Genomic DNA, 125,534 nt, shown 5'->3' with positions numbered 1-125,534 from the left:
GCCCTTCAGCTGAAATGCTCCTCTCGAGCTCTGTTCCTAAATATCTATAGACCACCCAAATACTGTGCAAGCTTTTTTGATGACTTTACTGAACTGCTGTCTATAGTGTGTATTGACTTTGACCGTCTAGTCATTGTTGGTGATTTTAACATCCATGTTGACAACCCTCAGGACAGAGGGGCAAAATAACTGTTTTGTGTTCTTGATAGCTATGGACTGACTCAGCATGTGACAGAGCCCACGCACAATAAGGGGCACACTCTGGACTTAATTATCTCAAAGGGTCTGAATATCTCTAGGGTTGTGGTGACTGATGTTGCACTCTCTGATCATTCCTGTGTTTTCTTTGAGAGCTCTATTTCTGTTCACAAAATTTTTCAAAAAGAGGTAACCACAAAGCGATATTTAACTGAAAATACTAGGGAAATGTTTACTCAGAATTTTTCTTCCACACTTGCCCCTGCTAACATCTCAGTAAATGAGCTAGTAGATCATTTTAATTCAAAAATTAAAAATGTTATAGATGCCATTGCTCTAACTAAGGTATAGGAAGTGTCTGGCAAGAAAATATCTCCATGGAGAAAGGCCATGACCGTGAAAACAGAAAAAAGAGAATGTCGAAAAGCTGAACGCAGGTGGCGAAAAACAAATCTCCAGGTTCACTTTGAAATCCATAAAGAGAGACTTGGCCTTTATAATTTGGAATTGAAAAACGCATGACAATCGTTATTTTCTGACATCATTACCAAAAACAAAAACAATGCACGTGCCTTGTTTGCTTCCGTCGACAGACTAACTAACCCCCCAGTGTCAGTAGCCTCTGAATTTCTATCCACCAGGGCATGCAATGATTTTGCCTCCTTTTTCACTGACAAAATTCAGAAAATCAGACAAGCAGTCAGTGCCTCTGCATCAGGTACAGCAAATGTGTTGTCTGTGTCCACTTAACAGCAATTCAAACACCATGACACAATTCCATCAGATTAATGATAAACACCTAGAGTACATTATACAACTTCTGAAATCCTCCTCCTGCTGCTTTGATATTATTCCAACAGGATTTTTCAAAAATGTTTTTCGTTGCATGGCCTCAGATCTACTTCACATATTAAACAAATCTCTTCACTCAGGTATTTTTCCACAGGCCCTCAAAACTGCAGTCATTAAACCGCTCTTAAAAAAGAATAATCTATAATCTAGATGCTTCAGTAATGAACAATTACAGGCCCATATCAAAACTCCTATTTCTAGGTAAAATCATTGAAAAAGTTGTTTTTCAACAGTTGAGTAATGTCTTGCATTTAAATAACTGTTTCGATGTGTTCCAGTCAGGCTTTCGTCCAAACCACAGCACTGAGACTGCTCTTGTAAAGGTCTTTAATGACATCCACTTAAACACAGACAGTGGCAGAACTTCAGTGTTAGTATTATTAGATCTCAGTGCTGCGTTTGACACTGTTGACCACAGCATATTACTAGACCGACTGGAAAACTGGGTGGGACTTTCGGAAACAGTTCTAAATTGGTTTGAATCCTACCTAGAGGACAGAAACAACTTTGTTTCTATAGGTAAATACACATCTGAGTTGACAAATGACATGTGGGGTTCCTCAAGGCTCCATCTTGGGGCCTCTTCTCTTTAACATCTACATGCTAACACTGGCTCAGATAATGAGAAACAACAAAATAAGTTACCATAGCTATGCAGATGACACACAAATGTACGTAACAATTTCACCAGGAGACTATGCTCCAATTCAAACACTGAGTAGGTGCATTGAACAAATCAATGACTGGATGTGTTAGAACTTTCTCCAATTAAACAAAGATAAAACTGAGGTAATGGTTTTTGGAGCCAAGTCAGAATTGTGACGACCCCTCCCCCCTTCTGCCTGGCTGTGCTCCCTGCCTTGCTGTCCTCTGGCAGGTACTGGGAGTGTCGTCCTGGTTGTGCCCGCCCCTCTAGAGGTGGGGCCACAAGAAGGTATAAAGGTTGCCCAGATGCAAGGATCACTCTCTGATTCAGATCCTGGCATGCTGCAGCAACCTCAGCCTACAGCCTGTGTTAGGTTTGATGCACCCTCCAACATGCTACAACACCCTTCCACACACGCTACAACACCCTTCCACACACCCACACACTGCTCACACTACTGACAGTCTGATTCTTACATACACTATTCATCAGAGGTGTTTTTCTATATCCTGTTAAATAAACAGATATTTGGCATTTAACTCTGTGTGGCCTCCCTATTTGTTCCAGCCTTAGGTCAGGTTGTAACAAGTGGGGGATCGTCCGGGATCTGAACCCGGGACCTCACGCACCCCAAGCGAGAATCATACCCCTAGACCTCAGATCAGACGAGACAACCCGCTGAATTTAAGCATATTACTAAGCGGAGGAAAATAAACTAACCAGGATTCCCTCAGTAGCGGCGAGCGAAGAGGGAAGAGCCCAGCGCCGAATCCCCGTCCGACGGGCGGATTGGGGAAATGTGGCGTATGGAAGACCCTTGCCCGGTGTCGCTCGGGGGCCTGAGTCCTTCTGATCGAGGCTCAGCCCATGGACGGTGTGAGGCCGGTAACGGCCCCCGTCACGCCGGGGTCCGGTCTTCTCGGTGTCGGGTTGTTTGGGAATGCAGCCCAAAGCGGGTGGTAAACTCCATCTAAGGCTAAATACCGGCACGAGACCGATAGTCGACAAGTACCTTAAGGGAAAGTTGAAAAGAAGGTTGAAGAGGAGTATTCCCCAGATGATGGTCTGTTGAGAGGACAGCTTAAGAATTCTGAGTCACTGGCTAATCTGGGTGGAATGCTGGGTCATTTAACCGAACCGCGGCGCACAGAGTTGGTCGATCTAGTTAAAAACTACCCCTGCCTGTTTGGAGACACTCCATATCGCACCCACCTTATAGAACACGATATTGAGGTGGGTGATGCTAAACCGGTTGGACAGCGTTTTTACCGCATGTCTCCGGACAAACGAGAGCATTTAGAGGCAGAAGTTAGGTATATGCTTGAGAATAACATTGCTGAGCCGTGTGCTTCTAGTTGGTCTTCTCCTTGTTTGCTGGTTACGAAACCAGATGGTACATTTAGACCATGGACTGATCTCGGCAAGGTGAATTTAGTGACCAAACCTGACTCGTTTCCACTCCCTCGCATGGAGAACTGTGTGGACCAGGTCGGTTCTGCTAAGTTTGTCAGTAAATTTGACCTGCTAAAGGGTTACTGGCAGGTCCCGTTAACTGCAAGAGCTAGGGAGATCGCCTCATTTATCACGTCCAGTAGGTTGTACTCATACACCGTAATGCCATTTGGGTTACGAAATGCCCCAGCCACGTTTCAACGCCTGATGAACCAGGTGGTGTCAGGTCTTGCTGGCTGCGCTGTGTATCTGGATGATGTTGTGGTATACAGTGACACTTGGGAGGAACATCTCCAACACATTAATGCGCTGTTTGAACGTCTTGCCTGGGCTTGTCTGACCGTTAACATGGCAAAGTGTGAGTTTGCTAAGGCAACGGTCACCTACCTGGGTAAAGTAGTTGGCCAAGGACAGGTTAAGCCAGTGAGGGCATAGGTGCTGGCAATTGAGCGGTTCCCTGTTCCCACAACCAGAAAAGAACTCTCTCGTTTCCTGGGCATGGTGGGATACTATCGTGGGTTCTGTCAGAATTTCTCTACCGTGGTTGCGCCCCTCACCTCTCTTCTCAGCCCTAAGGTCAAGTTTGAATGGTCTCCTCGATGTCAACAGGCTTTTGAGGCTGCGAAAACTGTGTTGTGCTCGGCTCCTGTCCTAGCAGCTCCCCAGATGGACCAGCCCTTCATTCTTCATGTGGATGCTAGTAAGGTTGGAGCTGGGGCAGTACTCGCGCAGGTTGATGAGAGTGAGTTTCTTCTCTAAGAAATCTAACTCTCATCAATTAAACTATTCGATCATTGAAAAGGAGGCACTGGCACTCATCTGGGCGTTAAAATATGTTGAGGTGTATGTTGGGAGTGGAGTTGGGCCCCTGGTGGTCTATACAGATCATAACCCCCTAACCTTTCTGCACTCGCTCCAGAATCCAAATCAACGCCTTATGCGTTGGTGTCTCTTCCTCCAGCCTTTTCATCTGGACATTAGGCATGTCAAAGGTGTGGATAATACAGTGGCTGATGCCATGTCCAGGGCTATAACCTCCTAGGTTAACTAGTGTTTTTCTCCCTGCAGGGGTGCCTGTTTTTTCTGTTTGCCCTCTCTTAAAATGCTTCTTAGGTACCAAAGTTGCTGAGGGGTTGAGCAAGAGGCTACATATGTGCTTGCCGGTTGTATGAACATTTGAAGGTTAACTTTGGTTGTGTCTATTGTGTTTGGTGGTTGTGTTTTTGTGCCTCAGGTTGGAGGATCCTAGTGGGTCCTCCATTTTAAGGGAGGGGGTGTGACGACCCCTCCCCCCTTCTGCCTGGCTGTGCTCCCTGCCTTGCTGTCCTCTGGCAGGTACTGGGAGTGTCGTCCTGGTTGTGCCCGCCCATCTAGAGGCGGAGCCACAAGAAGGTATAAAGGTTGCCCAGCTGCAAGGATCACTCTCTGATTCAGATCCTGGCATGCTGCAGCAACCTCAGCCTACAGCCTCTGTAAGGTTTGATGCACCCTCCAACATGTTACAACACCCTTCCACACACCCACACACTGCTCACACTACTGACAGTCTGATTCTTACATACACTATTCATCAGAGGTGTTTTTCTATATCCTGTTAAATAAACAGATATTTGGCATTTAACTCTGTGTGGCCTCCCTATTTGTTCCAGCCTTAGGTCAGGTTGTAACAGAACGTATAAAAGTTAGCGCTGAGCTTCAGTCTGCAATGTTCAAAACAACAGATAAAGCCAGAAATCTAGGTGTAGTCATGGACTCTGACCTGAGTTTCAACAGTCACATTAAAACAGTTACTAAATCAGCCTACTATCACCTAAAGAATATATCTAGGATTAAAAGACTAATGTCACAGCAGGATTTGGAAAAACTTGTCCATGCTTTTATCTTCAGTAGACTCGACTACTGCAATGGTGTCTTCACAGGTCTCACTAAAATATCTATTAGGAAACTGCAGCTGATTCAGAACGCCGCTGCTCGAATCCTCACTAACACTAAGAAAGTGGATCACATCACTCCTGTTCTGAAGTCTTTACACTGGCTTCCTGTGTGTCAAAGAATAGATTTCAAAATACTGCTGCTGGTTTATAAAGCTTTGAATGGTTTAGGCCCAAAATACATTTCTGACCTCCTGCTAACTTATGAACCATCCAGGTCTCTCAGGTCTTCAGGGACTGGTCAGCTTTCTGTCCCCAGAGTCAGAACTAAACATGGTAAAGCAGCGTTCAGTTATTATGCTCCAAATATCTGGAACAAACTCCCAGAAACCTGCAGGTCCGCTGCAACTCTGACTACTTTTAAATCCAGGCTGAAGACTTTACTTTTTGTCGCTGCTTTTAATTGAACTATTCATATCTTAGACTGCACTGTAACTTTTATCCATGTACTTTTTATTTGAATGTTTAATTGAACTATTCATATCTTAGACTGCACTGTAACTTTTATCCATGTATTTTTTCTTTTAATGTTTATTTTATTAGCTTTTCTTTTTAATGACTGATTTTAAATGCCATTTTCTTAACCTCTTAAGCCCTGAGCCTGTTTTTCAGGTTTCAGGCTCGAAAATGCTATGCCCAAAACAAATTACTATAACTTAACTTCTAAAAGGGTTATATGAATAATTTCTTTTATCAAAGCAAGATTACATCTGTGAGTTCAATGTAGAAGTGCCAGAATCAATATAGATGTTTCTGTGCCAGAGTAAATGCAGGTGGAACATAGTAAAAAAAGGTCAATTCTTACCTCCGCCTAAAAATAAACCATTACTTATAGTGAAAACCACCCTTGAATGATGGTATGGTAGACTAAAAGCTTTAGGAATCCAAAGTAGAACATATGATAAGTACCCTGTATCAAGATTGATGCAAAACAAGTTAAATCTGACCTTTTTAGAGAGGTTTAGCAAAAAGTAGTCCAGGCGGACTGACCTTTGGGCACATTTTGGCACATTTTGGCACATTTGGATACCATCAGTGCCATTTGACCTTTTTCAGCTACCATACTGTACAAATAATGTTATCATCACTATAGGTAATCATTCCATCCAAATACAAGTGTTTTTATAAACATTTATTTTCTTTTTTTATGTAAATGGTGTGTGTGTGTGTGGACTTTGCCACAGTCCTTACACGTTTATCACCCGACTAACACTTATAGGAAGGTTTACGTACACAATACAAATTAGGAAACATAGGATACATTTGTCTCCAACAGGAGCAGATTTATTTAAAAAATAACACACTAAAAAACTACACTAAAACCGAAATAACACCACAAGCATTTTTTTGTAAACACTGGCAAAAAAGAAAACATTTCCACAACCTGAATGTGTTTAGTGTTTTTGAATTGAGGCACCAGTCACTTAGTGCAGTAGATAGGTCTTCACCGTTGTGAGCAGCTCCTGAGCGCGGTGGCATCTTCCCCATAATACTTGGGAATGCATATGAGTGATGATGGGGGGAGTGGTGGTGGTGCTGCAGGGACTTCACCCCTCGTCGTAGCTGCAGCAAGCTGCTCCCTGAAGGACTTCTGGGTGTGTGGCTTCATCCTGCTGGGGTCACCCCTCATCTTGTGCAGCTCCTTGTGGAGAAGGAAGCTTTCCTCACTGCAGTGTCCAGAAAATGGTAAAAACAAGTCTTGTACCATTTCATGTTTTTTTGGTGAACGCTGTAGTACCCAATCAAAGCATCGGACACATCCACGCAGCCCATGCTTCTGTTGTAGTCCACCACAGCGTCAGGAACGGTAACAATCTTAGTCTGCCACACACCAGCCCGTTGCACTTTCCTCCTGACAGTCTGTCCACTGAATCAGAAGATGCAGAGGGAGGCTGAGTTAGTACTGGTGCAGACGTCCGGCGGCGTAGCTTGGATGTTGATGGCTCTGGGTCAACTGTATGCTGATCTGATGCACGTCGTAGCTCGGATGAGGCAGATGTTGATGGCTGTGATCCAGAAGCCATTTGATACTCGTCCTCATCACTGTGAAAACAAATGTGGAAAAAACAATTACTTTGATTACTTCACTAGCTTATTCTTTCAAAAATGTAACTCAAATCAGAAATAATTCCTCCATTTAGCATGTGTGAAATAACAGTATATATATATATATATATATATAGACTGATATACAATACAGCTTTATTTATAAACTGCTAATAGTCAATGTCTGTAGAACTACAAAACAGCATCCATTTGGCGTGTGTGAAATAACAGTATATACTGGGTTGATATACAATACAGCTTTATTTATATACTGCCGTGTTATAGTCACAAAATACAATTATCTATTGATAAGTGTTCACCCACACGATGTTACCATTGTTTTAGTTTCTCACAGAACAATGTCTGAAGAACTACAAAACAGAATCCATTTGGCGTGTGTGGAATAACAGTATATATATATATTAGTGCTGTCAAAATTATCGCGTTAACGGCGGTAATTAATTTTTTGAATTAAACGCATGTGCAGAATGGCCTGCCCCATACGTGCCACCAGTGGCAGCGCCAGGGTATGGCTGGGGTAGGCTACACCCATACCAAGAAATGGCTTAGCCCCACCATGACAAATGATGTTAAAGTAAGCAAAATAAAGTCTGCCAACTCGCGCGGAGTAAATTGCACAGACAGCAGTTAGTAAGATTGATTTCAGTAGCCACGGTTTTGAAAACTTTTGTCACGTAGTGATCGACTTCTCAATAGAACATCTTTGATAATGTCTTCTGGCCAATCAGAATCAAGATAACGGCGTCGTGTTGTTGCAGGAAGTCCCGACGGAGAATACTTTTGCTGTAGTACAGGGGTGCACATAACTAACTGGTACGCAGGTTATGTGCGTAATCTGAAATGCGTACCGTCACTTGTGTCACAAAGCGCATTTGCGTACCGATGTACTTGTGAAGCTTTTCCAGAAGGCGGTTAGATCACCGGACGACAGAGTCGGTCTCCATGTGCACAGACAGGGCTGCTGTTAACGTCGGTCTGTACAACGGAATTGTGCCAAAACTACGCCAACCGACTGCGGAGGGAGACTCCCCCCCTTCACTGGAGAACTGCGCTAAAACAGCTGATCACAACGTTCACACTCTGTGGTCACGAAGTACTCCACTAGCCCCACCCCCCGTAAGTACTCCCCGTTGATAGAAATCAACACGTAATTAATTAAGACCCCACGGTTTGATGATTGATAGGTGTGTGAGTTGTCTTTAATTTTGACACGCAGAAATTTTTTATAATAAACATATATCTTTCATTTATCTTTCCATTCCCACAACAATATACATAAATAAATGGCATATTTTGGACATGGTTCGAATGGTGATTAATCATGATTAATTAATTTTTAAGCTGTGATTAATCTGATTAAAAATTGTAATCGTTTGACAGCCCTAATATATATATAGACTGGGTTGATATACAATACAGCTTTATTTATATACTGCTGTGTTATAGTCACGAAATACAATTAATCTATTTATACGTTCACCAACATGATGTTCCCATTGTTTTAGTTTCTCACGGAACGATAACGCTACAACAACAAAGCGGCGTCCATGTTGTATTTTGCGAGTGTGGAATTACTATAGATTACACCAAATACACAACTAATAGATACAAACAGAGAGAGTACATACCTTTCCTGAAGTTCATAATCAAGGTCTGATTGTTGTCTGACTGTTCTGTTGCCTGCTGTTGTCTCTGTGTTCGTCGCTGTGTTGTCGCTTTGCTGTGTTCGTTGCTGCTGTGCTGGAGCGGTTGTGTATGGGGGTTATTCCCTATCTTTATTCAAGAGTGTGGTATTTAAATTTGAGAGCATACTTTATGTATTTATTTCCCTCAAACTCTGTCCTCGCACTCAAATAGTGCCATCGCACTCAAATAGTGCCTGCTTGCACTTAGAATTTGCTCTGCTTGTGCTCAAACTGTACACTTGCACTCAGATATATTGCTGCTCAGAATTATTCTGTGCGCGCCCGAAACTTTTTCTGCTCTCAGAATTATTCTGTGCGCGCTCGAAACTTTTGTGCAACAATCCTGTCAAAATCCCTCAACCAATAGGAGGACAGGTGTCCTTGCGGGTGCGTTCGCTTTACTTATTACAGCGTCCCGTCAGGGCGGTTACTCTTTTGGTTTATAAACTCGAGCCCTCCACGGCTTTATAACATGTACTTCACTTGTTTGATTTACAACTTTTTTGGGGGGGGTGGGAGGCAGCACAGTTAGTATATGTATATATATATATATATATATATATATATATATATACCAGCACCTTACATAATAGCTACGTTCAGTGGCGTACTGGGACTAAAAATCAGCCCGGGAATCTCGACCGGCCCTCGTTATCGCTAGTAAATTGTCAACGGGAGGAGGGGCCAGCGCCATATAGAGAGCTCTGGGAGGGGGGATTGCTAGTGAATTTTCCGACCGGTCCACTTCTAACTCCAGATTGTTGTTCTGCTCCAGCACTGTTGTGCTACGGCTTGGTTCGGCCCGACGCGAAGCGGAGTGTCGACAACCATATTGTATAGATATTCGTATATCACGGCCTGAAGTGAGCTATTGCATTTATAAAATGGTTACCACGTGTGGCTGGCAATGTGAAAGAAAAATACACACTCCAATTTAAATAGTTATTATTATTAAATAATGATGTTCAAAATAAAATAGTCCCTCCGTTGCCTTCTGCACAAAACATAGTGCGAGGTGGTTGCTATGCAACAACAATAACAGCTAGCCAACATAATAGACAGACAGCATTGTCGTCATTTAGGTGCTTTTTTTTCTGGAGATAGGCACTTCTCAATCCACTCCTCCATAGTAAGGCCACCCCGGAGGTCGAAGTTAACCTTAAATGTTTCCATTTTAAGCTTTGTTAGTTAGTTAGTTTTGTCCATCCATCTTCTCCCGCTTATCCGTGGTCGGGTCGCGGGGGTAGCAGTTCCAGCAGAGAGCCCCATACTTTCTTTTCCCTGGCGACATCAACCAGCTCTGACTGGGGGATCCCAAGGCGCTCCCAGGCCAGCGAAGAGATATAATCCCTCCACCTGGTCCTAGGTCTACCCCTTGGTCTCTTCCCAGCTGGACGTGCCTGGAACACCTCCCTAGGGAGGCGCCCAGGTGGCATCCTAACTAGGTGCCCGAACCACCTCAACTGGCTCCTTTCGACGCGAAGGAGGAGCGGCTCAACTCCGAGTCCCTCCCTGATGACCGAACTTCTCACCTTATCCCTAAGGGAGACACCAGCCACCCGGCAGAGGAAACCCATCTCGGCCGCTTGTATCCGCTTGTATAGTTAGTTTTGTGATGGACGTAATGTAACAGTTGTAACCATACAACCCAGTCTCACGGCATTTCGTGTTCACCAACACGATTTGTAATCTACAGATGTAGCGCTTCGTTTCAGACGCCTACCCGTGCGGGTCCGTGATCGGCACGGGGTGGGCCCCTGCTGATAAGGAAAACCCCCCCGCAGGACTTGAAACGCCCCCTTGATAAATACATTTAATTATAATGAAACCAGCTGCAATGGATCATGGATCCACCAGGGAGAGCCGTGAAAAGCTGCCACACTGAAACTCATGTGAAATAAACAGCTGATCTACAGGTATCTGATATAGCGGATATTTGTAAAGATCCATATATGTCACGGATAGGATCATATTATGTGCTTAAATAATGTTTAATTCACGTTGGCGTAAGTACAAAACCATCGCTATGTTTTTAGATCAGGAAATTGTTAGAGATATGAATGGACAACTAGTCCGCTTTTTCAAATCTCCGCGCGTCCCTAAACAAGCTGGTTATATTACAGGAAGGAATCCAGAGCATACAAATAACCGATAACAATAATCTACTTTAATGGTAATAAGACAATGCAATACAATCAAATACAGTACAAATTCAATACAGTTATCTTTGGGATCCCACATTTACCTGATACTCACGTGAGCCAGCCAGAGGAAAGAGGGGGAGCACATAGCGTGGTTCCTGTCTAAATACCTCGCTTACAAGAGGAGGAGTTATCTGCGCCTCCCTTCCAGACCTCCGTGATTGGCTGCCCAAATATCATCAACACCTCACATCTTAAGTTTCCCAATCACAGTGGCTCAGCTTCATTATCACAGGGATCTGAGACGACTGTATGTTAACTCCTCACCTTCCCCCCTTCTTCCTTTGTCCTCAAAAAACCACATGTTAACAGGCCCAAAACCAGCTCAGTTTTCTACACAAATCATTTCCCCCTTTTAAGCTTCTTCATAGTTTACTAACATGAATACATACAAATATTTCCTTACAATTCCCCCTTTTGCACTCTTAAAAAAGAGTGCAACTTACACAAGGCACTTGAAACATAACTATTGTCGCTCCTCTCCACTGTTCATCTCTCAACATTATATTTAGAGCCCTTTAAACATTTGGAAACAGCCCTTCATAGCAATTTCTTATGGCAGAATGAGAGGGAGACCAAAAAATGTCAAAAAACTGCATCCTTGTCTGCTGAGTCTCCATACTTGTCCTCTCCGGATACAACTCGAATGGTTTCATCAGACCATCTCTGAGGGCAGGATGGGCTGGTTACACGCAGCACATTTAGGCGCCAGGACCCTGTGGTAGTCTTTCAGACAGTAGATTTTATTCTCAGTGTCCACAGTGAAGGGCACTCCGTCCAGGCTCTCGTTGCAGATGACGCAGCGGAAGCAACCGGGGCGGTACGACTTCCCCAGGGCCTGCAGGATCATGTCCATGATCAGATGTCCACATGCGTTGCACTTGTCTGCAGACTGCTGGAACCCAGAGTACAGAGAGTCCTCTTCACAGAAAACCCTTCCTGCGTCATAGTAGAACGCCTTCCCTCTCAGCCTTCGACTACAGGCGCTGCAGGTGAAGCAGCTTTCATGGTAGAGGCTGCCCATAGCTTGGCAGGCCTGGCTGGCTCCATACACCGTCTTGTTGCACTTAACACACATTTCTGTTTCCGCGGAGAGTGGAGTCCCCTGTGTCGTCTTGGCTTGCCGTGTCTTTGTCCCCTCTGATCCGCTGACGGCGGCTTCTGGCCTGCCTGCTAGAGAGATGTCTTCCTTCTCCTCCGGCTTGCTGATGGCGGCTTCCGAGTCGCTGCTGAATAGATGTCCTCCCGATCTTCCTTCTCCGGTCCGATGATGATGCCTCCCGGCTGCTGGATGGATGTCCTCCCGATCCTCCTTCCCCGGTCCGATGATGACAGCATCCGAGTCGACCTCCATGACGAGAGCCAGATCCGTCCTGATGTCGTCTAGGGTCCTCGCAGGTGTTTTCCCGACCGCACACTGGCTCCAGTGGTACCAGTTGTCCCCCTTTCCTTGTAGGCGGATGGCATGGGATGTCCTCTGGGTCACTCGGTAGGGGCCGGAGAGCCTGGGGTTGACAGTCAGCCTCCTGCGTCTCGGGTCCCCCTTTTGGCATCAACAACCTGTGTGGAGAAATCTGATACAAATCCCTCAAGCCTACGCTCCGGGCTCTGGGGCCCTCGGCTGTTTGACCCACCAGTTCGTGGCCACTTGGAGCCTGTTGGTGGGGTGTCTTAAAACAACAGACGTCTGTGCACAGGTTTTCTAAATTAATTGTGCAGCTTCAGAATCTTAATACTTGGACTGTGCCAACTAAATAAGAACCCCAACATCTTTAGGTAAACTAAATAACATATTTCAATAGCTCTGAATTTCTGACAAGCATCTGTGTTTATTTTGAAATGAAATCCTTGAGATCCCATTAAAAATCTAAATATGATTTGAACTGCTAATGTTTCTGGTAAAGAAACACACTAATGTTATGGATTCAAAAACAACCCAAATCACAATACTAACAAAGTGAATGGCTTCCCAGTGATACTGCTTCTACCCGTCAGTGCTTAGATATTATCCCGCTGAAAAAATGAATACAGAATTCCAACAAACTGTCATCAAATGTCTTTCTATTATAAATGTAGATGAAATGTATATCCCCATAATGACCTAAACAATAAAGTCTATGGCTTTTACTTCTTTACCAGGCTAGTTACATGATGTTGTCTGTTGAAACATTACTCACAGGTCAGCTTCTTCAGTATTCCATTCTGGACTTACATCTCTCCCAGCAGCCCCTTGGCCACTGATTCTTTATCTGTGTTACCTGCTATAACTCAATCAATATTAGAGACCTGTCAACCTTCATCAAACAGTGTGTTATCCCCAGATATGGAGCAGGTCAATTCTAAAACTGTCAATCAATGGTCAGATTGAACAATGGAGTTGGGCCAGCCGGTTCCTTTCAGTCCCTAAATGAAAAATGTACATTGTGAAGTTTACACTCCCCCTTTTTTACACATTATCTCATGTGTAAACAAAAACCTGTATGGGAAGAAAACCTTCAGGTCATAATGGATTATAAGACAATACCAAACATTTGTCCCAAAGGTACATCCATCATTTCCCACAGTAAACACTCCAGTAAGTGTTTCTCTCCATCTTTCAGTCCTAAAAGAAACAGAATCTTCATGTTTTAGTTTGAGCTTCACATTCTGCAAACGGCCACCTCCTGTGGGAGTGAAATATCATCAAGCAGATTAGATACGGTTTCCCCTTTTGTGCAATGTTAGGAAACCTCTCATTTCACACATTATTATCACACAAAAATAATGTGTTAGTCCAAAACATGCTTGATTAGTCATCGTTTTAAATCATGTAGTTGCACTGATCAGGTGCAGACATACACTCACTCACACTCACACTGTCAGGTTGTAAAGTCAGGTTTGGTCAGGTTTGGTCAGGTACACCTCAGAGTCAGTCATTGAGAGTGCCTTCCCAAGTTACCCTGTCGGTCAGGGTCAAAGGTCAGTTGGTCTCAGTGTTTTTGGCCATGTGTCGTGCTCTGCAGAGACTTTGATGTTCCAGCACAGGCCAGCATCCTCCGTCTATAAAAATCTGTATATATGGAGCGCCATCATTTATTAATTCACAATTACAACTATAATGTTCAAGATATCTCTAACTTTCCATTGGAACAGCGGTCTCCCAAATTCCCTGAAAAGTGTTAGCCAACAAATGTCACTTCCTTATTGTACTATTACTGCAATTCATTTACACCTAATTAGTATTAAAATGACTAATAGATCTATTTCAGAAACTTGTGTACATCACTATCTTGTGTCAAAACATTACTAGGATCTGTAAAGAACTGCAATGTATTCCATAACTCATTCTATCAATTTATCTTCAATTCTGGTGCACTTAAAGAACAATGTTACCTTCTTCAACAGTGCGTGGAACTCTGGGTGTCTGAACATGAAACCAGTACCTCAAATTGAAATACTATATTTTGTTTAGAACCAGCTTTCCCTTCAACATGACCTATATAAATATCAATACTGTAACAAATTAAAACACTACCAAATTCACACACGAATAAAAAGTCGAGTGCATACTTCCTTCATGCCCCCCCCTTTTCCTATCAGTGTGTTTTAGACTGATTTTCCACTTCACTTTAATAGTTCTCCTCTTTTCCGCTATTTTTTATTTACCAATTGACTAATTTATGGTCCATACATCTTCTTATCTTCACTTATTTATCAAGTCAATTCAAGTTCTTTACAATACATTAGTAGATACCTTGTGAAGTATTCACAATAACTAATCCCCTCTAGGATATGAAATCCATTCATCTTTACGCAGATACTATTTCCTGATCTATATTTTGTTCATGATAACAATGGTATAACAACCACACGTTTTACCCATAGCTAGTTTCTATAACAAGATTATTATGTGTGACATAATAATCAGATGTCTTGTTTGCTAACCAAGAATATTAAACTTTAACCTTTTCAGCATTCCAGACCATCATATAAACAATCAGCCTCCCCTCTCAAACACTAATGTTATTGTTGTACACCACCCTCTGGAAAACTCTTGCACAGTTATGCTGTCAAATCATCACATAATTTCCTCAGAGTCTGAACCGTCTGAGACCAGCCTGTCTCAAGATCTTGTCACATTGTGAACAGTCAGTGATGCGTTGTCCTCTGCAGCTGTAGTCAATAGGATCAATGCAACTCTTGCACTGGGATGTCCTGAGGGGGAAGGCACCTCTGGATCAATGTGCTACAGTCAGACACACGTTGCCCTCTGCACAGCAGGAATCCCCAAAACTGCTGTTCCTCTTCACACCACTGTTGCCCCGGCAACGAGGTACACGCAAAATGTCAAACCCTCCTCAGATGCGTTCTTTGCACAGTTCTTCTGTTTCTGTAGTGAGCAACTCTTCACCAACACACTGATTCAGAATACAACCCAAAGGTGGCGCACAACTTTCCAGTGCCGCTGTAATCACAAGAAATCAGCAACTGGAGATAAACTCAATTTAAATCTCTCCCCCAAAGGGTTACAAAATAAAACGGCTGAGTGTCTATATGGTCAGGAATGCTGAAACATGTGAATGTTAAAACAAATCAATGGCAGTAGTCTACCCCGATTCTTTACTCCATTAAAAGTAGTAAAACCACATTGTAAAATCTCTTTTTTATCTTTAGAAACCATGAGGAATGACAGTTCTCATAAAACACTATTCTTCCTTACTTCAGTTCTAAGTGAAATGAGCCAGACAGGAAACCCCCTTTAACCACTTGCTTATTCCATTCTTTTTGAAATTGTTTATCTAAGTTGTGTTACAAGCAGGTTAGATCTGTAATGAATTAAAATCAATATTTAAGGACGTAATATAAGTTAAATATATTGTTAAGCTAATTACTGTTTTATTGTGAAGGCATCTCTGGCGAACAGCGGCCTTTGGCTTTTATTTTGAAAGGCCGTTCCGGAACAGTGAGTTCGATTTCTAGAAACACGGCAAGTTAACAATCGTTCTAATGCATTAACTAAAGTCGTGAAAGAGACAAGGAGGGGGAAGGCGTGTGGAAGCAAGCAATGAACTGAAAATGCCACCAATCCACTGTTTTGACGTGATGGCGCACATTGAAAACCGAAGCGGGCATAAGCACCCCTGTCATATACTGACAAGCGTTCAAAAACCCTTCTGCTTATCACTTAGGCTACTACTTTTTGTTTTATTCATAACCTAAAAATACAATTGTGATGAATAGCTTGCTCTTGTACCATTACATTTACCAACATAAAACAAGGTCTTTACTAATCAACAATGACAACCTACAGACAGCTTATTTATTTAAATATACAAGCCTTTTCTTTAGCTCCCTGTTTGATTCCACTTAAAATCAATCTCTTAATCTGTTCCCATTGCTGCCGGTAACTCCCTGGAATTTCAGAATTGTCTCTACTCTTCTGATGTTCCATATTGACTTCGCTTTTATTTATCTGACTTAATTAATATGTGTTCACTTGTCTATTGTCGTCGTTAACGTGCTTCCCCCCCCTTTCAGCCACTAGATGGCAGCAGCAGAGCACAAATGAGCTTTACTCTTCTGAGTGCATTGTCTGTGCTCCACAGACAATCGCTCAGATAGGTTTTTAGGTAAAAATCACACAGATTTATTCCCCGTACAGTTTGTCCAGCTTGATAATGTGATGTTTATTTCAACAGACAAGCAAGACCATGAATGATGCGAGCCCTTTATCACACGTCAGCCTTTCAAATTAATTTTTACAGACAAGGGAAACGAGAGCCGGTCCCATCACAATTTCGGTGACGTTTGCGTTCTCTCCCAAGAATTGAACATATAGCAGTCCGCTGGCTTTTAGCTTATTGGCCTTAGTCTGCTATTTAACCCCAGTTTTAAACGGCGACTCGATCTGAAATATCGAGTTTCCAGGCTTCGTCGTGTAGGAATTTCACCTCACAACCCACGAACTGCACCGTTTCTAAAAGTGTTTGTTCCCGACCCATTCCGGTCGTCTGAATCCCTCCACAGCTCTGTATATCTGGCACGTCGGGTCACCATTTGTTAGAGATATGAATGGACAACTAGTCCGCTTTTTCAAATCTCCGCGCGTCCCTAAACAAGCTGGTTATATTACAGGAAGGAATCCAGAGCATACAATTAACCGATAACAATAATCTACTTTAATGGTAATAAGACAATGCAATACATTACAAATTCAATACAGTTATCTTTGGGATCCCACATTTACCTGATACTCACGTGAGCCAGCCAGAGGAAAGAGGGGGAGCACATAGCGTGGTTCCTGTCTAAATACCTCGCTTACAAGAGGAGGAGTTATCTGCGCCTCCCTTCCAGACCTCCGTGATTGGCTGCCCAAATATCAACACCTCACATCTTAAGTTTCCCAATCACAGTGGCTCAGCTTCATTATCACAGGGATCTGAGATGACTGTATGTTAACTCCTCACCTTCCCCCCTTCTTCCTTTGTCCTCAAAAAACCACATGTTAACAGGCCCAAAACCAGCTCACAGTTTTCTACACAAATCATTTTCCCCTTTTAAGCTTCTTCATAGTTTACTAACATGAATACATACAAATATTTCCTTACAAAATGCATCCAGGGTCAAACAAACGATGTTCGATCGTCATCCTCGCATTCATTTAATGTATCATATGTTCGTGAGTTGAAATTAATGCACTACATTTAATCCACGTGAGTTTACAACAACAACAATAATCGCTTTGTTTTTATATCACATCCGACCGGAGGAAAATGCAGCGGCTCTCACTACCGATCACCCTAATCCCACGGGCAAACAATAATATGTACAGTGTTAATAGTGTACTGTATTATTAGTGTCTAATATTACTGCTATAATAATCACACATTGAGTTGTTGAAATCAGACCGTCGTTTTTTTTAAACGCTCTGAATGAAACGGCAGCTCTCAGGTGATCAGCTGTGTGTTTACACAATAAAATATGCATAGTAATTTAATACCTTCCAACACACATTGTAAGAACAGTTCTGTTTCATATGAGTGTTGAGAGCTGTATCCACAAATCTACTAATTTTGCCCTCAGTGCACCAGATTGATGCATTTAACTTCAATTTAAATAAAAACATCTTCTGTTGTAACAACAATAACATTATAAATAGTAACATAGCATGGTATTGCACATTTACTGTAGCTTTGAGTGTTACTGGCCTGAGATTTTTTTATTACATGAATGAAGGTGACTGAGGCTTTTTAATATAGACTTTTCAGTGTCCCACATTTTGCACAGAACTGTCCCACATTAGGAAAACAGATTGTCTGAGACAACTTGGCACTAAGAGTACTAATATGTCTACCATTTATTTTATGAGTTTAATATCTGCATGTTCTCTTTTGGTTTGATTAGGACACATCCTGGGGATTTCAGAATGTTACTGGATTTTGATTTATTGTATCGGCTTCATGTTGCAATATATTCCCGAAGTCTGAAATGCAAAAATGTTCCACATTAGGGCAATTCACCCTACATTTAATAATTTTGTTTATTTTTAACGAAATAAATGTGCTTTAATCCATCATGAAATTAATATAGGCTATTTACTTAGTACATATCTGACAAACGATTAACACACTGTTCATACTGCTCACAGGCTGATATCGAGTGTATTCATACCCCTCACTGTTTATTCATCATTCAATTCATTATATATTTTATTCTGTAGATTGTGAACATTACTTTTCACTTTACTGCTTGTTGCACCTGGTTAGAAGCTAAACTGCATTTCGTTGTCTCAGTAGGCCTACCTGTAATCTGTGCAATAACAATAAAGTTGAATCTAATCTTGAGCAGGAATTAGTACATATCTGACATTAACGATTAAACACGTTTGTGCATTCTTTATGAATGCAAACCGAGTCATTTCGTTTATTTTTAACGAAATAAATGTGATTTAATCCACATAATTTACTGTGTTAATTGTTTACTGTACAGTTGTATTGTTTAACTTAAAGGTGCCTGATGTGAACATTTCCAGAATGTATTGTCTTCACTTTTTAAATGCCTCTGTGATGTGCTGCAGACCATCGTTCACCAGCCCAACCCCCCATGTGTCCTATGTATGTTGGGGGCCCTTTGTTTAAAACTAATTGGCCATTCTACAGCTCCCCCCCCCCCCCCCTCCTGTGATCCCCTGCACACAGAGAGGGAGATCGCTCTTCTGAAGAGAGCGGAAATAATGATATTGCAAGTTAGAAACGTAAAATGCATTTTGACAGACACTTGGGGGAAATATGCTGCATTTTGAATGTCCGATAGTCCATCATTAACACCTTAGTCCGTCTCGTCTCATCAACGAAAACTAAATATACATGACATACCTTGTTTAAGTAGATTTCGCATGAGAGCATGCATGTCCGATAGTCCACCATTTCCACCGGAAATATCAAACATTTAATAAAATTGAAAAACAATGAACAAGACTTAACGTATTCATCATAATTAATTATATTTATTTCGTTTGGATGTAGGATTTTTGACTTTGTTTAGAGCAGTGATCTTCTACTATATGAACATTTTGGACCCAAAATCACAAAAAAAACGTAAAAACAGATTTTGAAAATGATTTTATTTTTCACAACACAAACATACACAACAAAACCATTTAAAAGCTGGAAATATATACATGGGATGTGACTATGATACTGTGAAAGTTTGATTGAGGTAGCATGGGATTTCTTTCTGATAAGGCAAAAGTGTTATTATAAATATAATACAAATATATATATATATATATATATATATATATACACATTATGTACAACAATCTGTTTTTTCTGTCTTTATCTGTGCCACGCTTCAAAGCGGTTTCTGTCAACTACGACACAGAGGGCAACATCACAGATTCCTCCTCCTCCATGTCAAAAAACAAGCTTAAAGTTTGACTCACGTTCAGAGTTCTCTTCATCATAGTTGAGTCTTCAAAACTCTAAATCTATCTAACTATATCTAAATTCTCAATGTTTGTCTGTCACTTTACTTCAATCGCAGTCTCCCGCCGCCTCTCTTTGTCTCCCGCCGCCTGTCTTCGTATATCTTCGTCTCTCTCCATTTCCCGCCGTCTCTCTTCGATTCCCGCCGTCCCTCTTCGTCTCTTTTCGTCTCGTTTCGTATCACTCCGTTTAACAGATTACCTCACCCCCTCCATGGTAAATACACAGGATCTACAGTTTCCAGTATTTTCCATTTCGTAAAATGATAAAATACGGCGAAGATATTAAAATATGTGCTTCCATTATTCATACTTCTGAAATATATCTGTATTAACTTTATATCATCGTATGTCCGTGTTTATTGGGTCTTTTTGCATGAAACAAAGACTGGGATATAGTTTCAAGCCAGTACTTTCGACAGAAATACACATATACATCCTGTTGAGCAGGATCTACAGTTTCCAGTATTTTCCGTTTCGTAAAATGATCAAATATGGCGAAGATATTCAAATATGTGCTTCCATATTTCATACTTTTGAAATGTATTAAATTTATATCATCGTATCTCCGTGTTTACTGGGTCTTTTTGCATGAAACAAAGACTGGGATATAGTTTCAAGGCAGTACTTTCGACAGAAACACACAGCAATGTTGTCCGGACTGTTGTTTTTATGCGGCACCGGCTTGAACAGGTCATGTGATCTGATCACGCCGGCGTGACGGTCGACTCCAAAGGGTTAATATTAAATACATATAAGTATTTTTACAACTTGTATTTAGAAATACTGTAATTATTGATGCATACATGTGTTCATCCATTCAATGTGGCATCTGCTATAATGGGGTTAATGTATGATATTACTTAATAATACAATACATTATAATATGATATGATTTAGTTTTATTCATTTCTTATTTCATAGTTTCTCATTATTAATATTTTTTATCGCTCATCTTATTTTTGATTTTATTAATCTGTGTGAATCTGTGCTGTCCTGTTTTTCACTCTCACCCTGTTGCTGTTTGAACTACTGAATTTCCCCACGGGATTAATAAAGGTCCATCTTATCTTATCTTAATGTATAAGTTGATTTACTTCAATCTACTGTACAATATTACAGGAAATATACTGCATAAAGCAAACTATATACTTTATTTGATCTAAAATATTGATGTTTCTACAACACCCATTGTGTATTTTGTGAATGAAGCGCCATCTCATGGTTAAATCCTGTAATTGAACAAATGGGGAAATTGGGCAACACCCTCTAGCAATTTGGCAACACCCCCAGCCACTGGCATCTGCTGGGCTTTTGACTGGGACACACCCATTTGAGTCTAATCTGGAGTGCTACATCTGTATTGATTCGTGTTCACCAACACGATTTCCCCCTTTTTTTCGTGTTGCACAGCATAATTTTAAAAGCAATGTATTTCTACTGGTAATGTGTTTCGTGCCTGCAGGCTGCAGCACGTCTTTTTCTCCGGTCGGGTCATGGAAGACCGGAAGCTGTGTGGTTCATAAAAACATGTTCTTACTCAATATCAAGCCACAGTTATTGCTTTTATTTTAAATCGTATAATTTCGGACTTTTGTTGTCGTCTGTGAGGAAAATAAATGGGGCTCAGAGCCTCAGGATACTGAAATATGTATTTTTTAAATCTTTTTTTCCTTCTAATTTGTTATTCTTTTTAAAATAACACACTGTTATTTACTCACCAATAACACACAATTATCCTTGCTTTTATTTATTGGTTTAATTCCATAATCTCGGGCTTTTTTGGCGTCCGTCAGGAACTGAATTTCAAAATAAATATAACCGGAAACAGACGTAGGGATTCCGAGCGATTACCCAAGATCCTCAGCTATGGTTTTAAGCTCGCTGATTGGATGTGTTAGCCGCAATGCATGCTGGGATTTGGTGTTTATATTATATGAAATCCGGAAAACATTTTAAAAGTATAAAATAATACTTAATTCCCAGTGCTCTTGCTTTTCTCTTTGAAAGTTATCACATAACGGCATTGTAATACACGGTTCGGCTGCATTACATATTACAGATCTGCCGTAGTTCTTTATTTAGAGAGCCCTGATGAGAAGACCTTTGGAAAAACTGGAAGAAATGGCGCCGAAACTGAATACTTGACGTGGATCATAAATATATCAACAATTAAACAACATCTTCGATTTCTCTTCACACAATACGTCTCCTTGCAGTATCAACACTAATTCGGCTGACTTTTACATTTGATCTAATTTATAGATAGGTTATATTTACACCATAACGGTGCACAGCTGATAGAAAAGGACTGTCGTTTTCAAAGATATTACTGATTTTCTTTGAATGTAAGAATGTAAATACTGAGTCTGAAATAGTATAGCAATATGCTGTAAAATGATGTGAAAGCATGCATAAAACTATACATCAGAAGCGAACCTCCTCTCTATCCCCAAGAAAACCAAGCTCCGAACCTGGGGGGACAGAGCCTTCTTCATCGCTGCCCCCACCCTCTGGAACTCCCTCCCACAACACATCAGAGACTGCACTGACCCCCCCACTTTCAAAACACTGACCAAAACACACCTCTTCAGACTGGCTTTTAATCTGTGAATTATGCTGTATTGCTGTTTTAATAACTTTTAAATGTTATTTTATCTTGTTCTAATAACTTTTAAATTCCATTTTATCATGTTTTATCACCACTGTAAAGCGTCTTTGAGCACCTGGAAAAGCGCTTCGAAATGCAATGTATTATTATTATTATTATTATTATTATTATTATCTTCAGATGTTGTACATACACACTAATAATACAAAGTTATTATGGCTGTGTGCACCTTGTGTGCACCTCCTAGTGGTTAAAGCACGTTATTGAATTATTGTTTTTATGTGTTATATTTGATTAAAAAAATATTAAGAGTACATACTTTCATAGGGGGAAAGTATAAATATAGAAATATAGAATATAAAAATTCAAGAAGATACTATAAGTGATCTCTACAATACAACAGTTTAGTGCAGGATGTACACAGATATTAATAGGAGGAGGTGCAAAACAGAAAAACGGATTAACCTTTATTTAAACATTAAATATTAAATATTATGCTTGACAAAGTAATTAACGCCTAATATATTGCTTTCCTGCAATGTTAACTATGTTGAAGCACTTATTTTAACTGATATTATACACATTAATTATACTCTTATGTATGTAGATAGAATAAGAAATGTGCAGAATATAACAGTTTAATGGTGGAGGTACACACATATTGATAAATGTCTTGTAATGCACTGTTGAGGAACCTGTGACCCAAGTTTTTCATTAATTGCATAACTACACCGTAGTTGTGTATGATATGTCAATAAACCTTTGAAAATCTTGAAAGGGATGTGCAAAATAGCCATAATATACAGTCTTTAATGAACTATTAGTAGAGAATAACGAGTAATGAATATACTTTATTACTTGTTTCCATTCATGTCAATTGCAGATACATGTTTAGTCTTCTCAAGCACCAACTATCAAATATCTCTCCTGATTGTTGGCACTTGATAATCACCTTACCTGAATTGTACTCAGGTGTAGCTAAAGTCTGATTTAAGGGTTGTTTATATTTCACATAATTAATCAGAATCTGCAAAGTAACTCAAATAGATGCAGTGGAGTAAAAATACCAGGTTAACCTCTGAATTGTAGCGGAGTAGAATTACAAAGTAGCAATGAGCTGTCATGTGGGTATACGGCATTAATATAATGCTGCGCATTATGGACACAAGTGATTTTCACCCATTTATTAATTATATGTTTTACATTTGATAACACCAATGTGTTTAATAATGGCAACTTCTAATTGTGGGAAAAACGAAAACGTTCAGTAGAGACGTCCCATAGAACATTTTGCGAAACACAATAGCCAGCATGTGTAGTTCTGGAGGGGTGTTCGATTCCAGTTTTGGATAGTCTGGCGTGGTTTCGTTCCATTTCACACAGCTGTTTGACCCTCTGCATAACCTTACGGGAACTGTAGTCCTAAACGATAGCTGGGGATTATGGGTAGCGTAGTGTCTTCGGCCATCCTAAACTCAGAAATGTTGACAATCGCAATGATGCTCGAAATGTCCCTTATAGGCCTACGTCTGTTTCCGGTTATTTTTATTTTGAAATTCAGTTCCTGACGGACACCAAAAAAGCCCGAGATTATGGAATTAAACCAATAAATAAAAGCAAGGATAATTGTGTGTTATTGGTGAGTAAATAACACTGTGTTACTTTCAAAAGAATAACAAATTAGAAGGAAAAAAAGATTTAAAAATACAGATTTCAGTATTCTGAGGCTCTGAGCCCCATTTATTTTCCTCACAGACGGCAACAAAAGTCCGAAATTATACGATTTAAAATAAAAGCAATAATTGTGGCTTGATATTGAGTAAGAACATGTTTTTATGAACCACACAGCTTCCGGACTTCCACGACCCGACCGGAGAAAAAGACGTGCTGCAGCCTGCAGGCACGAAACACGTTACCAGTAGAAATACATTGCTTTTAAAATCGTGCTGTGCAACACGAAAAAAAGGGGCAAATCGTGATGGTGAACACGAATCAATAGATTAAAAATCGTGTTGGTGAACACGAAATGCCGTGAGACTGGGTTGAACCATATGGTTGTAACGGTTCTCAGACGCGGAGGGATACTGACTTGTGAAAAAGTAACTACAATTATACCCGGGATATACGCTCATTATATCACGACTAAGAAACATCAGATTGCTTGATTTGAATTGTCCGTTTTATAAACATGTACTAACTGTGCTTACCCCCCCCCCCCCAAAAAAAAGTTGTACAGCGAAGTGATGTACATGTTATGTTATAAAGCCATGGAGGGCGGGAGTTTATAAACCAAAGAGTAACCGCCCTTACGGGACGCTGTAATAAGTAAAGCGAACGCACCCGCAAGGACACCTGGCCTCCTATTGGTTGAGGGATTTTGACAGGATTGTTGCACAAAAGTTTCGAGCGCGCACAGAATAATTATGAGAGCAGAAAAAGTTTCGAGCGTGCACAGAATAATTCTGAGCAGCAATATATCTGAGTGCAAGTGTACAGTTTGAGCACAAGCAGAGCAAATCTAAGTGCAAGCAGGCACTATTTGAGTGCGAGGGCACTATTTGAGTGCGAGGACAGAGTTTGAGGGAAATAAATAAAGTAACATAAAGTATGCTCTCAAATTTAAATACCACGCTCTTGAATACAGATAGGGAATAACCCCCATAGTTGTGCGGCTGCCTCTGCTACGTCTGTCCGTAAAGCAGCCGCTGCTGGCATTATTCATACTACGCAGGATCCTATCTCTGGAACCCATTGGTCGATTTGGGTGATTGACACCTTTTTTGAAACTTTAGAGCCAATAGAATGGAGGGAGAGTTAGTAAATCCCGCTTTTAACTTACGTCAAGGAGAGAGAGGCATTAGACACCCTGAGCCCCGGACTGCACAACTTTATACCTACTCTGCGGCCATGAATGTAATGATGGATTATCAACAACAATTCTAAAGTGACAAAGAGACATTGGATTAACCTTGAGCAGCGTTTTTATTCCCTTGAACACGACTTTTGATCACAAAACAGCAACGGTAAAACATAATTATTGTTATGGTTCAGAACACTGTTGTTGTTTTCTTGCTCTGTTCTGGCTGATAGCTCAGTGAGTTTGTGTCCTACAGTGATGATACTTATATCAAAATAATCTGTGGAGTATCAGCTTTCAGCTGATATTTAGTTTGTGCAGAACATATTAAGTTTTAAAGATCGTTTTTGCTAGTTAGCACCGGAAGTCGCATCCGCCTGTTTTCACTAAGGGCTAATGCTAACGCTTCTTGTGAGACTTGTGTTTTGTTTCGGTAAAAATGGCTCATATATTCAGGTTGCTGAGTTTTTCCCGTTATTTGAGTATAAGACATTCATAGGTTTTTAAATATTAAGAAGCCCCCAGACGCTGTCTCCTGCAGTGACGCGTTTTTCCCCGGTATCGGGGGGGGCCGGGCTTAAGAGTCTTTCATTTTTTGTAAAGCACTTTGAATTGCCTTATGTTGAAAAGTGCTATATAAATAAACTTGCCTTGCCTTGCCTTGCCTTGCCCACATTTATTAACAATACCGTGACCTGTAACAGGGCACATTCTCACCTTACATGGCAAATAGACTCAAAATTATGACAGGTCAACTCAGTACTTTGGCCAGAATTATGTTAGTGAGAATTTTGAGGAATTCCACGTCTTGGTAGACCAATGAAAGGCAAATGTGTCAAAAAAGCAAGATGAAAAAGAGACGGGCAGATGTCCAGAAAAGCAATATTCTTCAGTCCTTAACCACCAAAAAAAATAGATGTGGTTTCCCCTAGACAGGTTTAGTTATTTTGAGATTAGTACATCACCCCAGGGCAGGACATGTCCTGTCTGTCAGTCTGTTGGATGTGTTATGATAATGGATTTCCACCCTGAGTGAAAATAACACAACTGAACGTGCCTGACAGAGAGGTAAAAAATAGAATGTGTTTTAAAAGAAAAGGATGGCCAGCTAATGTTTCTACCTAAAGGGGCATTTGTAGGGACATACAAAAAAGCCTTGGGAGATGATGAATTGTGCTTTATATGTCAGTATAAAATGCAATTTCAGTTAATCACTTTTATAAACCTATTAATGAAGCAAGCAATTAATTCAAACACACGCTGACATCTGCTGCAGGTGTCCCAGATATATTTTTTACCTCTACATTTGTCAGGTTAGGATTTGCTCCAATTCACACACTGAAAGGAGGAAATGCTTAATGTCTACTTGAAGAGTATATAATATGCTAACTTTCAGGTTCATATATGTTCTACTGCGACAGGTCTCCATGCTTTAATGTTCAAAAAGCTCTTTATTTTTCTCATACTGCCTGTGCTGCAGCACCTCTTTTCACCCTCTGTCTGAAACCAGAGCCCAGTCTGCTCTGATTGGTTAGCTGGCCGGCTCTGTTGTGATTGGTCAACAGCTTAGAGATGCCCTTTGCCTATCACGTATAATGTGTAATCCTGCTGCTTAAGAGAAACTCCGTCTGTAGCATAAAAGCTGAATGCAACGGGAGAAACTCCCTCTGTAGGGGACTTTGGGATTTTGGTTTGCAGACCATTTACATGCATAAAAACCCATAGAACACACTACAGAAAAGGCAAAACCCCAAAAGCATAAAAGGGCCTTTTTAAGAAGAAAACTTGGTTTCCATCTTTCACCTCAAGTTTCCTTTTTCAATATTCGAATAAGTAAAAGGAAAAATATGTCACTTCTTCTCTTTTATGAATTTAATTATATATTATTGTAATGCATTCCCTGACCTCCAATGTTTCAGGGTCAAAAACTGATTTTAAAACACCTTACATTCAGCTTTTATGCTTTTCAGAACACCTAACCCTAGCAACTTCACATCCATTTATTTCTGAGCAACACAATCCAGCAGAGGTATTCACCCTTTAATAAGATAATGCACTTTCCAAAAAGTGTTTATCTCGTCCACCATTGAATTAATTTGCCCGTATCTCAAGACTGAAGGACCATTTAACAAATCCTCTTTTGATTCTAAGTGGCTCCTTAATGCATTGGTCCCTTCTTGGTGCAGCCATGTTCAATGAATCCTTCTGCATAATGCATGATTACATTAAACAATCCAATAAATTGATATGGAGTCTCTGGCTACGGAAGGACTCTTTTAATGGATATAAAATGGAGTTACACCACTCCTGTATGAATCATTTTTCACTTATGGTTTAAAAAGGTAACATGCTAGGTCTGGGTGACACTTTTATTTATAGTTGGCCATTGCACGGCACATCTCTAGCTTATGATTGTGTCCATTATAACTTAAAAGTGGAATGATAATTACAGTATAGCAGGCCATAGAGTTGGATAAGGCTTATTAACACCTTCCATATCAATCAAGTCAATATATAGTTGTCCCAAATTGTTTACTTGGATTAAGACAAATTAAACATTGAAGTAAATGATACTAGTTTGTTATTTTTAGAGTTAATTCCAAGGTCAAATGTATCATTAATGGGTCTTAAACATATTGTCTTCAGTGATTGTAATTTTATGTTAAAAGTCAGATTTTAGATGCTTTCTTCATATTTGTCCTTGTTTATGATGCAAAAGGAGCTGCTGTGATGCAAAAAAAAATAAAATTATTGTTTTAATAGTCTGGTCTTTACACCTCTCCTTCGCTCCCTTCACTTGCTGCCAGAATATGCTTCAAGACACTTGTACTGGCCTACCAGCAGGGCCGGACTGGGACAATAATGGCACATTTCCACTGCAGCGGGGTAGCCCCGTTTAAGCATCCTAAAGCGTCCTCGCTCAGGCCTCGGGCTGCCTTGCTGGCCATCCAAGGCCGTGGCACATTTCCATTACAGTTTAGGACCTGGGGTAGCAACGCAGTGTAGGCGGGGCGATCGGCTTTGTTGTTCCGTCGAGCTCCCGCTGGATTTTATCATCCCCAATGAGATGTAGGAACGTCGTCACCTCCTCAGTCGACCACGGTGTGCTTTTCTTTGACGTTCATTGTTGTAGCTCCTCCGTTTACAAAAATGCTGTGTATAAAAATGCTGCAAGCTTGCTTCTATATATATATGCGACGCTAGGGATGATCTCGCGTGCGATCTTGTGACAATTCTCTCTGACCAATCAGCAGTCGAGAGTGTTGACGTCACTAGTTCAGCCCTGGCCCTGGCCTGATAGAACCACGATTTTATGGGGCCGTAAAAAGTACCCGCTAGCCGGTTCTATGCTATATGGAAAGGCCACCAAAAACTGGCCTGGCCGCTTAAGGACGATTAAGGACGCGTAAACGGGGCTACCCGCTGCAGTGGAAATGCGCCATAAGTCAGGCCGGGATTTATACACCCAGCCAGCCCAGGCCACTACCAGTTTGTTTTTGTGCCATTTTGCTGGATTTATTTGTCAATATTTACAGCGTTGCTGCCCAGAGTGATTGTCCTATACTTTAAATCTACTACCCAATAATAAACATACGGAGATGGGTCACCATTTAAAAAAATGTGAAAATATATTTAGGAACCTATCCATGTGAACATATTTTAAGTGGGGGTGGACCTCAAATTCTCTAGATTTTTTTTATTTTGGAGTTAAATGCATCAATCTGGTGCATTTTGAGGGGGAAATAAAGAGACTAGATCTATGGGAACACCCATAGGAAACAGAACTGTATACATTTCAACAATCATAAATCATAAGAAAATGGCCATAACCAATAACATACCATATCCAATATGAAAAGACATTGAAACTTATTGGTTCATTTATAGTTGTGAGTGTGTCCGGGCTCCTGAATCAGCCTCTCCTGTCTCCCTCCTCTCCTGTCTCCCTCCTCTCCCTCCAAAATTAGTCTTTGCTGCTCTTTGAGGCAGCAGCAAAGACTGATTTTAGCTCTCAACAAGTTTTAAAAGTGTATCTTACCTTTTTTCACCTAGTTTTTTTTAAATTATTATTCATGCATATTTTACTAATCACTCCCCCCTCAAATGGAAATATGTGTTTACATAAATGGTGACCAAACCGTTTGAGACCCACTGAGAACTTAGACTAAGTTAACTATCTAAACACTCAGAGTCCTTTACCTCACCTGAGCTGTAGTTATCAGCCTCTCAGTCTGACAGCAGAGGACTCTCCTCCACCTTGTTGTTGAAACCAGAGGTGGGGACTCGAGTTGCATATTTTTGGACTTGAGACATGCTTGACTAACATTGATAAAAGACTTGACTTGACTTTGACTTGGTATTCATGACTTGAGACTTGACTTAAGCTTGAGACAAATGACTTGAAAGGACTTGACTTTTTAAAATTAAATATTTGCGTTTGTATTGAGATAATACGTTTAGTTTTTTCTAAATGCCCACTAGTAGGCAGGAGTGTCAGTTAACATGGCAGCCGCTAGCGTTACTCCAAATATAGTCAAGTTTGGATTCAAGGATTATGTTGTCGATGACGGTAATAAGAATAGAACAGCGGTATGCAGGGTATGCAGGGTCTGCACCTTTCCTGAAAGTGTGTTATGTAGCACCCTATGTTGTTAAAAATTGCATTCTAATAGCGGAATTTGACGGTGTTAGGTAGGCCTATACAAAAACCTCTGGCGGTTCTAGTGTTAAGGTAATTAGGTACAGTAGAAGCCCTTTTTTATCAGTAACGAATTTAGCAGTTGAATATAAAAGTCAACTAACTGAGGGTCACTTACAATGACAGTGTTGTGTCTAACTGTAAGCTTGTCACTGATGCCCCTTTCACACCAACACGTTTTCAGCTCCGGCTCCGAGCTGGAGCCTGAAAAGTGCCGGTTTTTCCTGTTCACACCGCAGCGGCGCCGCCTCTTAGCTCCGGAATCCGGTTCACTTCCAGCTCCAAAAAATTGTCGGTCTAGAGGCAAGAGCTTTGGAGCTAAGAGGTGGCATCGCTTACGTCTCTCTTACGGTACGTCCACACAGCAGCTTCAGAAGAAACTTCCACCGCTTCCAACGCTTCTCTGACCATTGACTTTGAATGGGGATGACGTCACTTTGCCTCGCTTTTCGCCGAACTGCATTGTGGGGGAGCGAAGATTTCCAGGATGTCCAGGATCTCCAGGATTCAAAAGTTGAGCAATGTTCAACTTTTGAAGCTGAGCTGGAAGCGCCAGCCAATCAAACACGTTTATGCAAATCTGAAAGTAGAAGCGCTAGCCAATCAAACCGCGTGTAAGCAGGGAGAACCAGACCGCAGTTCATTTCCTCATATTCCAAACGAGAAATTACGGTAGCAAATCACCCGGTTCTTTACGACCAGAACTATTAACGGGATAAAAACCGGAGGAACCAGGCATGGAGGGAGGTGGCAGAGACAGTGGGTGAAACTGGTAGGTTTTCGCCTGTTTGGGGAGTTTATATATATATATATATATATTGCTCGCATAAAATCCCCGGGGTTTTTTGCTTTGTATGTCGAGGGCGGGAGATTCATGTGATTGGTTGTTGTTCGCATTGCTCGCAAAAAATCCCCAAGCTGTCAGACACGCCCAGCTCCAAGATTTTCAAGATTTTTGAAAAGCTGCTGTGTGGACGTACCGTTACGTCGAGGCGTGTAGGAAACTAAACCCACCTCCCCTGAACATGGGTCGACTGCAGGGGCGTCGCCTGGGGTAGGCGACGCCGACCCCAGGCGACCCCAGGCTTTAGCCCCGGATGTTTTTTCTTTAGCCCCGGACAAATTCTCCCTCAATAATATAATACATTAACCTACTTTACCTATAGGACGGACGGCAGAATTGTAATTTCCCATGTTCAGTGAATGCAACACAGAGGCAAGACGACGCCACCAGACCAATCAGAGAGTTGCATGGAAATACCTCTCGTACCTCTCCTCTGTGACAATGTTTAAACTTTAAACTGTCAGCCCCGGACGCGGAGATTCTGAAGATGGACATTAGACATTTCTTTAATAAAAAAGATGACAATTCTCAAGTGGTGGGTCACACAACAACCCCAGAGCCACCACCGGAGCCAGGAGAACAAGGTATGTACCTGTCAGTAAACTTACAAGTTATGTCAACATGTAAGCAAAGCATCAATTATAGCTACGTTGACGTTACTTTGAATCGCGCGGGTAAGCTAAACCGTTAGCAAGTAGCTATAGCTAGCCAGATATATTAAATAAACACTTTGTCATACAATCTAAATGTTGTGTTGTTTAGCGTTACTTGGTGATTTCAAAGAAAGCTCTCTGGGAAATGTTGACTTACTGTCAGTGTTCGACATGAAGCTAGAAGCTACCTTACATTACACAGTTGATCCTGAGTCCTGTCAGTTAAAGTGTTTCATAGTTAGCTTAGCTAAGCATCAACCTAGCACTGAAATATATATGGATGTTATGTGACAGTATTTCTGAGAAAAAGTCAGCTGAAATGGTGGCATAGTTGCCACTGCTTTACGTGTAGACAGCATGTTTGAACGTATTTGCAGCAGTAAATGTGGCTGTCTGACCACTGACGTTGCCATAACAACACCTGCATTTAAATGTGCAACCTCTTTTTGTGAGAGATGTTTGCATGAAAATATAATTCTTCTGATTGATATTTCCTATTGACAGCTAGTTTATATGTGAACATTATGAGATGGACAGCCAGCTAACAAGCTTTGTATACAAATATTTCAGATCAAAGCCAATCCAGTGGGGCTCCTGAAAGGGGGCAAGGGACACTATGCTCCCAAATATTAAGCCTTGACCCGCATCTTAAAATTGATATGATCAAAAAATGATCTGCATTGTCGGAGGCCTTTTTTCCTCATTATCATGTCAAATTGTACAGCTTTCCTTAGTGTTGAATGCAGAAAGATGACTATATTAGAGTATTAAGTGAAAATTACTATATTAAAGTTTTAAGTAAATATATTAAGTGAATTACTCAAACTGCATTTGTATAGGAATGATTATGTCCTATTGGCAGATAACTACTCTAACAGTGATATCTACAAGAGGTTTCCAATGTAAATTTAACTATTTTCAATTGGTTAGTATTACATTTTGTGACTTAGTTTGGTGACACTCATTTTAATGAAGACAAATGTGTGTATCTTGAAATTCATTTATTTGACAGAGCTGGAAACTGATTGACTTACATACTTGTTTGTGTTTACCTACAGTCATCACAGATGAGCCAAACAGAGTAGAGGATGAAGAAAGGAGAACAGGAGAAAGGGACACACGAGAAGGAGATACAATGAACAGGAACACCAGGGGCCTGTACTACGAAGCTGGTTCAACCTAACCTGGATATGTTTGAGTTAGCCGGTTGGCCTAATCCAAAACATACGCGCTCTCGCTAAGCGGTACTACGACGCGGGTTATCAAGTGGATCGCTCAAGCCAGCCGTGTCCTATCTAGTTAGGTGCGCGTTCACATGAAAGGGGTGGTATCTGGAGCATTCGACCAATCACAAACATGGAGAAGCGCACTGACAGCGCAGTGCGTCATACTTCCTAAATGAAAAGTGAACTATAATATTAGACATATGAAGAAGTTAAACTTTAAACATCCATGACTTAAACACTTGATCCAGGATCAAAGCCACAGAGCTGCACCTACAAGGTGAATACAGCTGGTAAAAGAACAAGTGTTTGAATGCGTACATTAACAGGTTTATGATATCACTGACAAGACACGATCTGACTTTCATTACATTTGACTCAAGTGTTTTGTCAACTTAATGTGCTGCTTAAAATAATACCTCTGCATCCAGTCTGTGACACTGAGTGTTGCACGGCCAGATACGGCTCAGCTGACTCAGATAAGAAAAAAAATATATATGATACATTATGAAGTGATGTGTCGCGTGATGTGTCGACTGTACTTAATGTTGCTCTGATCCGGGTACTTATGTTGTGGCAGATATTAAAGTAAGCTTTCTTAACGCTAATGTTATAATAGTCAGATTGCTCTGAAGATGGGAGGTGATATTCTATTCATGTTCACGTTCACACAGTCGGTGATTTTTGCCGGCCGTCTTTCCTGCAACGGCAGCTTTTCTGTATTTCCTTTCTCCTGTAATATGACTTGATAGCTTTAAACTCCGCACACTGAGCTCTGATTGGTCAGCAGGCAGTGCTTTCACTGAGTTGAGCTCTTAGCCTGCAACCTAACCTGGTCCCGACCAGGTTAGCCGCTAAGCATAAGTTACCATGGAGATCTAGCCTGCTAAAAAGAGAACCAGCTTCGTAGGACCGGAAACCCCGAGTTTTCCCTGAAGTTAGCCGGCTAAGCGAAAATCCTGCTTCGTAGTATACTCCCTTGGACAGACAAGAGTCAATGGGTAACATGACTGATTTAGGGACTGCAGATACAGGGCCAAGGCAAGTGAGACATCACTGCTTTCCATCCAGCATGTTTGGCCAGCAAAAGAGATCATTTCAACCGCAAACGGAAAGAGATGAGGGATTATTATTTCCTCCTTCCATCCCTTTTTTCTGTTTAATCTGATTACTAACAACTTCTAATAATTTGACATAGTTTATGATTTAATTGGAAAATGAAGTGTTTTTAAATAATAAACCCGATTCTGATTCTTTGATTTATTTTTGACATCTGGGTGTTGAGAGATGTATCCATATCTCTTGATGTTGCTCTCAAAGTGCACAAGATTGATGCTGTTAACTTCAACATTTAAAACAAATCTTCCTGGGGGACCCCAGAGGAGGTGAGTTCCCCCCAAAATAGCACTTTATCTCTGCTTATGTAACTCCGGTGTAGTGTCCCCTCGGCAACAGATCACTCAGACCTGGTGATTACTTTCCTGCATTTCAATGGACAGCATATAAAAAGGACACGTGAGCTGCATTGCTTAAGAGATCCTCACATGCTATCTCTTTTACAAAATAAGTGTCCAGTCAACAACAAAACATCAGTGATCGTATAGTGGTAGTATATTTTTCACAAGCAATGTGAAACATTACATTTATACAAACTGGTGTACACAACTCACATACCTGCGTTGATCTCCTGGAGTGTCTCTACTCTTTCTTCTCCACATCGCTTGTCCACCATCAGAGAATGCAAACATTTCAGAAACAGCTAGAGGTAGGGGACAAACAACTTGTTCGCTGGGCATGTCAAAAAGCTCCCTGCTTTGATCAAGACTTTGGGGAGCCTTTCAGCCCCTCTAGCAAAGGGACTGGAAAGCAAGCTTTGAACATGCAGTACCATCTACATGCTGTCATGTTCCAGACACTGCTCTCAACCACTCAGGGCCTGCACAAATACCTGCAGAAAGAAACACTTGACTTGGTGCAGGCAGTAGATTACAAAACAGCAGTTGAGAACACACTGAAAAGTTACCGAAGTAACGAGAAAGCACATGAGGTCTATAACAAGACCAAGGCCCTGTGCAATGATCTTGATATTCCCCAAACTGTGACACAGAGGAAGAAGCATATAAACATGGAAGACTTTGTAGTCGAGGCATCATGTGGAGCAATGTGAAACATTAAACATAAATAAACTGGTGTACAAAACTCACATACCTGCATTTCAATGGACAGAATAAAAGGACACGTGAGCTGGGTTCTGGTGCTCAGATGAGCTATTGATGATCACATTGATAAATCATATAAAAGAAATAGCCAATCACACAAACATGTTGCTGTGACTGTGAGCATTAAACAATTAACATTAAACTAAACAAACACAACAGTACGTTATTGTCCTTATAAAATAAAAACATACATTTTGTCCACCGAGATAATACAGACACCTTACCCTCAAGAGATCCTCGCGTGCTATGAGAATCTCCCACAATCCATTGCCATAACAAAGCTAATGCAGGCACACGTTTGTGACACCAGATGGCGCAATTGTGTATGTGCGTGTGGGGAGTCTTGCAGTAGAAAATGTGACTGTTGCGCCGCCACTGTGGGCTAAGCCCCGAATGTTTCCAGGTCCAGGCGACGCCCCTGGTCGACTGTCATGCCTGCCAACAATCAGTAGTGCTAAACACACTTTATAAAGTCAGGCAACACTAACCAGGCTTCGTGTGATTCTGTTTATTTGTACCTTACTTTGACCATCCGTTCGCTGTTATTGATCATTGTGGAGAGAGGCAGACGTTTTGTTCTGTATTATAGCAGCTATCGGATGGAATCAATACATGGGCTGCACAGGTTTTCGTGTCCGACTATCACAAGTAGAATCATAATAAAAATACGCCGGTAAAATGCGCCTGTCGAAAACGGTTTATGCCACAATAGGATAGCAAGTAGTCAGTTTAGCTTCGGTTGCTATGCTAACATCACCCATTTTTATACCAGAGAAACTTTCATAACAGCGTTGTGATGCCAAACAGCGTCAATTCAGACTGACACACATTCACTTAAGGGCAACTGGGGTCCCCAGCTGATACATATCCCCAGTCTGGGGATATGTATCAGCTGCTTGTGTGAGTCGGACAGTGAATACTTTAGAGCGGCCGCTGCAGTGTGAGCTAACCGGGAGCTAACGGGAGAATAAACTCCCGTGGAAGAGCAGCCAACACTGCAGCGGTGGGTAAATGCCGCAGAAACACATTAATAAACAATGAACCACGGCACTCTGGAGAAAAGCATAAGGTTGTAGAAGTCGTTATTTAATTGAATCTGGCTTTGTGTGATTAAAAGCAACACGATCATCGACCCGACGCAATTCCCCGTTGTTGTTGTTGTGAGCGCCGTAACGCAGTTGGGGAGCAAATCAGCGATGTAAACGGTGACGTCATGACGCAGCAGCGGCAGCACCAGTCGGGCTCTGGGCGGTGTGAACAGAGCAGGAGCAGAAAAGGGAAACCGGAGCTGAACCAGAAAAGCTCTAGCTCGGAGCTAGAAAGGGAAAAGCGTTGGTGTGAAAGCCGCATCAGAGTAACCTACAGTTAATTTAGCTGCTGGAGAAAAAAGATCAGGGGGGCAGGGGGGGAGAGAGCTGTGGTTGATGGGCCATTAGTTGTGTAAATACACAGCTGAGAGCTGCCGTTTCATTCAGACTGTTTGAAAAAACGGTAACAACGGACTATTTTTCTTAGCGGATGCATGTCAATTTAAATCAATACATACAACTATTTTTTTAAATCAATAAAAACATTTTCTAAATCCATAAAAGCATTTCAATTAATATTGGGAGTCATGTCGTTACTTTGTTGAGAATGTGGCCATGTAATAAGCGGGATCATTTGCAGCGACTTGTTCCTTATAGGGAAAATAACACCCTTCAGCTGATCAAGATCCCTCCGCTACGCGTTGGGATCCTGATCTGCTGACGAGGCTCCATTAAAATATAAATATTTTTAGTGAATTACTGAGTTTAGGCACGTTAATAACGTTTTAATGAAGTTGAATACAGTATATTCATATGTGTCAGTGATTTAATGTCAATTTGGTGAATATAAACATAAATGATCGTGGTGAAGATGATGATTAAATTAGGATTAAAAATCGAGAGCCGGGCTGCATTTCCTCCCGTTCGTTTTTTTCGACTAAACAACATTATTTTGTTAAATAACAACATGGTGATGTTTTGTAAATGATTACATGTCTCTTATTTAGCACAGAGTATGATATCCGTGACATATGGATCTTAACAAAGTTCCGCTGTACATCCAGCGTACTGTATCTGACTTTATTTCACATGAGCTCCAGTGTGGAACCCCACTGCACCCCTTGGTGGATCAATGGTCTATTGCAGCTGGCTTCATTATAATTACATTTATTTATCACGGGCGAGGTCTCAAGTCAAGCTGGAGGTTTTCCCTTGAGCGAGGGCAGATCACGTACCAATCACGACCCTCACGTTTCAAACTGTCTGAAATGAAGCGCTACATCTGTAGCATATAGCCAAAACTTATCTTTCGATCCCGTTTGAATTGTGCCATGAATTACACATATGATGTTTGTCAATCTTAAAAAATAATTTCCATGTCAAAAAAGTCACAGTTTGTCTTAAAACTGTTGAAATATAAGACTATAAATATACGCAACTAGAAAGACTACAAATCCCAGAGTCGCGTACATTAACGTTACACATTACACTCCTGTTACTCACCGAAACCTTGTAAAGCCGGTCCCGAATGCTGGCTCTTACGGAACCGACTAACTCCCCTTTTGTGTATGTACAGTTCTCAACATGGCCAGATTTGTAGTGATTTTCACCTCTTTTAATACTTTTCACTTCATTCTGAAAGAAAGAGGTGAAAAGTGCTAACGTGACGGCCATCTTGTTGGTGACGTATGCAAGACCAGAGATGTTGTTCATTGAGCGCTTCACACAAACAAATGTGTTACTTCACAGTTTTACGACACATTTTTATTTTTTTGACTTGCAAAATTACCTTTTTTAAATTGACAAACATCATATGTGTAATTCGTTGCACAATTCAAACAGGATCAAAAGATAATCTTTCTCTCTCCATTGACTTCAATACATGATTTTTCCGAAATAAGGTCCCATGGAGGTCCCCATAATGGAGAAATCCCATTGCTTTTTTGTCGAGGGAACCAAAGCGCAGCTTACTCTGGGATTTAGGACACGTCACTGCACCACTTTATATACATGCATAAACTTCACAGCGGGCGGAACCTGTCATAAAGTCCGCGGAAATAAAGCCCACCCATTTAGAGGGAAGATATGTCAATTGTACTGTCATTTGACATTACATTGAGTTACTATAGCGGGCCCTCAGTGAATTTACAGCAGGACCACCAAGCTCTCCCGTCTTCACAGTAACTCGCAGAGACTGCATTTAACCCTTCACATTCCAACAGAAACTGAACAGGCACATTCGATGGATTTATTTCTTTGGAAATGTTATTTTAAATACAATTAAATTAAGTTATTTTGGTAAAACTAATTAAACATATAGGTGCACTCAGTGAGGCCTGACGGCTCATCGATAGATATCTGGCCGTCGATGAGCGTCCTGTTGCCCTACTCAGATTGGTGTGTTCCGCACCGTTGTGTCTTTTCGGCCGTGCCGACACCTTCCGCTGCCGGCAAACTAAATCTCGGATTGGCTGTTCAGCTTAGCGAAACACTATAGGGAACCGCAGTGACGCGTCCTAAAACCCGGATGTAAACTCCTTCCGGTTCCTTCGTCAAAAACGCAATGCAATTTCTCCATAGGATTTTGGAAAATAGCTCGAAATAAGGTCTGTGGTTGACACACATTTAAGAGACGGATCACGTTTTGTTCAGCCGGATAATATCCACATGTCTATCCTACTTTTATAATTTTTGAAGCATAAATCTAGTGGCAAGAAGCAAAATGCTAACGTTATGCTATAAAGGAACTACAGCAGGGTCGCTGCTTCAATGTCACGCCAACTTAAGATCCATATTCAAACATACAGATTGTAAATGGTACAAGTTGAAGCGTTTGTTTGAACAGTTTGCGGGAGGCAGGTACTTGCTTTCAAGCAGAACAGGGCAAACAAACTTAGAGGGAGTGTTTACGTGTTCGGTGTAATGACGTAAAACGGCCTGGACAACTTCTGTAGTCCTATTCAGCCACTTGGTAACAACCATCGTTTTTCAGACACGTAAACTCTTCAAAAATCACCAGCGGGGTCACTGCTGATGTATTTAATGTCGTAGAACAAAACGTGATCTGTCTCTTCAATTTGTGTCAAACACAGACCTTATTTGGAGCTATTTTACAAAATCCTATGGAGAAATTGCATTGCTTTTTATCGAAGGAACCGGACGTGGTAAAAATGCTAACTTACTTCCGGGTTTTAGGACGCGTCACTGTGGTTCTCTATTTGCCTGAATGGGAGTGGAGCAGTACAGTACTTAAGTAAATGTACTTTGCTACTGTCCACAATCTGCCTAGAAGTATTTTAATGTTGTAGCTGTTCAAGATGGTCATTTTAAAATGTTTTAAATATATACTGTTTGTAGTTAAACCAATAATAATGCTAGGGCTGCAACTGACAGTTATGTAGGCAAATTATTATTTGTTATTAACGCTGTGTGATTAAAAGAATAAACACAAATAGCAGGATAGGCACACATATTTGCTATATCTTGCCCCACTGAAAAGGCACTGCACCGATACTGTTAAAATATTGGCATAGTTCATCCCTGTGCTGCTTGGCTCGAGCTGTAGCATACAGAGCTATTTGTTGTTTGTATCACGCAGTCTGTTTTCCGGTTGTCTCTTTTGAATGATGAATACACACTACCTCCGCCTGCTGGTAAGGAGAGTTATTGCGACTCACGCATGTGCAGTGCGTACGTGTTACTTGGCCATCGGCTTTGCGGTCTGTTCCAGTGTGACTTTTTGAGCAAGACGCAGGAGACGTGAGGCGACACAACAGTCGGGTCCGTCGGGACATGTTATTTGGTGTCAGTTTGGTGTGTCAGGGCCTTAACAGAAAATACGTTTTTTCGGTTCCATGATTAAATGTACCTTTTATGACAACTGTGACAAACGGTAATTTTTAAGACAAATAAATGGGTTTTATTATATTAAGGCTTAAAGTTATCCATAATTAAGGGCATGGCCAGATTGTGTTCTGGTAAAATTCCTTGTTCTCAGGTCCCTTATGGAAAAGAGATCTTAATCTTGATGAGACTGCCTGATTAAAAAAAGGTTGGATTAAATATGTATATAAGAAATCCTTGTATTTCTTTTAATTATATTATTGAACAACTGCCATCAGTTTTATGACTTGTGTCCAATTGGGATGTACAACATTACAGATTATAACATGATGTCAACAGAAGTATGCATCGAAGACTAACAATAAAATGCCAACAACTGTGTGCAGATTTAACTACCACAAAGTGTCTCCTCCAGGCCGTCATCGTGAGCTCTCCTGCTGTCTCACCTCTCATTATACTCCCCCTGTCTCTCCATATATAATCACTGCCTCCCCCTTCTACCACTCTCCTTTTCTGCTCCTCTAGGAATGTCAACTTCCTCCATTGTTGCACATGGGCTATTAAGGCATCATAACTGTCTAGAAACCTGTGGCTTGCCTGAAGCCTTATACACTGCTGTAACCCTCATGGTGAATCTAACTCAATTCCTGCTACTTTGGAGTTATACTAAGGAATACATATCGAGAAGAAGTCAGTCCGCTGATGCATGAATGGAAAATTGTATTTCAAGTGAGACTAAATCGAAATGGAAAAATACATCTTGTTGACCTGAAAAAACACTTGGAAATACATAAAATGCAAAACACGAATGTCCTTTTAAAGTTTTATTGGGCAATTGTAGCCATTAGTTTCTAGTGTTTTAGGTGTGTTGATGCATCAAGTGCTCAATGGTAGGTTGATTAGACATATTGTGCCATTAAACCAATCCGTTAGCCACGCTAGAAGGTTCATTTGGTTTGTTAATCAACCCTGTGGCAAACAAAACAACCAATCTCGTACAGCCGCAGGTAGGTAAAAACAGGAAGCAGGATGGACCCATATGCAGGACAGAAATGGTGAACTGAAAGATACCTTTATTTATGGTTTATATCCAAGTGTGGCAAAAAAAAAAAAAAGACAAACTCCTAAAAAGGATTTGACAAAATGATAATTGAAAACTTGAATTTACATACATGCCGAACTAATGACAAGGACAAGACACAGCTGGGGAGGGCAGGCAAAGACAGAAGGGCACCAGGTGATAATAATCACAAATTCACACAGGAGGGAAAACTCTAAGACAGGAAGTAAAAACAGACATAGCAGGGGGTGAACAACTCTCAAAATAAAATATGAAATACTGACAGATGTTGACAGGTCCGCACTGGTGAGCTGGTAGTGGAAATTCAAATAAATAACCAAAAGACAGCTTTTCTCGATTCACCATTTATTTGTTTTGATCACTTTGACTTGTACTCTCCAGCCGTGTATGGGTCCTAGATTTCCATAACATGGTGTACAGTAAGTTAACCAACAACAGGATTTTATGATATATTGACTTCCATTTAGCCAAGTGCAATATGTTTGATTTCAGCCTTGAAACCTTTAAATGCATGTCATACACCCCCCTCTTTCCACTGTCCTCTGTCAGATAAAAGCGAAAATACAAAAACAAACTACTACTTTACTAATTGTGAAAGAGGTTATCTTCCCTGAATAATGGATCAAAAGTTCTTAAAAATGCTGTGCTTGATCCCACTCAGGTAACTTTGTTCATAAAGTCAATTAAAAACAGGGTATGACAGTGATCCGGAAATAATAAGCCCTGAATCATGACTGCAGGCTACATGCCACCTCTCTTTTGTCTTGTCTCTACCTTCTATCCATTATTCATAACATGCAGTCGATTTGCACCCTAATAATAACTCTAACTAATTATCACTTTTTTATTTTAGAGCCCTTTGTGACACCAAAGGACATATATACACATCGGAAGCAGACAAGCTCTTCATGAACATCTGTCAATCATCAGCATATGATTTCCCCTTTCCCATGGAGGTCCTGACAATGCAGGATGACAAACGTCAAAGTGTTCCAAGCACAAAGTTAAACTCATAGAACTAGGCTAGAACCTTAAAATGAAACAAAGCATCATTTGTCTCCCCCTTGGCCAGGACTAAATGAACCAAATACAATAATATGTGAATTCATTTGATGTAGGCCTACAGCAAAAACTTCTGCCAATCATCAGACTATGATTTTCCCACGGGGGTACTGACAATGCAGAATGATTATACCCAAAAGTGTCCAAGCAATGAGTCCTCTTCATGTTTTCTTCTTGTAATCTGTAAAAAGTTCAGAACTAGACCAGAACCTAAAATGCAACAATATATACTTCCTTCTCTTGACTAAATAAAAAAAACAGCAATAAAGCAAACAAATACTGTATCTTGCAATTAATGGCAATTGTGCTTTTTCTTATGTAAAGGGTGATTCATAGAAACATAACTATAACAACTACTTTTTAAAATGACTGTAAATAACTCCCTCAAAAGCATGCTAGACTTGCACAGACAAAACGTGACAATTATATGATCGCATTGAGCAACTGCAGATTGGTTTTGTCCATTGACAATGACAACCCTACTCAAATATGAAGGCAGTGATACCTTTTGTAATATAATTTAAAGAAAAAAGAGAATGTAAAGCAAAAAGACAATTATGGATACAGAGACGGTTCAGCTTTGCATATACTTAATAATATTAAACAACATCCATTAGTGAAATTGGATGGAAGGATGGATGGACACCAGAGGAGTCAGGGACTCTGAGGCTCGGCAATGCTGCTGCGGGTTTAAGATTTCAGGCACAGACTCACACCAGGTCTGCTCGTCCTGCCTCGGGCTGGAACACGCACGCTCGTGCGGGCATTGTACTCGCTTCACCATGAAGAGCCTCCGCCGACGGTTAGCACGCCAAGCTAGCTTGTCGGGACCGGACCCCCTCATATCCGCTGATTCGCCGTCCGGCAATCAAGACATGGTGGCGTCCGCCGCAGAGATTGAGCCCCGCGCTGTGTCAGACTGGGGCTCAACAACAGCGACAGCCGCTGAACCGGAGCCCCACGGCGTTTCAGGCTGGGACCCGGTGGCGGCAAGAACCGCGAGAGCGGAGCCCCGCGCTGTGTCAAGCTGGGGCTCCCAATTGGACCTCACCATGGTTCCACCCGCGGAGGATGTCCTGGAGTTGGACTACATAGAGGACAGAGAGGATAACTCTGAGTTCCTCCTGTCTGACTCGGATGGGGATGACATCTTCGTTTCATCGGCTCAGGCTGCAAAGCTGGGAGCGATGTCCGCTCCCCCGGGCGAGAGCACACCAGCTTCGCCCATCCTAAGCATGGACTTGCAGGCCGTGTGTCGACGCGCTGCGTCCAGGCTGGACACCCCATGGCCAATAACTTTCCCCAAGCAGCGAGGACGAAGAGGCAGCTCCTTCCAGTCTTTCCGGAGATGCTGGACGAAGTGTCGGTCTCGTGGAGAGACCGTCCCTTCAGCAACAAGGCCCCAATCCAGGGTGCCTCCTCCCTGGACTGTGACGGTATGGAGAGGCTCGGCCTGCTCCGCATGCCGCCCATGGAACCGCTGGTGGCAGCCCACCTCCAACCGAGGCTGGCTTCGACACCAAGCAGGAACCCCATGCTACCGGCAAAGGCAGACCGGTTCCAGTCAGCGATGACCGAACGGACCTATAAAGCCGCACCTTTGTCCACCAGGGCTCTCAACGTCTCCTCGCTGCTGACAGCCTACCAGGCGGAGCTTTGCGAGGACATGTCGAGCAGACCTGAGCCTGCCGTGTGGGACGAGATCGCAGCGATCACGGACATTTGCCTCCGTGTGCAGCGCTGCGCAGTCCAAGCCACGGGAAAGCGCTGGGAATGATGGTGGTAAAGGAGAGAGCCAGGTGGCTCAACCTGACCAACCTTCCAGACCGGGAAAAAGAGGATGCTCTGGACATGCCTATTGTTCCCGAGGGCATATTTGGCTCCGCTCTAGCTTCAATGCAGCTGAGGTGCGAGTCAAAAAGGAAGGGAGACGAGGCTCTCCAGCTCTGTCTCCTCCGAAGGGTGCAGCCGCCACCTCCAATGGTCCCGCGGCAGGCCTTCACCCAAGCTGTCTCACGTCCTGCCTGGTTCAAAATACCGAAGCAGCAGAGACCACAGCCCGTCACGGGTCCCCAGCCCAGGCACGAGGCAAGAGGGAGCTGGCCAAGAAAATCTCCGGTCCCGGCAGCTGCCGCTCAAGCGCAGCCGACCCAGGTTTTCAGCCATCAGGCGAGGAAGAAGAAGCGGGCGGCCTCACAGCCTCCTCTCTTCTCCTCGATGAATGAGCTGGAAGTTCCCCAGCTCCAGATCACGTTCCAGTGTTGGATGCTCATGTGTTTTCGGGGTGTCACCATGCCCCTATCTTCCCGCCGCCTCGAGTGATGCCAGAACGTCATCCTCAAGTTTGCGCCATCAGGGAAATGGACTTAACATCAAAGACAGCAAGTTCTGTTTAAGTCACGTTTAAGTCACACAAACACATGTCATCACATGTCATCATTGTTGTTTCCGAATAAATCATTTCCCACTGTCGTTTCCAGACTTGAAGCCAAGGGCGCAGTCAATAAAAATGAAAAGAAAAACAATAAAAACAATAAACAGTCTGTCATCTGCCCCTCTTTTGAGAGCGGCTACGGCCTCTCTCAAAAGGCGGACAATAGACGGGATTGTGAAGGCACCACCGCCACGCGCATGCGCAGTGTCGGCCGGGGTTGTCAACCTGGGGTACCACCGTGTTCAGACACTAGAGGGCCCCATAACACAACAAATAAAGACACTGAGGGCAGACGACAGAGCTGTGACATCTCCACTCGCTTTGAGAAGCGAAAAGTGGAGGATGCTCACAGATTCTGCTTGGGTTTTCAAGACAGTAACACGGGGCTACAGGCTCCAATTTGCTGTCACCCCCCCTCACTTCTCGGGCATTCTGTATTCACAGGCCTGGGGAGAGTCGGCCCATATTCTAGAGCAAGAGATTTTCTCGCTACTAGAATAGAAGGCTATATCGATAATACCCGCCGAACAGAGTCAGAGCGGCTTTTATTCCAAGTATTTCCTCGTTCCCAAACGGGGAGGGAACGGAATTTGGCCTATACTAGATTTGAGAGCTCTGAACAAATATCTCAAAAGATACAAATTCAGAATGCTCACTCACACATCTCTGTTGCGTCTCGTGCGCCAACACGAGTGGTTGACATCAGTCGACCTGAAAGATGCGTATTTCCACATCCCAGTATATTACCCACACAGGAAATATCTGAGGTTCGCCTTTCAGGGTGTCTGTTACAAGTACAGAGTACTTCCCTTCGGTCTGTCTCTCAGCCCGTGAGTGTTTGTACGGTGTACGGAAGCCGCGATAGCCCCGTTAAGACAACAGGGTATTCGCCTGGCAACTTATCTGGACGATTGGCTCCTTCTCGCACAGTCGGAGCAAGAGGCTATTACGCAGACGAATGTCCTCGTAAAACACCTGCTCGACCTGGGTTTTGTAATAAACACAGAAAAGAGCATGTTGTCTCCAGCCCAGACTGTACTCTTCCTGGGCCTACGCCTGAATTCGGTGTCCTTTACAGCCCGCTTGTCAGCAGAGAGAGTGAAAGCCTTCAGGACTTGCCTCACTCATTTCCAGCCACGCAAATATGTTCTCTTCAGGTCATGTCTGCGGTTGCTGGGGCTCATGGCGTCAGCCATTCTGGTGGTACGACTGGGATGCTTACACATGAGGGAGTTTCAGCGCTGGGTAGCTGCCCTCAGATTGGAGAGTGATGGTCACTATGAAATGCGTAATGGCTCTGTGCCACTGGCTACACATGGGTGCTGTCCTATCGCGGAAGGTGGTCACCACAGACGCATGTCTGACGGGCTGGGGGGGTATATACACGAAGGTCGACCTGTGAGGGACCTCCAACGGTCACACATAAATTATCTGGAGCTTTTAGCGGTGTTCCTCACCCTGAAACGCTTTCTGCCTTTTCTCAGAGGACATCATGTCCTCGTGAGGACAGACAACACGACCACAATATCGTATATAAACCGCCAAATGGGTTTGCGTTCTCTCCAGTTACACATGCTGGCACGCAAACTGATCTTATGGAGCTGCGGACGTCTCTCTGAGAACGACGCACGTACCAGGAGTGATGAACCTCGGGGCGGATCTGCTGTCCAGAGGTGCACCACTCTATGCAGACTGGACTCTACATCCAATGATTGTGAGTCAGCTGTGTGTGCGTTACGGCCGAGCTGCGGTAGATCTGTTCGCATCAAAAGAAAATACTCAATGTCAGCTGTTCTTTTCAATGCGCGATTTAAATGCACCGTTAGGCGTGGACGCGCTCGCGCACGTTAGGCCTCCGGTCGTTCTGTACGCGTTCCCACCCCTGGATCTGATACCCCCAACTCTGGCCAGAGTGAGAGAACAACACCACACACTTATCCTGATAGCTCCGCACTGGCCTGCAATGTACTGGCTGGCGGAGATATATCAGCTGCTGTGCGTGAAGCCGTGGCAGCTCCCACTACGCAGGGACATACTGTCTCAGACCGGGGGGGCGATCTTTCATCCACACCCAGAGCGCTTGGCACTATGGGCCTGGCCCGTGAGTGGTACAATCTGAATACAGTGGGGCTCCCTCAGAAGGTGATAAACACTATTCAGAGTGCAAGAGCTTCCTCCACCAGGTCTCTCTATGACTGTAAGTGGAGGGTGTTTGAGGAGTGGTGCCTTCAAAAAGGACACATCTCTTTTCAATGTCCTGTCGGGGTGATTTTATCATTTCTACAGGACTTAATTGATAAACACAGAGCTTCTCTATGATCAAAGTGTACCTGGCTGCTATTGCTGCATGCCATGTGGGCTTTGAGGGAAAGACGGCTAGCCAACATCCTTTGGTCTGCCGTTTTATGAAAGGGGCTTGCAGGCTCCTACCTGTTTCCAGGTCACTGGTGCCCTTATGGGACTTGGCAGTGGTTTTAGATGGGCTCACTCGACCTCCATTTGAACCCCTGGAAGAAGCTGACATGAAACACCTGTCACTGAAGACAGTGCTGTTACTGTCTCTGGCACCTGCCAAGCGAGTCAGTGACATTCATGCGCTCTCTGTACATCCTTCATGCACTCAGTTTGCCCCGGGGCAGACGAGAGTGTTGCTGAAGCCCAACCCTGCCTTTATACCTAAGGTGGTTGGCTCATGTACCCCCATTGACATTGTGGTATTTCCTCCGCCGCTGTGTTCCTCTGAGGAACAGCGGCCGAATTTGCTGTGTCCAGTTTGTGCTTTACGCATCTATATAGACAGGTCAAAAGTGGGGCTAACCCTCAGAAGGGCAAGCCCGTTACCAGGCAACGGCTCTCCCACTGGATTGTGGAAGCGATTGCTCTGGCTTATACGAGTCAGGGTGTGCAGGCACCAACGGGCCTGCGTGCTCATTCTACTCGTGGACTGGCTACATCCTGGGCTTTGTTCAAGGGTGTTTCCATCCAAGATATTTGTGCAGCAGCGAGCTGGTCCTCGCCGCTCACTTTTGTCCGCTTTTACAGGCTAGATGTCTCTGCTCCAAGTGTGGCCCGCGCAGTGCTGGGTCCCGTGTTGAGAGAGAGTTCTACCTGTTAAGTTCTGGTTGTTTTTGGTGATTTTCGAGATAAGCATGTCTAGCAATACGGGAGTTTCAATATCCCATAGTGAGACATCGAACGGAGTGTTATGAATCAGAACAATAGGTTACTTACGTAACCTCAGTCCTCAGAGTAACATGAAGTGAGATGTCTCACCAGACGGCCCTTCTTGCTAAGGCGAAGCGAGAAGCGGTGCTTATTTTGAATGACGCTGCGTCGTAGCGCAAGCTACTTAAAGGGTGGGTGGATTCCCTGACGTTGACGTCAAGATCACCAGCCAATCAGGATTGGCGTAATGAGATTGATGCTTCTGTTTGCATGTAAACGCGTTGAGGCGCATCCCATAGTGAGACATTTCACTTCATGTTACTCTGAGTCTGGGGTTACGTAAGTAACCTATAGTTTTCCCTCCTACCTAATTACCCGATTGTGTTCACCTGGTGCCACTGTGTTTTCTCCTCCCTCCTCAGCTGTGTCTTGTTTGTGTGATTAGTCTTGTGTGTATTTAAGTTCTGGTTTTTCTGTCTGTCATTGTTGGTTCATTGTTTGTCGTCGACTGTGTTCACGAGGTAGTGTTCTGTTTTGTTCCTTAAATCTTTAAAATAAAGTTATTTGTTCTGTTTATTCTGCATTTGGGTCCTGCCTGCTTCACTCACCCTAACAGAATGAACCAACCTCAAATTACAACATTTTACCTTTTATTTGGCTTGCTGCTTTGATTGGTGGAAGGGAGCGTCCAGTGTTCGGCAGAAGAGGGCCGCTCTGGTAGAGGCGCACCGGTTGGCAACAGAGAAACCATGGTTGAAGTTCTTACATGGCTGGATTATGGACTTCCTCCAGACTTGTGATTCCCGGCCTGCTAGCTCCAGGCATGCTAGCCCCCTGCCTCCCAATTCCCAACCTGACACCATACATCTCGATGTGTTCCGTCTGGAGTCAACCCCTGCTTCTTCCCCATTTCCTGCTCCTGTCCAGGAGCCGTTCTCGGGTACTCGTCTAGCTTTTGGAGGTCCACTGAGCCTCCAAAAGGCTCCAAAGAGAAGAAGTCGCAAGTCCAGGCTAGCAGCCCGAGCCCCAGAAGCCATGCTTTGGGCTCCAGTACAGGCCCCAGCAGCCATGGTTCCATGCTCCAGTACCGGCCCACACAGCCATGCTTCTGTGCTCCATTACCTGGCTTACATAGCCAGGGTCCAGGCTTCTGTTCCGTGCCCAACAGCCATGGTTACGGCTCCAGTACTGGCTCTCCAGCCGACGTCAGCTTCCCGTGTCCTGTCGGCGTCCCGGCCGACTCCAGCTCCTCGTCTCCTGTTGGCTCTCCGGCTGACGCCAGCTCCCCGTGTCCTGTCGGTGTACCGGCCGATGCCATCACCCTGTGTCCTGTCGGCATTCCGGCCGACTCCAGCCCCCCGTGTTCTGTCGGCGAACCGACCGTCTCAAGTCTCCTCTCGAGTCCCATCTCGAGTCCCCTCTCGAGTCCCCTCTCGAGTTCCCTCTCGAGTCCCCTCTCCAGTCCCTACTCAAGTCCCTTCTCTAGTCCCTACTCAAGTGCCGTTGGAGGTTCCGCTGGGGCTCCTGCCAACTCCATGTCCTGTCCCGTTGGGGGTCCCGCCGAATACTCTTCTGCCGGGGGTCCTGCCAACCCTATGTCCTGTGCCGTTGGAGGTCTTGCCGACTACTCTCCTGCCGGGGGTCCTGCCAACCCTATGTCCTCTCCTGTTGGGGGTCCCGCCGACTACTCTTCTCCCGGGGGTCCTGCCAACCATATGTCCTGTCCCGTTGGGGGTCCCGCCGACTACTCTTCTGCCGGGGGTCCTGCCAACCCTGCCGGCTGAACAAAAACGTGCATTTATCAAACAGGTTCGTTTTCCACTGACCTTATTTCGAGCTATTTTCCAAAATCCTATGGAGAAATGCCATTGCTTTTTTGTCGAGGGAAACCTGAGGGAAACCGAGCGCAGCTTACTTCCGGGTTTTAAGACGCGTCACTGCAACACTAAGTTGATGCGATTTGATTGGATTGTGAGGCAAGGGAAGCCAGCCGCCTCTAGCTTCCCTTGACATGGCCCTGACTAATCACAGGTTGGCAGGGGCATGACGTGAGCCTTGTCTGATTGGTCAATCCCTCCATTTTTCTTCACGAAGGGAAGCCAATTTCGGCTGGCCTCCTCTCGCAACAGAGAGTGCAAGCTACTGTTTCACCATAACATCTTGAGGGGCGCTGTTTCACTCTTTGTAAAATGCTCAATGAGAATGGGGGAGAGACCATAGGGGAGAGACGGGCAACACACACAACAAAGAATTTCCCAAACTAAACGAAGTGTTTTTATTTATTTATTAAAATTATAACTACAATCCGAAAAAACAGGGGAAGCCTGGCTTCCCTTGGCCTCCAGGAGAAAACGCCACTGGAAATAAAGGTATTTTTTCTGTGTATTCTGCATTTGGTTCCTGCCTGCTTCACTCACCCTAACACAACACCTGCATCGTGTTTGGCTTCTAGCCATTTAATTTCCTTGTTTTGCTGTGTTGCTTAAGTCCCAACAGCTCCCCCTTACAGAAGCTGTTCCTAGCTTGCAACCTTAGACTGCCTGTAACCTACCTGCCCCATGTGAAATAACAGAGAGCGAAAGCAAGTGAGGTTCAAACTAATGCTGTCAAAATTATCGCGTTAACGGCGGTAATACATTTTTTGAATTAATTGCGCTAAAATATTTAACGCATTTAACGCATGTGCAGAATGGCCCACCCCATACATCCCGTGGGGTAGGCGACACCCATACCAAGAAATGGCTTAGTCCCACCATGAAAAATAATGTTAAAGTAAGCAAAATAAAGTCCGCCAACTCGCACCGAGAATTGCACAGACAGCAGTTGGTAAGATTGATTTCAGTAGCCACTTGTCTGGAAATACCGAAGACCAGAAACGGTTTTGAAAACTTTTGTCACAAAGTGATCGTCTTCTCAATAGAACATCTTTGATAATGTCTTCTGTCCAATCAGAATCAAAATAACGGCGTGGTGTTGTTGCAGGAAGTCCCGACGGAGAATACTTTTGCTGTAGTATAGGGGTGCACTAACTGGTACGCAGGTTATGAGCGTAATCTGAAATGCGTAATCTGAAATGTCTGTCACTTATGTCTCAAAGCGCATTTGCGTACGTACGTACTTGTGAAGCTTTTCCAGAAGGCGGTTAGATCACCGGACGACAGAGTCAGTCTCCGTGTGCACAGACAGGGCTGCTGTTAACGTCGGTCTGTACAACAGAATTGTGCCAAAACTACGCCAACCGGCTGCGGAGGGAGACTCCCCCCCTTCACTGGAGAACTGCGCTAAAACAGCTGATCACAACGTTCACACTCTGTGGTCACGAAGTACTCCACTAGCCCCCCCCCCCCCCCCCCCCCCCCCCGTAATGAATTAAGACCCCACGGTTTGATGATTGATAGGTGTGTCGGGTGTCTTTCATTTTGACACACAGAATTTTTTTATAATAAACATAGATACTGTATGTTAAATGGATATATCCGCCTTTTTTTCATTTATCTTTCCAATCCCACAACAATATACATAAAGAAATGGCATATTTTGGACATAGTTCGAATGGTGATTAATCATGATTAATACATTTTTAAGCTGTGATTAATCTGATTAAAAATTGTAATCGTTTGACAGCCCTAGTTTAACCATATAGGGAACCAGTAACAATGATATGTTTTCTCCAGAGAAGCTGAGAAGCAATTACATTAAATATTGGGCTCTCGTTCATCAGGTGGAGAGACGCTGAACCCCGTGAAATGCTTATGTTTTGTTGGGTCTCGCTAATTTGCAGGTAATTTCAGTTTATGCCAGTGTTAACAATGAGAATTTGATAACACAAAGGAGGTATTTTTGCTATTGTTAGTGTCTTTCAATCAAATGCACATGCAAATATCCCCACGCACTCAGTTTTCTTGCTTTTTTAATAAGCCCTCGAGTCAGAAAATGAATGAAAGTTGCAGTTGAATGAGCCAAGGCTGGCTTTGAGTGATTCTCGAGAGCACACAGCTCAGTTTTGCTCCAGTGTAATATAGCTCAGCACACGGTTCATGAGCTGGTCAACCATGACAACCCTTTCAATTTTTTACCAGAACTTCACAGCTCCTGCAGCTTTATTAAGAAACCACATAAATTGCATCAGTGCACCATTTTGAATAATAGACTGCCTGTGCTCGCAGTTGAAAAATGCAGGGAACATCTCTCTTTAACCTGGCTGTATTCCCCAAGTGCTTATGAGGGAACAGTGGAACGCTTTTTTCTCAAGTATACAGTGAAGGTTTTATTGTGTTTATCTTGTCTGTCTTTATATTCAGCAGTCTACCCATCTATTTATGACTTTAACGGCCTGTCTGTGTGTTGTTAGTTGACCATCAATCTAACTGCCACGCAGTGACTCACACATTTGTGGGCTGATTCTTTTCCATGCATATCAAATGGCATGTCTACATTACTAGATGTTTGGCTACGGATAGCAACAGGGAAGGATGAAATACAGATTATTTTCAGACGTGCATGTTAGGGTATACGAGTGTGAGCATTTTAATTTTTGAGCTTCAGTGATGTAACACTTCAAAACAGGTTTCAGCTTTAATTGTATCAGGTAGATTGACCTACTAACTCTAAGCAGCTTTTTTTATGTTTTTTATGTTGGATAAGAAACATCAGACAAATACAAGTGGAGTATTTACTGCAATAGTTTATGTCTTAGAAGGCATCTTACCAAACAATCGACTCCTTCCTCCACCGCTCAATGGCAGTGTGATCATGAATGTTTTTTCGTATGATCCACTGTCTGTCAGAGCAATCGTATGCTGATTGCACATTTTGCTTGATCATGATGTGCATGAATTCAAATATCATATTACCACATTCTTGTGTTTTATCTTCTATATGAAAAACATAATCTTTGACACATTCATCTCGAAGTCAGTTCTGAGAGCTGGAGTTGTCTCCATTCAGAAAATAGCCATGCCAAAAGGATGGATTAATATTTCAATTCAAAGACATACTACGTCAAAGCAGCCTTCTACATAAGAATATTAATAATAGTGGTAATGTTAATAATGAAAGTGAATTAAATGGGCCCTAAGGATCTGCTTTTGATTGCCTGTAATGAATGATGTGGCATTGGGGCTATTGTTCTGCCTAATGAAAAGAGAAATGACTGTGGATGGGCAGACGCACAGAATAGATTAATAGATCACACAGAAATGAACTCAATTTTGAAAGTCGTAATGAGCTGTCTGTTTTCCATCTAGCTCTGTGAGAGCGAGTTTTCACTTTTGCATAAGGCTGGATTCGTGGTGGGTGGACAAAGACAAAGGCAGACAGGAAAAATGTTACATGGAGGTCAAGATCATTTAATGAGCACTATTGATGCAATATTTAGAACAGCAGCAGGCTAATGAAGTAATTAATCGTTGAAAATATTTTCACTTTGGCATTTAGAAGACATCTGTTGAGTTGCTTACCTTGTGTTTGGACTATTATCACAAACGATCCATTGAAACCCAGAAAATAAAAGGTTTTAATTGTCTGTTGGAGGACTTTCTATTTTCAGCCATTGAAGTTGCAGTGTGAAACTAATAACTTCAATGTTAAAGATGTTTTCATTTATTTTCAAATGATTTACAATCTGTTTTATTATTTTCTGCAATTTTTTCTCAAACTCACAATTTAAAAATGTTTCCATTAGTAATTTCAATAGAAGTACATAAGAAAACGTTATGTTCAGTAATTAATTGTGTAGATATTTTATAACATTTGACGTTACCTTCAAAATAAATATATTTAGAAATAATCAACTGAAAGAATGAATGCCCATTTACAAATTATGACATTATGAAGTTTATTCATCAAGCAGTGGAGTTTTGTTGTAACATGAGATGCATGCCACCTTCAGAAAAAAAACAAGGTTGCTGAGTATGGGGGCTGGGAACCAACCACAAATGGACCCAGGAGATGATCCATTTGAGGTAGAATTACAGCATTTTATCTTTTATCTGGCTTGCTGCTTTGATTGGTGGAAGGGAGCGTCCAGGGTTCTGCAGAAGGGGGCCGCTCTGGTAGAGGCGCACCGGTTGTCCCCAACTCAATGTCCTGTCCCGTTGGGGGTCCCGCCGACTACTCTCCTGCCGGGGGTCCTGCCAACCCTATGTCCTGTCCCGTTGGGGGTCCCGCCGACTACTCTCCTGCCGGAGGTCCTGCCAACTCCATGTCCTGTCCCGTTGGGGGTCCCGCCGACTACTCTTCTGCCGGGGGTCCTGCCAACCCTATGTCCTGTGCGGTTGGAGGTCCCGCCGACTACTCTCCTGCCGGGGGTCCTGCCAACTCTATGTCTTGTCCCGTTGGGGGTCCCGCCGACTACTCTTCTGCCGGGGGTCCTGCCAACCCTATGTCCTGTGCCGTTGGAGGTCCCGCCGACTACTCTCCTGCCAACCCTGTGTCCTGTCCCGTTGGGGGTCCCGTCGACGACTCTTCTGCCGGGGGTCCTGCCAACCCTATGTCCTGTGCCGTTGGAGGTTCCGCTGGGGATCCTGCCAGCTCCATGTCCTGTCCCGTTGGGGGTACCGCCGACTACTCTTCTGCCGGGGGTCCTGTCAACTATATGTCCTGTTCCGTTGGAGGTCCTGCCGTCACCTGTCTCGCCGGGGGTCCTGCCAACTCCTGGTCCTCTTCCGTGGGGGATCCTGCCGAAGCCTGTCCCACCGGCTCCGGTTCCTGTCCGGCCAACACTGGGTCCTGCCCGGCCTCCGGAGCTGTCCCGTCAGCGCCTTCCTGCCCGGCCTCCTGAGCTGTCCCATCAGCGCCTTCCTGCCCGGCCTCTGGAGCTGTCTGGTCTTCGCCCTCGAGCCCGGCCCCCTGAGAGCCGCGGTCTTCGCCCTCGAGCCTGGCCCCCTGAGAGCTGCGGTCTTCGCCCTCGAGCCCGGCCCCCTGAGAGCCCGGCCCCCTGAGAGCCCGGCCCCCTGAGAGCCGCGGTCTTCGCCCTCATGCTCGGCCCCCTGAGAGCCGCGGTCCTCGCCCTCGGGCCCGGCCCCCTGACTCTTCCTGCCGCTGCCTTCGCCCTCATGCTCGGCCCCTGAGTTCGCCCGCTGTGGCCTTTGCCCCTCCATGGTCTCTGCCTTGCCCCCTGGCAGTCCGCCCGAGACCCCCACCATGGACTCTGTCTTCACCTCCTGTCTTGCCTGTTGCTGTCCTCCCGAGACCCCAACTTGGACTCTGCCTTGCCCCCGGGCCGTCCACTCGAGTCCCCCACCTTGGACTCTGCCTTGCCCCCGGGCCGTCCGCCCGAGTCCCCCTTCTCGGCTCCTGCCTTGCCCCCGGGCCGTCCGCCCGAGTCCCCCTTCTCGGCTCCTGCCTTGCCCCCGGGCCGTCCGCCCGAGATCCCTTCCGGGTCCTCCGCTGTACTCCTGGGCTGTCAGCCCAAAACCCGTCCTCCAGACCCCTCCACCCACTGGGTGGTATCCGTCCCTTGAGGGGGGGGGGGGGGGGGGGGGGTTGTCTGTGTTGTGTTTTGTATTGTCTTTTTCTGTCTTTGGTTTCAAGTTTTATTTTGAAAAGTCTTCACCTCCTGTCTTGCCTGTTGCTGTCTGTCTGTTTTCCCTCCTACCTAATTACCCGATGGTGTTTACCTGGTGCCCCTGTGTTTTATCCTCCCTCCTCACCTGTGTCTTGTTTGTGTGATTAGTCTTGTGTGCATTTAAGTTCTGGTTTTTCTGTCTGTCATTGTTGGTTCATTGTTTGTCTTTGACTGTGTTCTCGTGTTTGTGTTCTGTTTGTGCCTCTAGACCTTGACATCTTTTTTCAGTTTATTCTGCATTTGGGTCATGCCTGCTTCACTCAACCGTAACAGTCGTCATTATTATTCAAAGATAAATAAGGAAGTGTGTGTTATATGACATAGCAGAGAGGTTTCAGCTCCGATTATTAAATCAAAGAGGCTTAATGTTCTCGATTATATTATTTCACTATCTATGTGGACGGTGTCAAGGTCCAATGTTGACAAAATTAATCAATAGCGGGGTGTAACTAAAATACAAGATGTCTTTATTTATATTATTAATAATATAAAAGATTGTATTTGTGTGCATTTCTTGTTCGGAAAGTGGCGCTGTACTGAGAGTGGCGATTTTATTTTGTAATTATATAATACTATGTAATAATGGTGCGTTCACTAGTGCGATGCGAATAATCGCTCGAGTTTCACGCCGGCTGTCAGTTGTGTTTACTTGCCTCATTCATCTGAGTCAGCTTCTCGAGCCGTATCTGGCCGTGCAACACTTATAGTCACATGCTGTATGCCGAAGTGTTATTTTAAACAACACATTAAGTTGATGAAACACTTGAGTCAAATGTAATTAAAGTCAGATCCACTCGTGTCTTAGATGGGGCAGTGATATCATAAACCTGTTAATGTACGCATTCAAACACTCGGTCGTTTTTTTGTACTAGCTTTTCTGTATTCACCTTGCAGGTGCAGCTATGTTGCTTTATCCTGGATTAAGTGTTTGAGTCATGGATGTTTAAAGTTTAACTTCTTCATATTTGTCTAATATTATAGTTTACTTTTCATTTAGGTAGTATGATTCTGCGCTGTCAGTACGCTTGTCCCTGTTTGTGATTGGTCAAATGTTGCTCACCCCGTCACTTTCACGTGAACGCGCTCTCGGCTGGACAGAGAAACCCTGGGTTGATTTACCGAGTTGATAACCAGCGTCGTTGGCGTACTTGCCAACCCTCCCCATTTCCGCGGGAGACTCCCGGTTTCCTCTCGGGGTCATATTTCTTCCGCATTTCTCCCGATTTAGGACAAAATCAGATTTACTCACGACTGTTTCCACTCGGACTTTAATACAGGTACACCATTGTTTGGTTTCCATGGTAGCGCGTCTCTTTAGTAGCGCGCGCAACTGAAAGTCTGAGAGGGTGTTCAGCATGGTGAGGAAGATAGTCACAGAAAACAGAACAATAATCGACAACTCGACCCTCTGCTCACTCCTTTCCTGTAAAATACAGGTCCAGCCCACACATACGCTCCATCAAGGATGGTGCTACAGGCAGCAAGGCATTGCACTTACAACTACAATAAGCATGTGTAGATGTTCTTTTCATCTTTATAAGTCTGTTTTCCCGCTGCGAGGCTCCGGCGCTAACAGTTCTAACAGCTTGAAATGCTTCCAATTTATGCGGTCTCAAGGTTGCCAAGTATGGTCGTACTGCTTAGCGGGACCTCGCTTGTTAGGGTTAGTTAAGCCAGATAACTCAAAGATATCCAGGGTCTGCAGAACTGGCTTCGTAGTACAGGCCACTGATCGATTAGGCTAAGCTAACCTGTAGCTTCTCCCTCCACACTCACAACTGCATACAGACATAAATAAAGCAGCTGTATTCGCCACACAGGAAACACACATTTAAAAACGTGTTTGCCTGCCGTTTTTGCGTACACAAGCAGTCATTACTGGTTCGGAAAGTGGCGCTGTACCTTAATAATTTAAAGGCTTGTATTTGCGTGAATTTCCTGTTCGGAAAGTGGCGCTGTACTGAGAGTGAAGGTGTCCTGAGATTAGCGCCTGCAGGCAGGCTCCATGGACCTGTCAGCTCCGGACAGCGCAAAATGCATACATGAAGCGCTACGTCATGAACGCAAGAAATCATACCCTCGTGGGGGCGCGCTCATGTGATTGGCTTAGAATTGAGGAGACATCTGATTGGCTATAGATAGAAAGAATTACAAATACGAACCGGGTGACCGTCAGGGGAGTCTCAAAAAACCCACACACGAATGCACAGCGATCCGTGCACAGAAAGCGGTTTGTGTTTGCAGGTTCAGAGGTTTTAAATTGAAAACAAATATGTGTGGATCAAAAATACATATGTAAAACTTTTTTCTGTATTTGGATTTTATTTACATGTATATGAAACGGAACACATGTGTGTGGATCCGGAAATACAAGTGTGAATCCTTCTGTGTGCATGTGTGTATTATGAGACTGTTCTGAGCCCATAGCTGAGCGCTGTGAAATAGTAAAACAGCAAAAAATGTGCTGCAAGGAGCAAAAATTGACTTATGTGAGATCATCATGCCAAACAACCACCTATAGCACTATACCAAATTGTTTGATCAGTTAGGATACATAATATTGATAATTGCAACTTTAAGTTAATAAATGCTTTAGTATCCTTTGCGATGTTTTTTACTAACATGAACAATAGAGTGGTGCAGGAATGAGTCCCTAAACCTGGAAATGGATAAGCATTTTACCACTTCCAGTCTGAAATATAGGGTGAAATGCCTGAATGCTGTGATTTATAGGATCTATGGCTTGTTTTCTTTATTTTTCCTGGGTTGCATGTCAACTGTCTCGAGGACACAGGTCAATAAAGAGGTTGAGAAGGCTGATCAAGTCCCAGGTTGGATGTCTGATGCCGTTTCAGTGGTTTGGAGTCCATCCGTCCCCTAAACCACAGTCTTCTTTAGCATAAGCACTGCGTAAAATGAGAAGTCACCTCAGACAAGGCCACCGGGCTAAGTACATCATTTAGGTAATGTAATTAATCCCTATCACACTCTAGGCATGGCAAATTAGACCACATATCTTCCCTGCTGGAAAGTAAAAAGGTCAAGGAGAACTAGCAAGTCATCCCGGAGGTTACTTTTCAAAATGAGCATAATGAAAAAGCCAAACAGCTCCATCCAACACAAATCTATCATGAACTCTTAATGCCTGTATTAATCACCTATGATACAAGTTAAAATGCAACAGAAGCTCAATATGCAGCTGTTAACTGTGCCATTGTCTCTTGTTTGATGATGTTATCAAGCTTGTTCAACTCCTCACAATTCAGAGGGTTATGTAATATTGTGTCTTTGAATGTCACCTTAGTTTCTCGTATTCAATTTATAAAATAACACATCTTCGTCCACTGTACGTGTTGAGGCATTCACACATATAAAAGGACAGGTGTACTATTTTGGTACCTTGGTATCAAGGGAGTTGTTAGGCAAAACCTAGGGAGAGTATTTCACAAGGACAGGTTTTTTGAATTTCTTTAAAGTCTCAAACAACCGAAGAATAGAGAATGTCACTGCATTTTGCTACCAACATTGAACACTTCTTAGTAACGCTTACATTTTGTAGCACTCTTTCTCTCCCAGGGAGCAGTTAGGGGTTCGGTGCCTTGCTCAAGGGCACCTCGGCAGGGCCCAGGAGGTGAACTGGCATCTCTCCACACTCCGTATTGTTGTTATAATTTCCTAAAAAATTATAAAGGTGCAGGTACCAATGCATGATTGGCCAGAGTGTTGAAGATAGTTTTTATCTCAATATCCACCAAATTGCTCCTATGAATAAACCGATGGTTTGTTCAAATCAAACCAAAAATGAATTTAATTACAAAGACGCAAATAGATACAAAACTTGGATAATTTGCCCAAGCTGTCCACTCAAACATGACTGGCTGTAGGCACTATTGGATACATAAGCATTTGGATACAAGTAGAGTTAACAAACACTTTGAGAAATTGTTTGGTTGTTATTTTGCAGATATTTGCTGATACCTCATAAAGCATGATTTCAGGCATACCAAAACTTGGCATTATGATGTAGTGACATTGGCATCCTTTTTATCAGTTTATTGCAATTAACTCACAGCAAAATCAAATTGTTTGGGTTCACCATTGTAGTATTGGATGGCACTAGATGAAACATTATGGTAAAATTCAAGTTGTAACAACTAATTCTAATGGGTACTTTAATGTGTTCAGCTGATTTTATTGCAACTATTCATTACAAATTAAAAAGGCGGAAGCACATTTCTATTAATGAATATGAGTTTGCATTGCTGGTTTTAGTTTTTTTTTTTGTGGCGCTGAACAAAAAGTACATTCATAAACTGTACTCTACAAGCATAATTGCATTTGCTGCGAAATTGTGTTATAGCTGCCACTGACATGGGAATATTTTGTCATTACAACACTATTGATTACTTGTATGTTATGATACAGATGTAGCACTCCAGATCAGACTCAAATGGGTGTGTCCCAGTCAAAAGCCCAGTGGCTGGGGGTGTTGCCAAATTGCTAGAGGGCGTTGCCCAATTTCCCTATTTGTTCAATTACAGGATTTAACCATGAGATGGCGGTTCATTCACAAAATACACACTGGGTGTTGTAGAAACATCAATATTTTAGATCAAATAAAGTATATAGTTTGCTTTATGCAGTATATTTCTTGTAATATTGTATTAATCCCGTGGGGAAATTCAGTAGTTCAAACAGCAACAGGGTGAGAGTGAAAAACAGGACAGCACAGATTCACACAGATTAATAAAATCAAAAATAAGATGAGCGATAAAAAATAATAATAATAATGAGAAACTATGAAATAAGAAATGAATAAAACTAAAATGTAATTATCATATATTATAATGTATTGTATTATTAAGTAATATCATACATTAACCCCATTATAGCAGATGCCACATTGAATGGATGAACACATGTATGCATCAATAATTACAACAGAGTATTTCTAAATACAAGTTGTAAAAATACTTATGTATTTAATATTAACCCTTTGGAGTCGAACGTCACGCCGGCGTGATCAGATCACATGACCTGTTCAAGCCGGTGCCGCATAAAAACAACAGTCCGGACAACATTGCCGTGTGTTTCTGTCGAAAGTACTGGCTTGAAACTATATCCCAGTCTTTGTTTCATGCAAAAAGACCCAGTAAACACGGACATACGATGATATAAAGTTAATACATTTCAAAAGTATGAATAATGGAAGCACATATTTGAATATCTTCGCCATATTTTATCATTTTACGAAACGGAAAATACTGGAAACTGTAGATCCTGCTCAACAGGATGTATATGTGTATTTCTGTCGAAAGTACTGGCTTGAAACTATATGCCAGTCTTTGTTTCATGCAAAAATACCCAAGAAACACGGACATACGATGATATAAAGTTAATACATTTCAAAAGTATGAATAATGGAAGCACATATTTTAATATCTTCGCCATATTTTATCATTTTACAAAATGGAAAATACTGGAAACTGTAGATCCTGCTCAACAGGATGTATATGTGTATTTCTGTCGAAAGTACTGGCTTGAAACTATATGCCAGTCTTTGTTTCATGCAAAAATACCCAAGAAACACGGACATACGATGATATAAAGTTAATACATTTCAAAAGTATGAATAATGGAAGCACATATTTTAATATCTTCGCCATATTTTATCATTTTACAAAATGGAAAATACTGGAAACTGTAGATCCTGCTCAACAGGATGTATATGTGTATTTCTGTCGAAAGTACTGGCTTGAAACTATATGCCAGTCTTTGTTTCATGCAAAAATACCCAATAAACACGGACATACGATGATATAAAGTTAATACATTTCAAAAGTATGAATAATGGAAGCACATATTTTAATATCTTCGTTGTATTTTATCTATTTTACGAAACGGAAAATACTGGAAATTGTAGTTTTGAAGACTCAACTATGATGAAGAGAACTCTGAACGTGAGTCAAGCTTTAAGCTTGTTTTTTGACATGGAGGAGGAGGAATCTGTGATGTTGCCCTCTGTGTCGTAGTTGACAGAAACCGCTTTGAAGCGTGGCACAGATAAAGACAGAAAAAACTGATTTTTGTACATAATGTGTATATATATATATTTGTATTATATTTATAATAACACTTTTGCCTTATCAGAATGAAATCCCATGCTACCTCAATCAAACTTTCACATTATCATAGTCACATCCCATGTATATATTTCCAGCTTTTAAATGGTTTCGTTGTGTATGTTTGTGTTATGAAAAATAAAATCATTTTCAAAATCTGTTTTTACGTTTTTGTTGTGATTTTGGGTCCAACATGTTCATATAGTAGAAGATCACCTACATCCAAACGAAATAAATATAATTAATTATGATGAATACGTTAAGTCTTGTTCATTGTTTTTCACTTTTGTTAAATGTTTGATATTTCCGGTGGAAATGGTGGACTATCGGACATTCAAAATGCAGCATATTTCCCCCAAGTGTCTGTCAAAATGCATTTTACGTTTCTAACTTGCAATATCAACAGAAAATCGATCTCCCTGTCTCTCTCTGTGTGCGGGGGATCACAGGAGGGGGGGGGGGGGGGGGGGGGGGGGGAAGAGCTGTGGAATGTGACTCCACACATTCCGATGGCCAATTAGTTTTAAACAAAGGGTCCCCAACATACATAGGAAACATGGGGGGGTTGGAGCTTTTTTAAGGGACAGCATCGCCCTGAGATCTATGCTGCTAATATGTTCATGGCCATAACGCCATTTGTAACATATGGGAAAATGGTGAAAATAACTGGACTGGGACCAATGGGAAAATGCCTCTTCCCCTCAATGTGAAGCAAAAGATTGAGTCCTATGTTTCCAATCGGTTCCCAAATCTGAACATTGACCGTGGTGGCTATATGCATTTGAAAAGCAATATAAATCACACAGTTATTATGCTATAAAAGCACCATCGATTACCTTTCTCCAATTCAAACTCTTGATGGGAAAAAAGGAAGGTGTAAATGGTTGGGCTATACTGTACTGTATACGTTCAATATATAGTATTCGTTTATTAGAGTCGGCTTGACTCGGTTTGCATTCATAAAGAATGCACAAATGTGTTTAATCGTTAATGTCATAGTATTCGTTTATTAGTCCCCGAGGGGAAATGGGTAGCAGCACATCACAGAGGCATTTAAAAAGTGAAGACAATACATTCTGGAAATGTTCACATCAGGCACCTTCAAGTTAAACAATACAGTACAGTAAACAATTAACACAGTAAATTATGTGGATTAAATCACATTTATTTCGTTAAAAATAAACAAAATGACTCGGTTTGCATTCATAAAGAATGCACAACGAAATGCAGTTTAGCTTCTAACCAGGTGCAACAAGCAGTGAAGTGAAAAGTAATGTACACAATCTACAGAATAAAATATATAATGAATTGAATGATGAATAAACAGTGAGGGGTATGAATACACTAGATATCAGCCTGTGAGCAGTATGAACAGTGTGTTAATCGTTAATGTCAGATATGTACTAAGTAAATAGCCTACATTAATTTCATGATGGATTAAACCACATTTATTTCGTTAAAAATAAACAAAATGATTAAATGTAGGGTGAATTGCCCTAATGTGGAACATTTTTGCATTTCAGACTTCGGGAATATATTGCGACATGAAGCCGATACAATAAATCAAAATCCAGTAACATTCTGAAATCCCCAGGATGTGTCCTAATCAAACCAAAAGAGAACATGCAGATATTAAATTCATAAAATAAATGGTAGACATATTAGTACTCTTAGTGCCAAGTTGTCTCAGACAATCTGTTTTCCTAATGTGGGACAGTTCTGTGCAAAATGTGGGACACTGAAAAGTCTATATTAAAAAGCCTCAGTCACCTTCATTCATGTAATAAAAAAATCTCAGGCCAGTAACACTCAAAGCTACAGTAAATGTGCAATACCATGCTATGTTACTATTTATAATGTTATTGTTGTTACAACAGAAGATGTTTTTATTTAAATTGAAGTTAAATGCATCAATCTGGTGCACTGAGGGCAAAATTAGTAGATTTGTGGATACGGCTCTCAACACTCATATGAAACAGAACTGTTCTTACAATGTGTGTTGGAAGGTATTAAATCACTATGCATATTTTATTGTGTAAACACACAGCTGATCACCTGAGAGCTGCCGTTTCATTCAGAGCGTTTAAAAAAAACGACGGTCTGATTTCAACAACTCAATGTGTGATTATTATAGCAGTAATATTAGACACTAATACTACAGTAAACTATTAGCACTGTACATATTATTGTTTGCCCGTGGGATTTGGATGATCGGTATTGAGAGCCGCTGCATTTTCCTCCGGTCGGATGTGATATAAAAACAAAGCGATTATTGTTGTTGTTGTAAACTCACGTGGATTAAATTTAGTGCATTCATTTCAACTCGCGAACATAGATACATTAAATGATCGCGAGGATGACGATCAACCATCGTTGGTTTGACCCTGGATGCATTTCCTGATCTAAAAACATAGCGATGGTTTTGTACTTACGTGAATTAAACATTATTTTGTTAAATAAAAACATGGTGATGTTTAGTAAATGATTACATGTCTCTTATTTAGCACAGAATATGATCCTATCCGTGACATATGGATCTTATGTTATCAGATACCTGTAGATCAGCTGTTTATTTCACATGAGTTTCAGTGTGGCAGCTTTTCACGGCTCCCCCTGGTGGATCCATGATCCATTGCTGCTGGTTTCATTATAATTAAATGTATTTATCAAGGGGGCGTTTCAAGTGCTGCGGCGGGGTTTTACTTTTCAGCAGGGGCCCACCCCGTGCCGATCACGGACCCGCACGGGTAGGCGTCTGAAACGAAGCGCTACATCTGTAGTTGCAGTGTTTCATCTTTATTTAGCTCATGTGGCTGTCACTCTCCATTATGATCTCTGTGTTAGATGAATGACACACTGAAGGTTTCTCATTTCTCTAATTCCCCTCCTCGACTCCTATACTCGTGTCTTAGTCCTGCCCACAGGAGATGCAAGTGGAGGAGTCGAGGAGGGGAACCGAGGAGAGAGGAGGGGAAGCAGCAGGCGTTTAGAGAAATGAGAACTCCTCTCCCTTGAGCGGTCATTTTAAAGAGACGTCCATTAATGATGACAGGAGGCACAGCAGTCCTCTGTCTGATGGACAGATGTGTTCATGACGACTTATATATTTACTTTTAATTCATTGACAGTGCGGTATAATGAGACAATAACAGGCTACAGATGCGGACATATACACACACATATTTATATAAATATACAATTTCTGAATCAAACAAGTATGAGAAAGTATGAGAGCACTCTCATAATAACGTAACACAATCAGAGACTGGATATATCCCCCCCTCTCTCTGGTCGCTGAAATGGGGAATTGAAATTACGGGCCAAAAGTTGTATTTGTTAGAGAATATTCTCCTGTTGTCTGTGTATAGAAGCATTTTAGTGTTTTCACATGTGTCTGCCTGATACTTAGAGCAGGGCACAGGTCAAAGGTCCTGCCTTCCTGTTGGGGGAAGTGTGGCCAACTAGGCAGATGATTTTAAACAGACTTTCTTTGTCTCTGAAGATCCTTTATTTAATTATGATTAGAAAGGGCGCAAACAGAGGCTCCTCCTGGATCCTCTGGTAGAATTGCCTGTGTTTTCTGTGTATTTATCAGTGTTGACTCAGGATTTCTCAATGCACGTTGTGGAAATGCCCTGTACTCACTCACGGCCGTGGCTCTCAATTAAACTCAGTGTTTTGATATAAAGCGGACTCCAGCTTCCATTTCTTCCATCAACATTGCTGAGCAGAAGTTTCTCTCACAGATTGGCGTCACGGAACAGGACACCAAAAGATCTTCAGAGGCTGGTAAGTACAATTCTATTTTGAGATTGTCTTACCAGCGTTTGGGATCAACGGTGTAACACAATTACCTGAGAGAACTGAGCTGCTGCAATTTTTTTGGGTTTCTCTAATAATAATAATAATTCCTTACATTTATTATAGCGCATTATCAATGACTTTACATATACACACGTTGCACATCATACATGCAATGGTCAGAAACTGTGGACAATACCCACAGGAGCAAGTTCAGGTGAAGGGTCTTGCCCAAGGCCTTTACAGACGCAGCAGCGGCGGGTTTCACCCCTTGATCTGATGATCATTGCACAGCGCACTGCGCCACACCGTCCATCTTCACGCCTCGAGGTCATCGAGGCACTTTCACAAGTATACATTGGTATTATACATGTACTGTGGACAATACCCACAGGAGCAAATCCGGGTGAAGTGTCTTGCCCAAGGACACAACGGCCTGACGCAGTGGCGGCGGGAGCGGGTTTCGAACTGGAGTTCCCCAGCACTCCCCCTTGATCTGATGATCGGATGCACAGACCACTGCGCCACCCGTCCCGTCTACTCATTTACATCTGGAGGCTAATCATAACCTCGGGAATCGGTGTCAAGAGGACGTTGTCCTGGCCAATTTCCCCGTGGTTGTTGCTGGGACATGTGTCTACGAGCAAGCACGGCCCATGTGAAAACTATGAGAACATTTGGGGCTAATAAATAACCTCGGAATATCGAATTTCATCGATTTCCTCTGTGTGTGATTCTTTGAATTAAATCACCAGGCAATTACACACAGCACATATTCGGAGAAACTTTTAAAAAGGAGCACCAGTAAAGTGGATTTTCTGAATTAGAATCAATGTCGCAAGATTTGTATTTAAAAGAATCGCCGAATTTAGGAGTTTTCAGAGGATAATTAAAGCCTAAATCAACAGCATTTCTGCGGAGGTGCTGATTATCCGCCCCCTGTGGAGAGCAGCATGCAGAGAGAGGAACATACGGCATTATTTCCGCGACTATTACCATTTTTGAACTAAAGAAAGTGGTCAATGCGTGGTATGAGAATGTTATATGAATTGCTGAGTTTGCTGAACACAACAGTATGAGTAAAGAAGGCTCTCATAATTAAAACCCCCTCTGAAAGTCTCCCTAATTCGGATTAAAATAGGCTGGAAGAGTTTTTGTCGGGCTGAGTTGTTGAGAGTTTTTATGTTTGTTTGTCTAATTGCAGTGTTTGTTTTATTGTACTAACCGTTAAACATGGGTAATACTGTCTCCGCAAACGAGTCCGTTGGTAAGAGGGAGAATGATTCACGCACCAAGACACTTACAAAAAATCCTATTACAGACATTTTTTCCCCTAATATGCCGTCAGGAATTGTCGGAAGAAGCTTGGATTGGAACAAAGTTATGCCGTTCACATCGTTACTTTGTGAGCACTCACAACAGAATAGTCAGAAAGGACAGATTCTGTTTGATTGGCCGTTAACGGGCACTTTTGACATGGCCGTGTTGTGGCAGGCATTCAAATTAATTGAACAGGAGGCGAATTGCTCCTGGGATGTAACGTACATGAAGGACTGCGTTAAAGTTTGGATAAACTCTCCTGCCCCCCCCCCTACCTGTGAGCAGTGTGCTCTGATTGGTCGGGACGTTGCGAGGCTCGCTGCTGCGAGGAGCGGACAGGTTTCTGGGTCGGTGATACAGCGAGAACAAGCTAAACTCATCCTGAGCACACACAAACACTCACAGCCGAAGTAAAAACAATAAGTGTGGCTTGATATTGAGTAAGAAAAAGGTTTATAACGCTGTGAGAATGGGTCTGCGGAGAGCATTTCTCCGTGATCCCAACTCGTCTATTACCAGCGTTCAGGGAGCTCGAAGTCAATGGGGACTCCCTGTTAGTTAGCCAAGGGATCCTGGTGTGTGAGGTGCTCCGCGGATAGGTCTATTCGGGCCAATCCGGTCTTTTGTTGTTGATTTGGGTATTCACACATCACAGAACCCAGGAAGCAATCAATGGAAAATGAGAAATCTCCAACGAGGCGTTCTGGGGCAGCATAGACAGGTCTTTTCTGTGTTAGAGTTTTACTCGCTACAGGGTGTACTTTGAGGGTTTGTGACTCTGAAGACCGTTTACATGCATAAAAACCTTCATAACACACAAAGTGATGGGTAATAACCGGAAAAGCTTGGCATGGGCCCTTTAAACTAATTAATTAACACTTACGGTATAGTTAAAGGACTGAAATAATAAAACAGACTTAAAAAGCACAACAAAATATGTTTATATAATGCAGCACATGGGTATCATACTCTCATATTTTACTGTGATTATACAATACTGGTATTGTGAAATAACAATACATTACTGTTCTGTATACAGTATCATTTTACAGTAGTGTATGCATTAAAACAGTATATTACTGCAGTTTTCTCTTTAACCAATTTTAGATCCTTGTCTCATTTGCAATAGGTGCTACCTGAAATGATAAACAAAAACTGGGATACAATTTAAATAAAAGATGTATTTTGATTTCATTTCAATATTAAGTTCAATATGAAAAAAATGGTAAAATAGGACATTTCATGACAGATATAAATACAACAGTTCATGACAGATTCAAATACAACAGACCAATTAAAATACAAAATCACAAGTAGTGAGGTCACAACATCAAATCACAACAGTAAATCTTCTGTAATTATGTGAAAGTAAAAGGGTCCCCTGCAAGAGAAGTGACCTAAATGGAAAAGGCAGCATATCATTGAAAACTGAACAATGAAATACTATAGAGATCATACATGTATGAAGCACACATACAAAAAACACTTTTAATCCAAAGCAACTTACATACTCAATACTGTGGACAATCCCCACAGGAGCAATTTGGGGAGAAGTGTCTTGCCCAGGGACACAACGACATGCTGACTGCAGTGGGGTTTGAACCTGTGACCCCCTAATCCGAACACCTACGGACAGGCCCGGACTGGCCATCGGGAGGACCGGGAGGTTTCTCGATGGCCTGGCCTGTTAAGTGGCCTGCTGGCCTGAGGAATTTTTTTTGTATGTATTGTGAACGCAACGCTACGCAAATGTGGGTCTGACTCTGCCTCACAGAGGGTGACTGGCTGTCTACACAACCCAGTCTCACGGCATTTCGTGTTCACCAACACGATTTTTAATCTATTGATTCGTGTTCACCAACACGATTTGCCCCTTTTTTTGTCGTGTTGCACAGCACGATTTTAAAAGCAATGTATTCTACTGCCTGCAGCACGTCTTTTTCTCCGGTCGGGTCGAGGAAGACCGGAAGCAGTTTGGTTCATAAAAACATGTTCTTACTCAATATCAAGCCACAGTTATTGTTTTTATTTGAAATCGTATAATTTCTGACTTTTGTTGCCGTCTGTGAGGAAAATAAATGGGGCTCAGAGCCTCAGGATACTGAAATCTGTATCTTTGTTATTCTTTTCAAAATAACACATTGTTATTTACTCACCAATAACACTCAATTATCCTTGCTTTTATTTATTGGTTTAATTCCATAATCTCGGGCTTTTTTGTCGTCCGTCAGGAACTGAATTTCAAAATAAAAATAACCGGAAACAGACGTAGGCATTTCGAGCGATTACCCAAGATCCTCAGCTATGGTTTTAAGCTCGCTTATTGGATGTTTTAGCCGCAATGCATGCTGGGATTTGCTGTTTATATGATATGAAATCCGGAAAACATTTTAAAAGAATAAAATAATACTTAATTCCGAGTGTTCTTGCTTTTCTCTTTGAAAGTCATCACATAACGGCATTGTAATACACGGTTCGGCTGCATTGTATTACAGATCTGCCGTTGTTCTTTATTTATAGAGCCCTGATGAGAAGACCTTTGGATAAACTGAGAAAATGCCGCCGAAACTGAATACTTGACATGGATCATAAATATATTCAACAATTAAACAACATCTTCAATTTCTCTTCACACAATACGTCTCCTTGCAGTATCAACACTAATTCGGCTGACTTTTACATTTGATCTAATTCACAGATAGGTTATATTTACACCATAACGGTGCACAGCTGATATAAAATGACTGTAGTTTTTAAAGATATTACTGATTTTCTTTGAATGTAAGAATGTAAATACTGAGTCTGAAATAGTATAGCAATATGCTGTAAAATTATGTGAAAGCATGAATAAAACGTGTCCTACACTAATAATACAAAGTTATTATGGCTGTGTGTACCTTGTGTGCACCGCCTAGTAGTTAAAGCACGTTATTGAATTATTGTTTTTATGTGTTAATATTATTAATTATTAATTATTAATTAATTATTATTTGAATATTTGAATACAAATATGAAGAGTACATACTTTCATAGGGGGCAAGTAGAAGGTCTGTGATAGAAATATAGAATATAAAAAATCAAGAAGATACTATAAGTGATCTCTACAATAAAACAGTTTAGTGCAGGATGTACAAAGATATTAATAGGAGGAGGTGCAAAACAGAAAAACGAATTAACCTTTATTTAAACATTAAATAACAGATTAAGGTCTTCTTTTAAATAAGAAAAAAACTTTGGGGGTATCTATCTACAGATAAATATTAAGCCTGACAAAGTACTTAACGTCTAATATATTGCTTTCCTGCAATGTTAACTATGTTGAAGCACTTATTTTAACTGATATTATGCATTATGAATTATACTCTTATGTATGTAGATAGAATAAGAAATGTGCAGAATATGAATATGTTTAATGGTGGAGGTACACACATATTTATAGATGTCTTGTAATGCACTGTTGAGGAACCTGTGACCCAAGTGTTTCATTCATTGCATAACTACACCGTAGTTGTGTATATGATATGTCAATAAACCTTTGAAAATCTTGAAAGGGATGTGCAAAATAGCCATAATATACAGTCTTTAATTAACTATTAGTAGAGAATAACGAGTAATGAATATACTTTATTACTCGTTTCCATTCATGTCAATTGCAGATACATGTTTAGTCTTCTCAAGCACCAACTATCAAATATCTCTCCTGATTGTTGGCACTTGACAATCACCTTACCTGAATTTTACTCAGGTCACGTGTAACTAAAGTCTGATTTAAGGGTTGTTTATATTTCACATAATTAATCAGAATCTGCAAAGTAACTCAAATAAATGCAGTGGAGTAAAAATACCAGGTTAACCTCTGAATTGTCGTGGAGTAGAATTACAACAATCAATCAATCAATCAATCAATCAATCAATCAATCAATCAATCAATGTTTATTTATATAGCCCAATATCACAAATGTTACATTTGTCTCAGTGGTCTTCACAGTGTGTACAGAATATCAGTATGACAATACGACACCCTCTGTCCTTAGACCCTCACATCGTACAAGGAAAAACTTCCAAAGAAAACCCAGTTTAAAGGGAAAAATGGGAGAAACCTCAGGGAGAGCAACAGAGGAGGGATCCCTCTCCCAGGACGGACAGACGTGCAATAGATGCCGTGTGTAAATTGAAAAGATAATACATTTGCAACATAGGTAGTCCAAATGTTTGGAAATGCATGTGTGTATAATAGGAAGATGAATCCACGAGGATATCCATCCAGGACCTATGATCCAGGACCACAGCCACGACTCAAGATCCAGCGCTCGCGATCCAGGACACAGGACCGCAGGATCATCCATGACTCCGGATCCCAGCGTATATAGACACCAAAAAGAAAGACATTTGGGGAAGCTGGGTTAATCGGAACATGAGTGTACACGGGTATAGACAGAGAGAAGGAAGAAGTAAGATGTCCCCCGACAAACTAAGCCTATATCAGCAAAACTAGGGGCTGAATCTAATCAGCCCTAACTATAAGCTTTATCAAAAAGGAAGGTCTTAAGCGCACTCTTAAAAACGGATAGGGTGTCTGCCGCCCGAACACAAACTGGAAGCTGATTCCACAAATGTGGAGCGTGATAAGAAAAGGCTCTGGCTCCCATTGTACTTTTAGAGATTCTAGGAACAACCAACAACCCTGCATTCTTGGAACGCAATGCCCTAGTAGGACAGTAGGGTATAATGAGTTCTTTAAGGTAAGATGGCGCCTGCCCATTAAGGGCTTTGTAGGCGAGAAGAATAATTTTAAATTCTATCCTGTGTTCTATAGGGAGCCAGTGTAAGGCAGCCAGAACCGGAGTAATGTGGTCCCTTTTCCTAACTCTGGTTAGTACACGAGCCGCAGCATTTTGAATCAGCTGAAGCGACTTGATTGACTTCTTGGTACTCCCTGATAATAAAGAGTTACAATAATCCAGCCTAGAAGTAACAAATGCATGGACTAGTTTCTCTGCATCGTTTTGAGGCAAGATATGCCTGATCTTTGCAATGTTACGTAGATGGAAGTAGGCGGTCCTTGAAATTGATTTTATGTGGGCGTTAAAGGATAAATCCTGATCAAATATAACACCAAGATTCCTTACAGTCTCACTGGAGGCCAAATTAATGCCATCCATAGTTAGTATGTCTTTAGATAATTTGTTTCGTAGATTCTTCGGGCCAAGTACAATAACTTCAGTTTTGGTCGTGTTTAACATCAAAAAGTTTAAGGTCATCCACGTTTTTAAGTCCTTAAGGCAGTCTTGAATTTTATTTAGATGATTAATTTCATCAGGCTTGATTGATAAATATAGTTGAGTATCATCCGCATAACAATGAAAGTTTACAGAATGATTCCTTATAATATTGCCTAACGGAAGCATATATAATGTGAACAAAATAGGTCGGAGCACTGAGCCCTGTGGCACTCCATAGCTAACTTTGGTTTGCGTGGAAGATTCATCGTTAACACGTACAAACTGAGAGCGTTCAGATAGATAGGACCTAAACCAGCCTAAAGCAGTTCCCTGTATGCCAACTAAGTGCTCTAGTCTTTGCAATAGGATATCATGGTCGATAGTATCAAATGCAGCACTGAGATCGAGCAAAACAAGAATAGAGACAAGTCCCTTGTCTGAGGCTATTAGAATATCATTTGTGACTTTAACCAGAGCTGTCTCTGTGCTATGATGTGTTCTAAAGCCAGACTGAAAATCTTCAAATAAATCATTGTTTTTTAAGTAATCACACAACTGTTTTGCGACCGCTTTCTCAAGAATTTTTGAGAGGAACGGAAGATTAGAAATAGGTCTATAGTTGGCTAAAACCTCTGGATCGAGGTTGTGCTTTTTAAGAAGCGGTTTTATCACTGCTACTTTGAATGATTGTGGAACATAGCCTGATAATAAAGACATATTCATAATATTTAATAAAGAAGTGCTAATTAATGGAAAAACTTCCTTCAACAGCTTAGTTGGAATTGGGTCTAACATGCACGTTGATGGTTTCGAACAACAATGAGCTGTCATGTGGGTATATTAATGCTGCGCATTATGGACACAAGCGATTTTCACCCATTTATTAATTATATGTTTTACATTTGATAACACCAATGTGTTTAATACTGGCAACTTCTAATTGTGGAAAAAACGAAAACGTTCAGTAGAGACGTCCCATAGAACATTTTGCGAAACACAATATGTGTAGTTCTGGGGGGGCGTTCGATTCCAGTTTTGGATAGTCTGGCGTGGTTTTGTTCCATTTCACACAGCTGTTTGACGCTCTGCGTAACCTTACGGGGACTGTAGTCCTAAACGATAGCTGTGGATTATGGGTAGCGTAGTGTCTTCGGCCATCCTAAACTCAGAAATGTTGACAATCGCAATGATGCTCGAAATGTCCCTTATAGGCCTACGTCTGTTTCCGGTTATTTTTATTTTGAAATTCAGTTCCTGACGGACGCCAAAAAAGCCCGAGATTATGGAATTAAACCAATAAATAAAAGCAAGGATAATTGTGTGTTATTGGTGAGTAAATAACAGTGTGTTATTTTGAAAAGAATAACGAATTAGAAGGAAAAAAATATTTAAAAATACAGATTTCCGTATTCTGTGGCTCTGAGCCCCATTTATTTTCCTCAGACGGCAACAAAAGTCAGAAATTATACGATTTAAAATAAAAGCAATAATTGTGGCTTGATATTGAGTAAGAACATGTTTTTATGAACCACACAGCTTCCGGTCTCCCACGACCCGACCGGAGAAAAAGACGTGCTGCAGGCAGTAGAAATACATTGCTTTTAAAATCGTGCTGTGCAACACGAAAAAAAGGGGCAAATCGTGTTGGTGAACACGAATCAATAGATTAAAAATCGTGTTGGTGAACACGAAATGCCGTGAGACTGGGTTGGTCTACATGATGTGGCCTGCTGACATGGCCACTTTCATATAGATCATATACACTAAAGCCCTCGATTGGTCTCTGTGTGTCATTCAAGCTCGGGAGGGTGTGTATGTGTGGTGCGAGCGAGAGAGAAAGCGCGCGCACCGGTTACTTTTTTTTTAAAATAGTAACCCATCTCCATATGTTTATTCTGGGGTAGTAGATTTAAAGTTTAGGGCTATCACTATGGGCAGCAACGATATTGACAAATAAATCCAGACAAATGGCACAAAAGAAAACTATATGTATAATTCCCAGCCTGACTTATTGTCCCAGTCCGGCCCTGCCTACGGACAACCCACTACGCCACACATCACAGTATTACAGTATGGTTTTAAAGTGCTGTATACATTTCCCGCCTAAGGATAATATTCCCACAATGCAGCATAATGTACAGTATTACAAATTCAAAGTAAATTACTGTGGGTAATACAGCAATTTACTGCCTACATTACAGATTTTTTTTTACAGTGTATGCATCCCGCAAAATAAATGAAAAGCAGAATAAAGCATAGTGTTCTTTGTGAGCGGCCGTGAGCCCTCAGATCGTTTTCAAAGCTGTTCCCAGAAGCCACCATGTTAGCGTCGGGCTTTCTCGGGTTGGGCCCTAAATTGACGAACTTCTCATCGCAGGACATTAGACACAGATTGTTCGCTCCAGAAAGCTCAAAGCAAAGGTAGCTGGCTTAGAACTGGTTCCTACTGAAAAAAGATCCAATCGGTGTGAGTATCAGGGTAGGAATTTCACGGCTGCCCCTTGGTCTGGCCGTGATGCCCCGAAAATAATTGTCGGGGAGAGTGGGGTAAGTTGAGCCATTTTGTAGTTATGCTGTCCTCCTAAGCAAGGAGAAATGACACATAGTAAAAATGAAAACACACACCTATAATTCAGGACGTCTCCTATCAATGGCAATGATAATAATTAATATTTTATCAAGGGAAGTGAAAATATTACTTCTAAAAAAAAAAAGTCTTGTGGCTCAACTTGCCCCAGTGTAGGGGTAAGGTCAGGGGGGTAAATTCAACTTGAAATGTAGCCTACAATGAGCTCTTATTATCAACTTGGCCTACTTTCATTCATTTCTCCATTGAAAAACGTACTTACTTTATCACCATTTTAGAAAAAATAGCCTAGCATTAACATTCAGAGTCATCTTTAGTGTGACGTTTAGATACTACTGGGACCCCAAAGCAGAGACTGACAAAAAATAAAGTTTCAAAAAGTTTAATAAACAAGGTAATCCAAGGCAGGTACTGACGACAGGGAGCTTGGCTGGCCGTAGTAAACCAAAAACAAAGCTGCGGGAAAACGTTTCCGACCAAAACTCAAAAATAACTCCTTAACCAACTACAACAGACTCCAGGCTGCAGAAAGGCACTACGGACCGCGGGACAGCATGAAAAATACTCTGGCAGAGAAGTGAGGTGAGGGCCAGGCTCTTAAAGAGCAGGTAATCAAGTGAGTGGGGACAGGTGTGCCTCATCTGCAGCCAGGAGTAACCAGCCACGCCCCCCTGTCACACACCAGCCCTGCAGAGACAGAAAGACAGAGTAGTGAGGGGTAAAAGGAGCACACAACAAGTTAAACACAAAAACAACAAAAGCCCCATGCAAAACATAACAGTACCCCCCCCTCAAAGGACACCTCCTGGCGGCCTACCAGGACTATCCGGGAAACGGACATAAAAGTCTCTCAAGAGTTTTGGGTCCAAAATCAGCGAGCGAGAAACCCATTGTCCCTCCTCTGGCCCATACCCCACCCAATCCAGTAAATACTGGTATCCCTTTGAACCTTCAGCAACCTCCGTACAGTGAAGGCCGGGTGGTTGTCGATGAGCCGGGGGGGTGGAGGGGGTTTGGTTGGAGGGCAAAGAGGGCTGCAGGAAACTCTCTTAAGGAGTGACACATGAAAAGTGGGGTGCACCTTCAAGACAAGAGGACCTTGGACCGGACCAACCCGACCAACCCGATTTGTATATATCGCAGCAAGCTCGTGAAAAAGACAAAATGTATCAATGAGGCTTCTCACGTAGCTGGTACACCAGAAAGGCATGGCTAACTGGATGCAAACAGGTAAATGCTGTCTTTTGTTTCCCATGCTTGCTCTTCAAACAGCCGGGGACAGATAAGATCTGTTCAGAAGTACAAACCACAGACTGTCTGTGTCATGGCGAATACAGTCGCTGGTTTATTTATGTCTGTATAGGCCGTTGTTGTGAGTGTGGACGGTCGGAGCATTTACAACGTTAGCTTAGCCGATCTCCATTTAGAAAACACGCATTTTAAAAGGTTTTCCGCCTGCCGTCTGTCTGCAGACTTGTCAAAGCATTAATTCATGGTTTTGACTATCCGGTATCAGTATGTTGTTACTTCGGCATCATTTTGAAACGTGTATTACAATTAAATCACGGTCAAATATGTTCATCTTGTTGTAGTTGTAGCCCCCTTGCCAGCGATTCTCTCTCTAGTTTAGCATACTCAGCCCGACTCAGCCTGGTTGTTCCTGGCCCTAGAACCACAATTTTATGGGGCCAGAAAAACTGTGAATTAGGACCCGCTAGCCGGTACTAGGCCAAGTGGAAATGCAACGAAAAACGGGCCCCGCACGGCTCGGCACGCTTAAAGCGAGCTCCGCGCTGCAGTGGAAACGCGCCATTACATCACCAGAAGTCCTAATTTAAGGGGTCATTTCTCCCAAAAAGAATTGTTTTACTCACTATATCAACAGCCCCACCAAAAATATTTTCCACCAGCCGCCACTGGATATTACTAAGGAGGCATAGGCCTGTATGATGATATAATGTTTGACATTATTGATATTAAAAAAGTGGTGTGTTTTTCTTATCAGAAAGTGAAGTTATTTATTTGTAAGCTCCAAATCCTAATTTTTCCCTCAATGGCCTTGACCCTAAAATGACGAAGTTCCAAGCCTGGTGAGTATATAAACAAAACGTATACCTCCTTGAACTTTAATTGACTTGATTGATTGTTGAAATGATTACAAGTATTTTCTAAGGTAAAATGGGTAACTATCTGACATAAGGCTTCACAAATGTTCATGAATGTGAATCAGGTTAAGGAAATTAGTATTCCTATATCACCAAGAGTTACATTCTATGGAAGCCCATATGGGATTTATTAAAACGATAATGTCAACTTGAGGAAGGAAAATGTAATTCCATGACAGGATGAGGATTTTCCACATAGGTGCTATTTTAGTAAAAATGCAATTATGGTTTGCATACCTATTTTCCATAATCGATGGACGCTCTATGATCATATTACATTAGAAAAAGCTGGACAATATATATATTAATATATATATATTCCATTTAAATTTAAATATGCAATTAAAATGAATGTAATCCTAATAGTCCAAGTATTGTTGTTGTTTTTCCCTTGGTTTTTCAGTTGCAAATCTCAATCAGAAAAACTGAATTTCAAAGCTAAATAATATTCGCTATAAGAGCAAATATTTATTATTTATAGCACTGATACATTTATACAAATATTTTAAGCTAAAATAAGTGATACCAAGAACATTCTTCATGTAAAAGTGAGTGGACAGAAGTCAGGAAGCGAGGTGAAAACCAAAAAATAATAAAGCAAAAAAGGGAGGATCAGAGTGGGAAATAGGAAGAAGGGTCTCCTATTGGGGACAGTAGACCAAAGAAAACATAGAGGATGATGATCACGGTCAAAGACGAGCAGAGGATGATGGATGGGGGCTGTGGCAGGCATCCAGTGAGAGCAACAGTCTGATGGAGCATGGAAAGGCAAAGGCAGAAAATAGGGAAAGTTGTCTTTTGTGACCCTTTATCAATGGCTTCAACATTGGCCCTGTCTTCTTGTGGACACTGGAAGGACAAACACTATTTGACGTTATATATTGCCTGTGGACAGAGCCTAATAGTGTGTTTGATTTGAAAAGAGAAAAACATTGCCTTGCCTGATATTTCATTTTAAGTACATTTTAGGGACAAGACCTATGATTACCGGCAGAATCCACTTAAGTAATTGGATAACCAGACTGAATAGAGGCATGAAACACTTAAACCACAGCTCTGACAGCTGCAGGGTGATGATTTTCAAATAAACACTTCAAAGAAGATGACTATGAACAATCGTGAGTCAAACATGAGGGTATCTCTTTTACAGAAATATGTCAAGGAAATGTTGAAGTGGGATTCGGAGATGCTTCTCCTCCTTTTGCTCTGCCTTTTATCTGCTATACTCTCTTTCCCACACCTGATAAAAAGAACAATCTAGATTGTGAGAAAACATTAAAGCTCCAACCCTCAGGACAAACCCCTGCTGGGAACACCTGTCAATCAAAACCTCTCCCGGTGCAACTCGCTGAAGGATACATTTATGTTTGCAGATGACATCAGCGATAGAACGATCGCCCATTTATCTTCAGGCTGTGCTAAAAATGACCAACAAGGCAATTCTCAGTTTATTTGGGATATGGTAGCATTGATCCTTGTCAAGATGAGACACAGTGACAAAGGCAAGGCTGAGAAAAAGAGGCGGGATTGGTCTTTTAAACAGGAATTTTTCAGAGACTGTTGTGACTTCTTTTGTGGAGGTTATTGTGTGACGAAAACTGTCCTCTGTAAGATTGTCCTCTGTAGTATAGTTTTTCCGTTGACCTTAGTTGTACTGAAAATTATTCTTGTATAAAACTATCCATGTATATAATCTTATTTAAAGATTTGCTATTATGCTATTTTTAGGCATATATTATGGGTCCCAGATATCTAAAAATATATAAAAAATGTCTGTGTTTTGCTCAAAATATCAAACAGATCATGCATTTTAGACGTCACTCATATCCCTCTATTTCAGCCCTGTTAGAGAAGTGCTGATTCTGGGTCAGTAGTTGCTGGCCCCGCCACCTTTTGAGCACGCCAAGGCAAGCAGTGAGGTTTCCTCTCTGCCTGCAGTTACTCAGCTAAATGCTGCAGTGATTACAGGCCATATAATGTACCAAACCACTTCAAGGATTATTTCTGAAACAGTATGGAGCTCAAATGCCTTTTTTCTTGCGGGTTTACTACAAGGTGAGTTCCTTTTTTTTAATTTCCTGCTTTTTTACACATACTCTCTCCAGTACAGGTTAGCTCTGAGTGTTAAGGCCCTGACACACCAACCCGATTTTGGGAGTCAGAGGCCGTCAGAGGCTGTCGGGCATTCGCGGCGCCGTAGTCAGGTTGGTGTGTCCCGCACCGTCGAACGTGACACGCCTTATTTGGACTGCCAGACCCGATGCATGGCCGATTCAACATGTTGAATCGGCCATGCATCGGGTCTGGCAGTCGGACCAAATAATCACTCTGATTGGCTATTCAGCTAGCAAATCAGTGCATGAGAAGCGAAGCGGAAGTGAGGGACGTAAACAAACGATTTAAGAAGGCACACACAGACTGCTATTCATTTTCATCTCATCATGGCGATCTGGAATGATGCAAACGAAGACCTGCTCATCACCTTGATCCAGGAGAGGCCAGCTCTGTATGATATTACGGAGAAAAGATACTCTTCTTCTTCTCTGTCTTCCGGTTGTTGCCTCTTTTGAATGACGAATACACACTACCGCCGCCTGTTGGTAAGGAGAGTTATTGCCACTCACGCACTGAAGTCGGTGCGGTGTGTTCCCGTGCGACACATGGCCAAAACGCAGGAGAACACGGCCAGGCAACAGCCGACTTCAGCGTCGGCTAGTCCTCTGGTGACTGCTTGGTGTGTCAGGGCCTTTAGCGATGCTTGCTAATGTAAACAATGACCATATTACGTACAAAAACATGTAGCGCATTGTTTCTGATAGCGACGTTTCTGATAGGGCCGTGGGTGTAAATACAGCCCACATTTCCGATATTACGTCATATCGGCAGCAAACCTGGATCAGCTCCGTTGTACCCCCGTTTTTAGAGATGTGGGTACGGTGAGTTCCCTGACACACCGGGGGGAAAATACATCAAAAAGTGCATTTTGCATGATAGGAGACCTTTCAATCTATTAAAATATGTTATTTTTGTTTTAATAAGGTATCACAAAAACTAGTTGTATGTGAAAATAGTTAAATGCGGTTCATCATAAGCTTTAAGGAGCTTTCTTGCTAGTTATATGGGTCACAACTCTACTGTTTTAGATTTTTTAATTCCTCTCAAAGAGCCATTGAAAATAATTGGAATGGTAAATGGAATATATTTATATAGCACTTCAACCAGTATTCGCGACCACTAAAGCTCTTTACACTCAAAAGTTATTATATACACCTCATTCATACTGAGCAATGTGCCACTTGCTTCAGAAACAGCTAACATTCACACACCATTGGCTAAAGCTTTGGGAGCAACTTGTAGTTAAAGGACTTCATCAGTTGGCCAGCAACACAACTGTAACAGAATGTTGTGCCATAAGCTTACCATTCCGCTCTCTATCAGTACAAATATATTTGAGGGAAAAGCCCAGATTTTCGCATGATATGGGGTTTTCCTAGACAAATATAGTATGAGGGTGCTGATCTTGTATATAAGATTATATAAATTCTCGCGAAAACATGACGCTTGTATACAAGATGGGGCTGTCGACGTAAATAAATAAATATTGTTTTCTGGCATCACTTTAACATTTTAGAGGGACAAATCAGCATTTTGGTATGAGGGCTGTTACAGAGTTGACCCTGGAATTATGCATTTGGTATTGAGACCAAATTCTCTGACATTCCCTTAACAATATTCTGCAGGTTGCTATGAAACCCTGAATACTGTTGCCATGACCACTTTCCCAGATGCCGCAGCTTTCTTGGTAGATTCCATCTTTACCGCAGCCTACTTGGATCCGTTTCTCGCTGCGTTTTCCCTCGGTGATGTGAACGATTCCAGCCTTGGCAACTATACACATTTGCACTAAATCAGTCAATTAGGGCAGGTCCTCCTCTTATGGCAGACAGGCAGCTCCTCACCTACAGGACCTTACATGGCTGTGATCCAGCCAGTCCCATCTATCTGAGCTCCGACCTTAACTCATATTTCCTGATTTGCCGTTTGCCTCCTCTCTATGGCCTCCCAATGCTTCTGATTTTGAACACTTCCCTAAAAACAAATGCACATACCTAAGATCAGAGTTTATTTGAGCAGATAATGGACATTTTGGAGCATGTGGTGCAACTACTCACCACCACAAAGTAGTTATACTGTGTATGTAATGTAATTTATGTATATACATATTGAGTGAGGGCAATTAAATTAAATACTACCTTTTTTTTCAGTTCATATCTCTAAAAGGCAAACCTCATAAATCCTCTCTGTGGGGTGAGACTATGAGGTGAGTCGATGTAGAAGAAGAGGGCCAAGGTGGCCTTGATCCCCACACTGCTGTAGAAACAGCTGGGTGGTAATTGAAGAGAGACCCCCGGAGGTACTGGACCCGGCTGCTGCAGGATTCAGGCCTCTGCAAAGTCCCAGGGTCCCAGGCCTGCTGTTCTCTTCTGTAAGCCACAGCACAGCAGTCGACAGGGTCAAGAGATCCATGAGCAGTAAACTCCGGTATTTCTGCTTAACTACTGGTGGACTACAAAACCTGGAGTGGTATTTTATTGAATAAAAATGTATGCAATAAAAAACAATCAATGAATAAAAGATGACCTTTAAGGCTTTAGGTTGCTCTGGTATTTCACATTATGTTCAGGTGCAATGGAAACTGCTTTTTTGTCCTAAAAAGTAGTTCATATCAAATGTAAATCCTATTGTTTTACCAATGCACTTTGGTAAAAACAGAATACTGGACAGGAATAAGGCTGACTAATTAATTGATTTTACTTCAAAAGAGTGCAACCTTCAAATGGCATGAGCTATAATTTGATTTAGACTACACTTCAACATAAGGACTCTGATCCTCAATATCACTGCCGGTGAAGATTGTTTTCGTATTCTTTTTGTGTTTATCTACTTTTTGCCGTTTGCTTTTAACATGGTTTGCAACATGAAAGCCGACCGCACCAACTCTGCTATACAATAAAGCAGAGAGGAACTTCTTCACATGAGAAAGTTTGTGTACAATAGCCCACCGACAGACAATGGAGATTCGCCATGGCTACCTGTTGTCCTACCTGAGAGACGCAGGAGAAAGACAAAGCGGGGGTCCCGCGCCAGGCTGCTGGTCAGACCGACCCCCTCTTCCGAGTATTCTTCTGGCTAATGTTCAATCGATTGAAAATAAGCTAGATGAACTCAGAAGTCGGATTGCTTTTCAACGGGACCTTAAGAACTGTAACGTGTTCATTCTCACTGAGACTTGGCTCAACCCCGCTATCCCGGACTCCGCCATTGTTCCAGTCGGCTTCACTATTTTTCGCCAGGACCGGACAGTTAACTCGGGTAAAAGTAAGGGAGTGTGTCGTGATTAACAATAACTGGTGTACAGATGTGAGGATTATTTCTTCGGACTGTTCCGCTCATTTAGAGCACCTTATGATCACATGCCGGGCTTTTCACCTGCCGAGAGAATTCACATCAGTTGTGATTACAGCAGCAGTGTCGAGCCGTCAGGGCCCTCTAGGCCAGGGGTCGGCAACAGGCGGACCGCGTTCCGGATCCGGACGCTGACCTATACGGACCCGGAGCTATAATCAATACATTAATAGGGGATTTTTCGGCTCCTCCCACTTTTTTAACGCTGATTTGGGTGACTTGTGTAATTCGTGGAGAACCGAAGAGTTTTCGTTTTGGGGGTGGGGGGGGTCCGACTGACGGACAACTTCTCACTTCAAAAAAGAAGAAGAAATCTAGACCGCAAAAATAATTAAACAAGTGAGTGTCTGTTTTTCCTGGCCAAGGACAGGTTCCTTGAACACAACACGAACGTAACTTGTCTTCACGTGGTATATGTCTCGTCTGAAAGGAGTGCTGACAGAGAGCACCGGAACGCCGCTCCAGCCCTTAAAATATTGCAATACCCATAAGGAGCCGTACACATGCCGCAGTGTTTGCGTGGCTGTGTCTTTAGTTGTAAGCACAGTGGCGATCTGTTATTATCATCTGGTTAGCTAGCTATGCTAACGAATTTAAAGCGCTTTTCTACAACCAGGTGGAAGAGAGCTCTCTCCTGAGAGGCTCAAATAACCTCAGCTCAGTGAAGTTAAGGCACACCTTGATATGATCAATATAGTTATTAATGAGACTAAATGAAAAGCAGGTATAAAATACTATATGACAGTAACAAAAAAGTTGTTAAAAATAACAAGAATAGAGTTTAAAATGGGAGTGATTTGTAAAATATCCAAAAAGAAAAAAAATATGCTTACAGTTCTGTTTCATATGGGTGTTGAGAGATGTATCCATAGATCTCTTAAGGTTGCTCTCGAAGTGTACCAGATTGATGCTTTTAACTTCAATATTTAAAAAAAAAAATCTTCCCGGGGGAGCATGCCCCCGGACCCCCCTAGAGGATGGATAGGATACTAAATACATTTGCACACATCTTGTGTCCATATCTTTCTGTGTTGGTGGTCATGCCACACCATGCACATGCATGCATGCATGTGTGAGTCATGGTGGGATATCTGAATTAAGAGGTTGCTTTTTCTTTGCACAGCATGAAAGAAAGGCCAAATGAATGGGCTGTGATTTTAGTTTTTTTAAGCAGAGGTTGAGTTCAATCATTTGTACAACCCTCGGAGGATGTTGTAAAAATTGAAAGGAAAAAGGTTCCCCACCCCTGCTGTAAATAATAATAAAAACCCTTGATTTGTAACTTAACATCTCTGTCTCCTATTGATCTGAGTATATTATAAAGAATAGCCAGTTAATTGAAGCATTATAGCACAGGCCTTTGTCAGATGGTATATTACGCTGTTTTTTTTCTGCTTCGAATAGTTCTCTCTTTTTCACCATACCTGTGTTTGCATCACTGTAACCAATGAGCACCTGCATGTGTATGAGAATAGCCCTGTCTCCATGTCGGCCCAGATTTACAAACTCCTGGCAGGACAAGCTCGAGCTCAATTCTTACACTGAATTTTAAAAAGTGAGTGAGGGACTGCAATATAAGAGGGAAAGAAAGAGAAACTTTAAAACTGTTAAATTGTTATGATGTGTAAAGACTGATATTGTTCTATAATCGTCTGAAACTGTTGAGTCATGATGTGAAACGGTTAACAAAGAAAAAGGGACTCTCAAGCTGCTGCCACACTTTATTTTATTTATCTAAAATTAAGCACTTTTAAGATGCACATATTTTCAAAAGCTATTTTATTTATTTTCTCTATTTTATTTGTAAATGCAGCCCGAGAGGAACATTACACATATCCACAGTATTTCCTGTATAGTTCAATGTTAATTGACAATAAATATTGTTGTTTTTGAATTGTACTTTATTTGATTGGCAGTCAGTTGTTGATTACATGCGGACGTTGATAAAGCTACAGGTCACTTCAATATATATCACACTAATTCATGAAGCAAGTTAGACATTTTGATGTTCCGGACCTTTGCATGGGGAGATTTTCTCTAACTGGACCTCGTTGAATTTTAGTTGAAGACCCCTGCTCTAGGCCCTCTGTGAGGGCCTAAGATATTCTAAAAAATAATATTTGAAAACATTTTTTATATTTTTTTGTTGTTACATTTTTCATTAGTTTTACCAAAATAACTTGATTTAATTGTATTTAAAATAATATTTCCAAAGAAATAAATCCTTCGAATTCTGCCTCTCGGATTCCCTCGACAGAAAGCAATGGGATTTCTCCATAGGATTTTGGAAAATAGCTCGAAATAAGGTCTGTGGAAAACGAACCTGTTAGATTTGCACGTTTTGTTCAGCCGGATAATATCCACATGTCTACCCTACTTTTATTATTTTCGAATCATAAATCTAATCGATAGATTTATGATCGATAGATTTATAATTAGCATAAGTTCGTTCATGATGGCTCACTTCAGTGATAGTGATGACATCGTTGCGAAATTATTAACCGAGTCATTTTCAAGATTGAGTTACAATGATAAACTGGAGTGGCTGAATGACCCGCAAGTGCTTCATCCAAAAGGACAGGAGGATGGACTTTGTGTTTAAGTGATTTGATCATCAAAGGTAGGCCTAAGTCATTTTCAATGCGGGCCGCCGTGCCGACTTCATTCATTTGTAATTGTTACTTGGCTGTGGGTGCCCTGTCATGATAGGTGTTTATATAAATCATGTTGTTTTGTGTGGTAGAGGGTCGCTGTCATTGATGCGTTTTGCACCACGGGCCGCTGTTTTGATATTCCGCTGAAGTATACGCTGTGACGTAATATCTCTTCTTTTTTTTCGAGGGAAGGGGGGGGGGGGGGTCAGAGGGCCTAGGTATAAAAGTCACGGCTCGCCACTGTACAGCAGTGTATATTTCGCCGCAAACCAACAATAACACGGCACTCGATCAGCTGTTTGGGATTATCGACACGGCCAGAGGCGGCGTTTGTTGTGGCCGGGGATTTTAACACCGCTAACATAAAGAAGGTCCTGCCGTAGTACTACCAACACATCATTTGCCCGACTCGCGGGGGAAACATACTGGACCATGTTTATTCCCCTTTTCGACATGGATATAGGGCTCGCCCTCACCCTCCCTTTGGCAAATCAGACCACATCTCGCTGCTGCTGACTGCTTACAGACAGAAACTCAAACGGGACAGCGATGGAGTGAGGACTCAGAATCAGCACTGCAGGATTGCTTTGCATCTACGGAGTGGAGTTTGTTTTTCAGGACAACAAGATCAACACACCCACGGACACGGTCATCTGCTACATTGGGGAATGCATTGATGACGTGGTATCGAAGGTTTCTGTACGAACATTCCCGAATCAATAGCCCTGGATAAACGGCAAGGTGCGTGGCATCTGAAATCGCGCACAGGGCTGGAGATTTGGAGGTGTACAGGAAATCTAGATATGAACTCCCGAGAGCTATCAGCAGTGCAAAGGGACAATACAGAGAAAAAGTGGAGGCTGACTTTAGAGGCTGTAACACCAAGAACATGTGGGCGGGACTAAGAACAATGACAGACTACAAAGGAGCAGCGGGGGGTGCTGCAGGACTGTCTGCGTGTGTATCTCTCCCAGATGAACAGTTTTTTTGCACGATCTGAGAGCAGCCAGGCTGGGGAGGCACAGAAGGACCAGGGGCCCTGCCCTTTTGTTTTAAAGATCAAATGCAAAGATTTTTTTATAATTGCCAGTAAAATCGAAATCATATAGCTACAACACTATCTAAGATATTGCAGTATTAAAATCGGAGATAATATGCGTCTGGCAATGCGCAATATTTATTTTGTTCAACCCCCAACACCAAGTCCGACGATTTATTTCTCAGCCGCTCGTCTCTGCAAGATGGCGTTGCGTGACGTCAGAGTGTACAAACATATTTCCACCTGGCTTATCGCTCACAGCTGCTTCCGCCGATAGTACAACTTAGTTTCGTTATCATGTCTGATTCTGAGTCGGAGGCCACCCAAGATCTGGAGTATGTTGAGTATGTCTGGAGTATGTTGTTCCAAACTATAACATATAATAAGTACCCTGTATCAAGATTGATGCAAAACAAGTGAAATTTGACCTTTTTAGAGAGGTTTAGAAAAATAAAGTCCAGGCGGACTCACCTCTGGGTAATTTGGGAACCATCAGTTCCATTTGAACTTTTTCACTGTAAAAATCATTGTATTACTTTGAATTATCACTATAGGTATTCATTCCATCTAAATACAACTGTTGTGAATAAAAAAAATAAAACAAACTCTGTTATCCTGTTAGGCCCCACGGACCCGAAATCGCGTCATTTGCAGAAAACGACGTCTAAGGAACCTTAATATTTAATAAACTATGAATATTTTATATCCATATAACGGGAAAAAACTCATTTAACTGATCTTTTTCATTTATTTAAAAAAAAAAAAACACAATGCTAACGAGCAAAAAATGCTAACCTATTACTGCACCGAAAATCACTCTTAGCTCCCTTATTACTTATCCTAGCTCCACATCCAACACATTGTTTATGATCGTAAAGACACAGAATCTAACGGTGCCCACCTCAACACTGAAAGATACAAACTCGCGAGGTTATCACTAAAAACGTACATCAAAACAAGTGGCGCTAGGTACTAACATGAGCTAGGCTAACATGGCTTACCTTCCTCTTTGTCTGGTCTAAAATGGCATTAAAACGATAAAAACGATGATGTAGTTAATCCATAGGTTAATATCCAATGGGGCTGTGTCCCCTTTGAAATGTTCTGATAATCTATAAGCAATAAAACTGCAATTCCGTTATCTGCTGTCCGCTCTGTGCTCTGTGCGCTTTGAAATCAAATCAAAATGTGTTTACCTCAATTATTTGGCGTTTCTGCATTGCCCGGCTCTTTCGTTCTTTCGTTTTTTTTTTGTGCTCAAATATGGAGGGGACGGCTCCGGATTTCAGCCTCCAATGTACTTTAAATGCTTCTCCACCAACAGACTTGACGATGGAAGGATCAACATCGTATGCATCAGACGCGAAGTGGTAAGAGCACAACTTGCTCCATTTTGTCGGCTGCCAGCCAACACGATACACTAAACTAATCCAGTTTCGGCGGATGATTTTGTCTTGGGGAAATGAATGAAAAATTCTCCCAGATCCCGCACCGTTCGTACATCCGAAAGCAAAACAATAACCCATGTTTTGCGTGATTTCGCAGATATAATTCAGAGTTTTCTTTTAGAAAAACACCGCTGACATGTGAACAGCGCACGAGACTGCCGAGTCGGGATATTTGGCCCAGAGACTGACAAAAATGACGTCACGCTTTGGGTCGAGTTTTGTATCAATAAAAAGCTTTTTTTTCCGGTGTATTATCTCGATTTAAATTAAATAAAAATACAGGCAGTCTTAAAAACAACATTTCTATAAAAATGTAACATATTTGGAAGCTTTGCATTTGATCTTTAAACAGGGCAGATGTGTGCAAATCCTTTCAAAGGGTTAACCCACACAAGGCTCCTGGACCTGATGGCATCCCTGGCCGTGTTCTCAGGGTGTGTGCAGTTCAGCTGGCAGAGGTGTTCACAGTAGGGATGTGCATCTCCATCACTGAGGCCGATGTGATGCGCATCTCGATACGTTGCCACGATACGATACATTAACGATACATTTGAAACACCAGGTGATGCGATACGATACGATTCACCCCTGTTGCGATACAGTTCGATACGATTTGATTCAACATTATGCGATTCGGTGCGATACGATGCGATTCAACACGATGCAAAAATAATGATACTTCAATTTGGTACGACTGAGGATTTTTGTTTTATTCCTTATATGCAGCAAATCATACATTAACAAAAAAGTGCTTTACATATTTGGTACTGCACATCCCATCATGCCGTTTATTTGTTTACCTTTAAAAGCTCTCCAGAGTACAGTACAATTGTATAACACCTCACAGTTAAACAATGTAAGGATGCATTGCTCATGATTAACAATGTGCAAATAACAGCTACCACAGTGCCATGCCCATAGAGCTGCCAGCCTGATGTGCTTAACACTCATTCATAGGCTGACTCACCAGTGAGCAGAAAGCAGTGGGTTCTATATGAACAATAAAGAATACAAATAACCTTTCACAAACAGGTATTTCATAACTGCTTACAGTAAGGAAGACATTTAAATTATTATTGGCCGTCACAGGCTGCTGTAAACTAAACACCACTCTCTCTGACAGAACACCTCACTGAGTGATTTAACTCATGTCTAACTTTCAGGTTTCTCTTTTCAGCCGCAGACCCCATGTTGCCTCTTTATGTGCGTCGCTAAGTTCCTCGTACTACTTGTGTACTTTAAAGCGGCTCGGCATCGTTAACAATTTGCGAGCGATTTTTCAAGTTGACCGTCTGTAGTATATAGTGCCGCACACATATACCATCAGGACGTTACTGATGGGGTGCGGCTGCGGAGTGATACTGTGTGTATGCAAGCCCACATCTAGGACGGATCTACGTATCATGGCTGTAGACCTTATATATAGAGTCTATGCTGTAGACCTGTATATATAAGTAATAAAGATACCTCATACAAAGGTCTACGGATACCTTATTACTCTCCATGACCTGCGGTCAACTATATAGCATAAAGGACTATTACACCGTCTTTCTTGAAACATCCGAAGTGTTGTCTAACGTTTGATTTGTAGGTATTTTTCAGTGCGCTGTGTTTCTCTTTCTCCTCAACTTCCATGTGTGTTGATAACTGAGACTCTCGGCCTCCGTAGTGGCGAAGCAAATATCAAAGATCGTCTCTGCTGAGCATTGACAAGATGAGGGGAAGACGCTACGCAATCGATGCATCGCGAGTTCAACCCGGTTCAACCCAAACTGTAGCCGATGTGCACTCTTTCAACCGGTGCACTCGCATCTTGAACGTTTATACCGGTGCACCGATGCAAATCGGTGAATCTTAACATCTCTACTGTAGTTCACAGACATCTTCAACAGGTCCCTGCTGCAGTCTGTAGTGCCCACATGCTTCAAACACTCCACCATCGTTCCTGTCCTCAAAAAAACAATAATCACCAGCCTCAACGACTACCACCCAGTAGCACTTACAGTGGGGAAAAAAAGTATTTAGTCAGCCACCAATTGTGCAAGTTCTCCCACTTAAAAAGATGAGAGAGGCCTGTAATTTTCATCCTAGGTACACTTCAACTATGAGAGACAGAATGGGGGGAAAGAATCCAGGAAATCACATTGTAGGTTTTTTAATGAATTAATTGGTAAATTCCTCGGAAAAATAAGTATTTGGTCACCTACAAACAAACAAGATTTCTGGCTCTCACAGACCTGTAACTTCTTCTTTAAGAGCCTCCTCTGTCCTCCACTTGTTAACTGTATTAATGGCACCTGTTTGAACTCGTTATCAGTATAAAAGACACCTGTCCACAACCTCAAACAGTCACACTCCAAACTCCACTATGGCCAAGACCAAAGAGCTGTCAAAGGACACCAGAAACAAAATTGTAGACCTGCACCAGGCTGGGAAGACTGAATCTGCAATAGGTAAGCAGCTTGGTGTGAATAAATCAACTGTGGGAGCAATTATTAGAAAATGGAAGACATACAAGACCACTGATAATCTCCCTCGATCTGGGGCTCCATGCAAGATCTCACCCCGTGGAGTCAACATGATCACAAGAACGGTGCGCAAAAATCCCAGAACCACACGGGGGACCTAGTCAATGACCTGCAGAGAGCTGGGACCAAAGTAACAAAGGCTACCATCAGTAACACACTACTCCGCCAGGGACTCAAATCCTGCAGTGCCAGACGTGTCCCCCTGCTTAAGCCAGTACATGTCCAGGCCCGTCTGAAGTTTGCTAGAGAGCATTTAAATGATCCAGAAGAGGATTGGGAGAATGTCATATTGTCAGATGAAACCAAAATAGAACTTTTTGGTAAAAACTCAACTCGACGTGTTTGGAGGAGAAATAATGCTGAGTTGCATCCAAAGAACACCATACCTACTGTGAAACACGGGGGTGGAAACATCATGCTTTGGGGCTGTTTTTCTGCAAAGGGACCAGGACGACTGATCCGTGTAAAGGAAAGAATGAATGGGGCCATGTATTGTGAGATTTTGAGTGACAACCTCCTTCCATCAGCAAGGGCATTGACGATGAAACGTGGCTGGGTCTTTCAGCATGACAATGATCCCAAACACACCGCCCGGGCAATGAAGGAGTGGCTTCATAAGAAGCATTTCAAGGTCCTGGAGTGGCCTAGCCAGTCTCCAGATCTCAACCCCATAGAAAATCTTTGGAGGGAGTTGAAAGTCTGTGTTGCCCAGCGACAGCCCCAAAACATCACTGCTCTAGAGGAGATCTGCATGGAGGAATGGGCCAAAATACCAGCAACAGTGTGAAAACCTTGTGAAGACTTACAGGAAACGTTTGACCTCTGTCATTGCCAACAAAGGGTATATAACAAAGTATTGAGATGAGCTTTTGTTATTGACCAAATACTTATTTTCCACCATAATTTGCAAATACATTCTTTCAAAATCAGACAATGTGATTTTCTGGATTTGTTTTTTCTCATCATAGTTGAGATATACCTAGGATAAAAATGACAGGCCTCTCTCATATTTTTAAGTGGGAGAAGTTGCACAATTGGTGGCTGACTAAATACTTTTTTGCCCCCCTGTATCTCCGTCATTATGAAGTGCTTTGAGCGGTTAGTCAAAACCTTCATCACCTCCTCCCTCCCTGACTCTTTGGACCCCCTGCAGTTTGCCTACAGAGCAAACGGGTCCACAGACGACGCCATAGCCCACACCATCCACACTGCCCTCTCACACCTGGACCAGAGGAACACATATGTGAGACTGCTGTTCATTGATTACAGGTCAGCATTCAATACCATTGTGCCCTCCAAGCTGGTCATCAAGCTCAGAGACCTCGGGTTCAACAGCGCCCTCTGTGACTGGATCCTGAACTTCCTGACGGGCAGACCCTAGGCAGTGTGGGTGGGAAACATCACATCCTCCACCCTGATCCTCAACACCGGAGGCCCTCAAGGCTGCGTGCTCAGCCCTCTCCTCTACTCCCTGTTCACTCACGACTGCGTGGCCACACACAGCTCCACCACCATCGTGAAGTTTGCTGAAGACACGACCGTCATCGGCCAGATCACAGATGGCGACGAGACGGAAAACTGCACAGAACATCACCAGGACGGAGCTGCCATCCATGGAGGGCCTTTACTCCCAGCGGCTCAGGAAGAAATCCCTCCGGATTATAAAAGACCCCCATCACCCCAGCCACAAACTGTTCTTTCTGCGGTACCGAAGCATCCGGACTAATACCACCAGACTCAGGGACAGTTTCATCCCACAGGCAATACGACTGCTAAACAACATCTGTTAAACACCTGAACTGTTGAAATAACATCGATAACATTGATCTGCTACTTAGAAATTATTTATCTATTTATCTAATATATCATATTCCAATAACTTGCATATAGACTCTTATTGCACTATTTCACTTTTTTTAAATATTTTTGAATTTACTATTTTCTTGCACTATATTCTGTTTTATTGTGTTGCACTGTTGGAGGAGCCTGTGACCTAAGATTGTCATCGTCATAACTACACTGTAGCTATGACAAAATAAAAACCTTGAACCTTGAACCTTGTCAGCCAAATTAAGCTGTAGGTAATTTAATTCGAAAAAAAAACTACAAAATAAAACATTATTTTTGATTAATGTGTTTTTACATCTGCTTTTGATGCTCAGGGAAGATAGTGTTATTTGGTTGTTGGTAAGTCTTTCTCTAAAATACTCCATCTATTACTTCACTTTTCTAGCAGCTAGCTCGTTAGCTGTTAACGACTGAAAACTGGTGGTAGTCAGTGGCCGTTTCTCAATCTCGAGGATGCTGGCTTCCAAGCCAATATTTCAAGGATGCTACCTCATCGAGTGCCGCCGAAGGACTGTTCCAATCTCCAGCATACTTGGAATTCCACCGAAGCCGCATCCTTGGTTTGGGGGAAATTTAGAGGCTGCACATGGGTAGACTTCGCGTCCTTAAAATGCCCACAATGCTTTGCGCACGGACCAATTTCAAAAACCCTTGTGGAGAATGGCTGAACCGACGCAGCACACATTTAAATGTAAGTATGTAGTGGAGTAGAACATGTGTTGGTAAATATGTTACTTTGTTACATTTGTTATCACCAAAAATGTGTTCCGTGAAAGTAAAGCAAGTTCATAATTTACGGAGCCCCCTAGGGGACATGGAGAAGAAAAAAACAATTATTTGAAAATAAATAAAAATAAAATGTTTTGTGAGATCTCGCAAAACCCCTTTGCAGTTGGTAGACGGTCCCTAAGCACTCCTCTCCCTCCTCCAGCTGCAGATTGTGACTAATTATTGATGTTTAGCTCGGATGACGGCGCGTATCGAACTGTTCTGATAAAAACGACTCTGGAGCTCGTTGTCTACCTTGCTATGATTGTAAAGTCATGTTGTTTGTATTTATACAACGTTATGTTCATGAGTTATTGATCCGCGAAATTTGAATCTGTCAATAACTCAGCTCAGAGGGATGTGCATGTCCCCTCGCTCTGAGCGTTCTCTTGAGGTGTCTTCACTTATGTGAAACCCTTTATATATACAGTCTATGTGTGAAACCCATGCCTATTGCCAGTGGTGTAGTGGGGATTTTTTTACTGGGGGGACGCTATTTTAATTAGCTCCAAACAATGCCACACAAGTGCGCACGTGCGCAGTGCATTCACAAAACGGGCAGACAGGTCCACAGAAACTACTGGTATGCTTAGTCCTACTTTAGTTACTGTACTGCAAAAAGCAGACGGCGCTGCGCTCAACACACACAGACTCAAAACCATGGACACACTGGCACATCAATTACATAAACAATGTATAGGCCTACATTGCATAAACTACAGTATTTCTCTCTCTCTCTCTCTCTCTGAAAACAAATATAGCCTACTTATGCAAACAACATTGAATCTGGACTTGAAATTATTCTGATTAGACCTAGCCTACATTGCGCGTACGCGCACGCACGCACGCACACACACACACACTCTTGTTTCCTCCGCCACATCTCCTCCGTCCATACCTCTGGGACAGCTGAGCTTGAGCTAGACAGGGGAACGTTGCTAGCGCAGCTAATGTTAACGTTAGTGCTAGAATTATCCACGTCTTCAGGCGGCTCTTCTGATGATGTAGTAGCAGCTTCACTTGTAGCTTCGGTGCTGCTAGCCTCTTTCTTCTTGTGAATTATATTCTTTTTAGAAAATAAGTCAAGTAAAAAATGTTTTTCTGCCATTATAGAGCTTTTTCGTGAGCGTTCTTGAGGGAAAGAGCTGCCGCAAAATCGGCGGGCGGCGAGCTGGGGGTGTGTCACTGACACACCCCCAGCTCGCAGCGGGGTCACGAGCCATGACGAATCATAATTTTTTAAGGAAATCGTTTTTATTTCTTATTATAATTATTGTGAAATGTATTATGTATTTATCATTATTACAACAAATACACACTTGCAACTGATAACACTGGCAATGATTTTATATTTATTAGACTATTGAAAAAAAACAGATCATGCTCCAAATAAGTGGGGGTACGGCGTACCCCCGCGTCCAACGGCCACTACACCACTGCCTATTGCCAAGCACTGATGTTATATCTATATATTCGAGGCCAAGCTCAAAGTAAAATCGATGAACCACTCCATTGTTGTTGTTTCTGTGTTGCCGTAGCAGCCGAACTGACCAGGAAGTACTAAATGGAAAGTATTGCGAGATCTCGCAAAGGGGTTTTGCGAGATCTCGCAAAGGGGTTTTGCGAGATCTCGCAAAGGGGTTTTGCGAGATCTCGCAAAGGTTACATTTTTTTTTTTTTTCCAAATCTTTTTTTTTTTTTTCTCCATGTCCCCTAGGGGGCTCCGTAATAATTAGATAGACATCGTGAGGTATTTATTTTCGGTACAGTTTATGTTGAAACAGTTAGAGAGAGTGGCACACTTGTTAGGTTGTTCCATTCTTCTTCGTTTTCCGAAGCCGTGACTTGGAAGTATGCGACTACCAAGCCAGCATCCTCACGATTGAGAAACACCCAGTATCTCCCAGGCTGGATCCAAAATCTCTCTTGATGTCTCCCTCGTACTTGAGTGGTACATTTGTGCTCTCATGCTGTGTTCCAGAGAGTTTACTGCATTTGTGCCTCAAAGCATAGTATCCCACAATAATGTAATAGGAAATGTCCCATCACCTATTACATTAATCATTCATAACAACAATTATGATTCATAATTGTGCAACATTTAATTTGAATACTCACAAAGAGTAAAATAGTGCTGGTATTATAAAGTGAGTAGTGAATGAGTTCATGCAGGAGTGATTTTGGACACAGACCCTCTCAAACTGTATTGAGTTAGTAATAGACCTTTCTCACAGCTGACATTTTTATAGTTAGAAAAGCACAGGTGTAACTTAAACTATGAGGACTTGTGCAGGCTGGCTCACTATGAAACTGAGTAATCACTGATGAAAACAGTTCAGTTTTCTTTCCTCATATCCGTGGTTCTCAATCTTGCCACATGGAATATTATATTACCTTTCCAAATTCATGGTGTTTATTAGCCGTGCACCTTTGCCGAAACCTTTTTTGTGATCTAACGGCATAACGTTTCCTTTCAATATAAAATCTTACAGACAACATTGATTCTGTCCGGATCAAGCCCCCAGGAAGTGCGATGGATGTTAAATGAATTCATAGTGGCTATTGGTGGTACCACAACGTGCTTGTCTGTCAATTACGTCATTGGCCACTCTGAAAGACATTTTAGTACAAGAAACTGGGCTTCCTTCAAAAACTGAGAATTTTCTCCGCCAGCACATTCATAAATCTGCCACCTGCAGCACTCACGTATTACATTTGGACTACACTAGGGGGCTGTAGCCCTCAGGGAGTCAGTTTGGCTATTTTCTCTGCTCGTCTGGTTGCCACCGTGAGACCTACCTACCTGTAATCCATTGTCCGCAACATCACAACACTGAGTCTGATGGTGATCATCTGATTTAAATATGTTTTCGGTACAAATAACCCCTGCTCACTGACTTAATCGACACAAGTTATACGATAATACTGTAATGGTCGGATCAAGTCTGAAATTTGACTTGCATCACAGCAGCTCCATGTGTAACATCAACAGACAAATATCAAGACACATGAAAAATAAACAACATTACATAACAACATAATCACTGCAAGAAAACATGCTCAAAGACCCTTTAGCGTGCATTTGATCTGGGATTTATCTCTGTATTTACTGTGAGGATTGACCGATGCACAAAGGAATGCTTCAGTCTGACCTTATTGGATCGTGGGACCCTGTATCTCCGATTAGATGGTAGAAGTTCATATTCGCTGTTCAGAACATGGTTTGGGTCAGAGATGATGTTGTTGGACAGCCTCACTAGGTTGTTGTGATAGGCTGAATCATAGAGTCTCTGACAGGGTTGACCAACAATCTTTGAGCAGCTTTTCAACAGGTGGAGCAGTTTTGATTATAAAGCTGCTGATAAACACTTGTACCAGGTAGTATTGCAGTACTGTAGAGTAGACAAGATCACACAGACGTAAAGAACAACAGAATAACTTCTCTGCTCGCCACAAAAGACCTAAGGCGGCGGAGAAAATTAATTCTTTGTTTTGTCCTTTTGCACAGATATTCAATTTGTTCTTTCCATGACAGCAGATGGTCAATCATTACACCCAAGTATTTGTATGAAACTCCCTGCTTGATTTCATCTATATGGCTGACAATGGGGACTTTATGGGAGTCAGATGGTGAGCCAAAAACGATTTCCTCAGTTTTCTTGGTGTTGATCTCAAGAGCATTGCTATCAGTCCACTCGACCACCTGATTTACAGCCTGTTGGTGCAGCTCAGGGTCCTCTGTGTTACTGAGCAGAGATATTGTTGCAGTATCATCAGAGTACTTAATGATGACAACCCAATCCATATTTCTGGATAAATCTGTAAGATATGTTTTATTTATTTTGCTCATTAAAGGTTTTCAGCAAGTTAAATTATAAAATAACAATATTGAAGTGTCAGTTCTCTGACAAAGAAAACCACTGAGAACTGAAATACATTTAGGTAGTATAAATGATCCAATATTAATATATCTGTTATACACCTGCGAGTAGTGCAATATGTTCAAACTAACCATCTGCTCTCTCCCTGACACAGAATTCTTCAGTGTGTTTTTCAGAACAGGATGATAAATGGAGAGGCCTCGTACAGTTCAGTGGTTATAACACAGGTAGAGGCATCACTCCTCATCATTTCTTCATTTGTCACATTTATGGATTTCTGTCTGGGTTAAATTACACACTGGAGCCGTGGAAAATTCAAGCCCCAAGGTTTATTTACACATACTCCCAATAGACGTTTCTCATATACATTCCTCCTGTCTTGTTTGCAGTGTGTGTCCTCTGCCCATAAGCTTCGCATTTGGCTTTAACAGTTCTCGAGAAGCAATTGGAAATGTAGGCTTTGTATACATGAGGGCCACATTCCCAGGGTTATGAATCCTTTTCATGTTTAGACACACGTATTAAAATGAATGCGCTGTCAAATACTTTGTGCCAAGAGCAATTCAGTTAGCAAGTCACTTTAATCACATAGCTTCAAAGAATCTGCCTGTATGAATGTATTATTTTCATAGGAGCAGAAAAGTGAAAAGTCAACATGCAGTGCCCTTCATCATGAGCCTTCACAACAGCTTCAATGCTACCTTTCATAGATGTGTTAATTTTGTGTTATTTCTGTATAAAATGTTTGTTCCCATTTGTAATCAACCTCATTCCAGTTTTAGTTTAATACATGCCTTGGCATTTTAGCATAATCGAATGACATAACATGTTATTACATGTGTTTTATATAATAAGGCGACCTGCAAAATTAGTAGATTTGTGGATACGGCTCTCAACACTCATATGAAACAGAACAGAGCTTACAATGTGTGTTGGAAGGTATTAAATTACTATGCATATGTTATTGTGTAAACACACAGCTGATCACCTGAGAGCTGCCGTTTCCTTCAGAGCGTTTAAAAAAAACGACGGTCTGATTTCAACAACTCAATGTGTGATTATTATAGCAGTAATATTAGACACTAATAATACAGTAAACTATGAACACTGTACATATTATTGTTTGCCCGTGGGATTAGGATGATCGGTAGAGAGCCGCTGCGTCGGATGTGATATAAAAACAAAGCGATTATTGTCGTTGTTGTAAACTCACGTGGATTAAATGTAGTGCATTCATTTCAACTCGCGAACATATGATACATTAAATGATCGCGAGGATCACGATCGAACATCGTTTGTTTGACCCTGGATGCATTTCCTGATCTAAAAACATAGCGATGGTTTTGTACTTACGCCAATGTGAATTAAACATTATTTTGTTAAATAAAAACATGGTGATGTTTAGTAAATGATTACATGTCTCTTACTTAAGCACAGAATGTGATCCTATCCGTGACATATATGGATCTTAACAAATATCCGCTATATCAGATCCCTGTAGATCAGCTGTTTATTTCACATGAGTTCCAGTGTGGCAGCTTTTCACGGCTCCCCCTGGTGGATCCATGATCCATTGCTGCTGGTTTCATTATAATTAAATGTATTTATCAAGGGGGCGTTTCAAGTCCTGCGGGGGGGTTTTCCTTTTCAGCAGGGGCCCACCCCGTGCCGATCACGGACCCGCCCGGGTAGGCGTCTGAAACGAAGCGCTACATCTGTACATACACTTCGAAGGGTCGCCGGTTCACGTCCCGATCGGACCAAAAATAAATGAATATGAAGTGAGCTGGTAGCTGGAGTGCCCTTGAGCAAGGCACCTAACTTCGAAACTGCTCCCTTGGCGCCAGCTTCTCTGCCACCTCTCCTATCTGCATGTGGTTGTGTGTGTGCATGTATATCCTCCCCTGTGTGTGTAATGTGTGTAAACACAACAGAGTGGGGAAAGAAATGTCCCTGTAAGGCAGAGGTTCTCAAATGGGGGTACGCGGACCCCTAGGGGTACGTTGGAGTACTGCAGGGGGTACGTGAGATTTATTTTATGTTAATGAAAAAAACAACATAAGTAATGCATTTAAACAAACTACTAATAGTAGATTAACTACTTTATTCAAAGGTATACAGTAATTCTGGATAATAAAATGGGAAAAATAAACGGGGTGCTCTCTTTTCCTCTCCCTCTCCTGACAGCCCGTCAGCCTCGTGCAGCTCGCTGAATATATCTCTTTATATAGGCATGTTTTCCTTAACAAATAGTTTTTGCGCTGATCAGGGGGTACTTGGCTGAATTTTTTTTTCAAAGGGGATACATTATTGAATTTTTTTTGAGAACCACTGCTGTAAGGGATTCATAAAGTATATCTTCTTCTTCAATACCATAGACAGGCTTACCGTAGAAATTAGGGGTTAAAGCACCCCTATTATGCCTTTTGGGGTTTTCCCTTTCCTGTAGTGTGCTATATAGGTTTTTGTACTGGTCAATCATCTGCAAAGGCTAACATATCTTTGGACTTTGTTAACTTCCATAACATCACTATGTAACACTCGCGCTTCTATCGGCTAGCGCTCCAACACATTATACATGATATGCTAAGGAGTGGGACATTTCCGACACATCTATAAGTGGTTGACCAATCACAACAGACCCAAACAGCTAACCAACAGAGCAGACTGGGCTCTGGTTTCAGACAGAGGGTGAAAAGAGGTGCTGCAGCACAGGCAGAATGAGAACAATAAAGAGCTTTTTGAACATTAAAGCATGGAGACATGTTGCAGTAGAGGCACAAAATACAAATATGCCACAGTCATAAATAAACTATACCTAGTTTAGTTTGGGTTTAATATTATATCAAAGGTTTTAGTTGATCTAGTTTCTTTCTCCCAAGCCCTGTTAAAGCTAAGTTAATTTGAACTTAAGTAAGTAAGTAAAGTACCCCAAGTCTTTCTGTAGTCCGCATATCATAGCATAGGAAATAAAACTGATGCACAACTTTTTATTTTTGTGTGCCCTGTTTTGTCCGTCTTTTGGAAACGTTTTACACATTTTTAAACTACATTTTCATCTTGCATGTTAATATTATCTCAGTTTTTTATTTACTGACCTCATTGATGTAGCTCAGTAATGACGATATTAACACTGAAACATAAATATATATAAGTGATCTTCTGAGATATTGGAGTCTGCCTTTGGAAAGCCACGCTACAAAGGATGACAAGGGCTATTTTAAATAATTATACGAAGTTGCTCACAGCCTTAATTAATGTTTATAGACGGTGTGTAATTAATAAGGCTGTGTGAAAAATAACCACTCGAGGCCCTCTTTGTTATTCTGGTTCACAAGGTGCATATCAAGGATTCATAAACAAAAGGAACATACATGCAAATACCGAGGCTGGCGGAAGAAAAGCCCTCTCTGATTCCCACTATTTCCTCTGTGGATGGCACAGATTCTTTGCCAAATATATCGTTAATGATTTGACATAGCTGTGAGCCTTGTGAAACAAACTTGTGCTGAGAAAGAGATACATGATTGATAATTACGTTATGGTTCTAGTGACAATGACCTGAGGGGGAATTCTAGTGACAGGTAGAATATCAGCAAGCAGTCTTTCAGGATAGGTTGAAATGCCTTCAGCTGTAATTGAACAAGGACGTTTGAGCCTGCCATTTGATGCCTATTTCAGAGAATTTGAATAAAAAACAACAGAAAATAACATCCGTGGCAAAGACATGTTTATGATACTTGCTCATTTGGCTAAGCAGGCTTATCACATGTAAACACCACTTCAATAATAGTTTAAGCTTAAATGCACATCGGCAGGAGTAAAATGCTAACGTTCTGGTATAAACAATCAATGTCACCATCACATGGCTGCCCGTCACCACTGCTAAGCCAAAGACTTGTTGACAGCGCGATAAAGTTTAGTAGTCTCGTTTTTTTTAAGCAACTGTCAATGCACTAGCATGGTTAGCAACAGCTTACACATTTGATCTTGCAGAACACCATTTTTAAATATGTCAAGATAATCATAGTCTTTACTTCAGGAATCTAACCATCTGCGTGTTTTGTTTCCAAAACTGCCAGTCGCTCGATAAATACAGTAACTACTGCACAGACATTATTCCACGGAATGAATGCCTATTATAACCTTTCCCACTGAAGACAAAAGCCCAATGTTAGTGGGTGTTAATGGTTAGTCCAGTGGGAAAGTAGCTCATTTGACAAACAAACAAGATTTTTGGACAGTTTAAAGATGGACAATGGTTATTTATGCCAGTATGATCCACATAAAAATATCTAGATGCAAGATGTAAAAGAAAAAGGTAAGGCCATTCTAACCGTAACCATATTTTATGACCTTGTCATATCATAAATTAGATTTGTGTGTTTGACAGTGATTTGTTACAATTCTTAGACGACACCATCAGAAAATGTGCATGCATCATTGTAGAGGACATTGACGCACAACAATATTTGGCTATTAAATTGAACTCACAGCCATAGGTCACATATTATAGATGAATGTCCGGCAGTGGCTCAGTCAGTAGGGGCTTGGACTAGGAGCTGTAGGGTCGCCGATTCAAGTCCCCGAACAGATTTATGGAGTAGTATGGAGTGTGGACTGCTACTTGGAGAGGTCCCAGTTCACCTCCTGCCCTGCCGTGGTGCCCTTGAGCAAGGCACTAGACTCCCATTGCTCCCCCGGCTCCTAGTACTACTCATGGTACTAGGATCCCTCTGGAGTCTAAGGGTATTTTCTTGAATTGTTGATGTTTTCTTAAATCCCATTTTAAATGTATTTCTTCTTACATGGCACCCCATGTGTTAAATATCAAAATGTTCAGGACAATCTCTGGTATTGCTATATATGCAAATTACTCACCTTAGAGCACTGTTTAAAATATGACATCCGATTTTCGTAAAATCTTCAAAACTCTTGTGAAAACACAAATTTACTCATGTGATCGAATTGTTTTGGTGTTTTAGATTTGGTTACCAAAGTCTTAGGATCACAAAAGCAGTGAAATATTTGAACTACACTGTATATAAATGTGTAATTCATGAATAAAATGAAAAAAATGTAATTCGAATTGTGAGTAAAACAGGTGTTTATCACTCTACTTTCACCACAGCAGGGACTGAGATACATTAGGACTGAATAATGACTTCATAGTACATACCAAGGTTCATGTGATGTGTAAAAATACAAATTGAGCATTCAACCTTTTTTTTTCAACCAACAATTTATTATAAATATGTTTTTTTCAACCAACTATTTATATAAATATAAGAAACTGGAAAATCTCACTATTTACAAAATTGAACATCAGAACTTTCAACCAACTATTCATTATAAATGTCAAGACAGTGTCAAGGGTTAGGTTAGGGCTGCTGTGTAGGTGGGGGTGATGGTGCATGGGCTGCTGTGTAGGTGGTGTGTACAAGTGCTATACGAGACCTCCACGAGACCTCCTTGCTGGCTGGGTTGAAGGTGATGGCTGTGGTGGAGCCTTTGTGCTGAGGTGTATCTTGACCTGGTGGCAGCCACAGATGGAGGTGGAGGCAGCTGTAGTGATGCTGGTCTGCTGGTCCTTGGTGGTGTTGGCTCTAGTGAAGGCCCTTGAGCCACAGTAGATCTTGACCTGGTGGCCGGCACAGATGGATGTTGTGGCTGCTGGATAAACGCCGCCTGTGGGCCACTAGGCCCAGACAGCTGTGAAACATCTCTGTAAAACAAATAAAAATGTAGGACAATAATTACAACTAATTTCATTGAAATAAAGTTCAAGTAAAATGTTGCTCAAGCACAAATAACAATGCACACATAAAAAGAAAGTTTGGGAGGTTGCAGAAGGAGTCTCTCTCGATCTCTCACAGACACACACACACACACACACACACACACACACACACACACACACACACACACACACACACACACACACACACACACACACACACACACACACACACACACACACACACACACACACACACACACACACACACACACACACACACACACACACACACACACTTTACTTCAGTATAAAATCACAGACACACATAGGCTACATCTGATTACAAAGTCTCATCTGTACAGGACGGTAACATAATAACAGGCACACATAAATAAATCTATGACAAAGTCTCATCTGTACAGAAGAGTATGATTAAATAATCGATGGCAAAAACATGTCACTATAAATGTCTCCGTTGTTGTTAGGATTTGTCTGTGTTAGTATTTTTCGTGTCCTTTTCTATCTTTGGGTTTCCTATTTTATTTTGTAAAGTGTTCACCCCCGTTTCCTGCCTGTTTGCTTTCTGTCGGTTTCCCTCTCTGATTACCCAATTGTGTTCACCTGGTACCTATGTGTTTTCTCCTCCCTCCTCACCTGTCTCGTGTTTATGTGATTAGTTCTGGGTGTATTTAAGTTGTGTGTTTTCTGTCTCTCTTTGTCGGGTTGTCTTGTGTATTGGCTTGTCCTCGGTGAGTGTTCTGTTCTGTATTTGTCAGCATAGCCTTGAAATAAAGGAATTATTTTGACTTTAATCTGCATTTGGGTCCTACCTGCTTCCTTCGCTCTACCGTAACATTACAACCCAACCTTAAATATGGGCCCAGAAGATCCTTTTGAGCAGGAATTATTGGATTTCACGTTTTCTTTGGCTACCTGCTCTGATCAATGGATAGGAGCGGTCAGGGTTCAGCAGCGAGATGCTGCTCTGGCAGAAGCAGTCCACCTTACACTGAGGAATCAAAGTTTGGTGAAATTCTTACCTGCCAGGCTTTTGGATTACCTCACAATTTGTTTTCCCGATCCTGACAGACCCAGGTCTCCCAACTCCTGTTTTGATACCACACGCATTGGTGTGGTCCGTCTGGCGTCAGCCCCTGCTTCTCACCCAGTGTTTGCTACTGTCCAGGAGCCATTCGCTGGTACTCGTCTGGCCTTTGGAGGTCCACGGAGCCTCCAAACGGCTCCTAAAGGAAGGGGTCGCAAGGCCAGGTACCACCCCACATAGCCATGGTACCGTGCTCCAGTACCACCCCACACAGCCATGGATCCGTGTTCCGGTTCCCTGCCCTGCAGCCATGGTTCCTGCTCCAGTGCCGGTCCCAGCAGCCACGGTCCCTGCTCCGGAACCGACTTTACAGCCATGTTTCCGGCTCCAGAACCGGACCTTTCAGCCAGGATTCTGGCTTCAATTCCGGCCCCAGTCCCGGTCCCAGCAGCCTTGGTGCCAGACCCAGATGTGGCCCCAGCTGCCACAGTCCCATCTCCAGTTCCCCCTCAAGTTCCCTCTCGAGTTCCCTCCTTTAGTCCCTACTCCGGTCCCTCCTTTAGTCCCTCCTCGAGTCCCCTCTCTAGTTCGCCTCTCGAGTCCCCTCTCAAGTTCCCTTCTCTAGTCCCTCCTCTAGTCTCTCCTCTAGTCCCCTCTGGAGTCCCCTCTCCAGTTCCCTCCTTTAGTCCCTCCTCTAGTCCCCTCTCTAGTTCCCCTCTCGAGTCTCCTCTCGAGTTTCGTTCACTAGTTCCTCCTCTGGTCCCTTCTGTAGTCCCTTATCTAGTCCCTCCTCAGGTCACTTTCCTAGTCCCATCTAAAGTCCCTACTGAAGTGCTGTTGGAGGTCCCGCAGACTACTCTTCTGCCGGGGATCCTGCCCGGCCTGCGGAGCTGTCTGGTCTTCGCCCTCGAGCCCGGCCCCCTGAGTGCAGCGGTCCTCGCCCTCGGGCCCGGCCCCCTGACTCTTCCTGCCGCTGCCTTCGCCCCTCCATGGTCCCCACCTTGGACTCTGTCTTGCCCCCGGGCCGTCCGCCCGAGTCCCCCTTTTTGGACTCCGCCTTACCCCCGGGCCGTCCGCCCGAGACCCCTTCCTGGTCCTCTGCCTTGCCCCCGGGCCGTCCGCCCGAATCCCCCTTTTTGGACTCCGCCTTACCCCCGGGCCGTCCGCCCGAGACCCCTTCCTGGTCCTCTGCCTTGCCCCTGGGCGGTCAGTTCAGTCCCGTCCTCCTGACCCCCTCCTCCCACCCTGGTGGCTTAGTGATGCGTCCCTCCTCCGGACCCCCTCCACCCACCCTGCTTGAGTTTTGGGATTTTTGTTTTTTGTTTTGGGACGTCTGGGATCCGTCCCTTGAGGGGGGGGGGGTACTGTTAGGATTTGTCTGTATTAGTATTTTTCGTGTCCTTTTCTATCTTTGGGTTTCCTATTTTGTAAAGTGTTCACCCCCGTTTGCTGCCTGTTTGCTTTCTTGTTGTCTGTCGGTTTCCCTCTCTGATTACCCAATTGTGTTCACCTGGTACCTATGTGTTTTCTCCTCCCTCCTCACCTGTCTCGTGTTTATGTGATTAGTTCTGGGTGTATTTAAGTTGTGTTTTCTGTCTCTCTTTGTCGGGTTGTCTTGTGTATTGGCTTGTCCTCGGTGAGTGTTCTGTTCTGTATTTGTCAGCATAGCCTTGAAATAAAGGAATTATTTTGACTTTAATCTGCATTTGGGTCCTACCTGCTTCCTTCGCTCTACCGTAACAGTTGTGGGACGAATAAATGATTAATTTAAATCATCTACACATGTAATCTCACTTTTACACACCAAAATAAAGTTAACACAGAGTAAACGTTTGCTCTGGAGTCTATTTTGTCCAAAGAAAAAGTTCATGACTATCGATAAAAAATATATATCAATAAACCTATTGTTCATTTTTGCGGTATTCCCCACACATTGCCAGTACACTATTACTGTAATATTTACACTTACCCATGTCCAAATGGATCCTTGTTGTTGTCTTTGTGTTCTTCTTCAGAAGAGTCGAAGACTTCAGGTTCGGCTCTATCTTCACTGCTGCTAGCGAAAAAAATCTCTAGCGAAGTCGGCAACTGTAACGTTTTTTTAAGCCATTTTCTCTGTCTCTCGCTCTCTCTCCACACAGACGTAAACTGAAGGGAGACACGTGGTTTATGTTTTTTTTACTTGGTGGGTAGGTCCTTAGTGATTTCTCGATGTCCATTGGTCATTTCAGACCATGATGGCTGCCGGCCGAGATTTCCTTGACGGACACACGAATCCACCAATCCCACACAGTGTAAAGTCAAGCTGCTTTGAGCGGCCATATTGGCTGCTGTGCCCTGGTTACGGCCCGTCCACACTACAGCGTCGACAACTCCAATCTGCCCATTCACTTTGAATGGGGTGACGTCACGTTGCCTCGCTTTTTCGCCGAACTGAATTGTGGGTAGCAGAGCGGTCCTTCTCCGCCGGAGTAGCCAGCGCCAGCCAATCAAATCCCGTTTCTGAAAATCTGACAGCTGAAGCCGTAGCCAATCAAACCGCGTCTAAGCTGGGAGAGATATCCCGCCGTTCATTTCTATATTTCAAAAAAGGAGAAACTAATTATCGCCGTAGCAAATCACCCGGTTTTGTATGACCAGACCCTCTTCACCTACCGGGATACAAACCGGAGGAACCAGGCATGGAGGGAGGTGGCAGAGACAGTGGGGGAAACTGGTAGGTTTTCGCCTGTTTGGGGAGTTTATATATATATTGCTCCCATAAAATCCCCGGGGTTTTTTGCTTTGTATGTCGAGGGCGGGAGATTCATGTGATTGGTTGTTGGTCGTGTTGCTTGAATAAAATCCCCAAGCTCCAGACACGCCCAGCTCCAAGCTTTTTTTGAAGCTGTAGTGTGGACGCTCCGTTACAGTCTCACAGGAGATACCGCTGGAAAGCTACCCTTCCAGCGATTCCGCGGATATCTGAATCATGTTTCTACTCCTTATAATCGAAAATATATGATTAATTACGTAAAATTATGCGCACCTGGACGCGCCGGCGCGTCCACCGACTCCAGAGGGTAAAAAGCAGAGAACACATTTAACTGTGTGCTCTGCATGTGTGACCATTAAAGATCTTCTTAAATTCAGTAGTTATAGTTCAACGATAACTCTGAGTAATTATGATAAACTGTCTTTTTGTTAACAACTTTGGCTTTTCTACAGCACTTTAGATTTAAATTATATAGATGATTCAGGTCAGGAAAATGTATAGGTTTTTCATTTATAAAAAAACCAATAAGGAATTTACTTGAAACCTCAAGTGTAGCTGTACATATACAACACATATTCCATGTGTAATACATTCCAGGCAACGGTACCTGTCAATCAAGAAGAACAGTCCCTTCTCCCACTGTTGCACTTTTCATCCCCAGTGACAATTGTATATGAATTCCTCTACATTGATTCAACTGGTTAAGTAATGGCCTGCCCTATACATTCTGCAAGAAGCATTCATTTTTTCTTGCATCTCCCTTTATGATCCACTTAATTGGGTCTTGCCACTGGAATTCTGATTAACCAGTTTGTTTGAGGTATATGAGTGAAGCTATTGTGATGTAAATCCACATTGCAAGCAAGACCAAAGAAAGAATCTGGAATACCTCAGATTCAGTCCCCATGATTTATTTATCAAAAAATCCCACCACACTTGCCCACTTCAAACACTGTAATGATATCAAAACATGGTGGAGCTTTGATATGCAAATGTGGTGTAAGGGGATATGAAACATTCTGATTTCCTCCCGTTCACGGTGTCAGGCTGCGACAAAGATGCTGCTTAGTCTCGTTTCTAACACAAAATGCTCCATTAAATGCTATTTAAAGATGGCTCTGGATAACCCTTTTGACAGCACCTCCTACACTAGAAGCCACAAAAGCTTTCAAGTATCATTTGGCATTGTGCGTTTCTTTTTTTTTTGTATTCTTGTGCTTTGTTTGGCTTCATGTTCTTTCGCCAGTTCCACAATTCTTTCGGTTTGCACAAAAAAATCTTCCACATATAACCAACAACTGTTATACATCCAACCAGCAATACAATATATATAAGCCGTTTCTAGTCTGACATCTGTGTCATTAGAATGACTGTCTGTGCTCTCTAAAAGAACCTACTGGATAGGGAAAAAAGCAAGACTACAAACATGAAATGGGTTCTGCGAGGTAGAGTAACGCATGTGAGATTGCTGTTCATTGACTACAGTTCAGCTTTTAACACCATTCAATCAATCAATAGGATACGGCTGTAGTAGGCCTAGGGCCTTTTAGTCGCTCATAAATAGGTAGATCACTGTTCTTTATATACTATGGATGCTGGCAACAGCCACATAGTGAAGGTGATGTTTGACCAGTAATAGTCGAGGCAGGACTTGAGACAGTTAACAGTCTTGGATGTGACAACGCTTTCTGGCAGATCATTCCACAAGTCAACCACACGCAGGCTGAACAAGTTGTGGCCATGGTCCTTTTCATTCTGAGTCTCCGATAGGTTTATATTGTTTGATTTATCACATATATTATACTCATATTTTGGGTTCAGAAGACCTACAGTAAGTGCATTACTTTGCACTTCGCTGCATTGAATTTGAGCTGCCAACACTCGGACCATCTTTGCAATTCTCTGGGAACTGACTGGAGTTTTTCTACATCCTCCTTACACTTAATTACATTAATAAATTATATTTATATAGCGCCTTTCAGGGGACCCAAGGTCACATTGAAGACTTTAGTATCATCTGCAAACATCTGGACCATGGAACTCACATTATCGGGTAGGTCGTTGATATAGACTACAAACAGTACAGGACCCAGGAATTCCACTGAGAACTGGGCACCATCCAGATGGTTTACCGTTAACAAAGACTCTCTGTCGCCTGTTTTTGAGAAAGTCTAAGATCCAGGTGAGTATGTCTCCGCGGATACCATACCCATAGTTTCTTCAGTAATCTGTTGTGAGGTACAGTATCAAATGCTTTCTGGAAATCCAAATAAATGACATCGAGACTTCCTCTTTCGTCAAGGGTACGAGACCATATGTCAAGGCAGGCCAGGAGCTGGGTTGAACAGGATCTGCCCTGGACGAAGCCGTGTTGGCAGTCTGATAATAGGTTGTTTGAATCAAGATGTTCTATGACAGCATCACGCACTAAGGATTCAAGGAGTTGGCATACTACTGCTCTAAGGCTGACGGGCCTATAGTTTCTAGGATTGCTTCGGTCACCTTTTTTGATAGGGGTTACATGACCATATTTCCAAGGCTGTGACCACACCTTCATCAAGCGATTTTTTAAATAATGTGAGTAAGGGTTCATCTAATGTGAGCAAGGGTTCATCTTAGCACCGGAGTACCACAAGGTCCACTTCTTTTTTCCCTATATATTAATGACCTGCCATCTGTCTGTCCTGATGTGGAAACACAGCTATATGCCGATGACACTGTGATATATGTGCATGCCAACACAAAGCAAAAGGCTGCTGATAAACTGACCTCAGCTTTAGTGCTGATCACTAGCTGGCTACACCGCTCCTGTCTTCAGCTTAATGTCAACAAAACAGTTGGAATGTTTTTCACAAAAATAAAATGCAACATTGTGTCAAATATAAGCATCTCAGGTGAAAATATTAACATTGTGCCTCAGGTTAAGTACCTTGGAATCATTATTGACTCTAATTTAACATTCAAAACACAAGTCAAAAAAGTGACCCAAAGAGTCAAGTTTAGCCTAGCAAATTTTAAATACATAAGAAACACAATGACATTGAATTCTGCCAAATTATACATGAATGCCATGATCATGTCACATCTTACATACTGTCTCACAAGCTGGGGTCAAACTAACAGCTCCACACTGAAGCCACTAGCAACCCTGTACAAACAAACCCTCAAAGTACTGGACCAGAAACCTAACCGCTCCCATCACTGTACCATCCTCAACAAGCATAACATCCTGAGTTGGGAAGATTTAATAAAGTATAGGAACATCGTTCTGGTTTACAAAATCCTGCACAATACAGCCCCTCCACCTCTTAGCTCATTGGTTACTCAACGTAACAACACCAGACTGACCACTAGAAGCTCCACACGTGGCGACCTATCAGTCCCATTCAGGAAGAGTACTTTTGGTCAGTCATCATTCTCGGTCACAGCAATACAAAACTGGAACTCTCTACCCACTCAAATCAAAGACATACACACACATACCACCTTCACAGCTCACTTGAAAGCATGGTTCACTGAGAACTACACCTGCACACACTAGTCTGTGTTAAGTATGGCGTGGGTGTTACATGTTGTGTTACATGTTGTGATCATGGATGTTGCCCCTCGTTTCTGTGATGTGATTGTGATGTGCTATATGTGACATGTACTGTATATAGTAACGTGTGTTGTTTATTGTTCTCTTTTATCCTCTTTCCTCCTTTTTATTTTATATATTTTCTTATAACTAATGCTGTTGATATATTGTAATTTTAAGGGTGTCTATTACCATCTGGCCGGGGACAACGGCTGGAAATTAGCCATATCGGCTAAAGCTGCTCCATTTACTGTTTTTGTGACAGTTCATCGATGGGGACTGTCCACGACACTATAAATAAATAAACTAAACTAAAGTAAATCTAGTCCGTCACACAATTCTTTGAGGATCCTGGGATAGATGCCATCCGGTCCTGATGCTTTTGATGCATCTAAGTTCGATAGTTTTTTATGGATGTCCTTTGATGTGAAGTCCAATTTATTGAGTATATTATGAAATGGTCTGTCCCGGAAATCTGGTAATGATGAGGTATTCTCATTTGTTTATGTTTATTAAGGATCCCCATTAGCTTTTGCTCTTGACAAAAGCTACTCTTCCTGGGGTCCGACACTTAAAATAATACAACAATAATACAACAACATTCAAGACATAATTCCTGACATCATTAACAACATTAACAACATCACCAATATCATCAAAAATGTCCAACATCATCAACAATTTGTGAAAACACTAGCAAAGAAGGAATTTAGTGTATTGGCTTTGTCATTGTCATTTTGAGCCAGGCTGCCATCAGCCTTTTTCAGATTTTCGACTGTGGCATTGACTTTTAGCTTGCTTCTGGCATATTTATAAAAAGCTTTCGGATTCTCTTTGGCTTCCTTTGCAATTGTTCTTTCATGCTCTCTTTTAGCTTTTCGACACTCCCATTTAACTTGGTTGCACAATTTTGCATAGGAACAACGGTCACTCTCTGTACCAGATAACCTTTGTAAGGTGTAAGCTGTGCTTTTTGATTTGATTTTATGTTTGACTATCATTTATCCATTCCGGAGTAGAGCGATTTTTCTTACTTTTTCCCGATGACATAGGGATGTGCCTCATGCAACTTGTTAGGATTTGTTCTTCAATGGCCTCCCACTGTGCTGAAGCTGACTTGTTTTCAAGGGTCTGTGCCAATCATTTCCTGTTTCTGGCCTTCATCATTCCCTTTGATGAACTTGCTGTTTGGATTATCACATATCTCATAGTAGCATAGACATTTGAAAGACAGGCAGTCATGGTGACTTTTTCCTAGTTGTGCTTCATGGCTTAGATCCTCAACCATTCCCTCCTCATTTGTGATCAGGTGAAGCACGTATGGGGTTTGGTTTCCTCTTGCATCAGTTGGTTTTGTTACATGTTGAAATACATAGCAGTCTCTCAAGCATTCAAGGAACATGGATGCAGGGTGGTTTTCACTCTCTGGTGTCCGTATGGGTTGCCAACCAATTTCAGGATAGTTCAATTCTCCCATAATTAAAACGTGGCTGCAGTTTAGCGAGGAAGCTTTTTCACCTAAACTTCTAGTTTCAGAGTTGTTATTTTGACAATTTGGTGACCGGTAGACACATCCAACCAGAAGACGGTCCGTATTGCGGAGTTATATTTCACACCACACAGATTATGTAAATGTACAGCCCTTCAAGTTCTTAGGTACTGCTCTGAGGTAGGACTTAGTGTAGATACAGACACCTCTTCTACTCTCATCTAGATTGCTGAACATTTTATATCCACTGATGTTCAATTCACATAACTGGATTGGTACTTGTGGGTTTTTTGGAAGTGCTTCACTATTGGCTATAATATCTGGGTCATCTTTCTCAATGTTTTCTACCAGTTAATTTATCTTATTCATAACAGAATCTGCGTTAGTGTAAATACATTGAAGGCCCTTAGAAAGTCCTCTACTAATCTCTGAGTTGTTATTATTGATGTCTTTGTGGGTTCTGTCTTGTTTTAATTTGGTTTGATTTTTTGCCATACCACTTTCATGTCCCACACTGGTCCTTGTATTGTGAACCGCCACATGTTCGTTCCATCCTCTTCCATCTTGATTTTTGCTTTATTGACAAGGTCGTTCCTGTTCCCGTTCTTCTTTGGAGAGGTCGTTTGCCACACTTACTTGAATTTTGCTGATGCGTTCTTCAATTTGTAGAGACTTGACATTATTTTTCGTTTCTCGAAAGTGGAGTTCGTGGTGATCAGCATTGGTCTGTTTTTTTCCGGTTCTCAAGTCCCGAGGCGTATCACCTTTGATGTCAATATCCCTTCGATTCCCAACTCGTTTTTTATCAGATCGTTTATCATATCTTCATCTTGCCGTTTCCTGGCATCTATATTTTGTTGTCCTCACTTTCTTGTAATCTGTGTATAACAATGTTTTTTTCTCTGCTCTCTTCTGACTGTTGTTCTCTTGTAAACTCCCTGATTGCCGATTTGACTAGTACCTTATCGTGTATTGTTTTCTTCCTGACGACATCTGACCACTTAGTGAAGTATCATACTCAGTTACAGAGTCAATGTATCCCTCCTTAGGTGGGCTCATTGGTATGTCTTGGGAGAGGAGCTGTGCGATAAGCTCTCTAGTGTAGTTTTGTTGTTTCTCTGTTTGCTTAATTATCATCTCCTCTAGTGCGTCCAGTCTTTTTACTAAGTCAGGTGATGAATTTGTTTCTTGTTTTCCAACAACTCCTCTGATTTTGAATCCTTAAGAGCCTTGCAGGTGTTATCCTGGCATTGCTTACTACACAGCCACATCAAGTCATCACGCTGTGTGACTGCATACTGTGTATTTGTTAGTTTCAGACATTTTGCACATGTGTGTTTATTGCACTTTTCACATTCTAGTATCTTTGTGCTGACCTCACTGAATATAACTTGGCAGATAGTACATACCCAGGAGTCTTCATCTACTGTTTTATTGACATTTGTTACATCGTTACCTCCATCGTGTTTGTTGTCAGATGGCCCATTTCCGGCAAGCTGTATAACTGTTTGACTAACAAGCCTCATCTTCCCTTTATCTTCTTCATTCTCTTGCTCGTCTTTCTTCTGTTTTGGATTATTTCCCGGCATGTTTTGTTGTTGTTTTCACTATGGGGAGATTTGCACGATTGTCAGCTCTTTCCGGAGCTGTTAGCTCTGTTAGCAGCTAGCTCTCCTCAACTACTGTTAGCTCCGTTAGCAGCTCTCCTCCACTCACTCACCGGGAAACTTTGGGATGGGCAAAACCCGGCGTTGAGAACAGTGTACCGTGTCCTTGTTACACGAACGTAAGCTATCGGTGCTAGCCGGTTAGCCTCACATCAGTGGGTCGGAGGAAGCACCATTGTGCTCTCCAAGCTGGTCATCAAGTTCAGAGACCTCGGGCTCAACAGCGCCCTCTGTGATTGGATCCTGAACTTCCTGACGGGCAGACCCGCAGCAGTGCGGGTGGGAAACATCACATCCTCGACCCTGATCCTCAAAACCGGAGCCCCTCAAGGCTGCGTTCTCAGCCCTCTCCTCTACTCCCTGTTCACACACGACTGCGTGGCCACACACAGCTCCAACACCGACCGTCACTGGCCAGATCACCGACGGCGACGGGACTGCGTACAGAGAGGAGGTCGAAAACCTGACATCTTGGTGCCAGGATAACAACCTCCATCTCAGCAAAACCAAGGAGCTGATCGTGGATTACAGGAAGCAGCAAAGAGAGGGACACGCCCCCATCGCCATTAATGGAACTACGGTGGAGAGTCAGCAGCTTCAGGTTCCTCAGTGTCCACATCACTGAGGACCTGACATGGACTCATCACACAAACACCATCACCAAAACAGCTTGACAGCGGCTCTTTCAACATAGACTCCAGGATACTTTGCAGACCTGTGCACCATCCTGAGTATCAGGATCGGCTGCATCACGGCTCACCATTATCTTAATATTTATCACTACAATAAACAGTATTTAATTTTATTTCACGGTACAATATTTTATTTTACATTCTGTTCTGTATATCCTATTCTATGTACATGTGTATAGACTCCTGCATTTACTATGTCACTTAAAACATTCTCTGCATTAAATGAGCTTTTTTTTTGTGTTGATTTTTCTGACATGTATGTAGTTTACTTCATATTCATTACCTGCACATCTGACTTGCAACATACAGTAGTCTGCACTTTTTTATTTTAATTATTGAATTAGTTTCATTGATTTAGGTCCTATATATATTATATTGCATTGTTGGAGGAGGTCAGAACTTACGTTTTGTATTGCCATATCTGAGGCAGTACTTGAGTCCTGGACTCGGAATCGAGTGCCAGTTTTGGACTCGCGCAGTGGTGGACTCGGACTTGTGAATTCTCACTCAGTGATTCGGTTTCCGAGTCGGAATCGCACTCTCTCAATCGGACTTGGACTCCCTTTTTGTCTCGAGTCCGGATTCTGACCCAGATGTGTGCAGCTGAGAGGTGAGTTCACGTACCGCGCCCCCCTATTCACAGTCTAAAGATGTGCATACACCCCCCCTTACATTTCTATAGCACCTTTCATACAAGAATTGCATCCCAAAGTGCTTCACAGCGGTTCAATACACAAATTACTATAAAATATATAGACTAAAATCTAAAATATTGATTGATAAGAACCAAACCAACAGCTACATTTAAACAAATATGTATATACATTAGATTGATATATGACGACTATGACGATTATACACCCAATAATTGCAGACATATTTCAGTCAATATCAAAGAAGTCGAGGAACTGACCTTTTTGATAAACACCTGAGCAATTCTGCCAGGAAATACTTCTTGGTCAGTGTCAGGAACAGATCACAATTTTTGGGGGGAAAAACACAAAGACTTGTGACTGTGTTTCAATAACTAGCTAACCGGCTAGCAATGTTACCTTTTGTGGTCGCACATCATTACAATTACTGCTCAATAAACCCAAGCAATTTAATAGTGTCTTCCAGAGTAAGTAATAGAGATAAACTCAAACATGTATACCTTTTTTGTACATTGCATTGTTAACCGGGGCACCCAACAACTATAGGTTACTTACGTAACCCCAGTCTCAGAGTAACATGTAGTGAGATGTCTCACTATGGGATGCGCCTCATCACGGAGCAAACAGAAGCATCAATCTCATTACGCCAATCCTGATTGGCTGGTGATCTTGACGTCAGCGTCAGGGAATCCACCCCCTATAAGTAGCTTGCGCTACGTCGCATGCGTCATTCAAAATAAGCACCTCTTCTCGCTTCACCATGCAAAGGAGGGCCGTCTGGTGAGACATCTCACTACATGTTACTCTGAGTACTGGGGTTACGTAAGTAACCTATAATTCTCATTCATAACACTCCGTTCGATGTCTCACTATGGGAAATTGTAGCTCCTGTATTGCCAGACGAGCTTATCTCGAAAATCACCAAACCAACCAGAACTTAACAGGTAGAGCTCTGACTCAACAAGGTGCCCAGCACTGCTCGGGCCACACTAGGAGCAGAGACGTCTAGCCTGTAAAAGCGGACAAAAGTGAGCGGCGAGGACCAGCTCGCCGCTGCACAGATGTCTTGGATGGAAACACCCTTGAACAAAGCCCAGGATGTAGCCAAACCACGAGTCGAATGAGCCCGCAGACCCGAAGGTGCCTGCAAACCCTGACTCATATAAGCCAAAGCAATTGCCGCCACAATCCATTGGGAGAGCCGTTGCTTAGTAACGGGCTTGCCCTTGTGAGGGTTAGCCCAGGACACAAAGAGTTGGTCATTATGACGAAACTCTTTTGATCTGTCCATATAGGTGCGTAAAGCACGGACTGGACACAGCAAATCTGGCTGCTGTTCCCCGGAGGGACACAGCGGCGGAGGAAATGCCTCAATGTCAATTGGGGTACATGAACCAACCACCTTTGGGATAAAGGCAGGGTTGGGTTTCAACAACACTCTCGTTTGCCCTGGGGCGAACTGAGTGCATGAAGGAAGTACAGATAGCGCATGAATGTCACTGACCCGCTTGGCGGATGCCAGGGCCAGTAACAGCACTGTCTTGAGTGACAAGTGCTTCATGTCAGCTCCTTCCAGGGGTTCAAATGCGGTCAGTTTGAGCCCATCTAAAACCACTGCCAAGTCCCATAAGGGCACCAGTGACCTGGAAACAGGAAGGAGCCTGCGAGCCCCTTTCATAAAACGGCAGACCAAAGGATGTTGGCTAGCCGTCTTACCCTCAAAGCCCACATGGCATGCAGCAATAGCAGCCAGGTACACTTTGATCGTAGAGAAAGCTCTGTGTTTATCAATCAAGTCCTGTAGAAATGATAAAATCACCCCGACAGGACATTGAAAGAGATGTGTCCTTTTTGAAGGCACCACTCCTCAAACACCCTCCACTTACAGTCATAGATAGATCTGGTGGAGGAAGCTCTGGCACTCTGAATAGTGTCTATCACCTTCTGAGGGAGTCCCACTGTATTCAGATTGTACCACTCACGGGCCAGGCCCATAGTGCCCAGCGCTCTGGGCGTGGGTGAAAGATCGCCCCCCCCCGCCTGAGACAGTATGTCCCTGCGTAGTGGAGGCTGCCATGGCTGCCCGCACAGCAGCTGATATATCTCCGCCAGCCCGTACATTGCGGGCCAGGGCGGAGCTATCAGGACAAGTGTGTGGCGTTGTTCCCTCACTCTGGCCAGAGTTGGGGGTATCAGAGCCAGGGGTGGGAACACGTACAGAAAGCCCGGAGGCCAATCGTGCACGAGCGCGTCCACGCCTACCGGTGCGTTTAAATCGCGCATTGAAAAGAACAGCTGACATTGAGCATTTTCTTTTGATGCGAACAGATCTACCGCGGCTCTGTCGTAACGCACCCACAGCTGACTCACAATCCTTGGATGTAGAGTCCAGTCTGCATATAGTGGTGCACCTCTGGAAAGTAGATCCGCCCCGAGGTTCATCACTCCTGGTACGTGGGTCACTCTCAGAGAGAGGAGACGTCTGCCGCTCCATAAGATCAGTTTGCGTGCCAGCATGTGTAACTGGAGAGAACGCAAACTCCCTTGGCGGTTTATACACGATATTGTGGTCGTGTTGTCTGTCCTCACGAGGACATGATGTCCTCTGAGACAAGGCAGAACGCGTTTTAGAGTGAGGAACATTGCTAAAAGCTCCAGGTAATTTATGTGCGCCCGCTGGAGGTCTCTGTTCCAGAGACCCCTCACCGGACGACCTTCGTAAATACCTCCCCAGCCTGTCAGACATGCGTCCGTGGTGACCACCTTCCGTGAAAGGACAGCACCCATAGGCACGCCCCGTACTAGAAAAGTCGGGTGCGGCCAGTGACGTACTGTAGTGCCATTACGCTTTTCACAGTAACCATTACTCTCCGCGCGCGGGGTTTAGTTTTAGAGCGGCTACCCAGCGCTGAAACTCCCCCATGTGTAAGCGTCCCAGTCGTACGACCAGGATGGCTGACGTCATGAGCCCCAGTAACCGCAGGCATGGTCTGAAGAGAACATGTTTGCACAGCTGGAAATGAGCGAGACAAGCTCTGAAAGCTTTCACTCTTTCCGCTGACAGGCGGGCTGTAAAGGGCACCGAGTTCAGGTGTAAACCCAGGAAGAGTACAGTCTGTGCTGGGCACAACATGCTCTTTCCTGTGTTTATTATGAAACCCAGGTTGAGTAGGTGCTTTACGAGGACATTTGTCTGCGTAATCTGACTCTGTTCGGCTGGTATTATAGGTATAGCCCTCTTTTCTAGAAGTAAGAGAATCTCTCTCTCTAGAATATGGGCTGACTCTCCCCGGGCTTGTGAATACAGAATGCCCGAGAAGCGAGGGGGGGTGACAGCGAATTGGAGTCTGTAGCCCCGTGTTACTGTCTTGAGAAACCCAAGCAGATGTTGTGAGCATCTTCCACTGTATGCTCCTTAGAGCCAGCGGAGATGTCACGTCTCTTACCCTCTACCTTTCCCTATTTGTTGTGTTATGGGGCCCTCTAGTGTCTGAACACGGTGGTGCCCCATTTCGAAAATCCCCACCGATACTGCGCATGCGCGTGACGGTGGTGCCTTCACAGCCCCAGCCGGCACTGCGCATGCGCGTGACGGCGGTGCCTTCACAGACCCGTCTATAATCCGCCTTTTGAGAGAGGCCGTAGCTGCTCTCAGAAGGGGAACAGTTGACGGACTGTTTATTGTTTTTATTTTCATTTTTTTGAGCTGCGCCCTTGGCCTGAAGCCTGGATGCGTCAGCGGAATATGGTTTATTTTAGAAACAACAACCAACTTGTGACATGTGTATTTGCGGACTTGAGGATGGTGTTGAGGCATCTCTCGAGGCGGCGGGAACACATCTAGAGCTGGGGAACCGTGGACTTCCAGCTCTGTCACAGAGGAGAGAAGGAGGGGCCGTCAGGCCGCTCGCTTCTTCTTCCTCGACTGCTTCCTCGACTGGGTCGGCTGCGCCTGGGCTGCAGCCGGGACCGGAGATTTTCTAGGCCAATTCGCCCTCGTCTCCTGCCTGGGCTGGGGACTCGGGCGGGCTGCGACCTCTGTCTGCTGTTTAGGAATTTTGAACCGAGCAGTGTTCGAGGCAGCTTGGGCAAAGGACTGCCGCTGTGAAGGCAGCGGCTGGACCCTTCGAGGGAGGCAGAGGTGGAGGGCCTCGTCCTCCTTCTTTTTCGACACACATCTCCTCTGCATGGAGGCGAGAGCGGAGCCGAAAATCCCCTCGGGAACGATGGGCATGTCAAGCACATCCTCCTTTTCCCGGTCTGGGAGGTTGGTGAGGTTGAGCCATCTAGCTCTTTCCTGCACCACCATGATCCCCATTGCCTTGTCCGTGGCCTGGACGGGGCAGCGTTGGACACGGAGACAAATGTCTGTGACCGCGGCCATCTCATCCAGAACGGCCGGTCCAGGATTGCTCGACAGATCCTCACAGAGCTCCGCTTGGTATGCGGTTAGCAGCGAGGAAACGTTCAGAGCCCTGGCGGACAACGCTGCGGCGTAGGACCGTTCAGTCATGGTCGACTGGAATCGGTCCACCTTCGCTGGCAGCGTGGGGTTCCTGCTTGGTGACGGGCCCATCTTCGGTAGGAGGTGGGCTGCCACCAGCGGTTCCATAGGCGGTATGCGGAGCAGGCCGAGCCTCTCCATACCGTCACAGTCTAGGGAGGAGGCACCCTGGATTGGGGCCTTGTTGCTAAAGGGCCGGTCTCTCCACGGGAAGTCCGGAAGGAGTTGCCTCTTTGTCCTCGTTGCTTGGGGAAAATGTTTCCCCTCGTAACGGGACCTGGAGGTCTCCTTGGCCATTTCGGGCCACGGGATGTCTAGCCTGGACGCGGCACGCTGACACACGGCCTGCAGGTCCATGCTCAGACAGGGCGAAGCTGGTGTGCTATCGCCCGGGAGAGCAGCCATCGCTCCCGGCTTTGCAGCTTGAGCCGATGACATGAAGATATCATCTTCTTGCTCATCCGAATCAGACAGGAGGAACTCAGAGGTATCCTCTTCATCCTCCATGTTATCCAATTCCAGGACATCCTCTGCGGGCGAAACCATGGTGAGGTCTAGCCGGGAGCCCCAGCTTGGTAAAGCGTGGGGCTCCGTTCCCGCGTCTCTTGTCGCCACCGGGTCCCGGCCTGACACGGCACGGGATTCCGGTTCCGCAGCTGCCGCTGTTAATGAGCCCCAGACCGACACAGTGAGGGGCTCAATCTCTGCGGTGGACGCCCCCGCGTCTTGTTTGCCAGCCGGCAAAGTAGTGGACATGAGGGAGTCCTGTCCCGACAAGCTAGCTTGGCGTGCTAACCGTCGGCGGAGACTCTTTATGGTGAAACAGGCACAATGCCCGCACGAGCCGGGGTTGTCAATAGCCTCCTGCGCGTGTTCCAGCCCGAGTCTGTGCCTGATATCTTCAACCCGCAGCCGCAGAGTTGAGCCTCCGAGTCCCTGACTCCTCTGGTGTGAGGGAGAGAGGCGTCCATCTTGTTCGCCGCGTGGCGTGGAGAGGACCCGCTCGTAACAGGTACGTCGTCGAGAAAAAAAGTGTTACCAACCTGTCTTTAATCCGGAGAAAAAAGGACGGTGTAGGTCTTTTTTCTCAAAGAATATTAACTGGTGTGTAAATATTCTTTAATCCTTTCCTCCTCCGTGAGAAAGAGAAAAGAAAAAACGTCCTCGCTACCGTGTTGTCGGTAGCGAGGGAAAGCAAGCTTGAAAAAATCTAAATCTTACCTTAATTCCCGAGGAAGAAACGGCGAGGTCGATTATAATACTAACTGGTGTGTTAGCATTAGCAGTCTTCTTGCGAAGCAGGAAGGGTAGCCGGCGAGCGCCCGTCGACCGAAATTTAAATTTGGGTTCAGTCTGTGGACTGTTAAGCTAGCCCGGCTACCATAGAGATGTGCTCTGAAGCGAGAAGAGGTGTTTGAATGACGCATGCGACGTAGCGCAAGCTACTTATAGGGGATGGATTCCCTGACGCTGACGTCAAGATCACCAGCCAATCAGGATTGGCATAATGAGATTGATGCTTCTGTTTGCTCCGCGATGAGGCGCATCCCATAGTGAGACATCGAACGGAGTGTTATGAATGAGAACATGTCCGACACGTGCAACTTCCGTTACATAGCCAAAATTGTGATCAATGAGTGCACTATCGAGGTACAGATGGAGTACTTGAGTCCTGGACTCGGACTCGAGTTCCGATTTTCGTGACTCGACTCGGACTCGCTCACTGATTCACGCGGACTCGGACTCGTGAATTCTCGCGCATGATGACTCGGACTCGTGAATTTTTTCGTCCACATTGCTTCGACATTGGGAAAGAGCAGCGTAAAATGCTCGTTATGTCAACAAAAGATTGAGTTCAGACATTTAGGTAGGCTGTCTTGAACACTATCATCAGAGTAATGTGATCATCATCAAATCAATAAATAAAGATTCAGCCGATATCACGAAAGCACATGGCTACTTATCATGCAGAATGTCGTCATCTCGGACACTCCTTGGGGTGACTCGGACTTGGACTCGGAAAGTGGGGACTCGAGAGTGACTTGGACTCGTGAATTGGTGACTTGATAACACTGAGGTACAGCATGTTATTTTTCATTTGTTGAAATGTCTGGGAAAGGGCTTATTCCCCTTCCTGGACAAATAGGTGAGGATCAATACACCTCTTATATCTGTTAAATATGCTAGGCTAGAGGCAGCATGCGGTTAGCATAGCTGAGCATTAAGACTTGAAGCCCTTAATGCTGTATAGCGTGAGAAAAACTCTGCCTTTTTAAATTTACTTTTTAGGATATTGTTTCTTCTTAATTAAATACATGCAAAATATGTAATGGAAACGCAATAATAACTGTATTTGCTTGTCAACTACTGGACTTTGTTATGCCTACCCGTACCAGGAATTAAATTGGTGGTGATATCAAAGTTAATTAAGAAAAATGAGGTCAAAATTAACATTACTAAGCTAAAAGGACAGTCCACTCTTCCCTCCACCTGTCCATCTGGTTTGACAAATGTCAGGACTGCATCAACCTGATGGGGGTCAGCAGTACAAAACAAAATAGTTCCCCACTGCCTCCTTAGCCATGTGTTTGCATCTTTTTGAGTAACCATCAGAGCGTGGCAGCTTCATTGTCTGCTGGATTATTGCCTGCCCCATGGTTTGTTGTGTGGTAATTTGATTAAACACTAAATTATGTAAGAATATCCACAATGTGATCACAATGAGAGCACTTTGGCCAGTTGGTTGGTAACCCTGCCCTGTGATGAACTTCACATATTTCATTAAACCTGAGTGGGTCTCCATTAAATCTACGGTAAACAATGCTTTACCCCACCCCCTACGTGTACACTGCAATAATAATGAATCTGATGCTTCCTGCCAGGGAGAAGGTTGATTATCAGAAATGCCAGTGATTAAATAGTACAGAGATACACAAGAACACTTATAATCATTAGTTTATTGTAATAACTGACAAAACAGAAGTGATTGATAAATTATACTTTTTGCTCTACAAACATTTCCATCAGGAGAAAAGTGATGCAGATAAAAAAAAACACAAATGTACCAAAACACTTGCAAATGAAGAAACATGTTTTACTTGCAGTGCATTTAGAAAACATTTAGAAAAATGTCACCGACTTGACAAAACATGCGCAGTTGTAATTGAAAGCAGTGCAAAAACGAAACGCTGCATAAACGAAAAGCTGCACAAACGAAAAGCTGCACAAATATCTAAACAAAACCGAGTCTGGGACACACATTTTTTTTGCACGAAACTGGGACCAGAATGCTTGGTGACTTGTGGATTTTAAAGTTGGACAACTGTCACTGGAAACGTACCTAAAATGTATGTTTTGTTGGCTTATTTTAACAATGTGATTGCATGATTCCTTCAATTTGTCTTGCAAATCTGCTGCAAGCTCGTAACCCAACATAGCTAACCCAGTCATTTCAAATATAACGAAAAAACACTAACAATTATGAAACAGGCTAACACTGCCAACAGGGAAAGTCGGTCTCCATACATAACAATGCTATTAACAGGCCACTGGGCATATGTAGCCTGTCCTAATGCCCTGTCATCGGCAATAAGCATTAACATGACGATAATGGAGAATGAAGCTGTGGCCAGACGGATAAATGAGCAGCTAAGCATCAGGATGGATATTTTCCAAAGAATGGTTGTGTAAGAGGCAGAAGGAAAAGCAGAGCGCAGATGAAAACACACATAGGCTTCCCTCAACAGAGAGAAAGAGTCATAGCACAGCATGCCAATTCCTCCTCTATAGTGGCTTTGTCTCTTTTATTTATTTGTCCAAAAAGACACAGAAGCTTTGTCTTGAAAAAGGAAGAGCAGTAGTGGAGCATATGACATTATCTTGGGAGTATTGTGTGTGTGTGTGTGTGTGTGTGTGTGTGTGTGTGTGTGTGTGTGTGTGTGTGTGTGTGTGTGTGTGTGTGTGTGTGTGTGTGTGTGTGTGTGTGTGTGTGTGTGTGTGTGTGTGTGTGTGTGTGTGTGTGTGTGTGTGTGTGTGTGTGTGTGTGTGTGTGTGTGTGTGTGTGTGTGTGTGTGTGTGTGTGTGTCAGTAGTAGTGCTGTGTACCTGGACTCACATTCAGGTTCAGGTCCGGACTCAAGTCCAGAGGTTCAGGTTCAGGTCCTGAACCCATGGCTTGTGTCAAGTTGTGTGAGTAACTAAAGTGAACTTATTGTGAGCTAATTATCAATTGAAAATAAACTCATAATCAACTCAAATTCAAACTCGTCAGGTTTATTGTGCTCCCTTCCAACTTGTGTCTATATTTCTCTACAAAGTACAAATGTAAAAAAAACACTTTTTGCCACTTAGTCTACAAATGACTTATGACAGCAACTACAGTGAACTACTACAAAGTTCAAACGTTTATTTCATTTACCAAACTAAAGTAACCAAACAGTCCCTGAGCTGACTGAGCCTAAATCCCTAAAGCGTTGCTGAAAGGTAGAGTAGACTATACGCATTACACTGTTACACACCTACAGTATACACTGTAGTGACTGTACAGTCAGAGTGTACTGTACTGTCTGTACACCATGTCTTTTCTACAACTCTACATGTGTACATTATACAGTATACTACATACATAGTGATGTACATACATACTGTTAGAAATTAAAATCAATGTTGATATTGCGTAATTTTGAATTAAATACACTATTTAATTTAAATCAGTTTTATTCTGAAAAAAACAGAAGTTCACACTATTAACTTAATACTTTTATTCTGAAAATTATTCACTTCCGGTTAGCATTAGCATGTGGCGAAATGCTACGTTTTCAAACCGTGAATCGAAGGTGAAATGACATGTGATGTTGTACACTGAGCACACTGAGATTAGCACTCATTTATTGACGCTGAATAACGTTTATCAGGGAATGTTTAAATAACCACAGACACCAGAATATACGTAAGTGCTAGTTTTTTTGCGAGTCCAAGTACCGGTTCCCGACGTTCCGGTTTTAACCGTACTTGAACCGAAACTTTTTACAAGTCCAGTACCGGTTCGGCGTACCGGTACGCAGCACTAGTCAGTAGTGTAGGCAGAAATTTACTTTAGGGTGGGCCTGTAAAAAATAGGGTGGGCCAGATTATTATTTTTTCAACAACAATCCCCGCCGGTAGGCTACCGGTGGCAGATTACTTTTAGAATACTTTTGGAATACTTTCTTTTTCCATAACAGATTGGTATGTTTTGGTGAACAGGAGACACGTATTTTACTGTTTTAATGGCTTATCAAGAACTCAAACACAACATCTTGGTGTCATTCTGGACAGCTCTCTCATCTGCACCCCACATAAAACACATCACCCGGACTGCATTATTTGTACTGTCTTAAAACCTTTCCTTAGAATATGTTATGCATTGTAAGGTGTCCTTGGGTGCTTTGAAAGGCGCCCCTAAATAGAATGAATTATCATTATTATTTATTATTATTATTATCTGAAACGATGTAATACATTTTAAAACTTTTTCCAGTCACTTGCCCCATGCATTCAGCAGCAGCAGGCCATTCACTTAGATTTGTTCCCATTATAAATGTCATCATTTCGACAATAAAGAAATGCTACATAAACGTTATCTTGCACATTTTATCTAACCATCTCCGTTTCTAACTTTCATTATATTTTAAAAGAGATCTCTCTCTCTCATCTGCGTGCGGGGGCGGGGCCTCACAGACACGCTGCATCTCTCTCTCTCTCTCGCTCACAGACATGCTGCAGCGTTGTGCAGTGTGCACACAGTTCTGCCGGTAATGAATATTACATTTTGTGAGGAAACTTTTCCACCAATAATTCCAATAAGTATTCCAAAATGTATTCACTTCAGGTTTACGAAAGTAACTGTAATCAGATTACTCGTTTTTCAAATGTAACGCCAGCTGAATACACTTGATTTTTGTATTCTGATTACGTAACGCCGTTACATGTATTCCGTCACAACCCAACCCTGTGTATATCTCTCCAGACTGTCCACCAGCAGATGAAAAACACCCACCTCTCCGCCTCTTCCAAGGGACGAGGGAACCGTGCGGCAGAGTTTCCGTTAAAAAAAACGTTTCTTCTGGCAGCCCAGCAGCAGGAGAGGTGGGGAGAGGGAGACGTGGGGAGAGGGAGGTGGGGCTATTTCATCGTTATCAGAAAATGATCGTATAGATCGCTGCTAGATGAGGGCAGTGGGGGCTCTTCATGGAGTCTGGCTTTTTAAAAAAACCAAAGTTCATTAGTGAAATTTGAGCCATCATTTATTTTGCAGGCAGCTCTCTGCCTCTCTCACGTTATTATGGCGCTCGCCGGAACCAACAATCAGTTTTTACCGTAAATGAGTTCGGTTCAGAGGATAAAGCACATACAACATTAATTAAACTCGATATTTGTGCACTTGAATTTCACTTTGGATAATCTTAATGGGTGAATACTTTTTTTTATAATAATAATACAAAAATCCCTTTTTTGTTTTTTTAAATGACACCGAAGCTTTCTCAGGGTGGGCCGATGAGTAAACTGGGTGGGCCTGGGCCACTGGTGTGTGTGCAATTGAACGTGACATATGTAAGTAGGGTTTTATGTGAAGCTATACTTTGCATAAGTGTGCCAAGCTGCGTGTATGTGCAGTCATGTGCATCTGGTGGGTAAGCAGAATAAAGGACTTACTGGGGTTTGGTGGGACAGAGTTGTTGGGGGGTAAATGATGTGTTTGGGAAAGGAGTAATATTGGAGTTCTGTGGAGGGCTTGAGCTGTAAAGTGCTGGCAGAGTATCACAACTGGCACAGCAAGAAACAGAGCTGTTCCCCGAAAGCTGTGAGACCCACACAGCCGGGAAGAATATTATCTGGCTGGGGATGGGACTTGTTTACTGCTGGCTATAACTTACATCACTGCCAGCGGGCAACATCACAGAATGGAGTCACGATGGAAGAGAGTGGTGACTCAACAAGGGGGCATGGATCAGTTCAGCATAATGTAAGCAAGGACCTTTGTGTTAAAAAGGCATCTTCTTCTTTACCGTGGTCAATCTACAATTTGTGGGGGGCTAATGTGCAACAAATATAGGGATTGGCAGCCTTAACGTGCTTTAAAGCATCAAACCCCCATGTGTTGCCTGACAGAATTACTGTAAAAATGGCTTCTGTTCTTTAAAGTCAACAAGACTGAAGCTTCTCATTATTTCACTCTGACATGTTTGGGAAAATCCTTAACAGAGAACTCTTCTTAGGAGTTAAACACTGACCATGTCATCC

General features: G+C 42.6%; 1 protein-coding gene and 1 pseudogene across 1 annotated transcript; one reads left to right on the top strand and one right to left on the bottom strand.

The window, feature by feature from the left end:
• Positions 1-43,893: 43,893 nt before the first annotated feature.
• On the top strand, positions 43,894-47,630 carry LOC139435934 (uncharacterized; annotated as a pseudogene).
• Positions 47,631-70,476: 22,846 nt separating this feature from the next.
• Positions 70,477-71,937, bottom strand: LOC117466621 (uncharacterized; the record flags this gene model as incomplete). The annotated part of the gene is made up of 1 exon (XM_034109984.2): positions 70,477-71,937. A coding segment is annotated over one exon (897 nt), but the record flags the coding sequence as incomplete, so codon positions are not given.
• Between the last annotated feature and the right edge of the window lie 53,597 nt (positions 71,938-125,534).

Source organism: Pseudochaenichthys georgianus, chromosome 21 (assembly GCF_902827115.2).
Source record: "Pseudochaenichthys georgianus chromosome 21, fPseGeo1.2, whole genome shotgun sequence".
Taxonomy (NCBI): Eukaryota; Metazoa; Chordata; class Actinopteri; order Perciformes; family Channichthyidae; genus Pseudochaenichthys; species Pseudochaenichthys georgianus.
Note: the sequence above shows the minus strand (reverse complement) of the source record. Positions and strands in the feature narration are given on the sequence as shown.